The sequence below is a fragment of the Silene latifolia genome, chromosome 5, assembly GCF_048544455.1.
Source record: "Silene latifolia isolate original U9 population chromosome 5, ASM4854445v1, whole genome shotgun sequence".
NCBI classification, from domain to species: Eukaryota; Viridiplantae; Streptophyta; class Magnoliopsida; order Caryophyllales; family Caryophyllaceae; genus Silene; species Silene latifolia.
In genome coordinates, this window is record NC_133530.1 from 2,508,983 (window position 1) to 2,624,551 (window position 115,569).

The 115,569-nt window shown below is 35.7% G+C and overlaps 11 protein-coding genes, 1 long non-coding RNA gene and 1 other non-coding gene across 15 annotated transcripts; 7 read left to right on the forward strand and 6 right to left on the reverse strand.

Annotated features, from left to right (window-relative positions):
* Positions 1-10,050: 10,050 nt before the first annotated feature.
* Positions 10,051-17,353, forward strand: LOC141656390 (uncharacterized). The gene is made up of 4 exons (XM_074463261.1): positions 10,051-10,447; positions 13,049-13,270; positions 13,838-13,950; positions 14,690-17,353. Exons 1-4 carry the CDS (start codon positions 10,262-10,264, stop codon positions 15,057-15,059), a joined length of 891 nt encoding a protein of 296 aa, XP_074319362.1. The 5' UTR covers positions 10,051-10,261; the 3' UTR covers positions 15,060-17,353.
* Positions 17,354-27,518: 10,165 nt separating this feature from the next.
* LOC141655792 (protein DETOXIFICATION 19-like) lies at positions 27,519-31,355 on the forward strand. Its single transcript, XM_074462842.1, has 8 exons — positions 27,519-27,961; positions 28,426-28,651; positions 28,823-29,144; positions 30,093-30,179; positions 30,295-30,351; positions 30,450-30,688; positions 30,800-30,918; positions 31,112-31,355. The coding sequence occupies exons 1-8, from the start codon at positions 27,752-27,754 to the stop codon at positions 31,304-31,306; spliced, it is 1,455 nt and encodes a 484-aa protein (XP_074318943.1). The 5' UTR covers positions 27,519-27,751; the 3' UTR covers positions 31,307-31,355.
* On the reverse strand, positions 29,954-30,026 carry TRNAF-GAA (transfer RNA phenylalanine (anticodon GAA)). Its single transcript has one exon. It is a non-coding gene; the product is annotated as a tRNA-Phe (tRNA).
* A 445-nt stretch (positions 31,356-31,800) lies between the features above and the next one.
* LOC141655793 (protein DETOXIFICATION 19-like) lies at positions 31,801-36,287 on the forward strand. Of its 2 annotated transcripts, none has more exons than XM_074462843.1 (8): positions 31,801-31,935; positions 32,364-32,668; positions 33,467-34,017; positions 34,407-34,493; positions 34,757-34,813; positions 34,960-35,198; positions 35,439-35,557; positions 35,880-36,287. In XM_074462843.1, the coding sequence occupies exons 2-8, from the start codon at positions 32,384-32,386 to the stop codon at positions 36,027-36,029; spliced, it is 1,488 nt and encodes a 495-aa protein (XP_074318944.1). In that variant the 5' UTR covers positions 31,801-31,935; positions 32,364-32,383; the 3' UTR covers positions 36,030-36,287. The 2 variants fall into 2 exon arrangements, with proteins under 2 accessions (XP_074318944.1, XP_074318945.1); XM_074462844.1 differs by having other exon boundaries at positions 31,858-31,931.
* Positions 36,288-48,388: 12,101 nt separating this feature from the next.
* On the forward strand, positions 48,389-49,021 carry LOC141657942 (protein RALF-like 19). Its single transcript, XM_074465333.1, has 2 exons — positions 48,389-48,609; positions 48,874-49,021. The coding sequence occupies exons 1-2, from the start codon at positions 48,389-48,391 to the stop codon at positions 49,019-49,021; spliced, it is 369 nt and encodes a 122-aa protein (XP_074321434.1).
* Positions 49,022-49,457: 436 nt separating this feature from the next.
* Positions 49,458-56,403, reverse strand: LOC141656383 (uncharacterized). The gene is made up of 12 exons (XM_074463251.1): positions 56,105-56,403; positions 54,391-54,455; positions 53,557-53,655; positions 53,277-53,409; positions 52,648-52,707; positions 52,320-52,379; positions 51,815-51,937; positions 51,363-51,434; positions 50,806-50,943; positions 50,534-50,689; positions 49,857-49,961; positions 49,458-49,755 (listed from the first exon to the last, which is right to left on the reverse strand). The coding sequence occupies exons 1-12, from the start codon at positions 56,327-56,329 to the stop codon at positions 49,720-49,722; spliced, it is 1,272 nt and encodes a 423-aa protein (XP_074319352.1). The 5' UTR covers positions 56,330-56,403; the 3' UTR covers positions 49,458-49,719.
* Positions 56,404-56,715: 312 nt separating this feature from the next.
* LOC141657943 (uncharacterized) lies at positions 56,716-57,543 on the reverse strand. The gene has a single exon (XM_074465334.1). It carries the CDS (start codon positions 57,541-57,543, stop codon positions 56,716-56,718), a length of 828 nt encoding a protein of 275 aa, XP_074321435.1.
* A 2,003-nt stretch (positions 57,544-59,546) lies between these two features.
* On the reverse strand, positions 59,547-59,933 carry LOC141657944 (secreted RxLR effector protein 78-like). The gene has a single exon (XM_074465336.1). The coding sequence runs from the start codon at positions 59,931-59,933 to the stop codon at positions 59,547-59,549; it is 387 nt and encodes a 128-aa protein (XP_074321437.1).
* Positions 59,934-63,035: 3,102 nt separating this feature from the next.
* LOC141657945 (uncharacterized) lies at positions 63,036-63,626 on the forward strand. The gene has a single exon (XM_074465337.1). It carries the CDS (start codon positions 63,036-63,038, stop codon positions 63,624-63,626), a length of 591 nt encoding a protein of 196 aa, XP_074321438.1.
* A 2,247-nt stretch (positions 63,627-65,873) lies between these two features.
* Positions 65,874-77,734, forward strand: LOC141656384 (putative bifunctional methylthioribulose-1-phosphate dehydratase/enolase-phosphatase E1 1). 2 transcript variants are annotated; one of them, XM_074463253.1, is made up of 13 exons: positions 65,874-66,231; positions 67,888-68,024; positions 68,399-68,494; positions 70,605-70,724; positions 70,934-71,023; positions 72,112-72,285; positions 72,372-72,527; positions 74,132-74,281; positions 74,381-74,482; positions 75,669-75,778; positions 75,876-75,994; positions 76,268-76,366; positions 77,539-77,734. In XM_074463253.1, the coding sequence occupies exons 1-12, from the start codon at positions 65,970-65,972 to the stop codon at positions 76,357-76,359; spliced, it is 1,608 nt and encodes a 535-aa protein (XP_074319354.1). In that variant the 5' UTR covers positions 65,874-65,969; the 3' UTR covers positions 76,360-76,366; positions 77,539-77,734. The 2 variants fall into 2 exon arrangements, with proteins under 2 accessions (XP_074319354.1, XP_074319353.1); XM_074463252.1 differs by lacking the exon at positions 77,539-77,734 and adding an exon at positions 77,171-77,473.
* A 5,100-nt stretch (positions 77,735-82,834) lies between these two features.
* Positions 82,835-83,967, reverse strand: LOC141656385 (VQ motif-containing protein 4). Its single transcript, XM_074463254.1, has one exon. The coding sequence runs from the start codon at positions 83,802-83,804 to the stop codon at positions 83,046-83,048; it is 759 nt and encodes a 252-aa protein (XP_074319355.1). The 5' UTR covers positions 83,805-83,967; the 3' UTR covers positions 82,835-83,045.
* A 10,467-nt stretch (positions 83,968-94,434) lies between these two features.
* LOC141656386 (putative serine/threonine-protein kinase At1g54610) lies at positions 94,435-102,749 on the reverse strand. The gene is made up of 8 exons (XM_074463255.1): positions 102,013-102,749; positions 100,490-100,774; positions 99,880-100,197; positions 98,491-98,718; positions 97,951-98,051; positions 97,492-97,606; positions 96,234-96,704; positions 94,435-95,232 (listed from the first exon to the last, which is right to left on the reverse strand). The coding sequence occupies exons 1-8, from the start codon at positions 102,457-102,459 to the stop codon at positions 95,011-95,013; spliced, it is 2,187 nt and encodes a 728-aa protein (XP_074319356.1). The 5' UTR covers positions 102,460-102,749; the 3' UTR covers positions 94,435-95,010.
* Positions 102,750-106,457: 3,708 nt separating this feature from the next.
* On the forward strand, positions 106,458-107,489 carry LOC141655794 (uncharacterized). The gene is made up of 2 exons (XR_012548184.1): positions 106,458-106,890; positions 107,255-107,489. It is a non-coding gene; the product is annotated as an uncharacterized LOC141655794 (long non-coding RNA).
* Positions 107,490-115,569: the final 8,080 nt, after the last annotated feature.

A 115,569-nucleotide genomic window follows, 5' to 3' on the forward strand; every position in this document is an offset into this window, starting at 1 on the left:
ATTTAGACTTGAGATAAATACTCCATCTTAGGAAAGACTTACTAATTATTAAATAGTGTCATATATTTGTAAGACCGACTTTGATTAGTAGGAAATAATGAAATATGATAGTTTATTAATTCTTACCATAATATGTAAATATTTTGGTAAGACGGATGAAGTATTAATTAATTTAAATTTAGGATTTTTCTAAAATGTGCCCTAAGGGCACATATTAATAACTTTAATATGGTAAGATTGACAACATATTCTCATGAGATATTCAAGTATAAACTCATTGTTAACATAATTAGTGAGAATATATTGTTAATCTTACCACATTAAGGTTATTAACATGTGCCATTAGGACACATTTTAGAAAAACCCATAAATTTAATGAGACAAAATGTTGGGTCAACTACTCATCTGTTCTGTTCTTGCTAGGGATGTCAATTTCACCCGCATCCATCAAAACCCGATCCACCCGATCCTAAAAGATGGATGAAAACCCGATTTAAATGGATGGTGGATGGATGACGGATGAAACGGATGTGGATGACGGATGGGTTGGATGAAGAAATTCCACCCGCCATCCATCCATCACCCGATTTTATTATTTTTTATTTAATTTTTATTACATATAACACATTATTAAGATATAAAATATTTAAATTTTCATTTTTTTCTACTCTCAATATAAATATTTTGTAAGCCTACCCACTAGAAAGTTAAACTAAATTAAGTATCTAACTTTATTTTTGTAGAGAAAAAAAAATCATCATTTTTATAAACTTGAAATTATAAATGCACAACACCCGTTTATCACCCGATCCACCCGTTTCATCCATGGATGATGGATGGATGGATGACGGATGATATGTTTCACGGATGACGGACGGGTTGGATGAGATTTTAAAAAGACGGATGGATGACGGATGAGGCTTCACCCGACCCGAACCCGATCCATTGACATCCCTAGTTCTTGCATGTGAATGCGGCCAAATTTATTTCATGTATATCATCCACCCATTTGGACTTTTCACTATGACAACGTTTTATGTATTTTTTTTTTGGATTATTTGATGGGAATAATCCCACCTTTACACTCTCTTCCCATAATAATCCAAGCTTTCATTAATTTCGTAATAATCCGACCTTTAAACCCCATCTTCTTTAAATGCACCTATTAAGGATTATACTCGCTATAGTAGGTAACTAGCTGCATTCTCTTACTTAATGTCCCTTTTTTTATTCATGTTGCCAATTTATTAGTCATTTTTATCTCAATTAAACAAGGTGGGTCAATTAATTAATACATACTTTAAGCAAATGAACCAAAGTTAAGGTGACCAAATATATCCTAATCCCAGTTCGGTGCCAATACTGAACTTGTCATGGCTATGCCCTGCACCATCTTGCCTAGCCTCGTCCATCATCAACTACCCAATTGTTGGAAGTGATGGCTGGTAAAGCCATTTGTTTTTTCCAAGTTTCCTTTCTTTGTCCCACATCGGTGGGTGAAGAATAGTTTGGTCACTTTATATTAACTAGTGTACTCCACTAGTTAATTGTGTGGACCAAGGAGGCTTTTGTTGGGAGTATTGGGCCAGTGGGTTTGGGTCCAAACACACGCGCGCGCGCGCCGGTTCGGCTTGAGCTCGGGCTCGAGGTGCGGGCCAAAGGCCCCCTTTTACCTTTTTGCTCTTGTGTGTATATGGGCTGTCCATATGCAGTGAATGTGCCTAACAGTCAGTCAATATGACTGTTAGTGGGAGAGAGTCTTGCTCCCGGTTTTTCTCTGTTGTTGGCTGTGTTTTAGGCCACGTTTTTTGGCTCTCTAACTGCCTCTATTTATTATAAATAGAGCATCAATCGACATCAGAAAAACACACAATTCACTCTGCTCTCTCAATCTCAAATATTTCCTCTCTTCTATTATAATTTCTGGGTAATGGTAATTATTTTCGTTCCAAGTCTCACAGTTCCAAGTGGGCGAAACTGAGTGGAGACTGTAGTGTTATCCTTGGGGAACTACCGGCACTAGCTGATCGCCACCACGGTCGTACCGGAATATAGTTTTCAAGGCAGTGGCTCCTTTACCACGGCACTACGAATCGGGTTATATCTCTTCTGTTTTTCCTTGCTTTACATTGTTACTGCTTCTTTACTCCAACAATTTGAAAACTATATATCTGTTGTTGTTAATTGTTGTAACAATGTCGCCTGTTTTAGCAAAAACCCTTCCTGATTTGACTAAACTTGAAAAATTAGACGGTCATAACTATAAGCGTTGGTCACAGAAACTGTTGATGTTTTTCGAGCAACTGGAAATTGATTATGTGTTGTTTAGTGACCCGCCTGATCCTGTTAAAGAGGCTGCTGTTACTGAGACCGTAGAGAACATCCCCCCTGCTAAATCTGCTGTTAAGTCAAACGAAGACGATATTAAGAAATTTGATAAGGACAATAAACTTGTTAGATGCCAGCTTCTAAACAACATGACCGACACCCTTTTTGACCTATTTATGGTTCATAAGTCCTCCAAACTGATATGGGAGTCCTTAGAGGCCAAGTATGGGGCTGATGATGCGGGGAAAAAGAAATATGTTGTGGGTAAGTGACTGGAATTTCAGATGGCTGACGGGAAACCCCTCATGGAACAAGTTCATGTCTACGAGAACCTTTGTGCTGATGTTGTTAATGAGGGTATGAAATTAGATGACATTTTCGTGGCTAATATTCTGTTAGAAAAGTTCCCTCCCTCCTGGTCTGACTATAGGAACCACCTTAAGCATAAGAAAAAGGACCTGTCTCTCCAAGAACTAGTAGGACACATGAGGACCGAAGAGGCAAATCGCCTTAAAGACAAACCCGTCACCAACCTGTTAAAACTTCTGATGCTGCTGTTAATGCTAATCTGGTTGAGTCTGGTGGTCCGTCTTATATTGAGAAGTTCAAGGGTAAGGGTAAGGCCAAGGTTGGTCAGGGTAAGAACCAGGGTCAGGCTAAGAAGAATGGTCCAGGGAAGCATACCAAACCAGTTGCTAAGATTCAGAAACCAAAGGGTCCCATTGTTTACTACGTCTGTGGGAAAACTGGTCACAAAGCCTACCGAGGTAATCTTTGAAAAGATAGCTGCTGAAGCTAATGTTCTTTGTGATGACGATGTCATTCTTGCTTTGTGGTTGTGGAAGCTAATCTGGTGGGTAATGTTCTTTGAATGGGTCTTGATCGGTGCTTCTAGACACCTCTGTCTTTGATAAGGGGTTATTTCTTGAGTTCGAGGAAGTAGGCGATGGGGAATGTGTCTACATGGGTAATTCTTCATCTGCAATCATCACGATCAAAGACAAGATCTTTCTCAAACTCACCTCGGGAAAACACTTGCTCTCACCAATGTTTTGTTTGTACCCTCATTTCGTCGAAACCTCGTGTACGGTGCCTTATTGAACAAAACTGGTTTGAAACTTGTTTTTGAGGCTGACAAGGTTGTAATGTCGCGTAATGGGGAATTTGTGGGCAAGGGTTATCTTTACGGAGGTCTTTTTGTATTGAACACGATTCAGTTTTTAATAATAATGCATCTATCGCTTATATTCTTTGAGTCTATTGATGTTTGGCATGGTAGATTAGGTCATGTGAATGTTGACTTTATTAAAAAACTTATAACTATGAGTTTAATTCCAAGTTTGACGAGTCAAGAATTCTCTAAATGTGCTAGCTGTGTTGAGGCTAAATTCACAAAGAAACCTAGTAAACCTGTCACAACTAGGAATACGAGTCTTCTTGAGTTAATTCACACCGACCTAGCTGACTTCAAAAATGTGGCAAGTAGAGGTGGAAAGAATTATTATGTCACCTTTATAGACGACTGTTCAAGGTATACCCGTGTTTATCTGCTTAAGACTAAAGATGAAGCAAAACAATCGTTTATAATCTTTAAGAATGAAGTTGAGAACCAACTTGACGGGAAAATTAAAAGGGTAAGGTCTGATAGAGGTGGTGAGTATAAATCCAGTTATCTAGCTGACTTTTGTGCTGCAAAAGGTTTAATACATGAGACTAGTCCACCTTACTTACCCCAATCCAATGGTGTAGCTGAACGTAAAAATAGAACTTTAAAGGAGATGATGAATGCTATGCTTTTAAGTTCTGGCCTTTCTGTCGACATGTGGGGGGAAGCGATACTTTCTGCTTGTCACATTCTTAACCGTGTACCTCATAAGAAAATTGACAAGACACCCTATGAGATTTGGAAGGGCTACCCTCCTAACCTGAGTTACCTTAGAGTGTGGGGGTGTTTGGCTAAAGTAGGCTTACCTGACTTTAGAAGACCTACCGTTGGACCAAAGACCTATGATTGTGTTTTTATAGGTTATGCTCAAAATAGCTCTGCTTATAGATTCATGTCTTTAAGTGATCGTTCTATATCTGAAGCTAGAGATGCTGTGTTTTTTGAGCATGTTTTTCCATTACAGAAGAATGTTGACTCACCTCCTAGTTTACCTATTACATCTGTTGATATCTCTTCACATGCTAGTAGTAGCTCTTCTATTGATCATGTTGTTGAACCTAGAAGGACTAAGAGACCTAGATGTCCAAAGAACTTTGGAGCTGATTTTGTTTCAACTTTGCTGTCTGAACATGGATACACTGTTTGTGCTAGTGATGAATTTGTTTCAGCTTTTTTAATAGAAGATGACCCAAAAACTTATAGTGAGGCAAGAAATCCATTGATGCTAATTTTTGGAAAGATGCTATTAAAAGTGAACTTGACTCTATTGTGTCAAATCGGACTTGGGAGTTGACTGATTTACCTAAAGGTAGTAAACCCATTACAAGTAAATGGATCTTTAAAAAGAAAATGAGACCTGACCGTACAATAGAGAGGTTCAAAGCTAGACTTGTAGTTAGAGGCTTTACACAAAAGAAGGGTATTGATTATTTTGATACTTACTCTCCTGTGACCAAAATTTCGACTATTAGGACTCTTGTCGCCTTAGCTGCTATTCATAACCTTATTATACATCAGATGGATGTTAAAAGCGCTTTTTGAATGGTGAACTAAGGGAAGAGATCTATATGTCTCAACCTGAAGGTTTTGTGATTGAGGGTCAAGAGAGTAAAGTGTGTAAACTGAACAAGTCACTCTATGGACTGAAACAAGCACCTAAACAGTGGTATGAGAAATTTAACAACACTTTGATAAGTAATGGCTATGTGGTTAACAATTCTGATTCATGTGTTTATTCAAAAGTAATAGAATCTGATTGTGTGCTTATATGCCTTTATGTTGATGACATGTTAATACTTGGTAATAATTTAGAGGTGATAATTAGAACCAAAGAATTTTTGTCATCACATTTTGAGATGAAGGACTTAGGAGAAGCTGATGTTATCCTAGGAGTTAAGGTCATCCGAAACCCCAATGGAATCTGTCTAAGTCAATCTCATTATGTTGAAAAAGTGTTGAGAAAGTTTAATTGCTTTGATGATGTGTCCGCGAACACCCTATGATCCTAGTGTAGCATTGTGTAAAAACTTGGGCAAGAGTGTTTCCCAAGAAGAGTATGCTAAAATCCTAGGTAGTGTGATGTTTTTAATGAACTGTACTCGACCAAGATATTGCTTATACAATTAGTAGGCGAGTCGTTATACACATAACCCTAGCAATGAACACTGGATCGCTCTTCGTCGTTTACTAAAATACCTAAAAGGAACAGTTGACTTATGTTTGCATTATAGTAAATTTCCTCTTTGTGTTAGAGGGATATTGTGATGCGAATCGGGTTGCGGTAACGATGAGATCTGTTCTACTAGTGGTTATGTCTTTACCATGGGTGAAGGTGCCATATCGTGGAAGTCTTCTAAACAGACTTGTATTGCACGCTCTACCATGGAATCTGAGTTCATAGCTCTTGAGTTGGCAGGACAAGAGGCTGAATGGTTGAAAAACCTTTTAGCTGATATACCAAGTGTGGGGCGGACGGCTAACACCGGTCTCCCGCACCTTTGTGACTCATGCAGTCGCTATTGGTGTTGCAAATAATAGTGTCTACAATTCGAAAAAGAGACATATTCGAATAAGGCACGCTGCAGTTAGACAACTCCAAGACAATGGAGTGATTGCTTTGGACTATGTGAAGTCCGAAAACAATCTTGCTGATCCCTTTACTAAAGGGCTGGCTAGGAGACTAGTCGTTGATACGTCGAGGGGAATGGGGCTTAAGTCCTTAGGTCAAGAGTGAGACTTGACTAGGTCTAAAGCTTCTATTCCTATGGCGTTGTATGATTCATAGCCTTTATGGTGGTGCTTTTGAGACACACTTGATGGATCATACACCAGGTTGGACTTAGGTCCTTAATGACTCATGTGAGAAGTGCTACTGAGATGCACTTGAGTCACCTACGTAGGTGTAACGATCATTAGACTATGAGAAGTCTTCTGAACACATCTATTAGTACCGAGGTAAACGCATAGCTCTAAAAGAGCGCGTTGCACTTTCGCGGAACGATCTTAATCTGAAGGTATGATATGTGTTGTGGGGGGTATCGACCGAAGCTCAACTAGGAATTCAAATCGCAAGATATTCTCTCGCTGTAAGTAAGTTGTTTCCTCATTTCACTAAAGTGTCAATTCAAATCGAAAGATATTGATACCTAAGTATCCAATCCTTCCTTTACCCATAAATTTCTTTTCTTTGCTTTTCTTCGCCATCTGTGGGGGATTGTTGGAAGTGATGGCTGGTAAAGCCATTTGTTTTTTCCAAGTTTCCTTTCTTTGTCCCACATCGGTGGGTGAAGAATAGTTTGGTCACTTTATATTAACTAGTGTACTCCACTAGTTAATTGTGTGGACCAAGGAGGCTTTTGTTGGGAGTATTGGGCCAGTGGGTTTGGGTCCAAACACACACGCGCGCGCGCGCCGGCCCGGCTCGAGCTCGGGCTCGGGTTTGGGTAGAGCACCCGCGGTGCGTTGGCCCCCTTTTACCTTTTTGCTCTTGTGTGTATATGGGCTGTCCATATGCAGTGAATGTGCCTAACAGTCAGTCAATATGACTGTTAGTGGGAGAGAGTCTTGCTCCCGGTTTTTCTCTGTTGTTGGCTGTGTTTTAGGCCACGTTTTTTGGCTCTCTAACTGCCTCTATTTATTATAAATAGAGCATCAGTCGACATCAGAAAAACACACAATTCACTCTGCTCTCTCAATCTCAAATATTTCCTCTCTTCTATTATAATTTCTGGGTAATGGTAATTATTTTCGTTCCAAGTCTCACAGTTCCAAGTGGGCGAAACTGAGTGGAGACTGTAGTGTTATCCTTGGGGAACTACCGGCACTAGCTGATCGCCACCACGGTCGTACCGGAATATAGTTTTCAAGGCAGTGGCTCCTTTACCACGGCACTACGAATCGGGTTATATCTCTTCTGTTTTTCCTTGCTTTACATTGTTAGTGCTTCTTTACTCCAACACCAATGACCACCATATTATCTCGTTCGTCAACCTTTAATTGACGGCACCATGGTTCGGGTGCTTTTCAAATCCTTCCTAAATTGGTCGTCTTTGATATTGATTGCACTCTTTGGCCTTTCTATTGGTACTCCTCTCCGAATTCCTCTCTCTCTGTCAATTTGAATATTGATCATAGTAATTGTCATTGTGATTTTTTGAATTATGGTAAGGTTATAACCCTTGTCATACTGCTCCATTATTGTTACTGTGATCATATGTTTTTAATTGTTGAAGCAATACTTGGGTTAATTTCATTAAGGTTTGCTCTGTATATGAGAATTTACTTTCTTTGGTGAATTTGTTTATGTAGCAAACGAACTCCATCCTCCATCCATACTATAACTTCCTAACCCATTGGCTGCAAATACTAACAAGTTCAATAGTATGTGGTATTGTGGTGGAAAATGTAAGCCCAGGAGAAATCATAATGGTCACAAATAATAGGAAGCTTGAAGACGGACGACCGAAAGTTTTAATCTGGTACATGGGGGTGAATGGAAAAGATATAATGGAATGATTGATTTGCTTGGGAAGAGGAGAGTCAAGTCTCGGACATAGGAACTTGGTCTAACAGGAGATTAACAGGAGAGAATGAGAGAGTGGGAGTGTGACTTGTAAGTTGTAACAAACTAATAGAAAGATAAATAAAGAGAAAAATGAATCATTAGTGACTTGGGCAACCAGTTCAACAGGTGACCAGTCTTTGAGTGCATTTAAAGAAGACAATGCTAAAAGGTCGGATTATTATGAGATTAATGAAAGCTTGGATTATTATGGGAAGAGAGCGTAAAGGTGGGATTATTCCCGTCAATTAATCCTTTTTTTTTTCCGCCAAGTCTTCAATTGACATATCCGTCACAAACTGAAGACGGATCAAGTAATATCCAAGCGGATAGATAAGACAAAGCAAAATGTTTAGGGAGAAGCATTATGCTTTTGTCTTATCTACCCACTTGAGTATTACTTGACCCATTTTCAACTTGTGACGTATATGACCGTCTTCAATGAGAATTTATGTTTTTTTAAAGGGTTTTTCTTGTAAATCAAAGTAAAAGTAGTTGATATTGCAATTTCCCAAACAAATACTCCGTATCATTTATTTCTTTCCTTTTTGGGTTTCTTATCCTATGCCTAGTGGGCATAGGTTAGAAAAACCGGTTTTTAAATCTTTAGTCTTTCTTTGTACAAGAAATAAAGTATTAGCTACTACTTCTTTAGCTCTTTTATTTATACTACCGAGTACTTTTATATTACTTTTATATATATTTATAAATGTATTTAAATGAAATAAATGTCAACTACCTTAATTAGTAAAGTTATGACTTATGACTTATGAGATGATATACTTATGACCGGAATTCGATTGCAGTATCGAAACCGTCCTTGTTGTCCTCTTTATTAAAAAAAAGTATCCAAATGTCAACTAGCTTACCTGGTAAATTAACTACCCGAAATTGACCTCGTCCCATTTGCGATCCGACACCGATACGATCCGATGATCGGTGACCCCCAAACCCGATCCGATCCGACTCGATATGAACCATACCTGATTTGATTGATAACCCGACAACTTTTAAGCTTAATATTGATAAAAATGAAAGCGGTTTACCGTTTAGCTTGATATATTTGACTTAATAATGAAGTAATTAAACCAAATAAAGAACGGTCCAAAACTAAACTTAAAGTTAAAAAATTGAAGTAATGCAATAAAGTAACAAAATCCAATAATGACTAAGCCCGAACTCGACCCGACCCGCCGACCTGGTATATCAATCGACACAAAGTGGCTTTACACCAACAACTCGACCTGTAAAGTTAGGCCGGGCCAATATGAGCCATTTCTGACCCGATTGACTGAATTACATGGTTTTGTCCCAAGTCCTTATCCAGTCGAGGTTCATATGTTTACTTCAATTTAGTTTGGGTCAGTTCAACTCATAAAATTCACTTTATTTTAAGCGTTTTTTTAATGTGTGTCCTAAAGGTACACATTAAGAGTCTAAATATAGAAAGAATTAAAGGAATATATCGTGATAAATGTAAAAATCAACTCATTTATTCCATATTTAGTGAAATATTCCTTTGATTCTTTATATATTTAGACTCTTAATGTGTGCCGTTAGGGTACACATTAAAAAAACCCTTATTTTAAAGAGTCAAGAATGAATAATTTCTTCTGTCATATAGTCAAATACTTCCTCCATTCAACTCCAAACTACCATATTGGTTTTTGCATACTATTCACAAATGAATCTTCAATTGCAATTTTCTCTCAATATATAAGTGAAAATATATTCTTGTGGGATCTTATTTGATTCGTCTTTACGAAAAGACATTAAAAATATGTAACTTTTATAATTTTTTATACGTACGTTTAATGATATTTTTGCACAACAAAAAACACGTTTGACAAACGTGAAAAGTGTACTATGGTAGTTTGGAGTTGAATGGAGGAAGTAGTTTGCTCCATTCCCATAAACCGAGAAGATACGTTCTTTCCTGTCCTGGTTCATGCACAAATAACATTATACCTCCAGTGATACAATAGATCTATTAATTGAGGTTCATGCACGGGCGACAGGCCAGTGTTTACAGATAATTGTTAAAGCGTCGCTTTCTTCACAGATATATGGACTAATCCTAAAATTAACGCAATCAACCTTGAAAGTTGAATCAAAACACTTAATCTAAAATTAAAAAAACAAATTTCTCAATCAATTTCATAATAAAACTGATCATATTACAAAATTACTGAAATTTTGTATTAAAAATGGAGAATTTAGAGGTAATTGGGGTTGTGGGTGCAGGTCAAATGGGTTCAGGAATTGCTCAATTGGCTGCTGTTAATGGCTTCCATGTTTGGCTTCTTGATTCTGATCCTAAAGCTCTTGAAAAGGCTACTAATAATATCAATAATTCTATCCAACGTTTGATTTCCAAAGGCAAACTTCCTCAGGTATAGTTACTATTCGACTCGTTTTAATTTTAAGACGGATATGTTATATTGTGGTATTAAGAGAGACTGACTGTAAGTTTAGAATTTAGAATTTAGAATTACTTTGGTATTATGACAAAGTTACAGTCTTTTGTGTGTTTTAATCAAGGAATGATCAGTAATTGTAACTATTTGACTTGTTCTAATCTTAAGACGGATATGCCCGTCTCATGAGAGACTGATTGTAAGTTTAGAATTTGGAATTACTTTGGTATTATGTCAAAGTTACAGTCTTTTTTGTTTTATGATCAAGAAATGATCAATTGATCATGCAATACTGGTTAATGTTTGATTTGGTAATTTTCTTTGGTATTGTAACTTTAGAATTACTGTGTTATTGATTCAAAGTTACAGTCTTTTTGTGTTAGAACTTAGAAGCAAGAAATGATCATGCAAGTACTGGGTTTTTGTACTCCCTCCATCCCAATCATTTATTTACGTTTTTTATTCGTAGTGGTGAGTATTTTAATCAAAGGTAAACAGTATTGAGACGGAGGGAATATGTTTTTGTTTTGGGAATTGGTTGTAGTTTGATTACTTTCCTAGGTATTGTAACTTTAGGATTACTTTGTTACTGATTCAAAGTTAGAGTCTCTTGTGTGTTAGAATCAAGAGATGATCATGTAAATACCGGGTTTTGTGTATGTTCTTGTTTTGTTTATTGGTTAAAGTTTGATTTGGTGTACAACTGAAGATGGGTTTGAAGAAGTTTGTGTTTTGATTGGTTGGAGTTCACCAAAATTTGAATTTGTTCAATATCCGACCCCCCTTACGCTGCAATTTGTGAGATCCATTGAGGTACCGGTGTATTTTTTGTTGTTGTTATCGATGGTGGTGGTCTATAAGATTATGTATGAAATCAAGAATAGATACTTTACCATTAATTCAAAGTTTCAGTCTTTTATGTGTTAGATCCAATAAATGATCACGCGAATACTGGATTTCTGTATGTTTTTGTTGGAGTTTCATTTGATGTAAAATCGGAGATGGGTTTTGAAAAAGTTTGGATTTTGATTGGTGGGAGTTCCTCAAATTTGAGATTGTTAGTGGTTTATAAGATTGTGTAAGTGGTATTCGGAATCTGTTGTGGTTGGTGGTATATGCAAGACTGTAAGTTGCATTGAAGCATAACAACAAAGACATTAAAAGCTATTCCTAACTGATATGAATGTTAATTTTGATGTACATGCCCCTGAATCTGCGGGAGTCAGACAGACGAAAGTACATTTTTCTTTTACAAATGTTTAGATTGTTTGGCCTGGTGATGGCTATTGGTGGAGAGGATGGTGGGACTATACGCGTATCAATAGATGATATAATTGATGAGGCGATCTTAAATTTTTGTGTGGTGGGGGATGGGGGGTGGGGGTGGGGGTGAGGGTGAGGGTGAGAGGTTATGGCCAGCATTAATGGAATTATGTTTGTTGGTGAGGAATGGAGCTTGTGGCTTAGCTTGAAGAAAGGAGCGCAGGGGGATTTGGAAAATGAGACGGAGTAAGAAATCTCATCTTTTCACATTTTGACAACCAGCAACATGGCTACCATTTAGAGGTTATTAAGGGAATAGAGGAAATCCGAAGGTAGTGTAGAACGGAGAAAATTTTTGTGTGGTGCTTGAGATTAGCGTAAAAAATGAGTAGAAGCACGCTAAATTGATGTTCGAAAGGGGGATCAAGCGGGTAAGGTTGTTGTGTCTTGCTACAGCTGATAATATATTTACTAAGGAGTGGTAGTAAAAAACTGAACCAGGTTGTTATGGTTATTTTTCTGAGTTCTGACGATGTATTCAACTGTTTACCATTTTTCAGGGTTATAAGCATTTATGAGCCAGGTTGTTATAGTATAGTTCAGGGTTATTGTTCAGACTTCAAACATCTTGTTGGGTTTGTGCCTTGATTTTATTGGGCTAGGTCTGTTTTGGGCCTTTATTAGGTCATTCTGTATTAGGTCTTAGAGAGTATTATATAAACTCTCTAAGCCTCTACCTAGATCATACCGTCGAATCAGAATCAAAACTCCTCACATATCAATAAAACTCTCTCCCTTCTGCCCTGTGGACGTAGCTAACACACCGTTAGTGAACCACGTAAATCTGTGCGTTTGTCTCTTTATTGTTTTTATCAGTTCTTTCTTGCTTCTGTTATAACACATCTGTTAATTAATTTAGGGTTAGATCCAGTCTAAGAATTAATAACAGAGATGGAAAACATTGACACTTGTGTATGGCTGCATAGATGACATACGTCGAGAACATTCATATTACCTCTTTTAATCATCTTCATTCTTCAGTTGCTCTATCTGTTGCTGCTTATTCCTTCAGAGTCTCAGTTAAAGTGCCATACTTTTAAGCAAGAGTAGGAAGAAACATTAAAGGATTAAGTCAAATAGTCGATATTTCCTCATAAAACAGCTCATTATCTGTGTGCTTGGTGCAATATCTGCTCAACCAATTGATTAACAATGATATCTTTTAGACAATTTTCTGCTATCGCTATAATGCTTTCTATACGTGTGTTTCAGCCCTTTACAAGCTTTTGATGGTTACTAGTTTCTTCATGTTAGGCTACCATCACTGATGTTCCGAAGCGTCTACACTGTACCACTAGTTTGGAGGATTTTCATTCTGCAGATTTTGTTATTGAAGCAATTGCGGAGTCAGAAGCTGTTAAGAAAAAGCTATTTACTGACCTAGACAAGATAACTAAACCATCTGCCATATTAGCTTCAAACACTAGTTCGATCTCCATAACACGACTTGCTTCAGTTACAAGCCGGCCTAATCAGGTGGGTCCTACCGTCTCATGTTAAGCTATTTAGCTGTCTGTGGAACAAATCTTCATCTCTGCAAGTTTGAAATCATAAATTTTATGCAGAATTTGGCTGAAACATGAGGATTTTTTAATGACTTATTAGACCATGTTTGCTTACATCACCCAAGAGCCTCAAGGTTATTAAGAGAGATTGGATGTCCGAAATAATACCCATCTGGCCATGTGTCATCAACAAAAATGATTGTTTCCGAGTGACCCATCATAAAAATTCAAGAATTGCATAGAAAAACGGCTACCATAAAAAGAAGGGCAACTAGTTGGCCAAATCATTTTGCTTTATTCCATCGTAATCTAGATGGACCAGAACAAAAGAATAGCGTCACTTACTTACTTTGCCTTACTCAGAACATGTTTGCTTTTTCATAGTTCATTGGTTCGTCCTCAATCTGCTTAATTTATATCTCCTATTTTAAGGCTGCCAACTATATTCCCATAGATTCTTTGACGCGAGATCTAATCCTGTTGCATGATGGGACTTTTGCCATGTTAACGAATGAATCAGAACATTTTGCTATTGCAGGTAATTGGCATGCATTTTATGAACCCTCCTCCAATAATGACGCTGGTTGAGATTATAAGGGGTGCAGACACATCTGATGAGACTTTTAATGTAACAAAGACATTGGCAGAGAGGTAATGAGTTACCGTCTTTCATTTGGAGTACATGACTGGTGTTTCTCTGGGTGAAATAGTTCTTAGGTTCCGTGATGTTGACAATCTTTGGCCACGAGTTAGATCAATCTTGGGTCTTATCATTCACAAGTAGCTAATTTTATTTACTTAACCTACTCCCCACAAACCCTTCAAACTCCCATCCACCATTGTTCCACAGCTCCACCCGCCACCCCTCTGCACATCAGATCATCACTAGAACTGCCCTTCTGTGGCGGCTTCAACACACATTTCGCAGCGACATCCATCTTCCGTCTCACTTACAATCTACCATTTTTGCCATAATATGGTTTAGGGTACCATTTTCGGCAATGGGTTTCGGAACCAAATGACATTTAGGAAGATTTGGTTAACCCTTTTGGGGAGTGGTTACAAAAATGGTGGAGGTGGATGCCGGTGTGAGGTGGTTGTCGGAGGTGACCATGTTGGCAGCGTGTTAGCCGGAGCCCGGAGGGCAGAAACATGGTGGCCAAAGAAGCAATAGGAGGAGGAAAGTTGTTGGGATGGGGAACTGGGAAAGATGGACGTCTGTTCGTCGTTTTTTTTTTTTTTTTTCTTTGTCAATTAAATTGTATTATATCAAAAGACCTCTTCACCCTTAATCTGTCTAAATATTTTGGTCTTTTCTGTTCATTTGAATCTGTTCATAAAGACTTTTTATATGTGAATCAACCTTCATGTATATATTTTGATTTGTTAGGTTCGGGAAGACCGTGGTTTGCTCCAGGGACTATTCAGGATTTATTGTAAATCGAATCCTTATGCCCATGATAAATGAAGCCTTTTTTACATTATATACCGGGGTGGCTACAAAGGAGGACATAGACGTTGGCATGAAGCTGGGAACAAATCAGCCTATGGGTCCCTTGGAGCTGGCAGATTTCATTGGCTTGGATGTTTGTTTATCAATACTAAAAGTCCTTCATGCTGGACTTGGAGACGTTAAATATTCCCCATGTCCGCTTCTCGTACAGTATGTTGATGCTGGTCGTCTTGGCAGGAAGTCGGGCCTGGGAGTGTATGACTACCGGAATGCACCAACATCAACCAAGAAGGCAGCAAGACTCTGATATCTAAATTGCGTGTCTGTTTTCTTTAAAACTAAGGTAAACACAGTATTTCTCTCTATATTGGCAGTCACAGCCTAATCTTGGTCAATTATGCCATGGATGCACCAGATACCGCCTTGAAATATGATCGTCACACCACACAACATTAGTTTCTATTCTGTTAGGCAGTTTACGTGTGCTTCAAGAATGAAGTTTAAGGTTAATGGTATCGTTTGGAATTAATTACTTTTACATCCTTGCAATCTTATGAGACTACTTTGTTTATATGTGTTGGTCAGGGGCAAAACTGCCATTAAGTGAACAAAACTTGTCTAAAATAAAAATGTAAACAACCTATTAAAACTGAGAGAGTAAATAATCAGGCAATGTAATTTATGTTCCCCTTTGAATTATGGGCCGTGTACAATCGTTAGCACATGGCGGACCTGACACCGCTTTAAACAGAAGCGACATGAGTAATGTATCAGTAATCAGTACACACATCCTCATATCTGGCTTTGAGTCTTTTATATGCAAAGTTAGCCTTCTGCATGAAGGCAAAATGATCTCATGGTAGGAAAACATGTTCATGTTTGAGTGCCTTAGCCTATTTACTAGGGATTTTATTTTCTGGCTGTTGGATTTCAAAGTCGACAAAAACTCTAATAAATGTGCGTGATAACACAAATAATAAAATAAGACTGTTTTACAGCATGAGACGGTCTTTTATTGGTTAAAAATGTGTTTTTTATATATAAAAGAACTGTCTCACACGGTAAGACGGTCTTATACAATACAATAATAGATCGTGTGTTAATTTCTGTTCTGATCACTGCTTTGTTTGATAATTTTCCTGATCTATACCACTGTCCACTGTGTATAATGGATGGCCTACTTTGAGTCCTGCTACTCACAAGTTGAATAGTACTTTCATCCCATATTTATTATTAACAATTTAACACCACTTGATTTTTATTGGTCAAATGATATAACTTTCACCGATATTTTGTTTTTAGCAATTTATAAAAAATACTAGTATAAAGTTGCTGTCATAAGTCGAGCATGTAGATTTTGTGTCGTATCTCTAATTCTCTACGTGTATTTGGAGTATTCATGGTTGTTGATGTCAATTGACTATCAAAGCCAAATGGAGACAATATACAGACCTTTAATCGCTATTGCTATTGGCTACTCACCCCATTTCCACTATTTTGTCAAATTTTATCATTATTTCGGGGAAAAAAATTCGTAAACAAACATCATTAAATTTGTGAAAAGGATATTATGGTAAAAGTTCACCAAAATAATGTGATTGGGCGGCGTTTGGAAGTAGTCGCACCCGAAAACCAGTACTCTAAAAGTCCCTTAGATACTGCTGGCCAGCTCTAAAAATTGTTTTTTTCGACGAAAAGGAGTAACAAAAATGCCCCTTTTTTTATTTCATTGGACAAATATAATCCCTAAAATCAGCTATTTATTATAATTTTGGCCCACAAGCCACAATGTATACCCAACTTCTGTGCTGAAATTATTGATAATTTCTTTTGTGTGGGACTTTGATGGTGATGTTTATGGGATCCAATGGTTAAGCAAATTACCAACTTGACCTATGATATCGATGTGTTTATGACTCGGAGTAAAGTAGAAGATAATGCTAGAAAGCACATACTAAAAAGGAGACTTCTTTCGGAACTTTCGTCATTGTGTTTTTTTTGAGTCTGAACTTGGGTAGATAGATAAGTACTCCATACTCTATTGTCTATAGACTAATTGACGGAAATTGTTAAAAGCAATGAAGTTCTTGTTTCAGTGTCCGTGTTGTTCGTGTTTCTGTTTCATGAAGCCTCAGAAAGGAAAACCAAAGGAAAAGAAAAGCGGTGGTGCAGGAGTTGCACCTGTAGCAGCAGCACCAGCATCAGCAGCAGCACCAGCACCAGCACCGCCACCTTCAGTGGAGAAGAAAGATGGGGAGAAGAAAGATTGATGATAATGTTCTACTATCAAGAAATGTCAGGTTTATTACTTAGTGACCGATGCAATGCGTAAGTTCTTTTATTTTTATTTTACTGATAAGCTGCTGATTTGAGTCTATAATGCACATAAATGTGCTAGTATTCCTGAAATAAATGATAGAGATAACCGGTATATTTATGCAGAAATGTACTTTGGCTTGTAATCTTGTATGTTTAATTCCTATTGAGAAATATGTTGGGTGTTAATTAATGATTATTGTATGAGACGGTTTCATGGCAGCATAAATACTTGTGTATTTCTCATTTCCCTATATGGTGAATTGATCCTTTCTACATGTAAAACCGTTTCATATAAGTTTCTGTCATTGAGATTCTAGGCAATGCTTAGATCTTAGTTGCTCATAGCAGGGATCTAAATATCGAGTCATGGTATCAATTATCAAATATGCTTAGATCTCAGAGCTAATCTGAATTGCCAGCACAAAATTCTTGAATCTAACTTTGGCAGGGATTGATGTCGATAGACTCCGATTCTTTTAACATGACTGGAGTGAATTTTCGGAACCTGCCTTGTTTAGGCAATGATTTAGGCAATGATTAAGCATAGTACATTGTGTATATTATGCGCCGTTAAGCTTTAGTGACTTGTGGTTAAGGATGGTCATTACGGGAACATTTTTCCGATAATGAACCGTAAATACGTAGATATGCATATGCTGGCCTTTTTATTGCTTAGTTTCAAGTTTCCAATGACTTTCCTATATGTTCGTTTTATATCGAGCACTGTCCTTTAAATAGTTTGATAGTTTACATTGATGGATCACCTTATCATACTCTTTCTTGGACAATATTATGAAATAAATTAAAATAGCTCACCAAAGTAGTTGCACTTCTTTCTTTTGTGAAGTAGCAGTCCTTTGGTGCAGTTATCGAAACAATTTTCATCTCTGTTAATCAAAAACAAACTCTTTATGTTACTAACATTATGAATAGGCAATTGTAACCATATTATTCCCGTTCAGATTACGTTACATATGTACAACGCGTAGATTTTGTTTAAAAAACATAAAGCCAAATTATAAGTAGTCGTCAACTCTAATTAATCAGAATTCACGACATCACAGATCATCTTCGTATACGAGCGACTATGTCTAGTTCATACTTAATAATAATAATAATAAAATAATAATAATAATAATAAAATAATAATAATAATAATAATAATAATAATAATAATTCCTTTTTTTGGTTGACTTGCCTTGCAATACAAACATACATACATACCTCAACTCACCATACAATTTCATCAATTTTTGATCATAAACATCAAACCAAAGTGTACAATTTTACTCTATTATAAGATCAAAAACCCAACAAATTCATCAAAACCCGTCATTATTAAGTTCCGCTGAAGAGTTTTGAAAAAATAGGACAATGAACATAACTGCTTCAGTTGAATTATACATTTATTTCACCTACCCCTCCTTCCTCCCATATGTCTTCTACTTGAAGCTTTACTAGGCATTGTTACTATCAATGAAGGGTAAATTAGGGGATCCAGATCCATTGGCTAGGATTAGAAATTATAACATGATGAGCCGTGAGAGTTGGGCTTCTTTATTAGAAATATCTACTTAGTATAAAAGCTAGGTTCTTTAAGGGTTTCTGATTGGCCGATAAAATTCATAAAATTGACTTTGTATGGGTCCCCCCATGTTTTACCTCTCATTTAATTATCCTCTCTCCTCTCTAATAAATTTCTACTCTATTTTGATTATTCAATTGTCGATTCTTAATTACTCAATTCAATAATTAGTGATAATAATTGTAAACTAATTATCACTCTTCAATCCACTTTAAATAATCTTCTTGACTTTTAATTCAACAAGTCAACTGTTACAAAAAAAAATAGTTTCATGTTAAAAAAAATGATGTTTAAAAAAAAAAGTACGGAGTATAGTAAATAAATATAAATTCCTTAAAAAATAATATATTAATAAAAAAAATACCAGGTATCTAAAAATATTATGTGTATTTGTTTTACGGAAATATAACTCCGCCTGTGAGTGTTTTCGGGCATTCACTGCCGGTCCCAAGCCCGGATAAAGGAGGAGGGTTGCGGTAGGTCTGTGGCAGCCAGCATAAAAACTTAGTCACATTTTATGGACATGATTTCACCAACCACTTTCTTATAGATTGTACCTGGTTCATTCCGGAGCCCTAACTCTATTTCGGTTTTTAAAATCGTTTTAATCTTTTCTCTCGATTTAAATTTTAAGTTTTTATAAAAGAAAGACGGAATTCGATTTTAAAACCCCTAAGTTTACCTTAACTTGCCATTACATTTTCGTCCTTCCTTTTTGTTTTTCATCTTCCCCTTTTTTTATTCGCATTTTGAGGCGTGCGTTCACCCATGGACGGTTCGAAAGGATGATTCATGTCAGCCAACCCCAAATCATTTTGGGATTAAGGCTCTGATGTTGTTGTTGTTGTTGTTGTTGTTGTTGTTGTTGTTTTACGGAAATAAATCTAATCATTCGGAATACATCGACCTATTTAAAAAAACTAAATTACCATAATAATTATAATTATACTACCAAATCTTTTAAAAACTGTAGATTTGAAAGTTTTTGAATAAAAATATTGATAAATCTTTTAAAATGAAAAAAATACGAGTAACAATTAATGTAGAAGTGGAGATTTTCGGAGAAAAAAAGCCAAAAAAAAAAAATTACCAATAATTCTCTGAAAGAAACAAAAAACACTTTAATGAATGTCCAAAAATATAATAAATAAGAAATAGTCAAATAAGAAGCATATTAGATCTGAAAAAATCTTGGAAAAAACATATTGACAAAATTTTAAAAATCGAAAAAAAAATATGTACTTTGAAATGGACCAAGAGAATAAAAAAACTCAGAGTATAATTTTTGGATCATACTTGCATGAATTTCTTCTACTTATAGTCTTCATTAACTCTAATATTGACATTAAAATTATTAAATTCGAATCTAAAAGGCATTAAAGATTAAAGAATATGTATATTGATGTAAATTGTCGATAGGCGGAAAATTAAAGGAAAATTTATCTTTATTTTTTCTGTTAGGGTGGAGACCTGATAGAGATTGGAATAAGAGGTGAAAAGTGTGAAGGTGATACTTGAGAATGGGTAAGATCACAAAAGGAGAAAGATGATGATGAACAAAGATTGGTTTAGATGAGCTTAAAAATATAAGAGGTGACTGATGAGTAGTGCGGCGGAACTTTAAGATAGAGGTAGAGAGCCACATGAAATGGGACGAGGAGGTAAAATGAGTGAGGAGGTGACTGGGTATGGTTAATACTTAAAACATATTTTTGGTTATGTATAATTTGTTTAGCTTTTAAGTTTTGGTAGGTTTATCCGTTTATATGTCAAAATCAGAATTTATAGGTAGGTAATACGGACTTACGGAGTATGTAGTAGTGTATAATAGAGCGTACGATAGTAGTGAATAATATGGGATATGGTAGTTTTTCTGAAGCGGTTTTGCCGATAAGACGATTTTATTGTCTAAAAATACAAATTATTTATTAGCATTAAATAAAAAGTTTTCTACGGAGTAATAAAAATAGACCTTTTTACAGTATGATGTCATACTATTCTATAATTTGTGTAAGGGGCTATTGGTCATTTTGTGAAAAGTTATTTACCTGATATGGAAATAGATAACGAATGAATAATATACTTAAAATAAAAACAGATAACAAATGATTCGACCGGAAGGAATAATAGTTTTGAACTCATATTTTAGTCATATTTGCATTTAAAGAACTGAAAATGTCGGTCCAATTACAATTTAGGCACATTAGGATTGTTGATCTAAATATTATAGGAGTATAATTTATAGATGTACATTTATTTTAACATATCGAGATAATATATAGTTATTTTACTTCCGTCGGCCCTCCATATAAGATTTTTCTTTGTTCTTTATATCAGTTTAAATGTATGAAAATCATGTTATATTCACTAGATACTTTTAACCAATTTAATTGATCATGAATTTAAAATTCATTTAAAAACATACACTTATATTTTGCTTTTATCTTTTATTGGCAAAAAAAAAAAAAAAAAAAACTTATATTTTGCTTGAACATATTCTCATCGCTGTTTGTTTTGCGATGACAATAAACAAAGTCAAGGATAATCATACTCATTTAAGTGCTCTTATATACAATGATAAAATGATAACGCGTGTTATTAATTGCAACCCGTGCATTTTCTGCACGGGTTTAAAACTAGTTTTCAGAAAAGACGGGGATGGTACTTGGAGCTGTACGCAGAGGAACATCTATGTATAAAAAAACACATACCATTTGTTAGTCGATTTCAAAAGATAATTTTGTGGCTTTATAGGCAGCTTCTAAAAGTTGACGGTCATACACGACTGAATCCCTCACTAGCAGCCTCAAATCATATGTATAGCACGTAAAGCCTAGTTCTACTTCTGCCTGGATAAAAGAGCACGAAGACGGAACATTTTTTACACCAATATTTGAACTGTAAGTTAAATATTAGGGACATTAATCCCAAATGTACCGAGTCAAAAGCTAGAACCTTAAATTCTTGAGTATTCCAGTACGATAGATAGCATGACCATGAGCGTTGTGGAAATAACAATTCCCTAAAAATATACTACTGTCATATGTCTTCATAATAGATCATGACCATTACTATTTAAACAAAAGGTGTACGTACTTATATACGAAAAACATTTAAGGATTTCAAAATGGCCAATTATATCTTCATCAAAACCATGTTTTCCTCCAACAAGTATCTACAAGGATTTCAACATGGCCAATTATATCTTCATTAAAGCATGTTCATGTCTTCCTCCAACAAGTACCTACAAGGATTTCAATATGGCATCATGAGAAAGACATTCATTCAAAAACCAGACGACAACGGAATACTCAATTAATTCAATAACTTTAATTATAACAACAAATTCGACATATATATATATATCTAAACCAAAATATTCCAGAAAACCCCTTAAATCGATCGAATACATACAAAAAACTTAACTGCGGTTCTAAAAACCTCAACCGAACCGGTTTTTTATGATCATTAACGGTTCGGTTAATCAAACCTAAAAAATTGAGGTTTTCAGGGTTTTCGGTTATGGTTTTTACAGTTTCGTTAACAATGAACACCCATTAATCGCCACCAATGAACCTATGCCTCATTCAAACCAACTGCCATGCTCACATTTGTGGAGAACCCCAAGAAATCTGGCAGAAGTAAACCGGAAAGAGTAGCAGAATGGATTTGAAAACCAAGTCACTACAGGTCTCTTTAAATATCTCTATTTTTTCTGGAGTACTTGTATCTGTTGGTGAGAGATGAGAAAACAATTCCCTAGTCCAGAACAAGACGCGCCTAATGTTTCGTTGAAGCAAGCAAACCAAGCTTTATCTAGTTGTTCTTGTGTAGGTAACGTAACCTGTTTAACACGAAGCCAAATAACTAAAGAATACTCAAGCACTTGTTTAAAACTCTTTACTTCCAGCAATTCAAGAATAGTATTGGTTACATAAGACAACCAAAGATGCCTATATAACACCAACTTATCAACTCTGACGGACAACTTTTGATACTCGGATGAGCTGATACCCTTCAGATGATTTTTCATGTGTTGACAAAATGAATCTAGTTTTGCTGCTGACCAAAGCACAGGGTGATTGACCATATACTCGAAATTTTGGATCTAATAATCAAATTTTGTCATAACTCCAAACAAATGATTCATCATAACTGGCAAATTCGCCTTTCCACCGCAAAAGTCAGTTATATAAGCAATCAGCTTCATAAAATCCAGTTCGAATATCTTCTTATAAGCATCGATTCCAATGGGTGTTTGGTGTACCGTGGAGCAATAAACACTTGATCCCAAAATTCAAATCTATCCACAGTTTAATTTGCTCTCGTATGGGGCAATATTTGTCGTCAGTAAATAAAAAGTAATTCATTATGATAATGTAGATAAAACGGTTTTTTTCTAAAACAATTTATAAAACAAATGGTTAGAAAAACAAATATACTATATGGTAACAAATTACTGGTTTGAAGAAGCTTTTCAACTTTCTCACAATATATTGTCATATTATATTTATGTTATTGTCTGTATATTGCCACAATTTTTAATATTTTGCCACGATTATTGTTATATTTGTTAATATTTTGCCACGACTATTGTTATAGACTTATTGTTATTATCGATTTTTTTTATTCTTTTCTTTATTTTACTCTTACGCCTCAGCCATTACTCTCTTAATTATTTGTGCTTTGTTATTTTCATTAAAAGATTTGAGCTACATAATTTATCTAATTTAAAAGCACCAATGTATCACCTGATATTTAAGTGTCAGTGTACATTTAAGAAAAGAGTTGAAGCTAGAGATAACGGTTTTTTTGTCATTAGATTAACACCGAACTCTATTCAATTATTGTTTTGAAAATGTTTCTCAATTTTGCCCTCGAAGAGATGAAGAAAAATGAACTGTAACAACATTATCTCAATGACTCAGAAAATCATACTCTTATATATCATTATTGGTACGACGGTCACTAATGCAATGTGTTTATACAATTTGGGTCAGACTAGAATCATAGCTAGACTTTTAGGTAAGAATAATAATGACATGAAGGGTTGAAGATTAAGAAAATATATTTGATGCATAAAACAATATAGTATAAAACTAAATTATGGAAATTAAATATTTTTTCCGTAATAATCATTTGTTTACCTATATTAAAATACTCTCACAAGAGGTTAACATATGAATAAAACAAATGAATCTTTTAATACAAAGCAGATCCTTTGTTCCATTTCATGTCTCGTCGTGTGTCCCATTACTTCTCTCAATGATACATTAGTACTTTACCATTTTTATTATTATTTCAAGGGTGATGTGTCAAGATTTTAAAATATTTTTGCTTGGCTGCGTGTACATGTTGAGTGTAGATTACAATGAAACTCTTTTTGTTATATTCTATTCATGGTTGAATCGATCGCAAACCAAATTACAACCATTCGTAAATAATTCATAATTGACTTTTGTGAGAGCGTGAATACCATTATCATAGAATACATACCCAGATAATTTCGCTAGACAAGGTAACAGACTTGGCATTTGCTATCTCTCGTAAAAGCACAAATACTATTATACAACCAGTTGTATAATGAGCATGGTACAACCCTATACATTAATTCGAGCTTATGTGTAAATTTTCTGAGCTTTGTAAGAGTTTATTTTTTTTATGTTTAAGTGTGAGTTCAAAAACTTTACAGCATAACTTAGATTTTCTTAAATAAAACTCGAAAAGTTTAGTACACAGCTCGGATTCTACATCATACAACTGCATACAACACGTTGTATAATCTACTCATTGTCGTAAAAGATCAAAGATATGATGATGTTGGTGACATATATTGCAAGGGATATCCATAAGCGAGTAAAAATGAGGAAATTGGTGTAAATGAGCAATTTGATAATTCACACTCAATTTATTTAACTTGTCATTTAGTTATTGAATCTTTCTTCTTTTCTTGGTCTTTGCGTTAAAACCAAAAGAAAATAATTAAACGGGACGGGGGAGTAAATGTTAATGATCTACCATTCCGTCTTAATCTACCCATGCCTTATTTGTGATTAGAGGTGTTAAATCACATTGAATCTATTTTGGTCCTCGGATAAGCGAGTTAAATTAACGGGTTTGGTATGGGTTAACAGACCGAGCCTTGGTAAATTTCTGAAAATGTTATGTGATTTTGTCCATGATTCTTAAATTTAATTTAATTTATATTTTCATACAAAATAAAATTTAATTTTATTTTATTTTAACAGCTCGGTATAAAATTTAATTTAATTTTATTTCTGAAAAACCCAATTATAAAATTTAATTTAATTTATATTTTAATTTTATTTTAACAGCTCGGTATTTTATGATGAAAAATAATACATTTAAAAATACTAGTTATCAAAATAAAATATTTATTTACAAATTAATTGAGTTATTTATTTGAGCTTTTGATTAGTGGACTAGTCTTATAAATAAAATGGTCTCACACAATAATTTGTGTTTGTAAATTAATTTCAGTTTGGAGTATTGGGCTTTTGAAATCCTGGTTTTTATGGCTGGCCTAATGCCTAACTCCGATAAGTGATAACCGGTATATTTACGCAAAAATGTACTTTGGCTTGTAATCTTGTATGTTTAATTCCTATTGAGAAATATATTGGGTGTTTAATGATTATTGTATGAGACGGTTTCATGTTATATGGTGAATTGATCCTTCCTACATGTAAAACCGTTTCATATAAGTTTTGTGGTCGAGATTCTAGGCAATGCTTAGATCTCACTCGCTCATAGCAGGGATCGATCTAGTCATGGTATCAAAATATGGATCCGATAGTGATGAATGGTGATGTAATTGATACTATCGATCGGATGTTAGTTGCACCATGAATGTGTGTGGCCGATGCCAGCACAAAATTCTTGAATCTAACTTTGGCAGGGATTGATGTCGATAGACTCCGATTCTCTTAATATACATTGTGTATATTATGTGCCATTAAGCTTTAGTGAATTTTGTCTGTGGACTCTGGTTAAGGATGGTCATTATCGGAATGTTTTTCCGACAATGAACAGTAAATATGCAGGTATACTGGCCTTTTTACCGTAATTTGATTAATAAGTGTGTAATAGTCGAGTCTAACATGTAGTGGCGATGACAAATAATTTTTCCGTTGTTTTTGTTATTACAACCGCTCCTCACCTGGTTCCTTCCTCCTCCGTTAGTGATCGATTGGTTGCACTAGTTAATGTCTTCATACATTGCAACAATAACATGCTGCATTGCTGCCTCCTGCCTACGCTTTCATGGTTGGTTTGTAAGTATTTAGTCTATGTTTAATACGGAGTACTCCGTAAAAAGGAAGATTTGTCCAGTCAATTTGGGATTCTACGTATATACAAATCTGATCCAAAATCTATTATAGCGATTCCAAGTTTCCATCGACTCTCCTATATAATCGTCTTATATATGATCATTGTTCCAATATGAAGTAGCTAATGAGAGTATTTTTTTTTAATCAAAATATAACCTTTAGATAATTTAATAGTTTACATTGGTGGATCACCTTATCACACTCTTATCAGATAATATTATACTTCCCTGTCCCAGTTATTTATTGTCTTTTCTATTTTGGGGTTTGTCATTTAATTGCTGTCTTTTCTATTTTGAGAATGAATTTGATGAGCAATTTGATCATTCACACTCAATTTGTTCCACTTCTCATTTAGTAATTAGCCTCCACCTCTTTCCTTGGTCTTTATACAAAAACCAAAGGACAACAATTGACCGGGACGGAGGGAGTACAATAAATTAGCGAGAAAAAGGATTGTACATCAGATGTATTACCTCACACTCAATGAGTTTTTGTGTATTGTTTTTTGAGTTCTATAGAGTTTATAAATTACATTTTAGTTTTATGACGTTAAAAATCAAATTTTTCTGAGTTTATATGTATTTTTTTGAGTTATAATGTAACATTTTGAAATAATGTTTAAGTAAATGAACTCAAAAACTTTATAATAAAACTCAATTTTTTTAAATTAAAACTCAATTTTTTTTCTTAATGCTAAAAAAATATACCATCTGATGTATTACATCAAATGTATAATCCACTTACTGTAAATTAGCTTGTCAAGCTAAACATTCATTACTTTTTAGTTCTGGATTATGATGTAACAAAACAAAATGGCTCACCAAAGCGGTCCTCTGATCCATTTATTGACACAATTTTCATCTCGAGTCAATCAGAAACAACCTCCTTATGTTGCTAACATTAGGCCAAGGATAGGCTGTGTTACCAGCGTACATCAGATTCACAAATAATATTATACATCCAGTTATACAATAACATTGTATAACCAATATACATTTATTTGAGCTTATATGTATTTTTTTTGAGCATTTTAAATTTTTAATTATTTTTATTTTTATGTTTTAAGTGGATAAAATCAATAACTTTACAATAAAGTTCATATTTTTTTAAAACAAAACTTGTAAAGTTTGTTATAAAACGCAAATTCTACATAATCAGTTGTAATTGTATAGTCCATAAACTACCTCAGATCCCCTTACCCCATAATTTACAGAAGCCTTTACAACATCTCAAAACAATTGTAACTATATTATTCCAGTTCAGATTACGTACAAGTTTACAACGTGTAGATTTTGTTTAAAAAACATAAAACCAAATTATAATTAGTCGTCAACTCTAATTAATTACAATTCACGACATCACAGATCATCTTTGTAGACGAGCGACTATGTCTACGTTCATACTTAATAACTATATTCCTTTAATTTGTTTGTTGACTTGCCTTGCAATACATACATACATACCTCAACTCATCATACAATTTCATCCATTTTTTATCATAAACATCAAACCAAAATGTACAATTTTACTAAAATATAAGATCAAAAATCCAACAAATTCATCAAAACCCGTCCATTATTAAGTTCCGCTAAAGGGTTTTGAAGAGATAGGACAGTGGACATAGCTGCTTCAGTTGGATTATGCATTTATTTCTCAAGGTAAATTGAGTTGATTTCATTGCAAGACGGTGAAGGTGATATACAAGAATTTGTGTAAAACTCGGAATCAGAATAAAAAAAGAGAATGAGGTACGATATGTGGTTAAGCAAGGTTGTAGACGTGAAAGAGGCAAAAAAACAGATTGATTTCGCGATGCCAATGGTGTTAACCAATGTGTCTAACTATATGTTCCCGCTTGTCGCGGTCATGTATGTCGGACACCTTGGTGAGCTTCAACTTGCTGCTTCTACTCTTGCCAATTCTTGGGCCGGAGTTACCGGGTTCGCTTTCATGGTTAGCTTACCTTAATCTTGACCTCTTCCTTTCCGTTATGACTACTACTCTCTGCATTTTTCTGTTTTCTTTCTGTTAGTCAAATATATCTTCACCATATATTTGACTAACACTTTCCATTTGATTGCACGGTCTTCAAGTTAGTATATTTTTGAATGCTAATTTTTTTTTGTTGAAAATATATTTTTGTAAAAGATTTTTGAATGATAATTGATAAATGTAAGTATATTAACAATTCATCATAGTTTTTAAGAAATTAAGGTCAAAATATTGAAATCTTGACCGGAAAGTCAAACTGTAAAAAAATAGATAAAAAAAATAGGAGATAGTAATTAAGTAAATTAAGAAACTAAATATTCGAAAATTTAACTTGTTCAAATTTTTCATTGTTGTGCATTGGCGAGCGCCCTTGTTGGCCCCCTAATTCCGTCACTGCATTTATGATTCTGTTAATGAAATTGTAGACAGGGCTAAGTGTAGCACTAGAGACATTATGTGGACAAGCATATGGAGCCAAAAACTACAAAATGTTGGGAATTTATCTACAAACATCATGCATTATATCAACAATATTCTCAATATTAATATCAATAATGTGGTGGTACACAGAGCATATCCTAGTAAATTTCCTACATCAAAATCCTCAAGTTTCTAAAGAAGCAAGCATTTATATGAGACATCTTATTCCAGGTAATTGTTATTACGCGCGACCCTAATTTGGTGCGACGTACAAAAAGTGACCATTTTATGATAAACATTAATATCTTTTTAGAATAATAAAACATAGTAACTACATAAAATGGTCCCTTTTTAAAGGGACGAATTGTAAGACAGTCTTATACTATAATTTGTATTTTCCAGGAATATTTGCATTTGGGATTTTTCAAAATATGATGAGGTTTCTACAAACACAATCTGTTGTTTGGCCTTTGGTCATTTGCTCAACTATCCCTTTGTTAGGCCATATTGGCCTTGTTTACGTCTTGGTTCGACTCACACCGCTCGGGTTTCGTGGAGCTCCGATTGCAATCTCGGTTTCGTTGTGGATATCGGTTGCAATGATTATGGTTTATGTGAGTACTTCTAAGAAATTGAAGGGAACTTGGAGAGGAATGTCTAAGGAGTGTTTTGGTTTTGTTTTTGTTAACTTGAAGTTGGCTCTATCTTCTGCTGCTATGGTCTGGTAATTAACTACTTCGTAATTATCATGCAATTAGTCTTTCTTAAAACGGATCCGTCTTAAGATTAAAACGAGTCATATATTATCCTATCTACATAAATAGGACAAGTTTTTAACTAATATCTAGGTATTCTACTTTTATTTTATCTACAAAGTATGTTATTTGACCCATTTTAAGTTTAAAACAGTATTAGTAGTATTTAGGGGTGTAAACGAGCCGAGCTGAGCTCGAGCCCGGGCTCAGCTCGAAGCTCGTTGAGCCTAAAATATTGAGGCTCGAGCTCGGCTCGACGCTCGGGAAAACCTCGAGCTCGGCTCGAGTTCGAATCGAGCTTGTTTTGTCATTATATATTTTCACTTTCTCACCTTTTAAATATAATTAAATATAAATATTTTTGAAAAACAACTAAATTATAAAATACTAAAAAATATTATATCATAATATACTTATATAAATGTCTAAATAACATATAACTTGAAATAAACATAATACTACAACATAAAGATTATATAAAAAAATTTATATACGAGCCCAAAACGAGCTTCCGAGCCTTGCTGAGCTCGGGCTCGGCTCGTATTTAGCCGAGCTCGGCTCAAGCTCGAGCTTGTTTTGACCGAGTACGAGTCGAGCTTTGACCGAGCCGATTCCGATGGCTCAACGAGCCGGCTCATATCATTTACAGCCCTAAGTATTACCAAAACAAGCCAAAATGCCGGCCCATAAGAATAGGCCCAAGAACGACAAAAAATGTACCAAAACAAGCCAAAATGCCGGCCCATAAGAGTAGGCCCAAGAACGACAAAAAATGTAATGCGGTGAGCGTGGATCGAACACGCGACCTTCAGATCTTCAGTCTGACGCTCTCCCAACTGAGCTATCCCCGCTTGTGATTGTTATGATTCTTTGTATTTATTTCTTTTGTCTAATTGTTTTTTGTAAAATTCATGCAGTCTGGAGTATTGGGCATTTGAGTTTCTGATATTAGCAGCAGGGCTTTTGCCAAATTCTGAGACAAGCACATCTATTGTCGCAATGAGGTATAAATCGTTAAACCCTCCGTCTCAGTCATTTATTTACATAAATTAATAAAGGTAAACAATTGACTCTGACGGTTCAAGACCTATCTTAAATTAATATTCTTCATGTTAACAGTATAGGTACACAATCAATTAGTTACAGCATTACCTACGGTTTAAGTGCGGCAACAAGGTAACATACTCCCTCCGTTCCATTCATTTATTCTGTATCGGAATATAATATATAATCGTCACAAGGGTGTAACTTTAAAGCTCTTGAATAAAATACAGCACAAGAGTATCAAATGAGCTTGGAGCCATGAGACCGGACCTAGCTAAGCATGCAATGGGTGTAACAATGAAGCTCTCAATCGCGCTAACGGCTATTATACTTCTAGCATTAGGGTTCGGACACGAAAAATGGGCTAGCTTGTTTAGTGATAACATCAACATTATCAACTCTTTTTCATCAATGACTCCTTTAATGTGCATCTCAATATCGTTGGACTCTATACAAGGCGTTTTATCAGGTACACTATTTTTAAAATGATTCATATTAGTCGACCCTATATAATTTTCCGTTTAATCATTTATTTGTTACCTTATATTTTGCTTATGATTTAATGATTTTGGATTTGTAGGAGTTAGTAGGGGAAGTGGATGGCAAAATTTAACAACCTTCATAAATTTGAGCTCTTACATCGGCATATGCATCCCGGTCGCTTGCTTGCTTGCCTTTAAGCTCCAATATCATGCCAAGGTAATGTGCTTATTATGCTATGAAGTACATATAACACGAGTACGTGTCCAAGAGTCGAATTAACATGCAACTCATGCGAAAACAATCTTTTTGTATACGGAGTTCTGGGATAATATTATAAGAGTATGATACGTATATCTGACCCCCTTATATAGCGAGAATTTGATTATTTATGAATTCATTTTGATTTCAGGGACTTTGGGTTGGCTTAATATGTGGAATTGGATCACAAACTCTTGCTCTTTTTCTAGTAACTTACTTCAAGAAATGGAGTGCACTTGAGTTGCATGATAATGATACATTAATTCCTAATTCAATTGAATTAGAAAGATTAAGATTTGTAAATGTAGATGAAGAACAAACTATTGAGAAATTACCATTACTTTGAGCTATATATTCAAGCATGTATATTGACAAATTGTGAATAAAAAATTACTTTTCTATAATTAGATTCCTCTTTTCCATTCGTGTAACCTCTTACGCTTAGCTAAATTCGAGTCGAGTACGATCAGTTTTAACACTACTGCATTTTGAGATTTTCAGATCTTAAACCTACGGTTAAACATGAACCGTGACTCAAGCTGAGTAAGACCGCCATAATAATGAAACCCTCTTATATGACTAATATATGAGTTTGAACATTGTTGCATTCATAAGCTCACGAACCAGCTTCTACCTTTGACAAAATTTGACCTAATTCGAGAAAACAGAAATAAGTTCAATTTTAACATAGATCCGTCAATGTTTAAATCCGAAATCAATTAAAAATTAAAAATAAGTAGTTGAGCCAAATCTTATTCAACTATTACGTAAAAACATCCCTAATTATTAGGAAATAATAATTCCATTTCATGACTATGATAACCTTCCCAATTAAACAACACCTTAACTAAAAGAAAATGAAAAATAAATAAAATTGATCAATTTTTTTTTACAACTAATTAAACTCCTTGATAATATTCTCAGACTATTCTTGCTCCGGCGAACGTCGCCGGTATCTCAGATTTTAATTTGTGGGTAATTTTCCCTCTAATTGACATTTTATTATTTCAATTTTTCCTATGTTACTACATGCAATCATTGTTGGATTAAATGATTTTATGTTATCTTCTTTATTTGATTCATATTAATTCTATTTGTAACCTAAACATATTTTAAATTTCATTTGTTATATTATATGCAATGTTATTTTTCTAGGGATCAATTTGAATTTATTTCATGTTACAATCATTCATTAAATTGATTTTTTCTTAGAAAGATCCATATCACCCTAGTTTTTTTTTTCTTTTTTTCTTTCTTTTTTTTTCGTTATTGTTTTCGATTATAATACAGGACGTGTAATTTTCAATCCGAGGATTAGACCGTGCATGTTAAAGTAACCCTAAAGTACGTCAAAGTAATTTTACCAGCTATGCTAACCAGCATCTGCATATTTGTCAATATAGGCTAACAAAAACGCGTTTCAATGGAGCTCAACAAGAGAAGCAACGATAACCCTGAGGATGTCGAGCCATTGGTGGGACAAGGATCGCCGATACACATGGCAAGAGTGTGGTCGGGGACGAGAGATATGGATATTGAGGAGGCAAGGGGACAAATAATGCTAGCCTTGCCCATGGTACTCACCAATGTGTTCTACTACTTAATCCCACTTGTTTCAGTCATGTTTGTTGGTCATCTTGGTGAGCTTGAGCTTGCTTCTTCCACTCTTGCCAATTCTTGGGCTACTGTCTCGGGTTTCGCCTTCATGGTTTGTTCTCTCTTTCTTCTCCTCTTCCTTGTTCTTTGCTGACATGGTTTGAATTTAGGTCATGAGTACCACCTCTCATTACTTTACCAGCTAAGATAGCTGACATTTGAATCCTTTTTTTTTTACTACTCATTGCTAAGTTTAATGTTCATGATGGAAGGTTGTCTAAACTTGTTTACATTTAGAAAAGCTTAAACCAATTCAAGTGAAAATTGTAAGGATCCTTAAGTTTTCGAGTCACAAATACATTTAGTTAAGATTTGGCAACCCTGCAACTGTGTGGTTATGCACCTAGCGAGGGAGAATTATGGGTTAACGATTATATTGTTATAATCACAACATTATAATCGTTAACCCAAAATTCTTCATGGTTAGTTGTCTCTTCCTACCTTGTTCTTTGCTGTATGGATTGGATTTCAGGTCATGAATACCACGCGTCATGACTTTATCAGTTAAGATAGCTGACATCTGCATAACTGCATCCTGTTCTTTTTGTATTATTCAATAACTCGTGGTAAGTTTAATGTTCATGATGGAAACTTGTCTAAACTTGTTTACATTTAGAAAAGCTTAAATCAATTCATGTGAAAATTGTAAGAATCCTTAAATTTTCGAGTTACAAATACTCAGATAAGACTGTTATATGACATGTAACGGTCATACTTTATGTCATGACCTCATTTAACAATCACAACAATAGTTTTATTCTATCAATGGTATCAGAGCAATCCTACGACTGTGTAGTTATAATGTTGTGGTTCTAACCCGTCTATAACGATGTGGGCCCTTAATTTGCAGCTAGGCCTAAGTGGTGCACTAGAGACACTATGTGGACAAGGATATGGAGCACAACTATACAACATGATGGGCATATACCTACAAGCATCTTGTGCAATTTCCTTCCTATTTTCCATCCTCATTTCGATACTATGGTGGTACACCGAACCTATCCTTATATCACTCGATCAAAGACCGGACATCTCAAAACAAGCCTCTACCTATATGAGATACCTTATCCCAGGAATATTTGCATACGGAACTCTCCAAAACATCTTACGGTTTCTTCAAACACAGTCCGTGGTTTTACCCTTAGTTATCTGTTCTTTGATACCGCTTTTGTTACATATCATATTAGCCTATTTGTTAGTCCATTGTACTTCTTTGGGTTATAAAGGCGCGCCTTTGGCTACTTCAATCGCTTTTTGGATCGCCATTGGTATGTTGATGATGTATATGAGGTCGGCTAAGAATTTGGAGCGAACTTGGACCGGGTTTTCGAGAAAAGCGCTGTCGTATTGTCATGTTTCTACTAATCTCAAGTTGGCTTTGCCTTCTGCTGGTATGGTATGGTTAGTATGTACTTCCTTTTTTTTTCTTGGATTTTTTCCTTAGTTGAAATGATCAAAATAATCTCGATTTTTTATTAATTTTTGTAAATCAGCAACTCTCCTACAGAACTGTCATATATTCCTATAGCATAGGACTGGTCAAAAAGAGAAAAACTCAATTATAAAATTTAATTTAATTTATATTTTAATTTTATTTTAACAACTCGACATTTTATGATGAAAAACAACATTTTTAAAAATACTAGTTATCAATCTAATATTTTAGGTTATCAAAATAAAATATTTTTTTACAAATTAATTGAGTAATTTATTTGGGCCTTTGATTAATGAACTAGTCTTATGAATAAAATGATCTCACACAATAATTTGTGTTTGTAAATTAATTTCAGTTTGGAGTATTGGGCTTTTGAGATCCTGGTTTTTATGGCTGGCCTAATGCCAAACTCCGAAACAAGCACGTCTCTTATCGCGATATGGTAAGCACATTTGACATGTTTTGCTGTAATATCATCTATGTTACTTCGATACTTCACTGTAATGTTGACACGATGCAATACTTACACGCTTTAAGCCAAAATATGAATCCTTTTACCGTTTGTGGTTGTGTCGGATACTTTGATTAGGCATGTACTCACGTCCAACACTTACAGTCGAGTCAAAGTAATATAATTGATCGTCTTACGAAAGACTTGTTGACTAGACGATATGTTATGTAACATTATCTTTTTTACTGTAACAGTGTAAATACTGAAGCCATTGCTTACACTTTTACCTATGGCCTGAGTGCTGCAGCCAGGTAACTAATATACTCCCTTTGCTGCAGACATTTGTTTTCCTTTGATTAAAATATCTTTTCAGAATGAATATAAAAGATAAATAAATGACTTTTTTTACCTTAAAATATTTTGACCTAGTACTAAAATAGAGGTTTCATCAATGTAGCACAAGGGTGGCTAATGAGCTAGGAGCAACAAGACCGAGCAAAGCCAAGCACGCTATGGGGGTAACATTGAAGTTGTCAGTGGTCCTAACCACATCCCTTCTTCTAGCATTTGGGTTCGGACATAGCCTTTGGGCTCGGTCCTTTAGTAGTGAACCCGACATTATCAAGGCCTTTGCTTCAATGGCACCTTTTGTTTGTGTTTCCATTTTTTTGGATTCAATTCAAGGCATCTTATCAGGTCTTCAACTATCCAAATCTCTTATACTTCATTGTTAAGGTCCTGTTCTCTTGAACTGAAACTGATTTGAACTGAACTGAATATATAGGATCTGAACTGAACTTATAGCATTTGAAGTGAAGTTAAATTAAGTGACTTTAAGTCCAAAAGAACAGGGCTTAGTTGCGGACTTTATTACTTATGTCTTGTTTTGTTTGTGTTCGAATTAACCGTCTTTGCTATATATGAATGTTCAACTAGGAGTAAGCAGGGGATGTGGATGGCAACATCTAACAATGTTCATAAACTTGGGTACCTTTTATGGTATTGGAATGCCCATAGCTTGGCTGCTTGCCTTCAAATTTAAGCTTTATGCTAAGGTAACAATGTCAATTTCTTTAATTTTCCCTTTCTAGATCCAGCAAGTCTCCTGTAAAACCGTTTTCTAGTAAAGTTATGAGCTCGACTCAAATTATCCTGAAAAAAAAATTGTACAAGTCCGCTTTAGAATGTAAGCAAGTCTCATCTAATTCTAATGTATTATGTCTCATAGACTATAAAAGTAATGCAGATGTCAATTAGCTTAGTCGGTAAAGTTATAAAAATCCAGTCAACATCAAAATTTTATCTATAATTAGTAAGGTTTCGATGAATTTTCTTGCAAGATATGATGCTTATGGAATAATGATATGTGTTGATCAGGGACTTTGGATCGGGTTGATATGTGGGTTGTCCTCACAATGTGGGACGCTTTTCGTGGTAACTTGTCTGAAGAAATGGATCGCGGTCGACTTTTCTACTCATGAAGGTGAACCTTTGCCTACTAGAAGTAGTTACATAGGTTCAACATAGGTTGAAGAAAAATGCACAAAGAAAAGGGCATTATTTCTTAGGTTGTTTTAGGAATAAGATAGCTGTAAGAAGAAACAAACGGTTAGTACAATATAAAAGGAAGCGGGGATTCGAACATGTAAATCTATTGTTCACAGTACCTCTCCTGTATATGCTTGATAGCTTGATCGAAAAGGTGTAGAGTTACTGAATTAGAATGTATTTTTGTGTGACTGGTGGGAAATTAGAGTGCTTCTTAGAAACGATATTATTGATGCACTTTATCGCGTTTTTTACTCTTTTTTTTGTGTGTAAAAATTTGTTAGGCCAACGAAATAGCTTGAGCTTGACATCGGCTAAAAGCTCAAAAAGCTAATTTGAGCCCGGTTCATACGATAATATGATATATCACGAATTTAAAGTGCTTGACTTAATAAGCGGAGAATATTATCATTTTCAATCGAGCCTGAATTTAGCCAAGCTCAGGGGCGGCCCGAAGGCTGTGCAATTCGGTTCTCGGAACCGGGGCCCAAGTTGGGGAAGGGCCTCATCTAAAGAAAAGAAAAGAATAAGACTTATTTGATGTAAGCAATTTTCATTGAAGTTGATGAATGAATAGTGGTAGCAAACTTTATCCTACAAGGTGTAGGAGGAACCCTGAAGTCTCATGCTCGATTCCCTTGACTTACAATTTTTTTTTCCTTTTTCTTTGGCTGCACTAATATGGTAATTTTAATCATTATTATCTTTCCTATTATTTTTTGCTACAATAGTATGATAAATGTAATAATTATTTTAACTTAATTGCAAATATTATCTATAAATACAATTTCTTAACTTTAATTTTTTGTTGTTATTTTCATACAAGTGATTTATTTACCATGAATTTTTTTTTTCCAAAAAATAACACTTGTTATGAACATTTTACTATCTATAATTCAGTTACATTACTCCATCTTTTTTATTCAGTCTTATTTTTCATTATTTTACCTCTAAAAAATAGGTTGTGATTGAGCTAAATGGAAAAATAGAGCAATAATTAATTTGATTCGATTATATATACTAAATGAATTGTAATGTTATACTCCCTGAATAAATTTCTAATAGTCCGTACTAAACGCCTTAAATATTATGTTTGCATTTATATGACGGAAAAAAAAAAATATAAGACAATTATGATAAGGGGCCTTCATATAATATTTGGAACAGGGCCTCCAAATTACACGGGCCGCCCCTCCCAAGCTCGAACTAAACTTTGAATGAATAATTAATTTCGAGGTCTCGACAAACCAGCAAAATCAATCATTTCCAGAACTCACACGAAACATCACCTTGAATTGACCATCAAACGTAGTGCTTTTCATTTAAACTTAGACAAATAAAAGCATCACCTACGCTAGTTAAACTAAACATAAATTATAGAATAAGACGGTCTTATAACATGAAACATTCTCATTGTATGAGGCATGTCTTTTTATATAAGTCAGGTTGAAATATAAGACAGTCTTAAATACGAGGTATGTAATAATTACCGACACTCAATTTTCAACCAAATAGAATAAATTGTTGACAACATCATACACCTTTCCCCCCCAAAAAAAACATTGCAGATGTCAAGTTGTCAATTATATTAACTGGTAAAGTCATAAAGATTGGTATTCATGATATGGGTTAAAAAACTCGCCAATATCAAATCTGCCCTAACGGCTCACTTTACACCAGCACAAAAAAAAACATCACCTACAAAAATTAACCACATTTCCACATATATGTAATATGAATGACTAATAATAGTTTATTCATTTCCATTTAATTTTTGATCAAATTTCATATATTTTAAATATAGTAGCTTCTTAATAAGGAAATTAAAATAGGCATCCTAACATTATTCCTCATGTGTCCCTTATAACCTAAAAATCATCTCAAGCACAAGAAGAACCTTACTATTGCTCCTAAATATAGTCACCTTAAATCATATAAATTAAATTACATTAAATACTACTCAAATGCATAATACAATTTAATTAAGAAACAAAACATAATTATAATTCTAAGACTTGTTGAAGAAATAACATTGTAAATTGTCAAACTATGGCTTCAAACAAAGTTGTTGCTTTGATCTTCATGACCATGATTGTCATGTTTGCATCGATTGAAACGACTGTCGTCGCAAACTCAGTAAACCAAGCTTGCTTCGACGATTGTCATGGCAAGTGCATGGCGGTTCAAGATGCGACCGAAGATCAATGCTATGAACAATGCACACCTCTTTGTCAAGAGTACAACCGTAGATAGAAAGTAGCTCAAAGAAAATAGTGATCTTTTGAAGTTTTGAGATCGTAGAAATGAGTTCATCTGTCTGAATTATTTATTTACCTTTGATTAAATTTGTTTTTACACAAAAAAATAAAAAAAAGGTAAATAAGTGATTGAGACGTAGGGAGTAAGGAGTAACTAGCTAGTAAAGTTTACTTCACATTTGTTACAAGTTTTAATAAGTAATATTTGGACATGCCCCATGTAATGGCTTCTTTGGAAAAAAAATGACAATATTATTTATAATAATCTTAGCCCTTTATTAATGATGTGCAATGACTTTAAATTATTCCCCTATTGTTTGTACCCGGCTCATATCCGGACTAAACATGTTACAATAATTTTCTTTGGTACTAATACGTTTGCTTACGTTAGTAGGCTTGTAGCTCATTAAAATCAAATATTATTGTTTTCGTCCTAAAAAACCCTATTTTCTGATTATATGTCACTAATACTCAATGACAGAGCCAAGATTCCCAGTTTGGGGGTGGGTTTTCAATCATAACATAAATTTGAAAAAGTTCAAAATTTTAACTAAAAACTTTGAATTTTTCCATTCTCAGCGGGGGCGAGCTCCACCACTGCTAATACTTTTGCCAATATCAATCACTTTGTAGTAAAAATGATGTATGTTCAAATTTACGTGAATACTCACAAACTGCAAGTGGGTGAGCAAGTGAAGGAGGGCTTGTGAGAAGTCTTAAGTTTGTGACCATTACAAGCAAGACTTTTTTGACAACAACACTTTTATAGGATCATCCTATACCATAAGACTATTCCAACAGGAGAAAAAACCCAATTTACATTTAATAAGTATTCACACTTCAATTTGAAGATACTGGAAACATATCATTGGAACAAAGGTGTAATATAACTTATGTCTGATGATGACTTAATTTTGGCTGAATATCAATATGTACTTGCAGAAGCGGTTCCCGAGAAGATACTGGAAAAGATGAATGCTGTAAACATAATACCTATAGAATTAATTCAACAGCAACTTAAGGCAATGATTTTTTTATTCTTTCGCGCTCTTGGAATTTGTCATAAGTATATGTTGTTAATTGCAGTTTTACTTAATATTGTTCTCTTTGGGTTTTCCGCAATGTAGGGAAATAGAAAGACTCCGTCGGCTTAGACGTAGAGGTACCGAGAAAGAACCCGCCCGTTACAAGCCTCCTGCATCTGCACCTGCACGTTATCCTCGTGATATTGAGGAGTTGTTCCGTTGGGTTCGTTCCAGCAGGGATCAATCGTTCTAGGGATCGATCGATTGGGTGTGAGAATATGACAATGTTGTTATCTTGATGAATTTGTCACTAGTACTAAGTCAAAATTTATCATTTGTCGTAATAAGGTGTTCATGTATACATGATTTACAGATTATCATATACGAGTACCGAGTATTATACATGAACATGATTACAATTCAGAAGTCCAGTATATAACCCAATCATGCTAATGTAATGGGCTAACGGCCCATGAGAAGTCAGATATGCTTAAAAAGCATAATTTTCTTTGCTTTTTGTTTTGTTTGGTTTTTCCAACCTATTAAACGTCGTCGCCTAATTACTAAATATCGTCGATAATTTGTAAGTTTTTTGCGTGGGTTGATCAGGAGGATCTCCTTCGGGGTATTGAAGGCAATTTAAAGGGTATACCTCTTCTAAGTTTGGCTTTTTTCATTTGTAAGAGTCAAGAATCGAATCTCTGACAACTTGTTTAATACTCACACAAGTCAAATGGTAACTATGGTTAGATTTATTTTATTTGATGTGCTTATTTTTACACCTCCCGGTAATTACCTACTAAGAAAAGCACTTGCATCTCTTTACAAAAGGAGCCAAAAAAAAGTAACGTTAGTGGCACTCCATTAGCAATAACTTATAAAATGGGTTAAAAACTTGAAGACGACTAAAAAAGTCAAGTAGTCAACTTTGAATTATATAAAAATACGGAGTAAAATAAGAAAAATGAGTTGGCACTTGGCACTATTAAGTCGCATAAATTTTGTTGTCACCCTTCACATATACAGATAGTCTTGTTTGTGACGGGCTAATCCTGTCACAAGCTTGTGACCCTCTCACAAAAAGAGAGAGGGGACAAGGTGGGGCAATTCTCATATGCTTTCCAGTCACCTCTCAAATGGGCATTTTGTGAGAGGAAACAGTATCCCTCACAAGTTTGTGACGGATACCACCGTCACAAATGAGAATTTGTGTCACATATAATATGTAGGGTTCATTAAACTGATCGACCCTACGTAAAAACATGTGAGATAATAGTGTTGAATATCGATATCTGAGTATCATGCAGTGACGCCTTATCATTGTTCATTATGAAAATTGTCGCTAATCTTAATAGATAAGATGATGGGAATGAGATTATGAGAATCAAAAATCAAATCAATTAAGAATTCTCAAAAGTGCTAATACTTTCATTTTTCCAAATTGTTCTCCATTTCTCCAAACACGTCTTGTATACGTTTGTCTTCTTGTTTATTCTATACTTTTAGAAGTTTCAAACTCTTGACATTGAACTATACTTAACTAGTGACAATTTAGTCGGCCATAATTAATTACATGCAATTAATTTTTTAAGAGCCTAGATTCACTCCACAATCCATATAAATTTCACATTTTATTTTCTTGTTTTCATAATTTCATCATTATATTATCGTCCTTCATCTTGAGTTTTTTTACTAGGAGTACCATACACGATAAGAAGCATGGTTTAATGATGTAAAACGGTTTAATTTTTTAATAGATGAAAAGTTAAACTTGCATAGAACGGTTTACGCAATTTTTTTGTAAAATCATCGAGAACATAGTAACATGTCCCTAAGTTCTATAAGTACTTTTTAGATACAGAATAACACAATCACATTAATGATATAAAACGGTTAACTTTTTAATTGTTTTCAATTAAGATGACAAGGGAAACCGCGATCACTAATACTTTTTTACCAGGTGTGTGCTGGGTAAATCTTACCCACACGTAATAGCCTACAAACCGAGCATAAAAAGTTAAATTTTGTCTATAACAATCCAAATATGTGATTAATCAATAAAACTTACATCACTTAAAAAAGTATATTTTAAACTTGTAAAAGAGAACGCGTATATCTTAGAATTCGAAAAAAAAAAAACGTAAGCATACATCATAATCAATCCCAAAATAAATGAACCGAAATCTATAATTTTCCTTCTTACACCTTTGTACCTTTGGACCCTCCACTTCTATATATACAAACCTACACCACATATTTTCATAACTCTCACAATTATTATTTTTAAAGTCATCTTTCATTTCATTTAATTTAATTTTCTCCTTATTTTCATTTCTTCAAAATACAAGAACACATCCATGGCTTCTATGAGGCTATGTGGTGTAGTAATCTTCTTAGCCATTTTCGTCACGACTTTGTCGAACGCCACCATATTTAAACCTATTAGACATTATGTTAATGGTAGACAAGGTTGGGTACCTTCACCTTCTCAAGATTACAACCAATGGGCCGGTTCTCATCGATTTCTCGTTAACGACACTCTTTGTAAGTTTTCGTAGCTCAATCGCCTTTTTACGTCGTTTTTGTTATCTTTATTAGCCCATCCTGAGTTATACTTCTTCTGTTTCAGTCATTAGTTTACAGTTCTGTTAATAAATTGTACGTTCACTACCATGATAGGATTTTGTAAAACATTTAATCATAAATATTCCCAGTTTATTGTAATGTAACGTACATAACACATACAGTAAACAATTATACGTTATACAATTTAGTCCTTAAATGTTAATTAATTAACTTATAACTTAGTCCTTAATACTAATTAAATATATGCATAACAAACCTAAAATATGTGGATGTGGTGTTAATTTTTTTTTGTTGAATTGTTTAGATTTTAGGTACAATAAGGAGCAAGATTCAGTATTGGAAGTGAGCGAACAAGATTACAACACATGTAATACAAATAATCCAATAATGAAACAACAAAATGGTGAGAGTGAATTTAGTTTGGTACACTCCGGACCTTATTATTTCATTAGTGGAAATACAACTAGGTGTGATCAAGGTGAAAAAATGATTGTTAAAGTTTTATCCTACCATCCTCCACCTACTCCACCACCACCAACACCACCACCATCTTATATGCCTCCCCCACCGGCTTCGGCCCCAAGTGGCGTTGTTCCTATTCCTAAGCCTCCATCTTCGGCACCAGCGCCAAAAACTTCTCCGATTGTTGGCCAACCACCTATGGCGGGAGGACCCTCATCATCTGGTACTCCAACAGCACCTGCCACATCACCGAGTTCGACTACTCCGGCGATGCCAGGACCCGCCACGTCACCTAGTTCGAGTACGCCAGCCATGCCAGGACCTGCCACGTCACCTAGCTCAAGTACGCCAGCCATGCCAGGACCTGCCACGTCACCTAGCTCGAGTACGCCCACCATGCCAACACCTGCCATGTCACCTAGCTCGAGTACGCCCACCATGCCAACACCTGCCATGTCACCTAGCTCGGGTACACCAGCGACTTCAGGACCCGCCATGTCACCAAGTTCAGGTGCCATGTCACCAAGCTCAATGACTCCCGGGATATCTGCGCCAGTGTCATCTCCCACATCATCTGCCATGTCACCCACTTCCGGCACCCCATCAACATCCGGACCCGCCATGTCACCAACCTCTTCAGGTCCTTCAACCGCCACATCACCAACATCGGCCACGTCACCGACATCCGCATCAGGACCATCGATCGCCATGCCACCTTACGGTGTACCGATGGCGGCCGCCACGCCACCTTCCGGCGCACCCATGGCGGCGACACCGTCCGCCGCCTCATCTCCGGCGACTTCACCGTCGTCGACCGTAACTCCGGCGACATCACCGTCCGGAAAACCAGCTGACGCCACATCTCCGGCGAATTCACCGTCGGGAAAACCAGCCGACGCCACTTCGCCGGAATCATCAAAATCCGGCGGGGAGAGAGTGTTCGTTACCAGTGCCACCATGGGAGTTTTGTCTGTTTTATTTGCTTTAATTTCCTTGTTTTAATTAAATTTTAATGTCCATTAAATTCTTGTAATTTATTTGTGCCATTAATTTTCTGTTTTTTTTTTTCTAGAACTACGTACTATTTTTCCTTATACGTGTGGGATGATTTGGACAGTGATTTTTGTTTATAATCAATAATCAATTACTCAGTGCGTCGTTTTTTTATCTTGTCTATGCATGCTTTTTGCTTTGTTGATGTTACATTGTGGTGCGTTTTCATGTTTTATCGAACGTTAGCCAATCGGCGTAATACATATGTTTTCATTTCGATTTTATACACTCGTAAGATTTTTTTCACACGAATATAATGTAAAACAGATTTAAAAACAACCCTATTAATAGTTAAATGTATATTATAAAAGTCAGTTTTCCAATAAAATTGTATGAGATTGACTAACACAAGTACTTGTAATCAGTGAGTTACAAAAATAACATATTCTTACGTGCTATCATGGCAAGTTGGCTACTAGCATTAAAATTACCAAAGTCTCGAGATTTCCTTCATTGATCAACACAAAGCTCTTCCCTTTTGTTTACTTATGCGACAATTACTAGCCCTTCCTTTGGTGGCTACTTTACTTGATTTCCAAATCATCTCATTTGTCCGTTTTAAAAACGAAATATAAAATAAAACCGTCTAAGTGATACTCCTTTTGCATAAAATATATATAAGCGTTTACTTTTTTTGATAATAGTTAATGAATGTGTGTTTAACCTGTAAATAGATCGCTCACACAGTAAGACGATCTTGTAAGTTGTAATCGTCTAAGTCTTACAAGTTAACGTTTGCATGAAATTAGGATATAACCTACTTATAGATACGAGTTATCAGCCAGTTAGAATTATTTAGGATTTGATTCTTAACTCTTTCGAATAAAAAAACTAACTTGAGATAAGTTTATTCATTTAGTTGTTTTCATTATCCTTAAAACAATTGCTTCAACGGTAGAAAATACCCTTAATCAACATCTCAAAATAAAAAGTGCTCTAGTATTGTTGCAACATTTGTGAGAATATTTACGTCAAACAAGCCAAGTGTTAGGCTTGTGCTCTTTCATTATCCGAACAAGTTAGTGATAACAAGTGGCATGGTCAATTTAAAAGAATTACGCTCGACAACTTTGAATATATTCCTGTAAATTATATTATCACTGAATTTCAAGATAACGATGCTTCAATAATTTGGTAAAACAAGAGATAATAACTTTAGATTTTCTTGATCGAAGTGTTAATTAGGATCATCGGTTATTATCGTCTAGCAAATATCACTTATCAGTTATCAGTTAGCTTAACTAGTAAAGTCATGTGGATGGTACTCGTAAAATGGTTCAAATCCCGTCAGCATCAATTATATAAGAGCACTAATAAGGAGAATATTGTAGGCATGCAAGTAACTTGTTAGATTCTACTTAGATTTGGTTCGTAAGATTTAGAAATCAAACTTTCACTTCTTGAGAAATACTCGTAGTATTAGACTATTAGTTATCATTTATAACAGCCAACTTTGATCAAAACGAGCCATATTTTAGCAAATTAAACCACAAGGACGCAATAAAATTCAGTCGAATAATTCGTACGTAGGCAATTGGTGGAATATGAGAGCTATGGTGAATTTTTACTTTGTTGGGCTATTTTATGCTTTTCTTCTTCATATCTCTCAATAATTCATCAAAGTGTCGGCAGACAATAAGACAAATATGTCCTTGGTTTTCTCTTGCTAATTGGTTTCATTTGCGAAATGTACTAGATAATTAGGGAATTATAAAAAATACATGAATTTTAATTAAACTTATTGAGTTATTAAAATGTATAATAAAATACATTTTTTTTTTGGTGAATAATAAATTACAATGTACGTGAATAAAAATTCTTCACATTATTTCAATTCACTCCAGTTCAACTTGATGAAGCTTTATTTAGATCAGTTTAGTTAATTTCAAGTGGAAAGAATAGGGTTTGAACTATAATTTATGTTTAGATATATAAGTATATAACCGAAAACCACCACTCCACCAAATTTCCCTAAACGAGTTTGTTACTTGTTAATTAGTCTCATAACACTACAAAGAGAAGAAAGAGAGGTTTCGAACATGTGAGACGGAGACCTATTACTAATCAAATTACAACGTAAAGTTAGGATAAAAATTGACAAGCTAAGGCAATCAAAAACTTATGAAAATCTTTATCACACGAATCTATACCATAAGAACATTAACGTGTCATCTTTGTAACGATTTTTTTGTTAATGACTCATTGTGTTATAAAGTCTAATTTATGAGCCGTTACATCAAGAAAGAGACTTGAACGTTAAAAACAACTCAACAGTTACGAAAGTTGGCTGGTGTGAGTGGTAAGGTCTCTCATCTCTTAAATAAGTGGTCAGGGGTTCGATTCCTGACTCGAAATTGCCCCAGCTGTCGGAAACTCAACAGTTTTATTTAAGACGGACATATTTGTCTAAAATAATAAAACGAGTTAAATAGATGGATGCGACAAAAAGCCGAATACTAAGAGAATGACGAACTTTTGGCCTATCTAGGTATATGGGTGATATTTAACCTGTTTTACACCTAAGACGGATATATCCGTTTTAAAGAAGACCTGTCGGAACAACTCAAATGCAAGTGACTTGACCCCATACATTGATCGTTTCTCCACGTAGTGTAATAAACGTAGACTTACAAGTCAACAACTATGCCTATCAATTGATAGATACGTTCACTCGTGTTTTACTCGGATATTATGGACACCATTACACTTTGATTAACTTTGTTATACGATATTTATTATGTCTCCACTCGAAAGATTTTTGCAATTCATACGTAGTCCTTACTAGGTCGACCGATGACCAACATGGGTTGGGTACTTTGATATTTTGAGACATTATGATCTTGATATAAACCTAAGCAAAAGTTAAGTATTTTTTGTCTCAAATGAGCCATGTCGAGTCATGGACATTAAACTACTGGGTATATTCGAAACGAACTGCAACTTTTGAAGACCTGAAAAAAACTAAAAAAATTTGACTAAAAGTTTCGAAAATCTTAACCTGCTATCTCCTCTAACTCCACTACTGAAAACGAGGATTTGCAGTTGAGACCTGATGTTCAGGAATCAAGATGTCACATATTAACAATTAGGGTAAGACATTTTCGATACATAACAATAATAAATAAGATAAACTATTTTTACCAATTAGTTTAATACGGAGTATACTATTCCATCTTAATATATTGTCTAAACTAAAAAAAAAACAATTGTCAAGTACTTTTATAAATATGAATAGGTAATTACGAGTACAGAGTAGTTACTATTTCTAGTCAAATTTTTTACATTAACCGATCCTTATTGATCTAAAATAACCCTCCGAAATTACCTGTATTTGTAGATGATCTGTACTCAAAATGACTATACTTCACTACTTACCAAAAATCCAAAATATCTCAACCCAAACTAACTCGAACTAAACCCATTACCCATCCAAAGACTCATTCACTTGTTCCACTTGTACCGATGGATATTGTTCCCGGTGCGAACACATTGCCCCCTCAACAATATAACTAAATTGAACTAAATTAAGCTTAAACGGTGATTTAATTAAGAGGTAATAGTACAAGTATCAAGTACAACAATATAACTAAATTGAACTAAATTAAGCTTAAACGATGATTTAATTAAGAGGTAATAGTACAAGTATCAAGTATGAAAAAAAATTCACCCATCAATATCTAATGCATTATGATGAAATAATGATGTTCATTAGTTTTAAGTTTAATTTGTGCATCAAGACTTATGGTTGGATGTTGTATCAATTATATGAATTTATTCCTCAAATTACTACTACTACTATTACAATTTACAGCTCAAGTAAATGATCCATGTCAGAACCTTTTATATATACACATGATTACATCTATTCGCACATTTACTGAAGAGTTATTAGTCTAGTGATTAAAACAAAGATATTATCAGTGGCATAACTACGATGGTGGGACTTGGGAGTGGGATCTCAACACCCCATAAGTTGTTATAGTCTTACAGAATAGAGTGCGAGCATGTGCCTTCTATTTTTCCGGGTGGCTCTTTAATTTACGTTATGACTCCATTGCTCAAATTTTCTGGCTACGACACTGGCTATATTACACAATAGATCACGTATTCGAATCTCCATCCCCAATATAGGTTTACAAAATAATGTACTCCTAATTATTTTTATCATTTATTTGGATTAAATTACTTGTCCCATCTCAGCAGAACAATAAATACATAATTAAGCATAGTACTCTTTTTTTTGGTACATACGGAGTATTAAGTAAGCATAGTACTCTAGTGTGTTTTTATACTGAACCAAAAGTTGATCAAATCTATTACATTTGGGCCCATGCTAGTATTAAGCCCATAAGATAACCCGAATTGATCCATCGTGTTTGTTGGGCCTACCCATTTTTTTGTGAAGCATGTTACAAATGTAAAGCTGGTCTTTATTTACAACGGTCTTATTTGAGTTTTTGTGAGTTTGACAAGTTACAAACTTACAGATGTATTTATATTTTAGATTGGTTTAACACGACTCTAAAAAAAGGTCGAGGATGACAAGATTCGATTAATTAAATGCTACCTAATGAACTAATTTCGCCATCCAATTTCTACGAGATCGATCTAAATTTAGTAATTACTTCAATAGAATTTTTAGGCATAAAAAAAACTAATAATAAAAAGGAACTAAAGATGACAAATAAATTATACAACCATGCACCTACGTAAGTTGCGTTTCAACACACAAATTTAATCTTAATTTCTCTAAATATAAACAATTAGACTAATTAAGAAAAATAAATTAATAATTAGCTAATTAATCTCCCAAAATTTTCTCTTTACCATCAATCACATTCCTAAATTGACAAGAAGTAAAAAGAAACACATAAAAATCCATTATTTTTATTCCTTTACAAAAGGAACACAATCTTTAATTCATTTTTGTAAGTTAATTACATAAATAGTTTCCATGGCTACTAAATTGTGGCTAATTGTTCTTGTCTTAGCCTTGGTCATTGCGGCCGAGGCGACTTCCTATGATGATGCCACTTGGGGAATGACTCGCGTAACCTCTGGCGATGGCGGCCTCCCCGCCATGCGCATGTGCAATGGTCAGGTTGGAGATTGTATTGGTGATGAGGAGATGTTGGACTCTGAGCCTGGTCGTCGACAATTGGCTCGTGTTAGAAGGTATGGTTTTATAACATGTCTCCTAAAATACAGTCTCATATTTTTTTTTTTTTTTTTGACAGCAATAGTCTCATATATTAGTACAATGTTTAATCAACCTAATTCAAGCGAACACTAAAATATACTCGATATTTACCTTATAATGAGTTCATCTCAAATGAGAATTTCTGGAAACGATTTCTTGAACAGTTCTCATTCTATCTTAGAAATCGTCTTAACCAATATCCATCGATTTTCTCCCAATTAAAGTTTGAAATGAAATAGGTTCATAAGCAATGATGCATTGAGGAGGGACAGAGTCCCATGCAACCGCCGGGGACAATCATACTACTACTGCAGGGGCAACGCTAGGGCAAACCCTTACAGAAGGGGTTGCACCTACATCACCCACTGCGCTAGGGATCTTCACTAAAAGACCGCTACTTCTACAAAGAGAATGATAGGACGGCACCAGATATTACTTGGTCTCATTTAAATTACTTGGTTTACTTTATATTATGTATACAAAAAAATTACACTATCACATTTAAATTATTTATTGTATCTCATAATCATTTTATTCTTTGAGATTTATTCTTTAATAATCAAAAATAATTATATAATACAATTGCTTGATGCCTTATTATAAAAACAAACAATTGGAATACAGTAAAATTTCAGTGTTTTTTCGGCAATGTGTTTTGCGTTGCTCCCTACATCTCGATCATTTGTTTACCTTTTCTATTTATCCATTGTGAAGAGTATTTTAATTAAAGGGAAACAAATGATTGAGACGGAGGGAATATCTAGTTTTCAAACTCTGGTTAATGCCACATTACATGTACAAACAAATTTACAGAAGTACTCCATAAGGAAAGCTTGCTCAAACTTGCTCATAATAACTCACCAGTTTGACATCCCGAAAAATCGAATGCAATTTGTTGTTCAGAAAAAAAAAAAAACTCTGGTTACAGATTGACGTCTGCCCAACAAAAACGCGAAACATAGACCATAATTGTCGGGAGTTATAGACGGACTAATTGAAAGATTCTAACAGAGGTAAAGAGGAGTGCAGCCAGGTTATTTTACAAACAGGCCAAGTACAATTTAAAGGGCAAAAAGGTTGTGTTTTCAGAACAGCCACCATCGTCGTTGACGTGTTTTCCTCTGCATAGTAGGAAACGAAACAATTTAGCTAGTGAAGATTGACCTGACGAAATTATGGCAGTGATGGGATTTCAATGGGGGCTTCAAATTTCAAAACAAACCTTTTTATTCTCATCGGGTGGATGCATGATGATTGGTTCCGACAATCCAATCTTCTCCGCGTATTGAATATATGGTCGCACCTTCTCCTCCAACAACTCATTCATCTGAAACCGACAAATGAATGAAAACCACACTGGTTATATTTCCACAAGTCCACAACCGTGACTGTTATTTGTTTTAAGGGTTTTTCTACGTGGTACCCTCTTGTTTTCTTGAATTCTACGTGGTACCACTCGTTCTTAGGAAACATCATTGGTACCCTAAACGAATACAAAGTACCTCTTAAAATACCCTAAATGCTCTAATCTGTCAGTTTTAAATGTCTAGTTTATACACTTTCAATTGATTCTTCGACAATATTTGTTGAACCATTAACGCACGAATATCATTTAACCATAAACATAGTTTCTTACAAAATTTAACTACTAAAGAACTTGAATTTTGGTACTTTTGAGCGTTTTTATTCACTATTTACTCAGTTTAAGGCTACGAGTAAACGTGGGCTACCACGTAGAAGAACTCTTTTTTAATTACATATCATCACAGAAGCAATCCCCTATATACTAAATAGGAAAAACTCGAAGTTTTCCCGCCTAAAACATTTTCCCTCTTTTGGAAAAATGTTATTTGCTGCATATGCCTAAAACACTATAGCATGATGCAATAAATTACGAACCTTCTCTTGACGCCACTTTGCCTCCCACTGTGCATCCAAAATTTTGTCAGCCATCTCCCTCTGAGCATTAAGAAGAACGGTCATCTCGTACAACTTCTTTGGATCTTTGAGATCCTCCTTGCTCCAAGAAGATGAATCTAATGGAAGATTTAACTCCTACATGTGTCGAACAACGACGACCATGGCATTATATTTTGGGTTCAACCTTGATGAAATCGACAAAGGAAAACGGGTATATGAAACATGTAGTCGGTAAAGTAAGATTAACTTACACCCCACTTTTTTGGTCGAGGGGGAGGATCAAGCTTCATGACCTCCATCTCCAATGCCTTCTTCGCCTTATAGTAAGGGACATTCTTGATTACGACGGGGTCATCTCTAGCGCGTTCTGGATCAAGTGCAATTAGGCCCTGTCACAAAGATAATAAGAGAGACACAATCTTATATTTTTAAGTAAAAGGATGTCGTAAATTGTAAGAGAATTCAGTCATTAATAGCAAGCAGATCATCCATACTGATCCCTCTGTCCCATATATATTGTCCCCATTTCTTTTTCCATCTATCCTAGAATAACAATGATATTTCATCACTAGATACGTACGGAGAATTAAATACGAGCTCCAGTCAAACGGGGACAGTATAAATGGGATGGAGAAAATATAAGACGAGGTAGTTCAGACAAGATAAGTCTGTTCATCACTCAACAAATTAATAAGCAGTTCAAATGAACAGTCAGGACCACTCAATCTCGAGGTCAAAGAAGCGGACCAAAAAAAACCAAACAGCCTTGAAAGCCGACTATCATTAAAAAAACGCAACAAAGCCTTACTTCTTGTAGATGTTCCCAGCCAGGCTTTCGTTGAGCAACCACATCTCGAATTTCATCATAGCGTCTAGACTCCTGTAGAATTCAGAGAATACCAAAGCACTATTGTAAGTCACGTCAGGGAGATTTGTCACCCATGAAGACAAAACTATAAGCAATATAAAAAATGAAAAAAAAAAAAAAAATGATTACGAGGCGGGAGTTTAAAACGAAAGACAGATAACAGCAAATTTTCCTTTCTCCGGAATTGCTAAACAACGCCACCAAAGAAATGGCAAAAAAACAAACTTTACACTACAAATCACTCATCCTTCCCATTTTATTAGCTTTTCTAAAATTCACCCAAAATAGAAAGTAGGACAATATAAATGGGAGGGAGGGAGTCACAACAATAGTGGATAAATCATAGAAAACAAAGCCTTTATTTAATAAACATAACAAGAAGAGGTTTAAACCTTGTATTCCCACCAAATTTTTTGCTTTACTTCGTCATCAAAGTTAAATCCACCAACAATCTGGGGCATGGTAAGCAGCCAAAACGCTGCAATGCTTGGATCTTTCATGCTGTGGACGATATGCTGCCAAAAAAAACAAAAATGAGCAACACTAGCAAGGTAATCAACCAAGGGCATCTCTCAACAAATACCTCCTCTAGTTTTTAATAAGGCGTCACCTTTCAAATGAGACTTTGACCTTTGAATTAAGAAAAAAGAAAAAAATTGAACGCAAAAAAATTTATCACATCAGATTTGCATGGGAAAATACTTAAATTATTTTGCTTTTATGTTTTAAGGAATATCAATGATCAAAGAGGCTCAAGATATGAGACCGTCTTGTTAATAAAAGGAGCGGGAGCAATAGTAGACATTGCAGGTCAGTGTTTTTAACTCATATAAGAGCAGGAGACAGTAAGCAGATAAACGCTAAACAGGGGAAAAAGACATGATTCATGAAAATTACCTCATACGGATAATCCATCTTCTTCAGAACATTATAGGCTTTCCATGGAGGCTCCATGATCTGTGAAGTCGAGTATAATTATGGCACTTAGAACAACAGCAAAGTCTAGTACAGGTTACAGATACGATATTTAGCCAAAATCAAGAGAAATAACACAGCCATACAATGTTGTGTGTTTCCAATCACAGGTGAACATTTTTTGTTCTCAGGCGGAAAGAACATAAGAAAATCAAAAGAGAGGCCTTCAGTGAAGTATGGCATAAATGTCGTAACGATGTATGACAGTGTCATTAAGGAATCTAGATTGAGCGTAAAGTAAGGGACTTACATCATCAGCTGAAATTCGAATTTGTATATTACCCTTGCATTCTGGACACTTCATCACACCCTGAAACCACCGAAATAAATCAAACAAAAACAATTGATGGAATTTAAAATCAAGAGGCAACAACTGATAGGATTCAGATTTTCCACCTTGAAGAAATAGCATAAATTACAAAGATTCCAGAATTTTGAAATGAAAACAACTATAGAGCACAGCTAAAGCCCAAAAGGACCCTACAAAAGCTATGTTACTCAACTCTTCACTTTTGGGACTAACCGTATCCAATACGACGCTCAAGGAAAAAAGGTGTGAAACCTGTATCTGACCTTTATCACTCTGAGTTTTCTTAGAAAAGCCAAATTGGGAGGTCTGGATGAGAGAAGTAGAGAAAAAGACTACAGTTGATGTATTTAGTACGGAGTATATTTTATGATTTTAAGCCTTATTCCTCAAACATCTCTCTATTTCACTTTATAACACTTATATATTCCAATGGTTATAACTTATAACTATATTTTTTAGTTGAAGGCGTATCCTACACCCATAACCTAAGGCATGGTCCATGTGTTCAACACCCGTACAGGAGTCTAAGTAGCACAGAGCATAATTAAGCCCTCTAGATGATATCTTACAGTTCCGTCACAAGTAGGGCACTCCTTAGAGGGCAATGGTGTATGCGGATCAATGGCTGCAGGAATGTGAAGTAGCTCAGCCTGATTATTGGCGATTGCATCTGCAACTGACTCAACCGTTGCTTTCCCTCCACTGACGGTAAAGTGAAAACAGATTGTTAGTAATAATACTTTTTCCAAAAACACTTTGATATGCATTCAAAGAAAAAAAAGAAAAGGTATTTTTGGAATTTGAATGTTGTTCAAGAAAGAGAATTAGCTAAGGCAAGGGCAGGCCTACCTCTTTATAGCTAATGGTTTTACTCGATAGTGTACTTGGCCAGCCCCCCTGCACATTGTACATCGTAGTGCCTGCCATCCGCAACAAGTTCGACAGTCTCTACAATTTCACCCATTTCTGTAAGGTCACTTTCTTCAAAAGCATCTAACTCTTACATGTGAGCATGTCTTTTATAGACGATTGGTCAAAGATATGAAAGAGATAACCATACAAAAGCAAGATACTGAATATGCAACACCTCTGTAAATAATTGTATATACAACCGAGCAATGAGACATTCTTCGCCATGTCTTATGCATATAAAAAATAAATAATAAAATCTCTAGGAAGAATACGGAGGTCACGACTAGACGGAATGTCAATTATAACATGCATGCAATGAGAAGTTAATCTTCTATGATTGAATAGAAAATTTTCCCATAACAAAAAACTCTAAGAAAGAAATCTCCTTTGTGTTGTTTATCCAAGGGTCGTTGATAAAGTGATAATTATCCACACACAAAAATTTCCAGCTTACAGGAATAAATAAAAGGCTGGGAAGCTTGACAAGTTCATATTCAAGCAGCATTATCAGTTTCAAACTCATTATCTCAAGGCTCCGTAGGCTAGCCCAATGTCTTCAGCAGCTCATAGAACTGAAGTGAAAAGCATATACTATCGCCTTTTCCATTTAGGCCTAGTGATAAAATAACATGTTAATATGCGCTTCAAATTGTTTACTTTGAAGAATTATGTACTCATTTCAGAAAGGGTTGTAAATGCAATTTAAGAAAGCAGGCAGTTGACAAATTAACCAGATGACTCGCGCTATTGCGCAGCAAGAGTTGTAGGCACCTCTGACATATCACCTTCTTTCCCAGCTCCAACGCGATATCCCAAGTTCCAAGAGTAGCAACAAGCTGACATCATTGAGAAAAGAATAATCAACAAACCATGCCATCCTGGCAATCTTTTAGCTCATAAAATTCAAGAATTAATTTTCAGTATGTAGCAAGAATAACTTAAAAGTATCAAACATAATTTTCTTCCTCAAATCCGCAATCATTTTTGGCTTGGAGTAAGTATTATTGTCCAGGAACCTTGTCACTCCGCTAAAAGCCTACGACTACAGTCTACAGAACGTCGTTTCCACTGACTATGAGGCATGGGTAACATAATATAAGCATTTGCAATATCTCCAAGAGATAACTTAACCTAACTGAATTGCATGATGAGACACAACAATCTAGCAGAAGAAGCCAGAACATCAAGGGAGGGATCAGGAGCTTAATCAACTATGAGGTTCACAATATACAAATAAGTATGACATAAGCCATTACAACTAAAGCTTGCAGAGCACACTTGAGTCAAAGTCTATTTCCTCAAACAGGTGAAAGGGCATACAATACTCAACCATCACGGGTCAAAATCATAAATTTTCCAGGTCATCACTTGATAAAAGAACTAAAATGTGTAATAGGACATGAATGAGGACATGGAGATGTGAATTCGACAGGCACTAATACTACATTGTTTCCACATTTCCAGTACGGCTGTACGAGGACAAGGACAAGGACGACATGCCCTAGAAAGGTGCTTGCTTTAAAGATATAAACTATGTCCATCCATCTAAGAGCAGGCTACAACCACAAGCTCAAGCTCACAAACCACAGGCATCAAAAGATTACCAAGCTATTTGTGTTAGGAAATCGCGCATTGTCTTAGCACTTCTCCTAGAATGTACAAACCCAAGCATAAACACATCCATACAATCCACAAAGAAGAATATTGTCAAACTATGAGCGAAATTATCCCTTCAAAAACGGTCCGTTTTTCTTAAGACCATTGCTTTTGGTCTGAAATAAGACGGGTAACATGTCATCATTTTACAATAAAATGTTTTTTTTTTTTATAACATGTTACCATTATTGTTCACATCATTTTCAGGGTAAAAAATGACACCTCTAGTCATAACATTTTGTGAATTAATTGGTTACATTTTCTTAAAAAATGGCAACATTTTATCCGTCTGACAAATAAGACCAAAAGTGTCCGTCTGAAACAAGAATTTGTGCTTCAAAAATGCTCTAATGATCTAATACTTGCATCCCAGAAGGTCCGGAGAATTGCAAAAGTGCCAAATTACATAATAAGCAAAATAAACAGCTCATAAACATAACAATTCTTCGAATTCTCATAGAAACAACTACCCCCCAATTAAAATACACACAATTTAACACAAGCCACATAGTAAAATCCCAAATTATGAATAAAACACCAATCAAAATCACAACTTCATCAAAACCCTCGTGGATTGAAAACAAGAGGGTAAGGTTGCGTACATCCGAGCCTCCTTTACCTCGCAATTTACGAGAGCCATTGAGACATTTGGGTTAATGACTTAATTTTGTTCTTATTGCTGTTGATGTATATCAAAACCCACACAATTCAGCAGAACCCACGTACCAAAATCCCAAATTATGAACAAATTACAAATCAAAATCACAACTTTATCAAAACCCACCTAAATAACAACAAAATAAAACAAGGGTAAGTTCAAGAAGCTCACAAAAATGGCGGAATAAGAAGCTTTGGAGATGAATTCAGGGATACCAAAACCACGAGGAGCAGAACCAGCAATACTAAAAGCTAAAGTAAAAGGAGAAAGAACTAGCTTTAATGGAAACTCAACGATATCAATTACATGATGACCATATTGTTTTGAGAAGATTTTGTATTGAAAATCTGCAAATTTCTTGACATCTTGTATCAGTTTTTGTGTGCCTCTTGACATGTTTAAGTGAGTGTGTCAAATGTGCGAAAGGATAGAGTCATAGACTCATAGATAGAAGTGATAAGTGTTTTTTGGCTACAAATTTTAGGCTAAGTTGGTGTAATTTGAGTCCATGGGACTTGTTTTTCTAAGCCCATTGGAGTCGAACTGAAAATCGTGGATAATAGCCTTCAAAATTGATGATTTTCGGCGATTTTTTTCGAAATTGATGAGATTTTGCCCAAACCTTGTCGACGGAGCCGGTATGCTTTGAAGTTTGAAATGATTTAGAATGGAATGTTACAACTTATTTTGTCTGTTTCTGACACAAATTTAAAAGTACGTTAAACGCCTCTAAATGTCACTAATTTTTTTTTTTTTTTTTTGGCAACTGTAAATAAAGAGTTTTACAATCGCATGGCCCGAGAGGCGAGACCATGTGCTACAACGTTAAGATTTCTAGTAATGTAAGCAAAACTTAGACAATGAAAAGACGCATAAAAATCCTTGAAGTCCTGTAGCATGCCTTTGATGCCATGATGAACTCCAGCAAAACCTGCAATCTGACAAATTAAGGGTAGACAATCCGACACTACCTCAAGGTGAAGAAATCCCTTACCGACGGCCCATTGAAGAACTTCAGAGATACCTAACGCCCGCTTGCAGAGCCGATTGACCTTAGTCTTCCTACTTCCGGTCTCAATGATTATCCCATCACTATCATACGCCACCCACCCTATTGCCGCGTCCAAGGTCTTCAACCATCCAGCATCCACCTTTATCCGAATACCTCTACAATGACCCCGTCTACCAACCATATAAACTGGGTGACCATCCTTAATATTATGTATATCATCAGTTCCTAACGAATGTGTCACACGTCCTTGCATCTTCTCATTGTACTCCTTCTCATTCAGTTTAGATTGTAGATATACCTCAACATTGCTAGCGATTGACTGGAGAAGTACGCACGGCATAACCTGATCTCCTCTAAAGACCGCATTATTGCGAGTAGTCCAAAGGCCCCATAAGGTTGCCAAGAAGACTAAAGTTCGACTGTCACACTCCTCCAAATTACCTAAAAACCGGATCCAGTTTATGACCCAATCACCAAGCGGGATCATCGCAGTGCCTTCGACCCGAATCCCGAGGGCCGTGCCTGCCCAAACTCTGGAAGATAAAGGACAATCTCTAAAGATATGCTCAATTGTCTCGCTGTATTGTTGATCCCCCATGCCCATCCGACATGTATGACTCCCTTCAATCGATCGTTTATAAAACTCAAAACCTACAGGCAGGGTGTTTGTAACGATCTTCCAGATCAAAACCTTCCATGCATTCGGCCCAGGTAAGCTCCAAAGGCGAGATTTACAAAACCCCTCCCTGACATGGTGATCCTTGATTTATCTTTTAAGGTACCATGTTGTTCAAAAAACTCCATGAAGGCAATGCCGTACCCACTCTTCACCGAATAATTTCCATCACTAGTTAGGGGCCAAAAGACTCCATCATACTTTCTAGACTTACATATGGGAGATGTCATTATCCAATCCGCATCCTTTTCCTTAAAAAAGGCACACACTAGAGAAGTATTCCACGTCAAATCTCGATTCCATAGCTCCCGTACTTGAAGGCTTCCTAGAAAAATAAAGGCCGAATCAAGCAAACGATCCTTCGGTTCCGGCGTCTTTGCATTGACCCACTTTGAATTCCACGCGTTAAGACTAGACTCCAACCCTGGCTTCCAACCAATGTTATCTAGAATCAGCTCCAGGCCATACGTAATACTTTTAATCCCCCATGAACAACCCGACCCATGTTTAGGACGGAGTCCATCCACGAAAGTATTCGTTCCAAAAATCTTTCGACGGAAAATCCTACTAAAGTAAGAATCATCCCCCGAGACAAGTCTCCAACCATGTTTAGCAAGCAGCGCCTTATTGAGACATCCAACATTTCTAATACCCAAACCTCCCGAACTCTTCGGAAGACTTAGAAAATTCTTACCGCACCAATGAAGCTTTTTCCCCAGTTTACACCCAGCCCACCAAAATTGCGCCATCAGAGAATTGAGCTTTGCTGACACACTTACCGGAATTTTGAAAACCGATAGAAAGTAATTAGAAAGATTTGATAGGACTGAAGAAATTAAGGTAAGCCTACCAGCTGCCGATAAGAATATTCCATTCCATGAAGAGATGCGTTTAGTGACATAATCCAGGAGAGAATCAAAAATTCCCTTCTTAGATTCCTGAAATTCCGCAGGAATCCCCAAATATTTTCCAATACCTTTTGAAGATCGTACCCGAAGAATACTCATGGTCTCTTGTGCCTTTGCTAGTGTTGTACTCGGACTAAAGAGAATACCATATTTATCCAAATTCAACTTTTGCCCTGATGGATCACAATACTCATCCAAGATCCTTTTTAAACTAGCCGCCGCTTGGCCCTTATCTTGTAAGAAAAAAACAGAGTCATCCGCAAAGAATAAATGTGTGATCGGTTCCTCCTGCTGACACTGTGTTATCCCTTTTAAAAGACCCACCTCCTTCGCATACTCAATCTTAGAGTTGGCATAAAGGGCCGCGGGCCGATGGGCGGCACGGCCAGGCACGGCCCACAACATGGCACGACCCGGCCCGACGAGAAAATCAAGGAAGCACGGGCACGGCACGAACGGGCTTTGGACGGGCTCCGACGCGATTTTCATCAAAAATCCGTGCCTAGGCACGGCACGGCCCAGGCACGGTGGAGCCCGGCACGCACCAGGCACGACGGGCTTGGCACGGCCCGGCACGAAGAATGGCCCGTTTATTATTATTTATTAAATAAAAAGTACAGTAACATTTAACAAAATATATATTTAAGTCATTAATCATCATTTATTAAACTAAAAGTACACTAATATTTAATAAAATATATATTTAAACCATTAATCATCATTTATAAAACAAAAAGTACTAAAAATATATCAATTATATAACGTTTTTTTAAAATAAAAAAAAATATTAAAGCACGTGGGCCGGCCCACGGACAAGGCACGAAAAGCCCATGGGCCAGGCACGGCCCAAGCACGAAAATGGCCGTGCCTTGAGCGGGCCGCGGCGTAGGTTTGGATCAGTGGGCCTGGCACGGCACGGCCCGAGGAGCCTATTATCCGTGCCTGGGCCGGGCCAATTTTTGGGGATGGCACGATGGGCCGGCACGCGGGCCGGCCCAGCACGGCCCATTGCCTACTCTACTCAATCTGCCCTCCAAGTACCTCCATACAAAGAATAAAAAGGTACGGAGATAAAGGATCACCTTGGCGCAAACCACAATGCGGTTGAAAACGAGGCAGCGGAGCACCATTAAAAAGGACCTCATAAGAAACCGTCGTAACGCAATTCATAATCAGTTGTACTAATTTTGGTGGAAAGCCAAACCGCATGAGAACTGCCTCCAAAAAATCCCATTTAATTCTATCATAAGCTTTACTCATGTCCGCCTTAAAAGCACACCGACCATGTTTTCCTTTTTTATGGCTCAGTATACGATGAATAGTCTCATGAGCAAGTAAAATATTATCACTGATATACCGGCCAGGAATGAAGGCATTTTGTGATTCACTCACCAGAGATCCCATAACCCTTGCCACTCTATTAGTGATACATTTAGACACAATGCGCATGAGGACATTACAAAGGCTTATGGGCCTGTAATCCGAGACACCTTCCGGGCTATCAGTTTTAGGAATAAGAGTGATAAAGGTTCTATTCAGTTATCGTAGGACCCTCCCAGAATTCAAATAGATAGCACAGCCTTAGTTACCTCCTTCTTCACCAAAGGCCAACATTTCTGATAAAAACACGCCGGAATACCATCCGGCCCCGGGGATTTATACGCTCCCATCTGGAAAACCGCGCCCCGCACCTCTTTAGCTGTAAAAGGCTTGAGAAGATGGTCTGCATCATCATTCGAGATAAACCTTTTAACCGGAGAAAGGATCCGTTCAAATGAAGCCATTGGTCGCCATTCCTCCCCCACTGGATTACCATCACAAGCCTCGTACAAAGCCTTAAAGTTCTTTTGGAATTCGGAACTTACAAGATTGTGATCATAAATCCACACACCATCCTCACCTTTAAGACCATGTATATAATTCCTCCCTTTCCTCCCCTTGACCCAGTTGAAGAAGAACTTTGTACATGTATCACCATCCACGATCCACCGCATCTTAGCACGTTGTTTCCAAAAGATCGCATTTGCCTTAGCGAAAGCCTTAACTTCCTCATTTGCTTGCATATACAACTCCTCCCCTCCACCCGAAACATCCAAGTTCATGCCGTCCTCCAACTTTTTATCAAAATCCTCCCATACCTTCCTCCACTCACCCTTTTTATCCAAGGCCCACTTCTTTGCCGTAGTTCGTACCCTAGCAAGCTTTCGGACTACTATAAAAGCCGGAGATCCAACCACCACTTGGTTCCAGGCGACACGTATCCTATTCAAACATTCTTCATGATCTAACACCCAAGCATCCATTTTATATGGTCTTTTTCCTCCACTCCCAGTAAGCTGTAAATCAAGCTCAATGGGAGCATGATCCGATAATTGCACGGGATAGTGTTTAATACCCGTGTTTGGGAAATGAATAAGCCAATCCTTAGAGCCTAAAGCCTTATCAAGCCTCTCATATATCCTTTGAGCACCCTTACGATTATTACACCATGTGTATCTCGGCCCCTTGAACGGTATATCAATTAATTCATTCCTAATTTTCCAACTTACAAACTCATTTGCTCCCCTAATAGGATTTTGACTACAACTCCATTTATCCAAAAAACAATCCACCTGATTAAAATCTCCAATAATAAGATACGGGTGCGTACAAGACTCAATCCATGCATCCAATTCATTTAAAACAGAAGAACGTAAATTTAACTCCGGAGCACCATAAAAAAGCACAAGATACCAAAACAGACCATCATATTTCTTGACCAAAAACACAATAAAGTTATTACATGCCCTTACAAGAGTCATCTTTACTTCCCTTTTCCACCCCACCCATAGACCTCCGGAGGCACCAACGGTGTCAACCCCAAAATGCTTCACAAAACCTAATGATCTAAACATAGGGAATACTTTATTCGCATTACATTTGGTCTCGATAAGAAAAAGGAAATCATAATACTTACTATCTAACAACGCTCTTATCTTCGGAATTGTAGGGGCGAGCGTGTTATTAAGACCCATACAATTCCACACAAGGCCCATCATGGTGACGGAGGAGGTTGTGTAGGCCCAACCTCCGCAACGCCATCAGCATCAAAAAACCCAGAATCAGCAGTAGCAGTAAGAACTCCAGGGCCTCCATTAACATAATAAGAAGAAGAGTCACTTGAATCAATCATAACCACCTCCGGTACACTCACTCTAAAACCATAGTTCATACCTGCCTCCCTACCAGCCAAAATACCATCCCCATCACAGCTTCTCTTGGCAAGCTGCCTCAAATACTCCTTTGCATTTTCCAGCGACTCTTTCGCCTGCTCAGGCACAATGTACTCAACAACATCAGTACTGCACTTCCGTTTCCTTGCCATCCTTATTTCCTCCCTATGAGTCTGTTGCCTCCCTACCAGCCAAAATGTCACTAATTCAAATCATATGTCCATTATATTATCTTGAGTCATTTTTATATGGTATACGTGGTAATTATGGTGCGGATTTTGAGGTATTTTATTCCGGACCTAGTCGGCTCAAAATCGTGGATAGTAGCTTTCATAATCAACTGTTTAGGAATCTTTCGAAATCGGTGAATTTTTGTCGAAACATTGTCAATGAGATTAACACGTCTTAAAATGATTATATGTTGTTCATAACCTTGTGCAACGACTTAGAGTAACCTTGTGCAACGACTTAAAGTGGAGAATACAACTTATTTCATCTATTTTCAACACGGCTCGAAAAATACTTTAAAGACTTTATATTCAAACCATATGCATTTTCTATTAGTCTGTACATTTTTATATAGTATGGAGTGATTGTGTTGCGAAGTTTGAAACATTTAATTCCAAAGCTCAATCAGCCCGACAAACGTGGATGTCCGAAGACAATCGTTAAGTCTTACTGATACAATTCTGGTTGTTAATAGCAAGAAGGAGAGTTGAACTCGGGTCTACTCAATAGACAAGCAAATCTCTGCATAGGAGTCCTAATCATACTAGATAAATGAGTCGAGTAGTCAGGTTCGACCAGGATGCAAGTTAGCTAGGGGTAGTTAGTTAATTAAAATAAAGATGATTTCCATCATCCGTAGGAGTACTTGATTAAAATAATGACGATTTCTATCGTCAGTAGAATTGCCTTAAGCATAGGACAGTAGGAGTATTATTTCCATTATAACTATTCATTATTATTAGTATAAATAGCTTAGGTTGTATTAGGAATTAATTACAGAAGTTTAATATAGAAATCTCAGAAAACGATCAAGATTTGATCACAAAATCAGATTTGAACGGTCTTTCAAATCTCGTTTAAAACAACGATTGACGTCGCTGTTTTAAGCATTTATTGACTTGAAACTCGGCGGTTTTTAGTCAAATATCGTGGTAAGTAACTGGCCTCGTCCCTCCAAACCGAGAGGCACGAGTTCGACTCCCATCCACAACACTTTTTATTTTATTTACGCTTCCGTACTCGTATCATCGGTGGTATCGAGCTTCGGCTCCGATCCTCTGTCACTATGGACGGATTCGACGAAGACAATTTGGTCAATAGGATTCGAGAGGTATTGCGAACCCTACCCGAGAATGCTGGACGAATGCAGCCTCGTCGCGTGTTGCAGCAAGACGAATTCAAGATCACCGAATTGCCCGAATTCGGAGGAAGCACAGATCCGGAGGACTGTCTCGACTGGGAAAGAAAAATCGAACGGATGTTCGAATTTAAAGAGATAGATGACGAAAAGAGGTGCAAATATGCGGTTCTAAAACTGAGTAGAAACGCATCCTTGTGGTACGAGAATCTTAAGGCGGATCGTGCTCGGGGAGGCAAAGAAAAGATGAATTCTTGGGAGTCACTCAAGCGCAAACTACGCAAGAGGTATATCCCAAACAATTACAGGATTGATTTATTCCGTAAATCCGCAGAATTAATGCAAGGGAGTATGAGTATTGCGGAGTATATTACAGAATTCGAAAAGCTCGCTATGTTGTGTGAAGTCGATGAAATAGAAGAACAGAAGATGGCGCGATTCTGTCGAGGTTTAAACCGTTCTATTGCTATTGTTGTCGATTTGCAGAACTACTCATCCTTTGATCGATATGCTTTGTAATTTAAGTTTGAGAGTTGAAGCCCAATCAAAGAACAAGAAGAATAACCAGTCCAAAGAACACTCCGCAATTTCTTCCATGGAAGGACTTGAAGCACCGAAATTACAATTTGGTTCCAGCGATGCGAACTCGAAATCTTCAATTAATCCAAATCCTCCGCCGACGGACAAACAGTGCCGTGCCCCGGGAGCAAAATTTATCCAAAGTGCGTTGGTTTAAGTGCCGGGATTCGGTCATTTCAAGCATTCTTGTCCGAATAAGAGAATCGTCACGCTAAGGGAGGCTAATTCTTATCGAAATGAATTGAGTGATGAGCATATCGAAGAAGAAGGTTTATTTTTCACAAATGAAGAAAGCATCCAGGAGGATAATGAGGTTATTTTCAATGCCCCTGTTTATGACACTACACTTGTCTTGCGTCGGACTTTGCAGGCCAAAACCGAGCCTATTGTGGACCGAAAGCGGAGGGACCAACTCTTTCACACCAAGTGTCAAGTCGGGGATAAATGGTGCAGCGTGATTGTTGATGGTGGAAGTTGTACAAATGCAGCTTCTAGTGAGATGGTTCGAAGCTAGCTTTGCCAACCACAGCTCATCCCGAGCCTTATGCATTGCATTGGTTAAACAATGGTAAGAAGGTGCAAGTTTCAAAGCAGGTCCGTGTGTGCTTTGCGATGGGTCCTTATGAAGACCAAGTCTTATGTGATGTGGTTCCCATGGATGCTTGTCACATTCTTTTGGGCTGTCCTTGGCAGTATGATCGAGATGTGGTGCATAGAGGAAGGAGCAATGATTACGAATTGTTGGATAGGGGGAAAAGGATCGTTCTAAAGCCTATGTCATCCGAGGCTACAAATACTATGCGTTCTGGTTGTAAGAAAAACTCGAGTCTCACCATGTTATCAATGGAAAGCAAGCTTGAAAAGGATCTTGGCAAGGATGAGTTATGGAGTAGCTACATTGATTCCTCAATTGATTTCAATCGACCACCTGTCTTTGATGACTATGGAGTTGAGGAAACGGCGGAGACGGATTCAAAGGCACCGTGTTGCTCACCAGCTCTTGGTGTCGGGTTAGGACTTCTTGGCTATGGCTATGAATACCTGGTTAACCCTAAGAAATTTCAAGAACATTCACATTCTCATTTGTTCGATTGGGCAGCAGCTAAGAAGGAATCATCATGTTCATTTTGTTTGATCGACCTTGAAGTTCGTGATAAATTATCTATGCTTGTGCACGGAGGGTGGTGGGGTGGTTGGCACAAGAGGATTCTGAAATTGAGAAAAAGGAACGAGGCGTGGCTCGGCATCAAGGGTGATTCGTTCTTGTATGCGGATTTGTTGCTAGTGTTCGCTTGTTTACTGGTTGTATTAGTAGTCTTTGATCCCGGTGGGTTGAGTCTCCAAGAATTGAGGACAATTCCTTCTCAAGAGGGAGGGGATGATACAGTGCAGTTGTTAATAGCAAGAAGGAGAGTTGAACTCGGGTCTACTCAATAGACAAGCAAATCTCTGCATAGGAGTCCTAATCATACTAGATAAATGAGTCGAGTAGTCAGGTTCGACCAGGATGCAAGTTAGCTAGGGGTAGTTAGTTAATTAAAATAAAGATGATTTCCATCATCCGTAGGAGTACTTGATTAAAATAATGACGATTTCTATCGTCAGTAGAATTGCCTTAAGCATAGGACAGTAGGAGTATTATTTCCATTAGAACTATTCATTATTATTAGTATAAATAGCTTAGGTTGTATTAGGAATTAATTACAGAAGTTTAATATAGAAATCTCAGAAAACGATCAAGATTTGATCACAAAATCAGATTTGAACGGTCTTTCAAATCTCGTTTAAAACAACGATTGACGTCGCTGTTTTAAGCATTTATTGACTTGAAACTCGGCGGTTTTTAGTCAAATATCGTGGTAAGTAACTGGCCTCGTCCCTCCAAACCGAGAGGCACGAGTTCGACTCCCATCCACAACACTTTTTATTTTATTTACGCTTCCGTACTCGTATCACTTACCCTTACCTTGATTGGATGTGACAATTAAACTGCAATTCGCATCGTTATAACCCAATTTTTTTAAAAAAACAAGATAATACAATGCACTACGACTTATAACCTATAGGGATTTATATTAGGACGCGCGATCCGATCCGACCCAAACCAATCCGACCCGACCTATTTACTAATCCTTGATGAGCAATTGACCATGATTCATGAAAGCATCCAATTCCACACCATGGCTAGCTTAGCTCCAACAAAAATCAATATTTTTACCAAAAGTAGCGTGAACCACAACAGAATTATTCCATTTTCTATACATTAAATACACACATAAAACCATGGCATTTGCAATTGCACCCATAACCTCACTAATAGCAAGAACACCAACACTTGCAACAAACGGATTAAAAATGTCTGCAACAACAACACAAGCATACTTAGAAGGCAAACCCGTTGAAGAATCAAAAGCTTTAATTACTGAACTATGTCGTCAATTCTATCATCTTGGTTGGGTTGGTGGTACTGGTGGTAGTATCACTCTTAAAGTTCATGATGATTTAGTCCCTAAATCTCAACAACTCATTATTATGTCTCCTTCTGGTAGTTTTTCTGTCTTTTTTACTGTTTTTGGGATTGAAAGTTTGTGTCTTTTGTGTTTGATTGATGGTTATTTGTTGTTTTGTGATGTGGGTATGCTTTTTTTTCATCTGGGTGTTGCTGTTTTTGTGTTTGATTGATGATTATTTGTTGTTTTGTGATGTGGGTGCTCTTTGTTTTCATCTGGGTGTTGCTGATTTTTGCAGTTTTTGTGTTTGATTGATGATCATTTGTGGTTTTGTGGTGTGGGTACTATTTGTTTTCATCTGGGTGTTGCTGGTTTTTGTTGTTGTTACTTGATTGTGGTTGATGATTTTGGGTGTTTGTATTGATAGAGGTTGACATTTTTTGGGTTTTGATTGAAATGGTTTGATTAAATATTGCTCACTTATGTTGATGGTAGGGTTTATGGTTTTCTGTTGTTGCTGTGCATTTGATCATGGGTCTGATGGTTGCTATGTTACTCCGACTCAGCTGCAACGGCATAGAAGTGTCAGATACAATTGTATTGATAATGCGTTTGGTCTAAAATGAAGTGTTGAAGTGTCAGAGGAACACATGATTGTTGTATTGATAATGTTTCATTTTTCTTGTTTGCCGGGTTTCAATTGGTACGACGGAGTAGTATTTATTTAGGGTGGTCAAAACGCCACAGCCGGAATGTATTCTACCACTCAAAGCCCACCTTGAAAAATCTAAGTTACTAAGATAATGCTCTCACATAGCGAGTGGCTGAGTAGATTTCAGCTTAGGAGTCATTCCCCCGTTATTTAAGGGTGTGTTTGGATAGCAAAAGTGGAGCGAAAGGGAGGGGAGTGGGAAGGAGGGAAGAGAAAGGGAGGTAAGGGAAGGGGAGGGCAAATATGATGTGGGTGTTTGGATACAATTTCCTTCCAAATCTTGCCTCTTGTGGAGAGATTTTGGTTTGCCTCGAAGGAGGGAAAATGGATCCCTCCAAATCCCCCCCCCCCCTCCATTTCCCTCCACCCTTATTTGTTATTCAAACAAGTGATTTTAAATCCCCTAATCCCCTACTCTCCCTCCCTTTCTTTTCCCTCCAAATTCCCCAATCCAAACATACCCTTAAGTGTTTGATTGATGTTGGCATTGATAATAGTTTTTTGCAGAGTGACTGCACATTCTTGTAAGTGTTTGAGGTTTGAAGGTGTATGATTTGGTTTGTTGATGTAGTTTTAGTTGGTAAAGGTTCAATCTTGTAAAGTAATTACCATCTAAGTATTGTTTTTTTGTTTCAAGGGATCATTTTCTTGCTATATCACTTTGGCAGTCTTTGGTTTTGTTTACACTGGTGCTGGTATATATGTTGTGCCAATATTCGACTAATGTACTTTAGCTAAAGATTCAATTTTTGTATCAGCTGTATATTTACCCTTTTAGACCAACGTATTAGTTCTCAGCTTTCGGTTCCACTTAAGTTTCTGTGCTAGGTTACCAGATTCGCTCAACCACGATGGTTCACGAGTATTCCTGTAGTTGTGTTTACTTAAGTCTGTATCTCATGCCGGATCTTACATATTCATATCGGATTAAGCAACCCTGATTTTGTGTTATTTGGTATTGAGTATCAACCAATTTTACAATTATGTTGATTCTGCTTGTTGTAAGTTGTAACTAATTTATGCCTTTGTGTGAGATCAGGAGTCCAGAAGGAAAGGATGATGGCAGAGGATATGTATGTCCTTTCATCAGATGGGCATGTAGTATCGGAACCAACTCAAAAACCATATCCTCATAAACCACCAAAATGTTCTGACTGTGGTCCTCTATTCATGAAGGTAGGCTCACTTGCATTCTGTTCCTTTAGCCTGTATTTCTGCTACCGTCACATTCATGGAGGCAGTAAGGTTTAAAGCCAACCTTTTAGGAATCCCTCTTTGGTTTAATTGTAAGGAATCGGTTCAATTATTACGAATCCACTGGCATTTAGTTTACACCAAACTTTAATTTTCTAGGTTTTCTAGTATTTCTCCTATAGAAATAGTTTAGTTTTCTTTAACACAAAGTAAATCCAGAATGACCTATCACTCATGCGACTCTGTCATTGACCTCATCCTTGCATTACTTTTTATTACTCACTTTGGAATCCTTTCCATGAGGTTTTGAGGTATTTAGTTGAAACTTGATGTCTTAAAATTCGCTTTTCTTATAGGCGTATCAGATGCGTGATGCTGGAGCTGTCATACACAGCCACGGGATGGAAAGTTGTCTCGTAACAATGATGGATCCAACATCAAAAGAATTCCGAGTGAGTAGTTTTTACACATACATTTAGCAATGTTAGTGGCTATTCAGTACATTCCCTTCATTCAATATGCAAGATGAAATCTTTTCTCGTGCAGATGTTATGCTTGTGGTGTTTACACTTTTTCATGTTAGTGACGAATGCTTGATATGGATTTTCTGAGTAGGATATATACCATTTGAGTGGGCCTTAGGTGTATGCCAGTCTGAGCGTTGAACATATGTTTGAACTTTGTAGAATATTGAATTGAACAAGGGTTAAATGCTTTACATGTGACCCGTGAACAATAAAATAATACTCCTAATAATTAACTACAACACCACCGCAATGCATCAAATGGTTTCCACGTATGGTGAGGCAAGGGGCGGTCGGATATGTATAACCTACTAACCTTTCCCCTAGCCCCCTAGGTGTTCCAACGCAGGAAAGCATTTTCCCGATGACTCTTACTATAAATCCTGTAAAGCTTTACATTGTCTGTGTGATACACTATAAGGAAAAAAGAAGCGCCATTTCAGTGAACCATTGTGACTTCTGAACTATAAACCAACAGAAACAAGAGAGCCTGAAATCTTAATACACCTTGAGGAGTATCAACCTGTTAGCCTTTTCAAAATGTTTTAGTTTATGTCATTTAGCCCTAAGAATCCAAAGGTGGATGTGTCGTGACTGCACATGTGAAGCACACATATTTCTGATGCTCTTCAATCAGAGAACCAAGTGATAGCATACTGAGTATAGATAAAATATACTCCCTCCAATCCCCTATTTTCTTCCCTTTGTGTTTGAGGGAGTAAATTAAGAAAACCAATAAAATTACCTAACTACCCCCATATAACCCCACCCCCAAAACCTGAATAACCAAAAACCATCAACCCGCCCCAACTCATTCCCAACTACAACCAGCACCCGACCAGCACAGGAACTCAACCCAAACCACCATCAACCAGACGGTGTGAATAAAGCTCCGGTGGCAAAAGACGAAACCGAGTTGAAGCGGCTAATCAAACACAATTGAAATCAAGATCACAAAACATACAAGTTATAGATCTCAAGAAATTTCGACATAAATTTGTTAAATTACAATCAAATCAAACGAAATTGGGTTACAAAACACACTAGTGAGAGATGAAGATGATGAAGGTGATGAAGGAGGGTGTTGGATGTTTGTTTCCCAGAGGTGACGTTCAAGGGTGTTGGGGGAGAATAGAGTGGTTGTGTGTGTTGGTGGGGGAGTAGCTGGTGGAATCAATGGCGAAAATTGACGGTGTGGGTGTTATACTCTTATGTAGGAGTATTGTCAGGGGAAGGGGAAGGGATATCGTCATATCGATGGTGATAATGAGTGGGAAATTTGAGATTGGGATCCGTTTTTCGGTGGAGGAGGGGTATATGTGGTTGTGATACTGTTGGTGGTCGGGCGTAATAAGGGTAGCGGCGGGGTAGCGGTGGCAGTGGGTGGCGGATGTGAGGTGTAGTTGTTGATGGATGTGAGTTATGTAAATGACAGTGGGTTGAGAAGATGAGATTGGGACGGGGGTATAACAGTCCATTTAGAGATAATTTATGTCCAAATAAGGAAATAGGGAAGAAAACCTGAATAACCAAATAAGGAAATAGGGAAGAAAATGGCGAATTGGAGGGAGTATAAGCTTTTGTTGATGCTCGGGATCTGATAATTTTGTATTGAATATTAACAGTCATATGGTCTATCACTCTTTCAGGTCATTAGGCTTGCTCTAAACTTGTAACTGCTGCTCTTTTGTTTATAGATTAGGGACAATGAATGTACTAAGTCGTTCTTGCCCTCGTTACCCTACATTCTCTGATGAAACATAAGTAAAAACAAAGTTAATGCTTAAAAGATGGACTATTTAGAAAACATCTTGTTTATGCTATGTTGGAACCTCTAAATAAAAGTATTTGAATCTATGTTAAGAGGAGTTTTGTAGTTAAGTTGTTGTATTACCAAAGTGAAGGCCACCTTATCTTTGGCCACTCATTAGCCTTTATCTTTGCATGTAAGGCTGTTGTTACATGGTCGTGTAGTTGATCTTGGACTTACCATCCTGGGTTTTTGACTTATTGTTGTTTGTTCCCTATTTGGTTGTAGATCACTCACATGGAAATGATTAAAGGCATTAAAGGTCATGGTTATTATGATGAGCTTGTGGTTCCAATCATCGAAAATTCTGCTCATGAACGGGATCTGACTGATGCACTAGCTGAAGCGGTAAGTTATAGAAGTTCATTATATAACCTTCCTTTTCATGTTTGTTGCTATTTATTATGGTTTTTCGCTGGTTCTTTGGCGACAATCGGATGCAATTGTACTTGGAAGTTGGAAGCCATTGCTAAAATTACTTTCCATAGTTTGTTCGAGTTTTCTGCTGTGTTACGGTAAAGATTCTAATAGCGGGGCCATAATTCATCTTTTATCAGATGGAAGCATATCCTAAAGCAACAGCGGTACTTGTCCGGAATCATGGCATTTATGTATGGGGAGATTCTTGGATTAGTGCCAAAACCCAGGTCAGCATCATAGCAGTCTCATTTTGTTATCATGTATTCTGAAACTGCTGCGCAAACGTTGCATCTGTTTTGATGTAAGGGCTGAACTTATTGGTGCTTGTAACATGTCATAGAAATAAGCACTCTGTATATGGTGCCATGTGCCAACTTAGCATCACTTTTCTTAGTAGAAGTTTGAACATTACTGGTGTTTTCAACAACTTCTGGACTCAACTTAAATCTTTTCTTTTGATAGAAACATGAAGTTATTTATCATGAGTTAAAGCCACATTTTGTATTATTAACTTAAAGCGGCGTCACACGCCAAGGCGTTCTGGCAGTTTGTATATATAACTGTATAAGGATCAATGTTAGAACTATACAACAACAACATTACCCCAGTGCCTCAATGGCTCCCGCAAATTGCGAGGTAAGGGGGGAGGGGGGGGGGGGGGCGGATGTACGCAGCCTTACCCTTGTGTTAGCAACACAAAGAGGCTGTTTCCGAATGACCCAAAGTGAAAATTGCGTCGAGAACTGCATCATAACCAAAGAGTAATGAGCCTTTGGCTCCATTGGAAATTTGGAAACCAATGTTAGAACTATATCTTTTATAATTTTCCATCTACATTGGAAACCGTAGGTTTCAAGTGAATGTTTCATAATCTAATCATTTTTTTGTGGAAGATCAGTAAATTAGTTACTAGCTTAATGGGTTTCTGATAGTTGTTAAATCACTGAAATGGAGACTGGCAGTGCACCTAATTGCTGTCCACTCTCTTTTGCGTATTATGGATCCTTGTTTCAACATCAAGAGCCTAAGACTGACTAGTCTTTGCCACTACTCTTTGGTTTGGAATAAAGCAAAATGACTCATGAAAATTGCCTGCAGTTCTGTTTATTTTAAAGTTGCAGCAATTCGTTACAATTCTTGACGCAGTTTTCATTAGGAGTCATCCTGAAACAGCCTCTCTGTCATTTTTTCACTTGTTGTGGTTGTGCTATTGCTACGCCTGCTAGGTCACCAAAATAACTCATCAAATTATCTACCGTGTCTTATATTGTGAAGTAGCAGCGATGCATTTCAATTTACATGTGTGATCTTTCAGGCTGAATGCTACCACTACCTATTTGATGCTGCCATTAAACTAAATCAAATGGGTTTGGATTGGTCTACTCCAACTCATGGCCCTCTAAAGAGTGTGGCTGGAGTTTCAAGAAGTGAAAATAGAGCTGTATCGGCTAAATCGGGGACTTTGGGCTCGAACTCTACAGAGCCTCCGGTAAGGTTTTCTTATACATCTACTTTCAAGTTGACATTTACTTTCAAGTTGACATTTTTGCTCACTATTGGCAAATCATTTTGCAGCGTTGCATTGTTCTCGACATTGAAGGAACTACAACTCCAATATCGTTTGTTACTGATGTTCTGTTCCCCTATGCTCGTGCGAATGTGGGAAGGCATCTAACTTCTACATATGAGACTCCAGAAACTCAAGAGGATATTAAGCTACTGCGTTCACAAGTAATAGTTCGCTTTCTCTTTTTTTTTTTTTCTTTTTTTTTTTTTGCAAAAGATTATCATTTCATTTCAAAATATTGAAAGGAAATTACAATTTGCAAAAGAGCTAACCACTAAAGAATACTACAAATCTTAAAGAATACTACAAATCTTAAAGAATACTACAAATCTTAACCACCTAGAGAAGGAACTGACTATTAAGACTATCAAGAATCATTCCTTGATCAAATTTAGAAGCTTTAGTAAGTAATCTAATAGCTACTAGGAACTTGATCTTGTAAATGATCTCCACAATATCCCTCCTTTTCTGTTGAAAGATCCTATAATTGCGTTCCAGCCAAAAGTTGATGAACCACCGCTGCAATAGAAATGCAAAACCAGACCTGCCTCCAACCTTCCTTCTTTTGAAACACAAGTCTGGTTGACAGTATCTGAGTAAGATCAGAACCAGAGCAACCAAGTTGCATCCAGTCCAGTATACCAGTCCAAACGGAGGAAGAGAAAGAACAGGAGAAAAATAAGTGAGAATGAGACTCTTCATGCTGCTCATAAAGACTGCATCTGTTAGCAAACTGAAATCCCCATCTCTGAAGGTTATCAACCGTGGCTAAGAAAGACTGAGCAGCCATGGAACACACAAGACGATGACTAGGAATAATACCAGAACTTCTCAGACCCTTAATCCAGTCCCCTGCAGGATCTGAGTTTCTCAGAGACCGTGTAAATAATACCTGGCTTGATGGCAAGACCCTTAGCCCAGCTGTTTAACAAGAAGCTAGCCTGCTGAATCCCACCTGCCTTAGCAAGAAGAAAGTCCCTAGCTTTAATAATTCCTTTTAGACTAGAAGAAAAGTGATCCCTAGAGGCAATAAACCAGATATCCTGCTGTTGAAGGGTATAAGCAGAGTGCCATTTAGCCCATATACCAGTAACAGGAGAGGAGAGCTTCCAGATCCATTTAAGCAGAAGAGAGATATTCCATAAATTAACATCCTTCACATTGAAACCACCACTGTCCCAAGGGGAGCAGATGTGCTTCCATTTCATGGAGACCATTTTCCTACCACCGTCCACACACCCCCAGAAGAAATCCTTGCACAGCTTATTGATTTGCTTAATAATCTCAACATGAAGCAGGACACTAGAACTCCAAAAAGTCCCAAGACCAAAAACCACTGAGTTGTTCGCTTTCTCTTCTTAATTCATTGGTTGTAATCAAACCTTTTGTGGACCTTCCAGATATTTTTGCTGATGAATTAACTTAGCTAGATACATGTTTGTTTTGTGTCGCCTTAGATTTGTTTCTTCAAATTGAAAGCACAGGCTTATGATTATATCTCGGCCTAAATGTTTGCTTGTTTCGGTTATTCTATGGAGCTAGTTTATCATAATTTATAGAGCAACACGGCACCACGTTTCTGATCATTTGGATTTGATTTTAGGGATTATGCACCTTTTGAATATGTGTTTTCTATCCTCGTTTTTTTTTTCCACTCCTACTTGGGGCCAGAGTGATTTGAGTAGTTTGCTCATTATTATTTTTTATTTAAATAAGTACTCCATGGATCATATAAACATTTCTAATGTGGAAATACAATGCATTACAGATTCAGGAAGATCTGGAAGCAGGTGTTGCAGGTGCCGTTCCTGTTCCTTCTGAGGATGAAGGGAAAGAGAAGGTTGTTGCAGCTTTGGTTGCTAACGTTGAAGCTATGATCAAAGCTGACCGAAAAATCACTGCATTAAAGCAGCTCCAGGTGGCTGAAAATTTCTAAAAAATAAATATACGGAGCATTAATTTGTGTGTTTTTGCTTATAGTTGTAATTCTGAAATACGATGACAAACGTTTTACCAGGGTCACATCTGGAGAACTGGATTCCAGAATAATGAACTGCAAGGTGTAGTTTTTGAGGATGTACCAGAAGCTCTTGAGAGATGGCATGCTTCCGGCATAAAGGTTGGTTCTTGCCACTACTTTCTTTACAGTTTATATGGCCGATCGTTAGTTAAGCTTGCTTTGCTAGTGTCTCGACTCTAATGCTACCATGAGGGCAATTTACTTTCTTCTTCTGCCTCCCTTAGAAGAACATGTGCGAAAGACGCAACCAGATTTAAGATCATATAACATTGGTCTTATGTTGAATTTATGTTTGCGAAATCTTTTGCATAGTAGGTGTACACTGGGCTGGGCTGCCAATTTGTGGCCCAGGCCTGGCACTTAAAAAGGGTCGGGCTGAGCTCCATAATGTCTGCCCCATGCCCGGCCCATATAGTGTTCTTTAGTGTTTTTTGCGGGCCAAGCCGGGTTGGGCTGGAGATTTGGGGCACTGGCCCGGTCCGGCTAGAGGGACGGGCTGGGCTGGCACGCTGGCTGGCTGGGCTAGAAAAAACTGGTCCACTGATGTGGGCTGGGCCGAGCTGGCCCGCACCATTGAACAGCTCTAGTACTAGATGCTGATGATCAGAATGCAGTCTTCATAGTAACCAACATCACTGGCTTGAACCGACAGTAGCACTACGCCAGTGCCACAAACAATCTAGTGAACATTAAGTCTTGCTTTAGACCGTCTGAAATAAGACGGACCAAATGTCACAATTTTTTTTAATAGAATGTAAACATTTAATGACAAAATGTTATAACTTTGATTTTGGCACAAAGACCAAGGAAAGAGGAAGGGGACAATTAATAAATGATAAGTGGAACAAATTGAGTGTGAATGATCAAATTGTTCATCAAGTTCATTCTTAAAATAGAAAGGACAACAATTGACTGAGACACCCCAATATGGAAAAGGACAACAAATGACCGGGACAGAAGGAGTAACATTTTATCGTAAAATGGCTACATTTGGTCTGTCTTATTTCAGACGGGCTGAAATAAGAATTTGCGTCTAGTGAATTATTTTGTTGTATATGATCATATTTCAAAGCCAGAGAATAGTGAGTCTGGGTATGGAAATATTCACTGGCTTGTACAGTTGTACTGTAGCTGGTAACATTTCGTCTGAAGTAGGACTGCTAGTAGACAACTAGACATGGTCTATTTACAGTCGACGTCCACCCATACATTCACTGTCATTGCAACTTGCTGTGCTTCTTTAGCCATTGATGTTTGTTTGTATTTTCTCTTTTGCTTGATCTAGGTTTATATTTACTCCAGTGGCAGCCGACTTGCGCAGAGACTTCTCTTTGGGTACACCAAATTTGGCGATCTTCGGAAATATCTATCAGGATTTTTCGATACTAATGTTGGGTACGAACTGTGTTCTTGATCCCTTACACATCGGCCCATCTTATGTGACCAATGGCTCCTGCAACAGTTGCTAAAATTTATTTGTCTCAACCTGCAGGAACAAAAGAGAGACACGCAGCTACATCGAAATCTGTCAGTCACTAGGGGTAGATAACCCGTCACAGATACTATTTGTTACCGACGTCTATCAAGAGGCAACTGCTGCCTTCGCAGCTGGTAATTCTCTATCCATAGCTACTCCGTTGGCCCATTAATATGTAAAACTTAAGAAATGAGTTAGAATAGGGGACACAGTTGCTATAATAGTCATATACCTAATATTCAGTTATTCACACAATAAGATACAGGTGTCATTCGTATTTTACGCTTACGGGAGTATATGAGAGCGAGCCCTTACCGATTACCTATCAACCCGACCAACTTAGTCTCGATTCATAGCTCTAAATAGCCTGACCTCGTTAATTTTGCTATGGATTTTTATCATTTCAGGCCTTGAAGCCGTAATTTCTGTGCGTCCTGGAAATGGACCCCTCCCTGATAACCATGGGTTCAAGACAGTGAATTCCTTCGCCGAGATATGAAGCTTTAGTAAGTTTATATCAGTTGGCCATTAAACGAGTACGATTTCAAATAATAAAAAGAATTAATTTATGTACAATTTAAATTATTCAACGATGAAACTTTCTTTATTAGCATCACCACAAGGTCCACGTCTCCACTCTCCACGACCCTTGGAAGGTCTTTCGAGATAAAACTGTGCAGGTTTTGAACCCCGCCCCCCTTGGTGATACTCGACTACTCGTCTTAGCTCGCTGTTATCATTAAGTCATTATGGCCAAAAGCATACCGCTTTTCGGAACTTTTTTTTTTAGTATCTTCCAAAAAATAATTTGCAAAGATGGACATGATAAGCTCATCACAACTTCTTTAGTTTGTTGCCTCTCCTTTGCTTCATTCATTCACAACAAAAAGTTTTGTTTCTTTTCATCTTTTTTCGCCACCTTGATGGGTTTTTAATGTTTACTTGCGTTCGCATTTTTATTCTTTTGCTCTTTAAATCTTTCTTTTTCTCTATATCTTTGGATGGAATTTAAAGAAACAACTTTTTTTCGCTTTTATAATCTCTTTTGTCGAAATTTTGGATAAGATAATTTACGTTATTAAATTTGATAACTTTAAATATTTGTCGTCGCATTCAAGATGGGGTTGCTTATATTTGAGCATATAGACAAATCATATCAAATTTTTTTTTGTCAAATTGTAGATCATTGTATGTTCCCTAATCATTTCTTTTGTAGGATTTTTTTAATTAGCTTTTCTTTGACATTTGGATTACTGATTATGTCATTATGGTCTAATATTAATCATTATCTTGATTTGCTTTCTATTTAGGCTTAGTTTACAGCTTGCACCACAAAAAAAATATCGGATGATTATGTTCGAAATGATGAAAAAAAACGGAAATTAAGAAAATTATGGATGAGACGGCCTCAAAAGCGATGATGTCGGGATACCCTCGTATAATACTTGGTGATGTGGATTTAACTGTTTTTATAAATAATACGGAGTATCTGTTATTTTTATACTCCGTATATGTTTGTGTTAAAGAGTATTTTGCGACACTGCCTCAATATACTTTGGAATTTAAGATGGTTTTAACAATTTAAGACGGTGTTTACGGTAATACTCAATTATTGATATGTTCTGATATCTGATGCGGGTCATTGGCTCACGCGATATTTTTTTTTTTTTTTTTGAAGGGGGAAGGTCCATCACTATAGCTTGCTGGTTCGGCCTTCATGTGTCGCCATGCATTGCACTACTGCACGAGCTGACACACCTCTCAAAAAAAAAAAAAAAAAAAACTCAATTATCTCTACGAGTGTTTGATTAATAAGACCGTAACATCTTGTATGACGATCTTATTCTATAATATGTGAATTCAGATGCATAAAATGCCAGCGATTTTATTGACTATTAATTAAATGTTTAGTCAAACTGGTTGTTGCTAGCCTTGGACTAAATCTGTTGAACTTTTAAACTCTCAGTTTATCTTTTTGTTTGAAACCATTTCATATCATTGTCAACTTGTGAATGCATGGGCCGTCTGTCTTGAATTTTAAAATACAAGATATTTTGAGCATATTGTTTTTTTTTTTTTTAGACAACTGTGTACTATTGTCACATATATATACGTTTAAAATATCTAAAATTCGCCAATTAATCGGTTTCATATTAAGATTATTTGAGATCGATTCATTATAGTGTAAAATTACATGGTTAAACTCTAGAACAATCATTGTAACCCTATTTTTTGTAAGACAAAATAATAATACAAATTGTTGTGTAAGACCACTTTATCTAGAAGATTAACCCAATAACTAAAAGCCCAAATAAATTAGTTAATAAACTTGTAGAAAATTATTTTATTTTGAGAACCTAAAATTTTATATTGATAAATTATATATTTAGATATGTTAGTTTTCATCATAAAATGCCGGGTCGTTAAAATAAAATTAAACTATAAATAAATTTAATTGTTTTGTTTGAGCTTCTCTCCTTTTGGGTCAGTCTTATGCTATTGGACGGTCCTATAGAAGAGTTGCTGTAATAATAATTTCAGCTCAATTACGTATATTACTAAGTAAATACGGAGGAATATTTTATGATTTCGGTCTAGTTCACTTCCCGATCAGGTAGATACGGTTGTCTCAATAATGAATACATAACATTTCGCAAGGACGATTTATAAAAGGAAAAACTACTATCGTATAACATTGAATAATTCTAATTGGTGTCATAATCGGACCCCATTTGGCAAGTGTGACTTAACTTCTACAAGTCTAAGACCAAAGGAAGCCTAGAGAAGAAGAATTTAACCATCTTATTAATAAATTAAAAAAATCAACTGATCGGGCATATTCAATTTAATATTAAAACGATTCAAATACAACCCACTTAAATAAATAGAACAAGATTTTTACTAGATCATATGACTTCAGCTTTTATTTAATTATTTTACTTACTCCGTTTTAAGTTAAAGACTAATATATCCGTCTTAAATGGAATTTATACAGCAAGACCATGTTGTAAGACTTGGATTTCAAACTCAATCATAATCAAGCAAGTCATTGTCAACAATGTGTTAGCCAGTAAGAAAGCTTGGCTTAGTCTTCAAATAGGTCAAAAAGGACTGCTTAACTAAGAAGACTAAACATTAAACAACATCCCTCCCAACTTTCCTTAGACTTTAAAGCTAATTTTAAAATTAAATATTGCATGCAAGCAAACAACTCTAACTTCAACAAGCTTGCTTGCCAACCACCTTCTTCATTTTCATTCATGACTTCAAAATCTTAAACAAAAGCAATATTTTGTAGAAAAAAAAAAAACATGCAAAGAAATGGATCAAATTGGTATTGAGGTGGTTCATTCACATCCTTTCATGTGGCCAGCTTTGCCTATTTTGCCTAGATGCTTTGCTACCAGCCTAGCTTCTTACTCCTCTAGCTACATGACTTGTACCATGAAACTCTTATTTAAAATGGTTATAAGCAGTGGCGAGTCTAGGATTTTGATTTCGGTGTAGCAAAATATATACTCAAGGTAAAATGTATAGATAATTAGTGCGAAAGTAGTAAATTTTGGTGTAGCAAATCACAAAATTCTAACCGAATTTTTCGCCTTTGGTGTAGCGGCTGCGACACCGAAGACCTTAGTGGCCTCGCCCCTGGTTATAAGCGTGAAACGGATATAAATTCATATACCCAGTTCAATTCAGTTCACTTTAGATATTTTCAGCCTGAAAAACACAGGGCCTTAGTAATGGACATTAGTTAGGTAGATACTTCCTCCGTTTCATTGAGTTCTTTACGTAAAACGAATATAAATTCATATACCCAGTTTAGTTTAGTTCAACTACTTTTAGCCAGAAAAAACAGGGCCTTAATAATGGACATTAGTTAGGCAGATATATGTTTTCAGATCGGTTTATTACGCTTGATACGGTTTTAAGATGGACTTATTATTTAACCATTGATCATTTTCAAAAATATATCACTATCGTAAGTTGTTAGATCATCTTTATATTAATTTGTTTACCAAAAATACAGTTAATGTTTGAAAACTTTCAATGTTCTGATTTTTTCAATGTGTGGCTAGTAAACGACTCAGACACAATATGGGAATTTGTCAATATTCAACAAAAAATTCCTGATATGTTCGTTTCAGGTGCACGTTAAAAAACTTATATAACGAGACATTTATTGCTAGATTCGACCTATCAATGTACTCAAATTAATAGTAATATAGTTGTAGTTATATTTCAACAATCAATGTATTTATCTTTTGTACTAATTAAAAAGTGAAAAAAGTCATTTTCTATGGTTAAAGATAAATTTACAATTGTTGACACATAGTGTACTTAAAGTCATAGTACCAAAAAAATCTACTGAAACACTCAAAAACAGAGAAAGAATTACTATGCACCAATTTCTGAACTTGTCATGAAGCTAATAGAGTGGGGACAATACCAACACACATCCTCTCCATTTCTTCTTCTCTCCATTTCCTTCCATTTCCTTTTAACGGTCCGGATCATATTTTAGAACGATCTAATGACGCAAGTAATTGATGAGATAAATGAGGAATAATAATATAATATATGATTGTGAGAGAAAATGGACAAGAAATGGAGAGAAGGAAATGGAGAGGATCCTTGCTCGGACAATACCAACCAGGCATCAGCCTTGAGTGAAGTGTCCAAGAGTCCATCACTTACCAGTCCGTCTTGTTTCAGATCGCAATAAGACCTCTCACAAGTGAAAAGCACATGGGTGGTGAGACCGCAATAAGACCTCTCGCAATAAGACCGCAATAAGACCTTCATGTGCTTTTCCACTCACACCCTAAATGGGTTTTTTCAGAGAGGAAATGGTATCCGTCTGATAATTTCAGACGGATATGACGGTCTGAAATAAGAATTTGTCCCCACTTAATTTCATGAGAATACGGAGTACTACATTTCACTGCACCATTATACAACAAAACAATTTTGAGAGTGAAGTTGAATAGTGTAAAAAAAAAATGTGCTCAATATCTTTTTTTTTTTTCTTTTTGGGTTTTTTTGGAAAATGAATTTGCGTCACGAGATGGAACTTAAAAACCGTTGTATTGGGGTACTCGGTACATTTGTACAAGTTCTTGACTAAGATTGTTGTATGAGTGCCGATTGTGAAACGAGGGCAAATCATCGAGATTACTAACAGACTTGTTATTTAGTTGATCCAATGAGATACACTAGTTTCACTGAATGTGCATTATATACGAGAAGATGGTATTGAAATTCAATATCACTCAGCAACATTGACGAGCATATATCATCTGATTTACTTAACCAAATTATTATTTAGTTGATCTAACATAAGATACACCGGTTTCACTCAACAAAGAATGCATTTGTATTTTATTCCAATTTTTTCTACCAATATGTATATAGAACAATAAATGCATTCAAAATTTTACTCTATTTTTATCGAATCTACATTATATATTGAAAAATATTATTGAAATTCAGTAACACTCAAATGACAACATATCGTTATTATTTTCTCATTACACATCAAAAACACTCCATAAGTTTCTTCCAACCCCACCTGCCAGTTATTATCCATATGATAATAATACATTGTTACATTATAGGAAAATTTTCTGAAATTTGTAAATAGAAAATTTGAACAAGACATGAATTAAATTAATTTTAGCAAATACCAATGTTAAATAGGAAAATGGCTAAATTAAATTTGTCAGATGATATTAATTACCAAAGTTCTAAATTTGGACTCATGTCACTATCAACAATAGCTCTATGACTCAGAATGAGAGGGCTTTTCATAGAAAATAGTTGTACTCCTATTAATTTGTACAGAACAACTGCTGTTCTCTGCTCCAAAAGATCCCCACCAAATTTATATTTTAAAAATTCTACTTCAAAAATCAAAATATAGAGGTGAAAAAGTTGAAATATTGAGTGCAATAACTTTAAAATTTTAAAATATGGATTTTTTTTAGATTGATATTGCCGACGATGAAATGTACTTTGTCAGTCAATATGTGACAACGTAATTTAATAATTTAATAATTTAAATTTCTATTTTGAGTAATAGGGTACATTTTGGTGCTCAAAAATCCCTTTTATCACTCAATTTTAAAGCGGACTGATAATATCGACAATGAAATGTACTCTGTCACTCAATACGTAATAATGTTATTTTAATAACTTATTTCTCTAGATGTATCTTAAGTGACAGAATACATTTTAGTGCTCTAAAATCCCTTCTGCCACTCAATTTTGCCAAAACGGAAAACAAATATTTAGAATATTTGAGTTTCCCAATCGCAAAATTGAGTGGCAGAAGGGATTTCCGAGTAGCATTAGTAATGAGCCAATGCTCCTTTTTAAATTGCACACACATCTAGAAGAAAGGAGTAATAATAAATGGTTATGCAAACCTCATATTTATTCTCTAAGCCCAAATTGTGTTAAAGGAAAGCTCCATTGAATTTCAATTGGAAAAAAAAGGTACTTTCCCAAAATAAAGTCTAAAAAGGATCTTTATCAAGTGCATTACTTATTTACATTGCTTAATTGAAGTGAAATTTTACAAGCAACAAAATAATGATTACAATTTTAAATGTTTACCTAGCATTCTAATTTTAACTTTTCGAGTGTCGATTAATTCAGGGGCGGAATCAGAAATTCAATCCGAAACTAAATTTATGTAAAATAATGCAAGTTTAGTCTATGGAATAGTTTACCAATTGACCCCAAATCAACTACAATTATGCAAATATAGTAAACAGTAAATATAAATTCTTGTTTAAGACGGACATATTAATCGTAAATCAATCAAATCAAACCAACCTAAAACCAATCACTTCTTATAGATCTCTTTTTTTCTTTTTTTTTTAACAAAATTAATATCACATTTCGCTCAAATAAATCAAGATTCACATAATCAACATTCAACAATCTTTATAATTATATTTATATTTATATTTATATAATACTCCAATATACTTCCATTTCATTTCATAAATATAAAAACTACCCAAATCACATTAATCCCCAAATGTTACAATTACAACAATTCCAACAACAACAACAACAATTTTTTTTTAAAAAAGTAGTACCAACCTTAAAAAATGAGCTTACACAATCTCATCCCCGACTCACTGATTGACTCGTTTGCCAGGTCTATTATTATTACTACGGGTCAGAAACCCGGGGAGACGAAAGCGGAAACAAAGGCAACAATTTCGGGTTCGAATCTCGAGGCGAAGGATGCAAATAAAACCCCTTCTCCGCAATAGCTTTCTCTTCTTCTTCAACCGACGACGAACTAGTAATTTGTGAAGTAATCGATGGCGATGATTTATCGAATGTATCGATAACTAATGGCGTTACTGGACTTAAAGTCAACGACGGAAAATCTAACAAACTTGGTGATAACGGATAATTATTATTACCACCACCACCATTAATGTGATTAAAATGATGATAATTTGAATGATTTCGCGGCGAAAACGATGAAGATGATTGATTAGAATGATAATTAGAGGGTAATGGACTGATCATCATGTTTTTAAGAGAACTGTTACGACGTTCGTAGAGTTTGAACCCGGGTTTCGTACTCGTTGTTTTGACTGGCGGAATAACATAGCTATGTTGTTGCGTTTGGTGGTGTTGCTGTTCGAGATGATTAATTTGTTTTGGGTTCGGGTCGGGTTGTTTTGGGTCGGGTTTTGGTTTAGGAGAACCGGTAAGCATTTGAACGACTTGTTTGAATGAAGAAGTGTCTGCTGTGACGAAAGTAGTTGGGTATGGGCTATTTGGGTCGGATCTAGTAATTGGTATTGGCCCATGATTAGGCCCATTTGATGTGGTTGAGCTTCCATGGCTAGATGGGGAGTTGAGAGGAGAATGGTGGTGAGTTTCTATGTCTTTGAATTTTGAGGTTATTTCCATGGAGATTTGTGTGTTTGAGGTTGGTGAAGAAGGAAGAATGGATGAGTTTAGTGAGGGAAGAAGGGGGAAGTGTGTGTTTGTGTGTTGTGGAAATGTGGACTTTGTGCTAGTATGTCATATGGTTATGGACTCATGTGATAGTGTGCTACCACTTTTTATTTGAATTCTAACAAGTGAGTGATTATGAGTTTAAATGGAGTTTTAGATTCGGTTCGCTGGTCTCTCTTATGACGGATATAAAAGATAGCAATAGTTCTCATTTGTGACGGTGGAGTATGAGTTTAAATGGAGTTTTAGATTCGGTTTGCTGGTCTCTCTTACGACGGATATAAAAGAAAGCAGTAATTCTCATTTGTGACGGTGATATTCGTCGCATGCTTATGACGGGTACCGTTTCCTCTTATAAAATGCCCATTGAGAGGTGAGTGAGAAGCACATGGAGGTGCCCCACCTTGTCCCCTCTCCCTTTTTATGGGAGGTCACAAGCTCGTGACGGGACTAGCTGAAAAGATAGAAACGGGTTAAATGACATTTTATTTGGATAGACAAGTAAAATCTGCTTTTGTCTTATGTATCGGATCTAATTTGTTTTAAGTTTTAAAACAAATATACATGTCTTAAAAAGAACAATTGGTCTCCCTTGTGACGGGTTACTATTTGTGGCGGATATTTTGTGAGATAAAATGGTAACAAAATGGGTTAGTGGAGAAAGGGGACCACATGAATAGTGTTGCAGAGAGAGAAAAAGTGGGTACTTTGTGAGGTAAAATGGTATCCGTCACTCAAAGTGACGGATATGTGCCGTCACAAACAAGAATTTGTGTAAAAAGAATTAGGGTAGATTCTGATATTTTATACTCTCTTCGTCTTGGTCATTTATTTTTTACCTTTGATTTTGGCACAAAAACCAAAAAAATAGTAGAGGACAATTATTTGACGACAAATGGATCAAATTCAGTGTGGAAGATCAAATTGGTCATCAAAAACATTCCTAAAATAAAAAGAATAATTGACTAACATACCCGAAAATGGAGTAGGACAATAAGTAAACAAATGACCGGAATGGAGGGAGTACGTAATTTTGGTTTATTTCAGTTTAAATTAGTTCAACTTTATTCATTGGTTTTAGTTAATTAGTTTAGTTCATTTCAATTTAATTCAGTCCGAAAGAAATCGACTATACCAGATTAATTACTGATTAAATCACATTATCTTATTTGTTTACTTGTTCATTGTCTTCATATTAGTTGTAGACTTTGGTTTTATTGTTGTTGAGATCGTCCAAAATATCCATCTAATGTCGTTTGCTTTGATATCAATTTGATAGAATCTCTACATTGTTTACATTTTTGCACTTGGTCAAATAATATCTTCCCTCTACTTATTACTTAATTAGTGAAGATAATAAGACTTTTGAAATAGTTAATTTATTTTATTTAAACCATGACAATAAGGATTAGTAAGCTTTTGACCTTGTATGAGAAATTCTCGAACACTATGTTTTGTCTGAAACGTATATTAGACTCTCTTTTTTATGACGAGTGGACTTGCAGCCGCTATTATTTATGTGCACTGGACAAATCCTCGGATATGCAAAATATGAATAGGTCACTCGATAATAATCTTTAAAAAGGTAATATAAGACTAATACTCCCTCCATTTTTCTATTTTAACCATATTTCTCTATTATATATGAGGTATATTTTAATAAAACGGATAATTCACGCGGTACCCTTGAAGTTTGCCACTTTTGCACGAAATACCCAAATTTTTTATCCGAAAAACTTAAAGAGGTCATAACTCGTGTTTACGAGTTCAGAAAGTGACGTTTTTTTTTCCAAATTGCTTATCTTTCCGAGAACTACAATTTGGAAAAAAAAATTGTCGCATTTGGATCCGTTGCTAGGAGTTATTGTTCGTCAAAGTTTTTTCGAGCGAACAAACTTTGAGTGATCATATCTCTTGGTCACGAGTTCTAAGCTCGTCAATTTTTTTTATCAAATCATAGTTCTCGGAAATATAATCGATTTGAAAACAAAAAATTTCACTTTCTGATTTCGTAAACACGAGTTTTGGCCTGTTTAAGTCTTCCGGATCAAAAATTTGGGTATTTTGTGCAAAGTGACAAACTTTAAGGATACCACGTGAATTACCTATTTTGTGTCTTCTAAGGTAAGAAACATACAATTGGATAGGTGATTTTGAAATTATAGCCTCACAATGTTTGAAAATTGATAAATCCCTAATCATACATTTAGTAATGGGTTGTGGGGAACATAATGAAAGCCATATGAAGAAAGTGGTAAAAGGGTCAAAAAAGAAATTGGGTAGATTTTTAGTGGAAATTTTATTTGTGGAATAATATATAATTGCTTGCAATATTCTCCTTTTTTTTTAACCAAGCACCTCCCTAGTGGATTGCGTCACTACGTAATGTACTAATGTTCGGCTTGACACTTTTTAGATGGTACTTAGTAAAATTGAATTTTTGTCAATGATTTAATTTTAATATTATCCGATTAAGTACACATTTCGAGTTGTTTAGATTATAAGGGGAAAAAAATTAACTTATACGTTATATAGGTATAATACCCTTTCTCGTTCAGTCATTGTGATTACTAACAGGATAACTGATGTGATTAAAGTGTTTTCGAATTTTGCTGTTATGAGGGGTGAGGAAGTTTGATGGTATTGGAGATAAGATGTCGATAATTACTCAACCATTTATGTGCATTAACTCGACCTATATACTAACTTAGGCCATGTTATTTTGAGCTAAAAATAATTGAATTAAATTGAAAATGAGTTGAACCGTTGAAATGAGTTGAAATGGTGAATGAATCTGAACAGAAGTGAAGTAAGCTGGGCTAAACGGAATGAAACTGATTTTACATGAAGTGAACAGAACCGATCTGATCTAAAATGAGTTAAAATTAAGCTGAAAAGAATATGACCTTAGTTGGTTGGTTAATATATAAACCTAACTCGTCCGACGCGTTTGACAAGTTGTAACCCGATTACAACAATATTTTATTCATAGTATCCTTTAAGCCAAGAATTTGGTAATAATAAAAAGAAAAGACAATGAACATATTCCACAAAAGCATAAGTGAGTACCTCGAATCCTAAATAAAATGACCTAACTGAGGAAAATCTAATCAAAATTCCACTAAATGGGCCTTATTATTCCAAATACAATTTGGCTTGTCCGTTCATAATCATGTTTGAAAAATGGGAAAGAGGAATGCCAAAGAATCAAGTTCTTTGTCATGTTGAAAGGAGGAAAGTAAATGCAGGAGTGCAATTTATACAACACATTAAGTGATTTAAGCCTAATAAAATCAAAGGAAAAAATATTTAATACGGAGATATCTGTCTTAAAATCAAAACGAGACAAATATTACCTCAATTGAACATTTAAGATAAATCTTTTGCTTTATCATATGCATTTTGCTTTTGTCTTATTCATACTATTTCACCAGATTTAAACTTAAGACGGATAACCCTTTCGAGGTTCCGGCTGTTTCCTACTTGATTGATTCAGCGAATAAATCGCCTCCTTCTTAGACACCTGTCTTAAACAAGAATTTGTCCTTTTATCAAAACATGAAATGATCTAAGCCTATAAAATCAAAGGAAAATAACACTTAATTGAAAGAAATATGCGCACCCATTTTGTAAGCAAAAGTTTACAAAAGTGTTATTTTTTCTATCATGGTACTTTTATAAGCAAAGTTTTGCTCCATTATGCTTAAATGATATGGAGTATTTGGCATTAATCAACTTCAAGCAATGACATCCCTTAATTTCAATTGATTAGAGAATAAATTTAAACTCAAATTATGAGCATCATTTTGTACGGTTAATTAATGATAAAATCAATTTTTCTAACGTATATTCTTAAGACACACATTAAGAACTCAATCAAAGAAATATTCACAAAAATGTAATCATTAAATATTATAAATATATGTTGATAAATTAATTTCTCATGATACATTCTTGTAAATCTTTCTTTAGCTTGGTTCTCATGATATATTTTAGTAAAATTCTATTTGGTAAAACTAATTGAAAAGTTTGCTGGAAGTGAAAAGATACCTATAATTGAAAACTAACTGAAATTTGGAAAAAAGCTGATAAGGGAGTTGATTATATAAAAATGTTCAACAAACTCATTAAAAGGGTAGCGGGTAAAAATATATAAAAGGACATAATAAGTAATTAATATTATAAGTTGAAGGGGTAGAAAAGTACGATAAAAAAGATCAAATCACTTATTTCTCACATGCTACCCTAGGTAACATTTCATTTCAATTAGCTTAACTTATTTGGTTAAATAAGCTACTTGTTTGTCAAATACTTGCACAAAAATAAGCTACTTAAAATTTTGGTTAAATAAACTATCTGAAATGTCTTGCCAAACTGACTCCAAAATTGAATGTAATAGCACATTTACTTTTTGTCAAGAAAAGATTAATATTACCTACATTCAACCTTAATCACTCTAAAATATATTAAAATAGTTTTGTTTACTTTTCTAATCAACTAAAATAGTTTTGTCAAGACAAGATGAATGTCTTTTATTATTCATTCAATCTTAATGTGATTCAATTCAAATACTCGTAAATATCTAATGGTATTCATTTTTTTCGTAATTATTTGAGTTAGACCCTGTTATTTTAAGCTTAATTTTAGGTCATTCACTTCAGTTCAGCTCTATTTAATTCAGTTCATTTTACTTCAGTTCAGTTCAATTCAGCTAATGTCTTCACAAATTTTACTTTAATTTACTTCAGTTCAGTTCATTTCAACTCTTTTCCGCTGAAAAGAAGAAGGCCTACCCTTTCCTGGCATGAGATTAGTAGCTAAGAAATGCTGGAAAATTTATGATAATTCAATTTGTTTATGTCATACTAATATTAACATCTTATCTATGACTTATACAAGTAGAAAGTCATACTCAAATTCTATCAAATAGTGATTGATTTAGGTACGTAGAGTAGAGGTGATCATGGGCCGGGCCAGTGCGGGCTTGGGCCGGGCCTTTCTATCCAAAACGGCCCATTTGTGTGGGCTGGGCTGGGCCGGGCCAGATGCGTGGGCTTATTTGACAAGCCCAAACCCGGCCCTTATGGGCTAATTTGGGCTTTTCGGGCCCTAAAATTTATGACTTACCTTAGAAAATAATTAGCATAATACCTTCAATTACTACTTTGAAAACATACGTAGTTTATAAAATTGTACAAAATATGATGAAATGCTTATGAATTGCTCTCCAAAATAAAATAAAGACAAACACCCCCACTTTAGAATGTTTAATCATGCATTCGTGATATGATTTATGTTATATACACATTGTTTTATAAATCTAAAAAAATATACTTGAGTTTTTAAAAAGGTGTTTATAACTTAAATACTATTTTAATAGGTTTTATAAAAAAAATATTCATTTATTAATAAATATGGGCCGGGCCGGGCCAAAATTTGGGCCGAATGCTTGGCCCAAACCCGGCCCAAAAATATGTTGGGCCTTTTTGGGCCAGCCCATGGGCTTTGTTGGGCCAAAACAAAAGGCCCAAGCCCTTCTAAAAAGCGGGTCGGGCCGGGTAGGGCCAATGTGCTTGGGCCATTTGATCAGCTCTAACGTAGAGGATTCTATGATCTATATAGTGGTTAGTTAGTTGCCAAAACACTTGTCATAAACGTGACTAACCTCCTTAAATTCAGCTTATATACTTCAATTCATGTTAATTAATTGTAGTGAAAAGGGTAGTTGACGTAATATACATGGTCAATCAGAAAACAATGGGGTATGGATTAATTGTAGAAGCCCTATAAGTTACTCGTGTGTCGGTTAGCCTCACATATATTTCGTGTCGGATCTTGGAGTAAACAATAAAAGGGGTTGAGATTAAAATATTGAATTATGTATATTTAAGACATGGTAACTTAAGGCAAATGGGGTCGTATGATAATTTTACAGTAAAATATGAAAGTTCGGCTGGGCTCGAGCTCCCCTATCGATATTACTAAAATCCTCCATTGCATGCATTCATGCAAACTCGAATTATCTTATTTACCAACATAGCTATTCTCGAATTGCTCTAGTAAGTTATTAACGGTAGTAATAATAACTATTTCGTAATTTATGCACCTCATATAATGATATTAACATAATGCTTTTCAATTTGCGATCTTACAAACATTGAGAACATGATTAATTAGTTCATAAAACAACTATTAAAAGTCTTCTTTTAAGTCAAACACTAGAGGCTAAAACACTAGAGTGTATAAGACGTACAATGAAGTATACGGCGTTCGGCGTATAACATTATTACATTAATATATTCTTGGACGGTTTGATTTTAATACTTATAACATAGCACGCATTAGGTGGCACATTTTTTGGGTGCTTCTTATAATCTTATGACAAAAAAAATTGTCTTCCAAGATTCGTAACTCTCGACCCCACAATGTTGAACCATGCAAATAAAATTATTTCACAATTAATAATATAAAACGTTTCAGTAACAGATGTCAGCTAACTTAGCTAATAAAGTTTTTAAAAATGATAATTATAACCTGAATTTCAATCCCGTTAATAAAAAATAAAACCATCTCGCTGTGTGAGATATATCTTTTCTAGGTTAACTATTCATTTGTTATCATCAATAAATAGGCAGTATTGTTATACGGAGTATATAAAATAACCGTCTCATATTTTATCGATTGGCCATTGGTCAGACATGCAAACATGGCTTTTCTACTTGCTTACAAGATCTCATCACTGTATTTATTATTCAATAACTCTTTTATTTGGTCATACAATTCTTTTATAATTTCTCGAGTGATTGTATATATACAACCGATTGTATAATCCTTAATCAGCTCACGAGATTCACGACGCATATTGGTAATAAAGTCTTTGTAATAATGTGTAATTAAGTTCCACACTAGAGAATTCAATCGAACTAGATTCTGCTTACTTAGTGCAATCCTGCTCAAACTAGTTCTTTTGGTGCATGGTTTCGTTTATGACCGTTGATTAATTACAGATAATTTTATTGTAATGTTTAAGCACATGACTAAATGAGTTAGTTTTTTTTTTTTTTTCAAAAAAAAAAACAATCATTTGTATATATTTCAAGTTGTTTATAATTTGCAAATTCGATGTACTTGGACCTTACTAGTGCAATTGAAAGGTGGCAACATAGGAAAAAAAACTATTTAAAACACTTAATAAGGCCAAAGGAGTGACATACGAAGTTATGTAGATAGACCAAGTATATGTTATTCGAATGACGTTATGATGACATAATATATTAGTAGTATCCTTTCTTAATAGATTAAATTAACTAATCTAATAAACGATGTTTCTAATTGTGTTCTTAACACACATGTTAGAATCCTATATATGAGAAAAGTTCCTTAAGATTTTTTCAGGAGAAATTGGAGTATAAAGTCATTTTTACCGTATTTAATAAAACAATCTTGTATAAGTATATCATTTTATATTTGAATTTTTATAATTTACCGTAGAGTCACGTGATAGAAAAACCGTTTAATTAATAAAACGATCCATAAATTAAATCACTAATACACTAAGTCTCTGTTAGGAGTTTGGACGCCACTATACACCTTAAGATGAAAACGAGTCTTATGCTACTAATGTGTCTGCAGACTTGTATATATAGCACAAACCTATTGTTGTCCTTAGACATTCTCATTTTATCTCATCTACCATATTTAACCCGTTTTAAATTCAAAATGTATATAATATATTCCCGTCTTAAACGATAATCCCCTATTTACTAAATGAATAGGCGAAACTCTATTTTTTCCCACCTAAAACATATGTCCTAGAATAGTGCTTGCTATTTTTAACATATATTATAGATGTGGCATTATAAGTTATAAATGGATATAATTTTTTGTATTTATATATTTATAACATTTAATATTTCACAAATTGCAAAAATTTATCTCCGATCTTTTTAGGATAAAGAAATTCTTTTTTTAAAGAACTTATTGATAAAAATTTATTGACTTTTTATGATAAGAAGTTGCGGCTAAAAAATATGGTATTAGTAAATATTTGTTAAAATTCATTTACTTTTTATGATAAAAATTTGCAGCTAAAAAATACGTTATTAGTAAATATTTTTAAATTAATATCATTAATTTTTTAGTAAAAAAACAAAAAAAAATTCAAAAGAAAAACACTCATTTTACTACTTCTTACGATTTAAATTTGTATTTATTTTTCTAATCAAAATACATTAAGGAGAAACATAAAAAATAAGAATTGTCAATTTAAATTTTATAAATAATACACTAAAAAGTAAAACTCTAGAAATAACGTGCATATATTGCACATAGTCTATATTGGTAAGTCTATAAATACCGAGCATTCATTGCGCGGGATCTAAACTAGCTGTGATAAACCAAACTACTTCCTCCATTCAACTCCACTCTACCACTTTCTTTTTACACGTTTGCCAACGCGTGTTTTACGCGCTAAATATCGTTAACTACGTATTTACAAAAATTATAAAAGTTAGATATATATTTTTAATGTACTCGTATAGGCGAATCAAACAAGATCCCACATAAATATATTTTCACTTACGTATCGAGAGAAAATCGAAATTAAATACACAATTGTGAATAATGTATAAAAGTGAAATAGGTAGAGTGGAGTTGAAATGAGGAACTACTTTGTAACAAAGTACAAGGGGTACAACCCATTCCATATTTCCATCACATGGAAATTGATGAAGCACAAATTCTTATTATAGACGGACACTATCCGTCTATACGTATAGACGGATACCATTTTCCCTCACAAATACCCATTTATCATAAAGTGGGAAGCACATGAGGGTGCCCCACCTTGTCCCCCCTACCCATTTTATTAGAGGTCTTTACCCGTCTGTTCGCCCAACCCGTCTATACCAAGACCTATTGTTGATGAAGATAACTTTCTCAAGGTGTTATATGCATGTAGAGTAATAGAGTGATGTATTATTAAAAATTGGCCTATGAATTGATCTAGTGTAGTGAAAGCTGCCCTAAGCTAGTACTCCGTAGATTTTGAAGGGTGTATGAAATAATGTGAACAACCAAATCCCAATTACAAAAACTGCCACGAAATGTCAAGGAAAGTGGCTAGCTTGCTCCCTCTAGCCTTCTCTACTCTCTAGATATTCCCTCATCATTAATTTGTCAACTTTCATCTAAATTAAGTCAGAACAACATATCCGTGTAACGGGCCAAATATAATACCTCATTTTTAATAGGACAAGTAACAAGTGGGGTGATAGGGGCAAAAAATGTCACCACTTTCAAGCTATTTGACCCGTCTTTAGCTATAGACGGATATATCCGTCTATAGCAAGACTAGCTATTAAGTCACATAGAGTACAATACCTAAGACAGTTTTAAGTTAAAATGACATTAACAACTACTTGAATAAGAATATTAAAATGAAAAGGAGTTATAAGAAAGCTTAACTTAAAACGGTCTCAAGTAAAATTTATTGAAATTATAACTGTCTTCTTATATATAATGGTGCAGGGTTAAACAAGAAAAATTCGCTCTTTTAAACAAGAAAAACCAATTCTACTACTCGTATTTGATATATAATGGTGCAGATGTTACTCATGTTAGCTAGTTTAGCCGGTAAAGTCAAGAAGGATGATACTTCTGATTGAAGCTTAAATCCCGTTAACAACATATTGTCGTTGCGACTCCCTTTACACGTAAATGATATTTATAAATGTAATATAAAGATAAATCTACTAAATTAAAATGTGAATTTAAAAAAGGTGGGGAATAATAATTATACAAATTCTTGTTAAAGACGAATATATATTATTATATTTCCTAAACTTAAAACGATTCAAATAGTATAACCGAGATAAAAGTTACTAATTATCTCCATAATAACAAAAAACTCGTCTCATTATATCTAAATGGGTATTATTAACTTCTTTTAATCTTAAAACGGATTATCTCGTTAGACCAACCATAATAATTAAGGTTGGAAGAGGTCCCTAACATAAGGAACATCGATGTAAGGATGGAGGGGAGGGACCATTTTGAAAGTTAAGAGGTTTCGTCAAAATTCAATGGTCCATGGATTACGCTACTTCTCACTCTTTCATCTCTTATCCTTTTGCCTTTCTTTCATGTTTGACCTTCCTATGTCAAACATTGCACATTGCCAACCAATCAATTATTCTCGTCCTTATTAGTTAACAACAAATTCTTATTTAAGACATTATATCCGTCTCGAATTTAAAACAGGTCAAGTAATATAGACGAGATAAACAAAATAACTACTCTTAAAAGACACTTTGATTTAGGTACGTAAAACATGATTTAATCATCGGTGATGAATCTATTTAGGATATTATTATTTTGTAAATTAATATTAGAAACTGAAAATCAAATGAAATGACAAATCGAAGTAACCCTCATTGAAGTGTCGAATGCTCCGAGTGTCGAGCATTGTTACTCTCACATCTTTCGCTGAAAATAAAGTGTTGAAATGTTGGGTCGTGCAAGATAGTGAGAGTTTCAGTTCACTCTGACTAATATTAAGTTACTTTCGAGATGACTCCCGATTCTGAACGAATTGCACCCAAAACTTTACATTGCATGGTTATTTCACAAACCAAAAAATCACAAAAAAAATAGTCATTACAACAGTTTAAACATTCGAGTCACATCTTGCTCGAAAATCTAATTATACAAATATAATCAACTAGTTATACCAAAATTTTACTAGGTACATGATTTACCATTGCCAGATTTGAACTAGTTTTATTGAAGAGGGAAAAAGGCTTCCTACCGTAGCGTAAGTTACACAACAAAATAACATCATTTGTTAGCCCTTGCCCTGATGAAACTTAACCCAGCACAAGGTAACATATCGAATTACATCAATTACTGCCGTGTAACATATATGCACCAAAAATTATCTCTACAAGGCCTGTAACAGTGGCCGACTGGCTGAAACTCGATAAAATTGTGAATTACTTGGAGACCGTGAATAGAATCACCTCTCGCCTTCTTGTCTTGCCAAAAACCACCTGTACATGATAAAACCAATTTTTTTTCCAAAAAGAATTGGGACGGATTTCAGCTTATCTGCAGCATTGCCACTGCAAGGCAAAATTTCTCCAGCTTTTATATCGATATTTTACCTATTTACCTCTATTCGGCTACTAACAAATAATGATGTCACTGAAAGTTGATTTGTTTGAGCCTGTGACTTTCTTATTCTGGCTTTATCGATACGTGCTCGCCTGACAGCTTCTTGGATTTGACGATCGTGATCTTTCATCATCTCATCCATATTTTCTGATGGGTTTATAAGAGGTCCTGAATAGTGAATTTGGTTGCCCTTTGATCCATACCCAAGCTGCAGGAAAATATACCACAATGTCACTTCAGAAAATTCAGAAACGAGGTCAACGATATAACAAATAATTGTGCCTTTTGACTTGCGACAATGCTTATTAGCGTAAATTCTTTGAGAATAAATCAAGCCTCGAAAGCTAGTAAATTTATGACAACCACCTCTTGATAGTAGCTTTGGCATATAACCATTGATTATCAGGAGTACATTTCTTTCTTTTTTTTTTCCTTCAATGAACCACCATAAAATTCAGTTTTTAATTATTTTTGATTGCTTCAAAACGAACATTTTGCTAGCATAATGAAATATCGCGATCACAAGTTCATCATTTGGAAACAATATAAGGCAAGGAAAAGACTCTCAGTTTAGCTGGTGCTTCATTTTACCGGAATGAAAAAAACAGCACAGCATTTCTAGTCAATATTCTAGTAGAGGCAAAGATTCATTACTCGTTGGTTATGGATTATAATGGAATAAATCAAAATGGTTCACTAAAGTGGTTGCGCTTCTTTCTTTTATGAAGTAGCGGTCCTTCGATGCAGTTCTCGACGCAATTTTCATCTTAGGTCATTCGGAAACAGCCTCTTTGTATTGCTAACACAAGGGTAAGGCTGCGTACATCCGACCCTCCCCCCCTTACCCCCTTACCCCGCAATTTGCGGGAGCCATTGAGGCACTGGGGTAATGTTGTTGTTGTATTCTAGTAGAGGCAAGTCACACAAGGCAAGTGCTCATTAAGAAACTCCCCACCCTCTTCTGCCACCGCGCATATTTTAAGAAATCTTTTCGAAAAACCAGCATAAGAATATTTGGTCCTTCAGGTTAGTTATTTGTACTATTCAAAAATAACATTATCCAGTGCTCCAAAGCCAAAGGTTCCTACCGAAGACGAGGTAAGGGGGAAATGTGCGCAACCTTACTACAGTACGTATGATTTATAAAGATCCAGTTAGTGTAAGATAAGAAAGGTTGGGGGAAAAAAAAGAAAAATAAAGAGGGCTTACAAGAACTGGATCTTTACGGCTGTTTCTTGCTTCATTTTGCGAAGGATTTGCAAAAGATTGCATGTGATCTACTTGATCTCGCCTTGACTCTGATGCTTCTTTGAAAGATCCAGGAAACCGCACAATCAGCTTCGACGCATCAGCGTGGAAAGAGCCCGTTCTTTTTCGCTTATCTTCAGATATCAAGCTTCTTCTTGGCGCCAGAGAACCAGCCATGGCAGATAAATTAGCACCGTGTGACAACTTAGGATCATCCTCCAATTTCTTCCCAGCCTTTGCCCATGCCGCTTGGTGAACAAGTGGCCCTGAATGTGAATCTTGCTTGTGATAGTGGGCATGCCTGTTCGTAACAGATTCTTCTGTTGCGTGAGATGCCCTACGAGGTTCAATTGGAAAGCCAGAAGCAACCTCTTCCTGGTGATTGTTAAACTTTTCACTTCGGCTCTTTGAACTAAATTGAGCTTGCCTTTTCTGGAAACAAATACATCCGTTATTTCAGAAACGCAGTTCAAGACAAGGAGAAAGAACATTCAAGGCTATATGAGATACATAACCCAGATATTAGGATACATTATCCAAGTCAAGCAAATGAAAACTGCACACATACAACCCCATTCTCCACAGGTCTGAGATTTTTCAGCATCATTAAAGGATAAGTAAATTGCTACTAATGCAAATGGGCTATTAGTCTAAGATTCTTGGGAAAAAGATTAGCATCGATAGCAAGTCAGCTACAACTACAAAAACAATTGTACTGTTGCCCTAGTGCCTCTAAGACTCGAACCAATGGCGGGGTTTCGAGAGTGAGACATGCATAGCCTTACTACAGTATTAGAAACAGAGAGTCCCACATGACCATAAAACAAATTGCATAATTGCAAAAGGCACGCAGTTAAGTGATGACTGATGATAACGAGCCATTTTGCTTTATTTGATCATATTAAAACACCAAAGAGTATTCAGTCTAGGGCTCTAGGCTCCATCGGAAATGTAACATTAGATTAGCATCAGACAAAAAGTAGACCAAAACAATGTTTACTGCAATTCACGGAAAAGGGAGGAAAATCTCTACAATGCAGATGACCTAGTAAAATTAGTAATAGACAGCTGTTTAATAAAGAAAAATCAGCTATGACCATGTCAGTCACAAAACATAATCACGAATTCACGGATCACTACTCCACTTAAAAACACCTAATAACAAAAGGCAGAAACTAAAATCCCAGAAGAAAGTGCAGACCTAACATAGATAAATTACCTGCATCGACACAACTAATTCTGCATTGGCATCTGGTGCAGGGATGGCTCGAGACTCTCTTGTAACCTTCTTTTCCGGATCAGCCTGATGGCCTTTACTTCGCGCGGCTCCTTGCCTATGTGGACAGTGAGCAAGATTAGCATGCTTCGTTATTGTTTGTGTGTGTGGTGGTGGTGAGGGGTGATAACTCCATAATCATGCAAGTGCAACTTCCTCTGTTTTCATATTCTTAAACACCTCTATTTTTAGTAGATGAGGGAATGTGTATGCCATGACTGATCTTCACATCATCGACTTGAAACAAGACTAATTTCAAGCGGACGAGCAATAAAAATCGAAATTGAAGACACTATGAAAGCTTTCAGATTGCTTATTATCTATACAACAAGACATGACAAATTATGTAATTAGGTAAGTTGAACAGAAAACATAAGGACAGCAAACTAGATAGAAGCGCACCTTCTAGCCTCTTCATCCCTCATTTTAGCATCGAGCTCTTTACTAGGGGGATACTTTGGCAAACTGGATGGATCACACGGAAGTGGTTTTGTGGTAAAGAACTGGAGAAAAACAAAAAAATTCGCATATAAAATGCAAGACACATCTCGACCTGAAGCAATACTTCTTCAAAGAACAAATACAAGACATAAAACAGGCAAAACATTTTGAAAATCATAGAAAACTTAAAGAGTTGACAATCATCCCACCCTCATACAATTCCAAAATTAATTTCTCAAGTCCAATACATGTACTTTCCTACAAGCCTTGAAACCCATTATAACAGAAAAATCCGCAGTTTTCTGAGTGAATCCTAGAGTCCTATACTCCTATATAAACAAATATGTTTTAGTAGAAAATATTACTAAATGTTTTAGATAAATGGGTTAATATACACTATGAGAAATAAATAAAGAGAGCTAGTACTTAAGAATCAACAATTAATTTTTCAAAACTTGAAAGCATGAGAATTTCAAATACAGTCACTCAAAGAACTCTCACCTCGTTTTTGAGGGCTGAAGAAGCAGATCCGCGGTCTGCAGGGTCAATTGAAAGAAGACTCTCCAAAAGAGTTAACGCTGGAGCAGGAAATTCTTTGAATGTGTCTGTGACACAGCGGATGTACGGTTGTTGGGGTTTAAAAATTGTCGCGTGAGGTAGCTTAGATTTTCTCCAATATTCTTCAGAAGGGGACCCACAAAGCTTGAAAATTTTATGTAATTGTTCCACCTACAAAGCATAATAATAAGCTTGTAACATGCTTGTTATGCCATGTAGTAATACACTTGGGAGGCAATAAATATGAGAACAGAGCAAATCCACAATATGAAGGGTGATGCTGATGTCTCCTGACGGCTAACAGAGAATGAAGAGTTGTCATAGTCTCAGCAACTAACTATTTAAGTAAGCAAATCTAGTGTCAATTTTTTTATGAATGCTGTCAAAAAGATAAAATCAATAGCTGCCTCCTTGAGTCCTAGTAACTTCACATCTATAAGAGTGAACTACACCTTCCCCTGAACAACACTCCATGGACAACACATTAAAAATTATTACCCTCATTGAATCAAAGGATCCCGTCAATGTGCTCCATGGAAAATGGAAAAACTTCACAGATGTCACATACCAATTGAAATTATACACTTGGAGAGTCCTAGGCTATCCAACTTAATAACAACTATAGCATCATCATGCACTTACATCCACAGTTCTAGCACTTACATCCACAGTTCTACTTCTCTGAATTCACATGCATTCGAACAATAAAATCAATGTAAGAAGGGTCTTGAGTTAACTATGTCACTGCTGCAAGTGCCAAATGCGGATATGTGTTTGAGTGTCAAACTTTGAATAATGCTTGAATTTAATGTTGTGTAGTGTTGGCAAGTGTCCAGGATGACAAGAAACACCTTGGGTATGTTCGAGTCGGGGTAACAGATTAAGATTTCATTTGGAAATAGACAAACAAAACACTCATTCACATTTTATCATTTTTAATCTTTGAGTGAACTAGCTTCTCCATATAATGCCACCACTGCCCGCTAATAGGCTCACAATTACATTGCAAATTTGCAAGACTTGCAAGTCATAAAACAGAAACCTGCTTAGTAGAGAGGTGACAATATGCAAAGGGTATGATTCATGTCTTGATTTTGAAAAATATATGATTCCATTCATCATCTTTCACATTATTTAGTCTTGAAGCGCAATGTGTACAAATCTCCTGAAACCAAAATACATTCAAGAACCCCTTCCATTGTTCCCACCCGCCTAGAAAAAAGGAGTTGTTTATAGAACAACTAAAACAACATTGTTGGAAAATTGTGCAATCTATTTCTCAAGTCCAAGACAGTAAGGTTTACAACAAGGAAAATAAAATAAGCCTAGTACCTCCGTTCTTCCAGGCATTATTGGTTTGCCAGCATAGAGTTCGGCCAGTATGCAACCAGTACTCCACAAGTCCACAGCTCTACCATAAAATGTTGCACCTAGTAGAAGCTCTGGAGGCCGATACCATAGAGTAACAACCCTGCTCGTGAGTGGCTGGTTTTGGTGAGGATCATAGAAGCTCGCCAGCCCAAAGTCTGCAATTTTCAGTACCCCATTGTTATCAATTAAAAGATTAGATCCCTTTATATCACGATGTAAAATTCCCCTACGATGACAATGATCCAGTCCACGCAAGAGCTGCTGCATATAGCACTTAACCTGCCCAAAGATATACAACAACAGCAACAAATCCTTAGTTGCAAAATGATTCGGAGTTGGCTGATTAGAGGTTGGGGAAGATATAAACACAGAAAATACTGGCAAAATTATCTGGGATCAGTTAACCTATGCAAATATATACATGCTTAAGGCAAAGCGCTGAGGAGGAAGTATATTCAAATTTCAACATATCAAATTTTGAGATAACCCTTTCGATTTAATAGTTTCAGCTGACTGTACAGAAAAGTTGCATGAAAGAGAAGTGAGAAAGTACAACTGTACGAGTATATACCTGTGGTTCAGTGAATTTAACAGCTGGGCGTGATGCTAGTCCTGCAAGATCATGCTCCATATATTCAAAGACAAGGTATAAGCTGCATGACATCTTTGAAGTAACAAGACCCTCCAATTTAATTACATTAGGATGGTCTAGCCTGCGAAGGATATGAATCTCCCTAGCCATGAACCGAACACTTTCAGGCTCCAAGCTGTCAAATCTTACTTTCTTCAATGCAACAACTTTCTTTTGTTCAAGATCATGAGCTCTATAGACATTACTATAAGTCCCCTGTCCGATCTGAAAAGAAATGGTTTGATTAGAGGCTAACAACAGCCAAGCACAAACAAGTCTTCATAGTTCAAGTGGATACGTAGAGTCACAGATCACACTAGGCTTAAACAATCTAGCAAACAGCGGCCAGATAACTATGATTGTTGCGTTAGTACACAACAAGGATGGTCGACAATTCAGCAGAAAAACAAAACATTCAAATTCTTCAAAGCTACTCAAGAACATTTCTTGATTGTCACATTATCCACTCCTTATATGGTACATTGTCATATTAATCTTCAACTTCATATTTACAGTAGAAAAACACATTTTATTCAGCGTAACTACTCTAAAATTATCTACTCGCTAAAAATAATTCGATTTTAGCTCGTCAACTACTCAGCTTCCAGCACAAGACTACTCACATTTTATACACCATAACTATTAATCTCTACACACTATAATAAAATTCAATTGACTAAGTAAAAGATTCTTGCTAATTCAACACAATGCAATTCAGTTGACGTCAACAAAGTTTGGCCAAAAAATAGCAACCACCCCAGTGCCTCAACAACTCCAATCTAGGGGGTCAAATATACACGGTCAAGTCCCTATGGCCGACAATTTAGTAAGTCATTTTGCGTTACTCCACGACAATATAAACATATACAACATTACCCCAACACCACAACGACTCCCATCCAAGGAGTCAACCATACAGGGTCAAATCCCTACGATTACATCAACAATTGCATAAACAACAATGACAACAACATTAACCAATTGCCTCAACGACTACCATCTAGGGAGTCGAATATACACAGTCAAGTCCTACTTTGCATCAATTCTTGCAACCAAAAACCGACATTTTAACAACCCATTTTGCGTTACTCCACCATAATCAACTCATAAATGAGACAATACCTTTCTAAATACTTCACATTATCAAATAGCATTACCCCATCACCTCAAAGACTTCCATTCCAGAGAGTCAAACATACACAGTCATACATCAACAATTGAAATATTGAATCACATAACCGACAATTTAGTAAGTCATTTTGCATTATTCCATCATAATCAGCGCGTAAATAAGAAATTAGCTTCCCAAAGATCTCACATAATAAAATAACAAACTCCGTATACAACAACATTACCCCAATGCCTCAAAGACGAACATAATTACATAAAAAAAACCGACAATTTAGTAACTCATTTCGCATTATTCCATCATAATCAACCTCATAAACTAACAAACTAACTACCTTATCAAGCTTCTCAAAAGAATCAGCACGTCTAGGCACCCAACCTTTAATAGCCTCCCCAGCAACAGCAACAAGCCAAGTAGGCCAACCAGCCGCCACCATTTCCCCTTCAACCGCCTTCGATATCGGTCCCGACACCGGGTTCTCCACTCTAACCCTCACTGATCCCTCAATTCTCTTCTTCCCCAAATTACTCCCATCACCAAACCCTAATTCCCCTCTTTTCCCCTCCTTTTCAATCAACATTACCTTCTCATCATTACCATTACCATTACCATTACCATTACCATTACCATTACCATTACTACTAACAGTAACACCATTATTAACACAATTGTTCACATAATTAAAACTATTATTATTATTATTAACCCTAACATTATCAATTTTCCCTAAATCTTTATTATCATCATCAATAGTAGATGGTTTAGCACATATACACCCCATTCTTACCCCTTTTTTAGTTCATAATTGAAGGAAAAAAGTTGAAGATTTGGTAAATTAAGTAGAAAATTAAGGAGATTGAGAATGTTTGAATGTTTGTTAGTTAGTTAATTAGATTGACTTTGATTAATTAAGGAACCCTAGGTAGAGGAAATTGGATCTAGGGCTCTAAGTTCAAGGGAAGCCATGGAAGAGGGAGAAGAGTGCATTTAATGTTTGTTAATGGAGGAGTAGAAAGAGTTGTTTTGTTTTTGAGTGTGTGGAGGAGACTGATATGGTTTGTTCCTTGTTTTGCACAAATAGTATTATATATCCCGTTGTATATGTGCATGATATAATTGACAAATTCTTATTTATATCGGTTGTAAATAAAAATAATTTATAACGGAGAAATATATTCCTCCAAACTAACCTCTTTTTTGAGGATGATGGTGCTTTCCACCCCTTTATTACAACTTACAACGGTTATAAATAAAACTTACTGGGTATAATTAAGGTATTCAAAGTTATATTTTTATTGTGTAAATAGAGGAAATCAGATACTATCTAATAAAGTTTGTATTCTTTAAACTAAATCTCGGATTCTTTATTACAAAGCTCGGATTCTACACCGTACAAGCGATACAACTGGTGGTATAATCCATGAATTGGTTGTTTTGCTTGAAAAGTGTGTTATTTGCTTCTTGAATTCTTTACGTAATTACCGTTTGTTTTTTTAGACATTAATTATAAGAGAGGATTATTTTAGAGTTGGTTATAATATATTACTATCATTTTATCAAACGAGCCAAAGTGAATGAATTTTAGCAATTCATTTCAAATTTTCATCATAGGTGATATGTTTTATGGTTAAGAGGAATATTGTTGTTTTAAAATAGATTTGTTGTATCGTGTAAGACTGATATATTACTGTTTGTAATATTGTGTGTAATATACAATTTATCATTGTTACATTAATAGAGTGGTCCTAGTGAATGAGTTAATCGGCTAAGATACGGATGGGGTGAGTTTAGATCCGAACAATTTTGGTTTTCAAGTATTCCGGGCACGTAGGATCATTTCAGTTTGAGTCAATTTCGAATGTATTGTAGTTGAGTTAATTTGGGATAAATTTGACAATAAACATTCAGGTAGGATGAGATTGGATGAGGTCAGTTTGAGTTGCAAGACAAATCTATATCCTTTATTCGGATGTAGATTAAATATGGTTATTCGGGACTCCTCGTATATGTTGTACTATCCTAGCTAGTCCCATATTATAAAGAGAAATTATTAATTATTACCTTTTTAAATGAGACATAAAAAGAATTAGAAATTGTTATATACTTATACAGTCATAACTTATACCTTTTGCAACGATTTTACAAGATAATCCCCCCTACTACTAAGAGAATAAAAATTCTTTTAGTTTTCAGTAAATAAAAATTCTTTTAGTTTTCCCTCCAAAAAGCATCTAGCTAAATAAGGTAATAAATACAATTTTCTTTCAATACATTATCATCTTTTCAATAAATATATTCTTATAAATAAACTCTAATTTTTAAAATAAATTCATAATTATGATTTATTCATTAAAATAAAATAAAATTGATATTAAACTATAAAGTATAAGTTGCTAAATTTTTCATTAATGCAATAATTATTACTGTAGAGATTAACTTGACACATGCTTACTATTAGCTTCGTGACAAAAAAACATTCTTTAAAAAAAATTCACAACTTAAATAATTTTTTTTATTAGTTTTCCATTTTAATTTTTTTGTTTCATATCAAAATACAATGGAGTGAACTGATAAATATTAATGAGGTGCAAATTTAAAAAGTATAAATCCTCCTATATACTAAGAGAATACAACTTTTCCAAAGTTTTTCCTTCAAAGTGCTCAAACTTATATATGGAAATAAATTAGATTTTCATTTATTAAACTAATTTTCCATTTAAAATAATCTATACATAAAAATTGTATCTCCTATTATTAACTTCGTGACGAAAAAAGAATTTTTTTTAAAATAATATGATGTAGTTAAAATATTTTCATTAAAAACACAATTTATGTAATTATTCAATTCTATTGATTAATTTTAATATTAGTTATTTTTTATAAAAAGTCGTGAGATATAAATGAAAAATCTATAACTAATACACTAAAAATTAAAAGGCCTATATTTACCGCGCATTTGCGCGGGATCTACACTAGTTACTAAAATAATAATATTTGTTAATTGTTATATGTATAATGTATTCTTTAAATTAAAACGGTTTTAAATAAAAGCCATGTCCTTAAAATAAGGGCGACTGTGAAGAAACCAATATTAACTCACATGTTGAGAGTTTGACATTAATAAAATAGGAGAGACATCTATCTATATTAATAAAAGGAGCGATTATATAGACTCCAACTTTCGCAAAACACTAATATTCCTGAAATTTTTTATTATTATCCGTAGCATATCCCTTAACTCAATAGAATTTGATCTGGGATTGACGTTTGTATATCATGAAATTGCTTTAAATTCTACTCCGTAACAAATCCTAGAACTACCCTACTACTCCTGCATATGAATATATATAGTGCTTTTTTAACCCAAACTAAACAAACAATCGCTAAGAGTTTAGTTATGTAAAACGAAATTACATTATAATATTTAAATAATGTAAAAACTCACGACCGCTATGGCGATACATACGTAATACGTTTGACGAGTATTACTGGCTATTTGGCTAAATTTCATGATAGCTTGCAAACAAAGCATGTCAGATTAACTATTATTTGCCATGAAAATGATTAAAATTGACTATAGCAAAATCACGAAATTGAGTTTGAAGAGAGTAAGACATCACGTTATTTTTTACTTACTCTGTATATTTTAGTTATTTAAGTCCAAATGATGAGAATTTAGTGCGTAATTTCATTGTTCTTATTTATTTCTTTTCAGTCTTAGTTTTTTTTTTAAGATTTTTAGAAAAAAACTAACGGAAAAGTTTTACAAATACTTGAAGTAAGAGATGATATTACTTTAGGCCCGTACATCGCACGGGAATTAAATCTAGTTAATTAATAAAATAGGAGAGAGTTTATCATTATAAGTTAAGGGTTATTCTCTCTATTGTCAATTGGTTTTAGAATGGAATCTCAAACTTTTAAAGTGGACTATCTCGGCCCAAATCCGTTTGCATGATCTAACACCCACCAAGTCGATTAAGTAGCTAGTATACCTTTGATTAAAAACATTTATTAATTTGCTTATTAGTAGGAGTATGAAATATCATGCATGGCATCGATTTCGTTAATGTTTTTAGGTCAATGTCGGAAAACTAAGTTTGAGATCATTTACATTTCTATGGCATATTATTAAATGAATTTGATCAGTTTAATTTAATCAAAAATCTCCATAATAGAAAATTTGTTAAAACGATTGACATAATGCCGTGGATTACGTATTAAACAATTCCAATCAACTTATTACTCCGTATTATGGATCAATCAATCATATGAATTTATTGCTAATTGTCTTAATCACCAATCTTAGTTGAAAGTTAATGATTCGACCATGTGATTAGCCCCCGTATTTGTTGGGCACTAGCATTTGCTTATTTTTCACGTCGTTACCATAATATTAGAAACGAGAATAAGAGTTACGTCAAGTGGTAAAATTAAGAAATATAAAATTAAGGTAAAAACCATATCATGTTAATTAGTTAGCTAGTTAGAGTACAAATTTGTATTTCAATTTCTACGTGTATTTTATGAATTTCGGTTTACGATTGTTGTGTTCTTTGATTCCATATTTTTTATGAGACATTATTATTTTTCTAGAATAGTCGAAATAAAAATTGTGTCGAATTTTTACAAAGATGCACGTATTAAGGAGTATAATTTATGATAATATTTAAAATTAGAAAAAAACAGCATGGTCCAAAAACTTTGCCATGCAAGAATCAATACCATAGACCAATCTAAAAAGCAAATTTAAAACCAAATATTTAATCCCAAAGCAAAAATACCCACTAACAATCATTTCACTATATAAAACCATGTTGAATTCATTTCCTAACACACAAATTTATACATTTTTCCATAATTAAATTTAATAAATTTAATAAAAATGCAAATGTGCAAGCCTACCCAAGTTGATAACACAAATTGTGATCAAACTAAGTCACCAGAGAAGAGGCACCATGTGCCTTTTTGGCTCGGACGTTCAGGAACGCCCGAGCCAAAAAATAACCAGCAGCCGAAAGAGCCTAAATCCGGGCACAGGCTAACCCAATGGTTTGCTCAGGGTGCTCAAAGGCTACACGGCGGCGAAAGGATTAGTTGTGATGAAGAAACTGAGACTATTGTTATTAATAGGAAGATTAAGGAACGTGTGGTTATTACTCATGCTAAGAAATCTACTGAGCATAGCAAGGATGGTGAAAAGCATTTCACAGTATGATTTTTTTAATTATGTTTATATTATATTCTGTCTGTCTCAGTTATTTGTTTACCGTTTATGTTCTTGGACATAGGGAGTACTCTATTTAATTCATAAATACCTTATGTATTCTATATTTTATATGGTACGAGTTAAAATGTAGGGTAACGGACTAACAGGTTTTTCTAACGTGTGTTCTTAGGACACAGATTAAAACCTAAATGAAAAAAAAAATCTCAAGATGATTTCATATAATGTAGTAAATATTTGCTTATATGGGTTTTTAATGTGAACTGTGAGAGTATACAATAGAAAAACCGATTTAAGTATTATTGATTGGTTTATAATAATGTACCAGTGGTTTTTGTTTCACATGCAGAGGTGCTAATCTATGAACTGAGGTGCTATGAACTGATAAAGCTGAAGATTAAGGGAACATCTACAATCAAATTAATTAAGACGAGAAATGTATAATTTGGACTTGCATTTATGCTTTTGTTTAATTTACCAAAAAATCTGTTAAAATAAGTTTGAATTGTACTTGCAATTGTGTGTTGGCTTGTAATGGAAATGTGATTCTTCAAGTTTGAAAATAAAAAGATGTTTTTGTTCAATATCTTATTAATTATACGGTTTTGATAGATACAGCCCATAGGGCTGTATATAAGCATTAAATTTTCCTGGTAATTAAAGCTAATTTAAACTTTCAAGAGAATCTAACTTAACACTTACGAGTATTATACTAATTAAATGCTAATTTAAACTTTCAAGAGAATCTAACTTAATACTTATTGTAAATAACAATTAAGATTCCAATTTACATGGAAAACATAAGAGAATTTTAATAAAATTTAATGCTTATATACAGCCCATCTATCAAAGATGTTTTTATTCAATAACTAAGGTTGGTTAGTAAGGACGCTTACCTTCATTGCTTAACAAAACTATTGTCAAAAATCCTCAAAAACATCGATATATCATAAACTTTTTTTCATTCGAATTTCTTGGTTCTTTTACAAATGTTTCATAGTTGAGTTAATTATTCTAATAAGAATCTCAAGGTGGCTAAGATGCCACAGACCTACGAAGAATACGATTTGTTAGTACGTGTAAAAAGTGAACGACAAAAAAAAATGGTTATTCCCGTTATAATGTGAGAAGATTTTCAATCATATGAATTTATTGCTAATTGTCTTAATCATCAATGGGTATGATGAGAATCAGAAGTTTGATGAGTTTGAGCGGAATGATGTCGGGTTGTATGTTGTATCCTCCAAATGGTTACTTATAATTTTCAACTAATCAAGATCGAATAATATGGTCAGTCACTATTAATAAGCAGTTAATGTATTATACAACTGGTTGTACATACGGCTTATACAACTTATTCAATGTAGTTGAGCTTTGTTATAAAGTTATTGAGCTCTACTAACAAAATTATCGAGTTATGATACAAAGTTACTGAGCTTAACAGAATAATTATTGAGCTCAATAAATTTGTAAAATAGCTCAATAACTTGTAAAATAGCTCAACAACTTTGAGACGGTTGTACAATGCTACTATACAACTGGTTGTAGGATAGTATTTATGATTAATAAGATGGCTTGCATGCTTAATTTACACCAGTCTATATACTTTCACACTCGCTTCATTCTATTGATTTTTTTTTTTTTTTTTGACAGCAACAAATAGCATAGCTTACAATAAAGCTTCCTGGGCAAGATTATGAGCTATCCTATTCACTCCCCTAGGACAAAAGCTAAGAGAGCAACAGTGAAAACGAGACGCAATAGACTTAATATCCTGGATAATGCAAGTGATAGACGCAATAGGCTTATCCGCCCCGGCCACCTGCAAAACCAAGACAAGACAATCCGTAACCAGTCTAACGTGAAGACACCCTTCCTCCAAGGCCCATTTTAGCGCGTGGATTGCAGCCTGACCTTCAGCTTGCAGGGCAGAGGAGGCAAACGAGCGAGCATGCGCAAAATTCCTTAAAAACCCATCACCGTCCAACAAGCACCACCCCATGCCAGAACTTCTATCAGCCCTCCAAGCAGCATCACACTTAACAGTACAAACATTTCCGCACATAGGTCCCCCAACAATCCAATAGGGAAATGAGTTCCTAATTCTCTTTGCTAGTTCAAAATCAGAAGAGAAGTCCAACAAAGACGCTTGAAGGAGGCAAGCACCCTTATTGCACACAACCTCATTCATACACTCAATGTCACCAATGATAGAATTGAGGGCACCCATAGGCCAGGAGCGACGACTCCTGAAGACCATATCATTCCTACAACACCAAATTCTCCAAAGGGTAGCGATAAGAGGAAAAAGGAGGGAGGTAGGATCTGGGCCTATTAAGAAATACTTGACCCAGTTTATGACCCAAATCCTGACATCAATATCCACCCCCCCAGTGATTCTAATTCCTAAAGGGCAGCCAAACCAAAGAGCTTTAGCAAAGCTACAATCTCTGAAAAGGTGAGAGATAGATTCTACGCAAGTAGGTAAGCCATCGCAGAGAGTACAAGAGGAGCGCCAACTCATCTTGCGTTTGAGAAATTCAGATCCCACGGGGAGGGCATTAGCCATAAATTTCCATAGAAACACCCTTAGTTTGTTAGAGATAGGTAACTTCCACAGCTTTGATTTGCAGAAGGCCACAATGGTAGGAGGCATTCTAGAGCGATCAGCACCCGTGGTAGGTCCATCAGATAAGGCCTTAGCAACATAGTAACCCGTCTTGACAGTGTAGACACCATGCTTAGAAAATTTCCAATAGAAGGAGTCATCCAAGGGTTGACACGGTATATAAGTTGCAAGGATTTTCTTTGTAACTTCCTCACCCGGATCGAAACCAAGAGAGGAAAGATCCCATCTTCTGTGATTATCATAAAGGTCACCTACCAAGAGCGTGGAGCCAATAGGAACGTCAAAAGAATCCCCGCAAAGATCATGAAGACTACAACCCTCTATCCATTTACTCTTCCAAGCATTAAGTCGAGATGAGGATCCAATTGACCAAGCTATGTTATTGTAGATAAGATCGGAACCTCAGACAAGGCTTTTGAGAGCCCATGACGACGCATTGGGAGCCTTCCAACGATTCTGGAATAAAATATCATCTTGGATACCAAGCTTGGGACCAATCACCATACTGATAAGACTACCCGGATCACATAAGATTCTCCAAGCAGATTTAGCAAGGAGAGCTTGATTAAAGCAACCAATATTGCGAAGACCAAGGCCCCCTTCTCCCACAGGCCTACTAAGAAATTCTTTACTACACCAATGAATAGACTTATTAGTTCTAGTTCCACTCCACCAAAAATGCACCATCAAAGACTGAAGTTTTGATGTTACACTTACCGGTATGCGAAATACCGATAGAGAGAAAAGGGATAGTGAAGAGAGAACAGAACGAATAAGAGTCAATTTACCAGCCGAAGAAAGAAGAATATTATTCCAGGAGGATAGCCTTCGCTTAGTTTTTTCGACAAGAAATTTAAAAAGCTCCCTCTTAGAAGACCCAATACTCGTTGGTAAGCCAAGATAGTTACCAAGATCATGCTTAGGAGCAAGTATAAAGTCAGTCAAGCACTTTTTGACCATCATGAGTGAGCAATTTGGACTGAAAAGAATAGAGGACTTATCTTTATTAAGGCATTGTCCAGAGGCAGCACAATATTCAACAATAAGGTTCATAAGAAAGTCCATATTCTCATAGTCACCACGTATAAAGAAGAGTGAATCATCTGCAAACAAAAGGTGGGAGATTTCCGGACCGTTTTTACAAATCTTAATACCCTTAATGAGATTGCAATCCTGGGCATAGAGAATCATTTGGGAGAGAACTTCCGTACACAGCGCGAAGATATAGGGGGATAAAGGATCACCTTGCCGAATCCCACAGCAAGGTTCAACAATTTCCATAGGAGCACCATTAATAAGGATTTCATAGGAGACAGTTTCAATAGTACTCATAATGAGATGAACCATAGAGTCTGGCAAATTCAAGTAAGAAAGCACCCCTCTTATATAATTCCAGTTCAGTCTATCATATGCTTTACTCATATCAGCCTTTAATGCCATCATACCCTTCTTACCATAACTCCTATGATTGATGGCGTGAATAATTTCTTGGGCAACAACAATATTATTCGCAATACTTCTATTAGGAACAAAGGCACTTTGAAATGGACTGACCATATCATCCATAACCCCTTTCAATCTATTAGCTATGCACTTTGTGACAATTTTCATAATAACATTGCATAGGCTAATCGGCCGAAAATCCCCAACTCTCTCAGGGCAATCATTTTTTGGAATAAGGACAATAAAGGTTTTATTAAAATCCTTAAGAACAGTACCCGAATTGAGAATATTGAGAGCTCCGCTAATAACATCATTCTTGACAATAGACCAATACTTCTGGTAGAAGGCCGCAGGAATCCCGTCAGGACCCGGAGATTTTAGGGGACCCAATTGAAACACAGCCTGACGAACTTCATTTTTTTAGTATAAGCGGCCCAACTTGGCTCTCTCCTCCATACCCACTTTACGCTTAAGATTATCAAATAAATAACCGTAATTATTTATGTAACCTTCAAAACACTCAGACCCAACATCAGGCTTAAAGATATTAGAGAAGTATGTATTAAACAATCCACCAATTTCCTTCATATCAAAAGTCCATTCATTAGACTCCTTCTTAATACCCAATATAAGATTAGCACCAGATCGTCCTTTAACCCAATTGAAAAAATATTTAGTGCACGTGTCACCCTCACAGTTCCATTTCAATTTGGTACGTTGACGCCAATAAGTGCCCGCGGCAATAGAGAATTCCATCAGCTTTTTATGACATAACTCGTAGTTAATGGTGTCACCACCATTCTCAATATCCAGAAGAAAGGACTCCAGGTCTTGATCAAAAGCACTCCACTTTAGACCCCATTCATCTTTTTTGTTACAAGCCCAAACTCTGAACGCGTTGTTTATACGACATAATTTTGACAAAAGAGCATGAGAAGCATCACCCTTATCAGTCCTTCCTCAGTTATCTTTAACCAGGCCACTACATTCAGCATGATCAAAGCACCAAGCCTCTAGTCTGTAAGTTTTCTTCTTGGTAAGGAGAATCATATTTGTATCAAGGATAATAGGTGCATGATCCGAAATTTGAATAGGCAGGTGTTTAATAAAAGTATTAGGGAATAAAGAGAGCCAATCATTAGAAGCAAAACCCTTATCAAGCCTTTCATAAATACGATGAGGATTGTCCCTATTATTACACCAAGTGAATCTAGGTCCCTTGAAAGGGATATCCATCAGACAGTGTAAATTCTTCCAGTAGGAAAATAAGTTTGCCCCTCTAATTGATTTATCACTACCACCTAACTTATCAGACGAGAATTCAACTTGGTTGAAGTCACCAAAAAGCAAGAAAGGTTTGTCGAAGGAATTTAGATGGCAGGTAAAAGATTCCCATACAGCGCCCCGCTTAGAGTGATCAGGTTCACCGTAAACACAGCACAAATACCACGTACAACCTTTACATTGATTAACCAAGAGGATAATAAGATTGCGACTGGAAAAGATACATTCTAATTTACAACTACTTTTCCATCCAACCCACAGCCCCCCCTTTAACCCATCAGCATCACACCCGGCAGATTCGAGAAAACCCATCGGGCGCAAAAGAACATCAACTGATCGTACATCACACTTAGTTTCAGAAAGGAAAACGAAGTCTAAATTGTTATGAAATGACCTACAAATTGCTCTAATTTTAGGGATTGAAGGGGCAAGTGGATCATTAAGACCCCTACAATTCCAAGCCAACCCTTTCATGAAGAACAAAGAAGTTGAGACCACCGCAACCGGGCCACCCAACAGCATTACCAGACCCCAACTCACCCTACCAAGCACATCTCATACTCATACTGGAACCCACTTCAAAACAAACAACCTTGAACTCGAATTCGGGACAATCACCTTCGAAACAACCAACCCAGTTGAGGCTCCGAAGACAAAGCCAAAACAGACACAAAAAAGACCACTACACCCAGCTTCACCAATCACCAAACTGAAACGAAAGAGAACTAACCCAACAGCCAACAGGAGAACCCCATAACAAACTCAACAGCCACAACCACCAAAACAGCTAAACCAGCATGCCTCGACACCTCAAACCGCGACTGACAAAACAGAACCGTCAAAGACACTCTTGCAACCTCCAGGAGCGAAGACTCACCAACAAGACAACTAGGCATAACAAAACACCAAAGAGCAACCCAGGTCACCAGGGACACCTCCCAGGACCACCGCCAACAGAAAAACATTCTAATAAACGGGACGACACTAGTCGAAAAAGGGAAAAGGCAGAGGGAACGACAGGTGGGGGAAATGGGGGGATCACCATGTCGGACCCAAAGAGCAGCCACTACGGAAGTAGAAGCACAGACGGGATACAAACACTAGGACACAACCAGACAACCTCTTAAACAGGACAAACAACCCAGGGGTGGGGGGAATGGGGGGATCACCCTTGAATTGAATGCGGACAACGGCGGTGACAGGACAAGGTACCGACGGGACGGGAACAACAAGGAGGGAAACACCCCCAGACAGACGAAGTAACGAGAAGCTGAAAAGACCAACTACTCAACAAAGTAAAGACCAGCTCCGACAGAGAAGCAATCAGCAGGGTCGACGGGAACAGCCAGCCGGCAAGATAGACAAACCAGCAGAGCCACCATAAAAACAAACGATGGACCAAAATCAGGCTCGGGTCAAAAGAATCAAAACGGCGAAGGTATAAAGCAGGGGTAACGAGCTAAACAGATAAATAGCAGCAAACCAACCATCACCGGAGATAGGTCAGGACGGACACATCGCCGGCGAAAGAAGAAAGAAGGCGAACCGGCGGTTGTAAGGGATAAGCGACGAAACAAGGTTGAACAGAAGAGGGGTAATAAGTAAAGGGATGTGACGGATCGCCGGAGATAGGCAGAGGGCCAATCCCATCTCCGGCGATCGGGTAGGGCGAGATGAAGGTGGGCAAGCTAGGATGGTGGTGACGGCGGAGCAGCGAAGTGAAATTAGGTTTTTTTTTGATTGTTTTTTTAGAGAGAGAGCGGGTCTTTCTTAGTCGAATCCCATTCTATTGATTAATAAGTCTCATTATCACACTCTTTCCCTTCTTTGCCTTACATAAAGCTAATTAATTTAAGATGAATTCAATAAAATAGAGGAATTAATGTATAAGCTAGTATTAATGTTAAAGCCTAGAGGATGTCCCTAGGGCCTAAGACTCCACATTGTGATGTTTTATGAGTATGGCAATTATCCAAAGACAAAATCTCATTTGTGGCGGATAATATCCGTCATAAAATAGATGGAAGTTATTGATCATGATCAAAAGGGTTTTTGATTCTTGACTAACATATCTACTTACAATGGATTATTTTTCATGTGCTTAATCGAATTAAGTACTTTGAAACGTTAAATCATTTGGTAATTAGATTTGTTAGAAGTCGTAATTGACCAAAATAAATCAACCACTTCAATGAAAGCTTTAAGACTAAACGAACGAATGAAGAGTAGTCTTCATGAAATTCAATTTTGCTTCTCTAAGCAAAGACTCATTGAATTGAGTGAGAGCATTCTCTTAACCGTTAAGAAAAGGACGAGGTTCTAAGAAGTAAAATTAGGATGGAATTGATACAAGGTAATGATAAAAGTGAAGTTATTGAGAATAACGATACTACACCTATCAATCCCGACCGATAAAGTTTTCATTGTCTTAATTGTTGAACGCTAGAAAGGAAACTACCCCAAATTATTGAAGAATCAGCAAGTTAGTTGTGGGACATCTAATAAGACTTTCTTCTATAAATGATTATTTGATTGATATAAATTTTGCTAGTACTACTTCGTCAATATTAGAAACCGGTGGTGGTTTTCATCATTGTATTCGATACATAGGATGATTGGAATATGACGACTAGCGTAAAAAATGTCGAGAGATAGAGTCATTGTGTACTCAAACTAGTTTTGGGTTTAAAGTTGTACCTTAATTACGACTATTAAGTACATAAACTCTAAATAAGAATATAATTTTGTTATGATGCAAAAGAGGTTTCACTTTTGTGACCCATTTACACCACGATTTTATGTATGGCTAGCCCATTATCAAGGTGACTATATTCTAAAAACCAAACTAGAATGATATATCATGTAGATGATACAAGACTCAAATTGGTATCCCAAGATTAAAACTTTAATTCTGGAATGATAAACGCAAAGAGTTACCGAGTACTCTTGAAACCATTAGATTGTTAATCTTATGGTATATGCGTATCTTGTATTCAAAGCAAGATTTCTCATGCTTTTTGGTTGAAAAGGTAAATTGAGAATGCAAATCATTGATCCAGAAAAGGTTGATCATTTAATTTTACCGACAATTAAAGTGGATACTATAGTGTTCACTTAATAAGGTACAAAGAGAAATCTTTGAAGAAGTTCAAAGAGTTCAAAGAATCACGATTTAGTCGTGATGGGATTATCAAAGTGAAGACTTTGATATAAGCCAAAGAAAATGTGATATAGTATCGCAAGTTAATCTCTCTTAACACGCATTATGGGATAATGTGTGGTTGGATAAAGAAATCAAACGCTATTCG

Bases quoted from the DNA above. Each gene is read 5' to 3' on its own strand.
- LOC141656390 (XM_074463261.1), top strand. From the start codon at position 10,262: ATGGAGAATTTAGAGGTAATTGGGGTTGTGGGTGCAGGTCAAATGGGT. The intron at 10,448-13,048 runs GTATAGTTACTA...TCTTCATGTTAG, and splicing joins CCAAAGGCAAACTTCCTCAG to GCTACCATCACTGATGTTCC. The intron at 13,271-13,837 runs GTGGGTCCTACC...TTGCTATTGCAG, and splicing joins TTACAAGCCGGCCTAATCAG to GTAATTGGCATGCATTTTAT.
- LOC141656383 (XM_074463251.1), bottom strand. From the start codon at position 56,329: ATGTCAAGAGGCACACAAAAACTGATACAAGATGTCAAGAAATTTGCA. The intron at 53,410-53,556 runs GTAGGCCTGCCC...CTTTACCGTCAG, and splicing joins AAACCATTAGCTATAAAGAG to TGGAGGGAAAGCAACGGTTG. The intron at 51,435-51,814 runs GTTTAAACCTCT...TGAATTCTACAG, and splicing joins AAATTTGGTGGGAATACAAG to GAGTCTAGACGCTATGATGA.
- LOC141655793 (XM_074462843.1), top strand. From the start codon at position 32,384: ATGGAGCTCAACAAGAGAAGCAACGATAACCCTGAGGATGTCGAGCCA. The intron at 34,018-34,406 runs GTTAGTATGTAC...AATTAATTTCAG, and splicing joins CCTTCTGCTGGTATGGTATG to TTTGGAGTATTGGGCTTTTG. The intron at 35,558-35,879 runs GTAACAATGTCA...TGTGTTGATCAG, and splicing joins AATTTAAGCTTTATGCTAAG to GGACTTTGGATCGGGTTGAT.
- LOC141657942 (XM_074465333.1), top strand. From the start codon at position 48,389: ATGGCTACTAAATTGTGGCTAATTGTTCTTGTCTTAGCCTTGGTCATT. The intron at 48,610-48,873 runs GTATGGTTTTAT...GAAATGAAATAG, and splicing joins CAATTGGCTCGTGTTAGAAG to GTTCATAAGCAATGATGCAT.
- LOC141657945 (XM_074465337.1), top strand. From the start codon at position 63,036: ATGGACGGATTCGACGAAGACAATTTGGTCAATAGGATTCGAGAGGTA.
- LOC141656384 (XM_074463253.1), top strand. From the start codon at position 65,970: ATGGCATTTGCAATTGCACCCATAACCTCACTAATAGCAAGAACACCA. The intron at 71,024-72,111 runs GTCAGCATCATA...GTGATCTTTCAG, and splicing joins GGATTAGTGCCAAAACCCAG to GCTGAATGCTACCACTACCT. The intron at 75,995-76,267 runs GTAATTCTCTAT...TTATCATTTCAG, and splicing joins AACTGCTGCCTTCGCAGCTG to GCCTTGAAGCCGTAATTTCT.
- LOC141656386 (XM_074463255.1), bottom strand. From the start codon at position 102,459: ATGGGGTGTATATGTGCTAAACCATCTACTATTGATGATGATAATAAA. The intron at 100,198-100,489 runs GTATATACTCGT...ATCTTTGGGCAG, and splicing joins TTAAATTCACTGAACCACAG to GTTAAGTGCTATATGCAGCA. The intron at 98,052-98,490 runs GTGAGAGTTCTT...GTTTTTCTCCAG, and splicing joins CTTCAGCCCTCAAAAACGAG to TTCTTTACCACAAAACCACT.
- LOC141657943 (XM_074465334.1), bottom strand. From the start codon at position 57,543: ATGGGGGATCAACAATACAGCGAGACAATTGAGCATATCTTTAGAGAT.
- LOC141657944 (XM_074465336.1), bottom strand. From the start codon at position 59,933: ATGGGATCTCTGGTGAGTGAATCACAAAATGCCTTCATTCCTGGCCGG.
- LOC141655792 (XM_074462842.1), top strand. From the start codon at position 27,752: ATGAGGTACGATATGTGGTTAAGCAAGGTTGTAGACGTGAAAGAGGCA. The intron at 30,180-30,294 runs GTATAAATCGTT...TCATGTTAACAG, and splicing joins ACATCTATTGTCGCAATGAG to TATAGGTACACAATCAATTA. The intron at 30,919-31,111 runs GTAATGTGCTTA...TTTTGATTTCAG, and splicing joins AGCTCCAATATCATGCCAAG to GGACTTTGGGTTGGCTTAAT.
- LOC141656385 (XM_074463254.1), bottom strand. From the start codon at position 83,804: ATGGAAATAACCTCAAAATTCAAAGACATAGAAACTCACCACCATTCT.